This window comes from Podarcis pityusensis, assembly GCF_964106645.2.
Source record: "Podarcis pityusensis genome assembly, chromosome: 6".
In the NCBI taxonomy this organism is placed as follows: Eukaryota; Metazoa; Chordata; class Lepidosauria; order Squamata; family Lacertidae; genus Podarcis; species Podarcis pityusensis.
The window spans coordinates 7,229,235-7,366,567 of record NC_138030.1 but is presented as its reverse complement, the minus strand read 5'-3'; the positions used below and the strand labels follow the sequence as shown (position 1 = coordinate 7,366,567).

At 46.8% G+C, this 137,333-nt stretch overlaps 4 protein-coding genes and 2 long non-coding RNA genes across 7 annotated transcripts; 3 read left to right on the top strand and 3 right to left on the bottom strand.

Moving 5' to 3' along the window:
• Nucleotides 1-18,568: 18,568 nt before the first annotated feature.
• Nucleotides 18,569-54,045, bottom strand: EEF1A2 (eukaryotic translation elongation factor 1 alpha 2). The gene is made up of 8 exons (XM_081011378.1): nt 53,889-54,045; nt 50,839-51,072; nt 38,600-38,779; nt 36,711-37,007; nt 25,162-25,312; nt 22,292-22,548; nt 20,416-20,650; nt 18,569-18,931 (listed from the first exon to the last, which is right to left on the bottom strand). The coding sequence occupies exons 2-8, from the start codon at nt 50,980-50,982 to the stop codon at nt 18,804-18,806; spliced, it is 1,392 nt and encodes a 463-aa protein (XP_080867504.1). The 5' UTR covers nt 50,983-51,072; nt 53,889-54,045; the 3' UTR covers nt 18,569-18,803.
• An 18,990-nt stretch (nt 54,046-73,035) lies between these two features.
• Nucleotides 73,036-85,753, top strand: PPDPF (pancreatic progenitor cell differentiation and proliferation factor). Its single transcript, XM_081011686.1, has 5 exons — nt 73,036-73,204; nt 78,639-78,729; nt 82,301-82,375; nt 84,143-84,239; nt 85,303-85,753. Exons 2-5 carry the CDS (start codon nt 78,675-78,677, stop codon nt 85,415-85,417), a joined length of 342 nt encoding a protein of 113 aa, XP_080867812.1. The 5' UTR covers nt 73,036-73,204; nt 78,639-78,674; the 3' UTR covers nt 85,418-85,753.
• LOC308480206 (uncharacterized protein) lies at nt 85,521-93,034 on the bottom strand. The gene is made up of 9 exons (XM_081011654.1): nt 92,886-93,034; nt 91,088-91,205; nt 90,842-90,921; nt 90,590-90,689; nt 89,450-89,533; nt 89,244-89,348; nt 88,723-88,774; nt 88,468-88,540; nt 85,521-88,183 (listed from the first exon to the last, which is right to left on the bottom strand). Exons 1-8 carry the CDS (start codon nt 92,894-92,896, stop codon nt 88,515-88,517), a joined length of 576 nt encoding a protein of 191 aa, XP_080867780.1. The 5' UTR covers nt 92,897-93,034; the 3' UTR covers nt 85,521-88,183; nt 88,468-88,514.
• Nucleotides 93,035-93,889: 855 nt separating this feature from the next.
• On the top strand, nt 93,890-96,347 carry LOC308480266. The gene is made up of 2 exons (XR_013987973.1): nt 93,890-94,015; nt 94,766-96,347. It is a non-coding gene; the product is annotated as an uncharacterized lncRNA (long non-coding RNA).
• A 2,331-nt stretch (nt 96,348-98,678) lies between these two features.
• LOC308480295 lies at nt 98,679-101,536 on the top strand. The gene is made up of 3 exons (XR_013988005.1): nt 98,679-99,344; nt 100,029-100,340; nt 100,863-101,536. It is a non-coding gene; the product is annotated as an uncharacterized lncRNA (long non-coding RNA).
• Nucleotides 101,537-113,796: 12,260 nt separating this feature from the next.
• On the bottom strand, nt 113,797-130,227 carry PTK6 (protein tyrosine kinase 6). 2 transcript variants are annotated; one of them, XM_081011334.1, is made up of 9 exons: nt 129,902-130,227; nt 128,667-128,930; nt 125,102-125,223; nt 122,971-123,134; nt 121,026-121,179; nt 120,082-120,243; nt 118,288-118,469; nt 117,056-117,209; nt 113,797-116,006 (listed from the first exon to the last, which is right to left on the bottom strand). In XM_081011334.1, the coding sequence occupies exons 2-9, from the start codon at nt 128,903-128,905 to the stop codon at nt 115,819-115,821; spliced, it is 1,365 nt and encodes a 454-aa protein (XP_080867460.1). In that variant the 5' UTR covers nt 128,906-128,930; nt 129,902-130,227; the 3' UTR covers nt 113,797-115,818. The 2 variants fall into 2 exon arrangements, with proteins under 2 accessions (XP_080867460.1, XP_080867459.1); XM_081011333.1 differs by having other exon boundaries at nt 129,829-129,962.
• Nucleotides 130,228-137,333: the final 7,106 nt, after the last annotated feature.

The window sequence follows — 137,333 nt, the reverse complement described above, 5'->3', positions numbered from 1 at the left end:
TGCATTTATCTATGCATCAGATCTAACCATGGTTTTTTCCCTTTAAAATGCTTAACGAGCTGTGCAAGAGGAGAAAGGAACCTGGAAATCGGCTACACACAGAAACAGAAACACAGCAAAATGCTGGGGGGGAAAGGTATTTTAAAAGGCTTGAAGAGGATGGGTATCTGAGTGCCTAACAACACCTGTGTAATAAGAGAATGTCAAATGCTTTTTCAAAATAATAAGCCATTTCAGAAGCAGACAGCATCAGCCCAGCTTTCAGAGCTATCACAGCCTCTGGAAATTCTCCACAAGAACTGCAGCTTCCAGAATCCCAAATATGTCCTGCAACAGGGCATGAAACTTCAGCAGATTCATCCAGCTAGATTAGAAAATGCAAATGATTTGAAGCTTGTGTGAGTGCAAATGATTTGAACTCCTGTGTGAGTGTCTGGAGGCGGTTGGAGGATGGATGGCGGCTAACAGATTGAGGTTGAATCCTGACAAGACAGAAGTACTGTTTTGGGGGGACAGGAGGTGGGCGGGTGTGGAGGACTCCCTGGTCCAGAATGGGGTAACTGTGCCCCTGAAGGACCAGGTGCGCAGCCTGGGAGTCATTTTGGGCTCACAGCTGTCCATGGAGGCACAGGTTAAATCCGTGTCCAGGGCAGCTGTTTACCATCTCCATCTGGTACGCAGGCTGTGACCCCACCTGCCTGCAGACTGTCTTGCCAGAGTGGTGCATGCTCTGGTTATCTCCCACTTGGACTACTGCAATGCGCTCTACATGGGGCTACCTTTGAAGGTGACCCGGAAACTACAACTAATCCAGAACGCGGCAGCTAGACTGGTGACTGGGAGCGGCCACCGAGACCACATAACACTGGTCTTGAAAGACCTGCATTGGCTCCCAGTACGTTTCCAAGCACAATTCAAAGTGTTGGTGCTGACCTTTAAAGCCCTAAACGGCCTCGGTCCAGTATACCTGAAGGAGCGTCTCCACCCCCATCATTCTACCCGGACACTGAGGTCCAGCTCTGAGTGCCTTCTAGCAGTTCCCTCACTGCGAGAAGCCAAGTTATAGGGAACCAAGCAGAGGGCCTTCTCGTTAGTGGCGCCCTCCCTGTGGAACGCCCTCCCACCAGATGTCAAAGAGAACAACAACTACCAGACTTTCAGAAGACATCTGAAGGCAGCCCCGTTTAAGGAAGTTTTAATGTTTGATGTATTACAGTATTTTAATGTTTTTTGGAAGCCGCCCAAGAGTGGCTGGGGAAGCCCAGCCAGATGGGCGGAGTATAAATAAATTATTATTATTATTATTATTATTGCTTTTATATGAATTCTCCCTGGCTTAACCTTGTAGAAGGTCTTCCTCGCCTTTCTTCTGGGCTCGATGAGACCAGCTCTCTGGCCAGAAGAATCACAATGTAGTTGACATCTCCCTGCTTAAAATAAATCCCTGTTTGTCTGTTTTGAGAAGCATTCAGATTTGCCATGTTAATATTGCATGCACACAACAATAGCTTTCCATCCCTGCTCCAACTCATTTCCAATTTTTACATACAAACACAAAGGGCACCTGCTGGTATGCTAAAAATACAGCTGAAATGTCAATAATTGCTCTGGATACCTAGTTGTGCTTTGGCAATAGCGAGGCTCGCTCTTATCAGAGAGCAAGCCCTCCCCAACAATTTGCTGAGCTGCTATGGGATGTTCATGAATATTCCAAATGCTGGAGTTGCTGGCAACGATGCTGCTCAGAGTTTGGAGAAGGGATAGAATGAAAATTTTTGGCATCCATCTGTCTCAAGAGACAACGGAAGAGTGTGCCATTGGGGATAAAGTCACACCATTGGAGAAACAAAATAAAAAAATTCCTTCCAGTAGCACCTTAGAGACCAACTAAGTTTGTTATGGTAGTGATGTATGGAAGTGAGAGCTGGACCATAAAGAAGGCTGATCGCTGAAGAATTGATGCTTTTGAATTATGGTGCTGGAAGAGACTCGTGAGAGTCCCATGGATTGCAAGAACATCAAACCTATCGATTCTTAAGGAAATCAGCCCTGAGTGCTCACTGGAAGGACAGATCCTGAAGCTGAGGCTCCAATACTTTGGCCACCTCATGAGAAGAGAAGACTCCCTAGAAAAGACCCTGATGTTGGGAAAAATGGAAGGCACAAGGAGAAGGGGACGACAGAGAACGAGATGGTTGGACAGTGTTCTTGAAGCTACCAGCATGACTTTGACCAAACTGCGGGAGGCAGTGGAAGACAGGAGTGCTTGGTGTGTTCTGGACACAACTAAACAACAACAAGAAGTTTCTTATTGGTATGAGCTTTCATGTGCATGCACACTTCTTCAGACGCACTGAAACAGAAGTCACCAGAACTTTATATATAGTGAGAGGGTGGGGAGGGGTATTACTCAGAAGGGTGGTGGGAATGGGTGATTGGCTGATAGGTGTGGTAAACGAGTTGATGACTGTTAACGACTGCAGTTGGTCTTACAGGAAAAAGCAAGGGGTGAGATGGCAAAAAATACGGTAGCTTTATCATGTACAATGAGAATAAGTTGTTTGTTAATAACTTATTACCAAACTTAAAACCATGGAAAGACCTGGTCTAAATAGAGACATTGGATTCTTATCTCATTATACATGATAAAGCTACCATTGTTGCAGAAGACGATGGGCGTTAATATGCTCTCTGTACAGGTGTGTATGTCAAAGAATGTCGATAAGTCAGCCTACATCCTCAGTGAGGCTGTAACACCACTGACATGAGAGGCAATAAAATGCTTGATGCCACAATTCCTACACAATCTTGCTTCTGCTGACTCTGCTGATACGTCGTATAGCGTGCCCATGTCTTTCGGATGTGTGCTGATGCTTTATGCAGGACTCCGCCAAGGGACCGTCCTGTCAAACTTCCCTTCCTTTGCCTGTTATTGCTACTGTTGATGATGATAATTTTGTTGTCCATATATTTGTTGACGGCTGGTGGTTTAACAAGAAGCCCCTTGGGCTATGCACCAGATCCAGCCAATTCCCAGATCCTGAACCAAATAGAGCTGATTCAGATTTGCCTGGAATTTGGCCAGAGCAGAAAGGTTCCATCCAGAGAGACCTGGTGCTGTCTCCTTGGAAGGCATCACAATGTCTAGTTTGGATCTTCAGTTCCTGGATGAAGAACATTCGTGGTGATGTCAAAAGGAGCGTGAAGCTGCTGACTTGGGGCAGTTGAGAGGAACTGGCTTTGCAAACACCGCCATTGGGGCTCTAAGCCTTGAGAACATGAAGAACATTTACAGATTGCTCTCTTTTGAAAGAAAAATACATGAAAATGATGTATAGATAGTATGTAACACCAGTACAGATAGCAAAAATGTATAAAACTGGGTCAAACATATGTTGGAAATGTAAAGAAAAGGAAAGGACCTTTTACCATATGCGGTGGGAATGCAGAGAAATAAAAAAAAATTGGGAAATGATATATAATGAGTTGAAGAAAATGTTTAAAATGACATTTGTATAAAAAACAGAAGCATTTCTATTAGGGATTGTAGGACAAGACCTGCCAAGGAAAACAAAGAACTTATTCATGTATACTACAACAGTGGCAAGAGTCTTAATAGCACAAGGATGGAAGAATAAGGAAATCCTGACAAAAGAACAGTGGCAAGAGAAATTGATGAACTATGCAGAACTGGTGAAATTGACATACAAATTGCAAGATAAGGACAACTGTGACTTTAAAGAAGAATGGGAACTTTTACAAATTACTTAAAAAGACAACAAAATGAACTGGACTCCTTGGCAGGTTTTGAATAAACATACACAAATTTTGTGAGGGTTAAGATAGTAGATAGATAATACAAGGATGTATACAATTTTACAATATGCAGAGAACAACATGAGTTGAGAAATCAGAGAGAGGAGCTGAGGGAAGTTTGTTGGGGAGGGGGAGGGTTTGTTGGGGAGGGGGGAGGGGGAATGGGGGAAATAAGAAGATGATTTGTTTTGATAATTTGTTATGTTGAAATTGTCAATAAAAAAAATTATAAAAGAGAGAACATGAAGAACTACTGCATCAACGTGCATGAGCTCTATCAAACAAGGTTGGCAGGCCAATGGAGTTTTGGAAAAAGAAGGCAGCATACCGCTAAAGATTCTGTTTATTTATTTTCCTCTAGAGAAGCCTAGAACTTGCAAAGCTGAAGTCGCTTCCCCATGCACTGCTTGGAATGAATGGCAAATGAGTGACACCTTGCATGGTGTTTCTTCATTATTTCTAACTATTTAAACTATCCCTCTGTGCATTTTCCTTGGCTCCACATGCAGGAAGGTCCCTTCTAAAGGAATTTCAGCAGTCTGCTAAAGCCACTCCACCTGGCTTGGGCATTTTATTTTATTTTATTTTATTTTATTTTATTGGCACTGCCGGAGCAACCCGCCTTCGCCAATAGAAGGGCAGCGGGTGGATCAAATTGCCCCGACTCAGCACTGGCAGCAAACAGCCTCCCACCTCCAAACGCCTTATGAATTTTTTAGAGAAGGACCAAAGTGCCTTGCTGAGTCAGCCAATCAGAGGCAGCGGATTAGCGAGAGACGGATCTTAAATTATTAAGCAAGCACAGTTAGATGGGAGGTCGAGAGGGAGAGAGGGAGTTGCTCCTTTCGCTGAACGGAAAGGCAGAAAAACGGCCTGAGAGCCAGGAGGATGCAATAATTTTAGCGACTGGGCAGGCCAGAGACAAAATGTGTGGGAAGGAATCCGTTTCCCCTCCAGGTCATAAATTTTTATGGATTTTCACAATTTTTACAGATTTGCTTAAATGTCAATATATGATTTTCTTAAAATTTTGACTTCCCACCCTTACTTCCATGACATTTTTATCCCCACCTTTTACATACTGCTTTATAGAACACACTTTTCTCCAATAAAATTATTGTGTTTATCTAATACAATAAATACAAGAGAGTCGGACATGACTAAGCGACTAAACAACAATACAATAATTGTATTCATCTAATACAATACAATAAAAAAAAGTAATTATCTAATACAATTTTATCTAATACAATTTCTTTCCACTGCTCATAATTTGAACCCTGCCCACGTTTTCATTTGACTATAACAGTTCTTTAAACAGGGTCTCCACTCTTCCATGCCCATTTTGTCTCTCTTCTCTCTTATTTTTGCTGTCAATTTCGCCATTTCTGAATAGTCCATTCACTTCTGAAGCCATTCCTTCTTGATTAATCCTTCTCTTCCTTTCCATTTCCGCACGTAGAGGATACCGGCTGCTGTTGTTGCATGCATAAATAGTTTAACCATCTTTTCCGGGACCTCCATCCCTATTATCCTTGGGGATCCCTTTGCTTTTGCTGTTTGCAAGTCCAATTCAATAACTGATATAAGAATCAAGGCTACAATCTTTGATTGGCAGGTCGGTCAACTAAATCAGGGTAGGGAACCATCTGCAGCTCAAGGGCCACATTCTCCTCTTGCAATTTTCTGGAGGACCACATGCTCACGGTGGCCTTTCAGGCCGAGGGAGCCGGCATTTGTCTGCAGACAACTTTCCAGGTCATTTGGCCAGCAGTACTAAACCGCTTCTGGGACACCGTAATGGAAACCAGAGTGCACAGAAATGCTGTTTACCTTCCTGCTGCAGCAGTACCTATTTATCTACTTTCACTGGCCTGCTTTCGAGCTGCTAGGTTGGCAGGAGCTGGGACAGAGCAACGGGAGCTCACCCCGTCGCGGGGATTCGAACCACTGACCTTCCGATTGGCAAGCCCACAAGGCTCCATGGTTTAGACCACAGCGCCACCCGCATCCCACTACCAGAATGCATAAACACATCCCCTACCCTATACCAAGCATTATTCAGAATAGCGGTTTGCACAACCCTCTGAAATTCAAAATAGCAACCATTAACTGCACTTTTTAAAAAAATGCAACGAAAACGATTTCGTTTAATTAATTCAACGAAATTGGTGAAGTTCATCCAGTGATACCAGCTTTTCAAAATCTGGTTGTCAATTTCAACTCCTTGCCTCTTTTTGCCCAGCCCCCAGGTAATCTAACCCCCTCACATGGGGCATTACCACCCATTGTGTGATGGCCGGGGATTCAGACTCGGATGCTGAACCTGAGGGATCCCAGCCTGCACAGGATTCCCCGCCTCCAGAACCAGCTGGGCTGGGGCTGGGCCATGAGCCTGAAGGGTCCTCACCTGTGCTGGGTCTTCAGGTGCAGGCATCAGCTGAGTCTGCTCTGGTTCCTGAGGGGATGGAGGACCCATTGCCTGCAGGTGCTCCACTCTCAGCCCCGTCAGTGGAAGCTGAGGTTGCCTCTGGGTCTGGTAACCCTCCAGCCTCTCCTGAGCTGCAGAGGCTCAGGGCAGAGGGGCAGAGGGAACTAAGTTCCCACAGGAGGAGTGCTCGCCTCCAGGCCAGGAGAGGTGAGTCCCCAGAGGATTGGGGCCACCCTATGCCTCGGGGCAGATAAAAGCCGGCCAGCCCCAGTCCCAAGCTGTGGGAGCAACGTTGTTGGTTGCTAGTTCCTGCCTGAACCCTGTCCTGCTTTCTTGCCTGAGCTCCTGACCCGCCCTGGCTCCCTGCTTGCATGTCTATTCCTGACTTCACCCGACTCCCTGCCCTGCACCCAGCTCCAGCTACTACGGACTGCCTCCTCGTTGCACCTTTGGCCACGGACCGGACTTGGACCTCGCCTCTCGGGTAACCCACGGGACCAGCACACATTGCCCCTAGACCATGGGTAGGCCAACTAAAGCCCGGGGGCCGGATCCGGCCCAATCACCTTCTAAATCTGGCCCACGGATGGTCTGGGAATCAGCTTGTTTTTACATGAGTAGAACGTGTCCTTTTATTTAAGATGCATCTCTGGGTTATTTGTGAGGCATAGGAATTCATTCATTTTCCTCCAAAAAATATAGTCCGGCCCCCCACAAGATCTGAGGGACAGTGGACCGGCCCCCTGCTGGAAAAGTTTACTGCATCACCTTGTAAGTCATTCTTTTCCTGGGGGAGCAGGGCTTACGTGGTGCTCTTTGCACCAAACTGTTTTGCATCTCCAGTGTCAATGGTACATTCCCCTGCCCTAGACTTTGTGTTTAGACCCTGGTAGCATGTCTTCTTTAACACCAGACCTGGAATTTCTGCATCCACAGTGGCTGTACACCTACTGACTCCAGATCGGTCCTGCCATTAAGGGGCATTTCCAAGTCCAGGAAGGAAAAGAGGACCAGGGTGACAGCAGAGCTGGCATCAGCAGTTCTCAGAGGGCACTGGGCATTGTTCATTAATGGTGGCAATGTCACTCCCTGCTGAGTGTCCCCAATGGAAGGTACCATTGACACTGGAGATGCAAAACAGTTTGGTGCAAAGAGCACCACGTAAGCCCTGCTCCCCCAGGAAAAGAATGACTTACAAGGTGATGCAGTAAATCCAAGGTTAATTACTCTAGGATGACAACCTTCACTGCTCAGTGATTTGATTCAAAGCAGGACACCCATAACCCTGTCTCCTGCAAGGGCAGTGATCTTGGAGCACAGTTGCCTTAGCCCTGGTCGATGCCCACCCTGCTGAAGAAGGAGAGTTAGGATTTGATATCCCACTTTATCACTACCCGAAGGAGTCTCAAAGCATCTAACAATCTCCTTTCCCTTCCTCCCCCACAACAAACACTCTGTGAGGTAAGTGGGGCTGAGAGACTTCAGAGAAGTGTGACTAGCCCAAGGTCACCCAGCAGCTACATGTGGAGGAGCGGGGAATCAAACCTGGTTCACCAGATTACGAGTCCGCCACTCTTAACCACTACACCACACTGGCTCTCTGCTGAAGGAAGGCAGGGGGCTTGGAGAACCAGGATTGTATCCAATGCTGCATGAGCAGAATTCCCCTTGGGCAACGGGACTTCCTATTCCTCTCCCTGCATGTTCCCCCCAAATCCACTTACCCTATGGAGAAGTTTTTGAGGGTGCACAGCGTGGGTTGATTCTGTTGACAAGCAGAATGGCAGCAATGGATACAACTCTTGGGTGTTAAAATGCTCCACCGTGAGGATTGCAAGCAAAAACAACCTACAGGTCTTTTTCCTCACCAATGTATTTGTGGAGGAAAGCCAGAAATTTGGTTGGTTGATAGACTTAACAATGCTGGGGGTTTTGTGTTTTTTTCCCAGTAAAAGTAAGCAGCATAATTAAGGGACGCGGGTGGCGCTGTGGGTTAAACCACTGAGCCTAGGACTTGCCGATCAGAAGGTCGGAGGTTCAAATCCCCGCGACGGGGTGAGCTCCCGCTGCTCAGTCCCTGCTCCTGCCAACCTAGGAGTTCAAAAAGCACTTCAAAGTGCAAGTAGATAAATAGGTACTGCTCCAGCAGGAAGGTAAATGGCATTTCCGTGCGCTGCTCTGGTTCGCCAGAAGTGGCTTAATCATGCTGGCCACATGACCTGGAAGCTGTATGCCGGCTCCCTTGGCCAATAAAGCGAGATGAGCGTCGCAACCCCAGAGTTGGTCACGACTGGACCTAATGGTCAGGGGTCCCTTTACCTTTACCTTTAAGCAGCATAATTAAGATCCAGGATGCTGAGCTCAGCCTCCCAAATCCTCTCCGGCTCATGTTGCTAACTTCCCGTTCACTGCCATTTCCCCCTGCAACATTTGCATCCTTGCAGAGTTTTTCCCTGTCCGCCATGCTGTTTAGCATCTATCTGAAACCACTAGGATCTGTCAACAGGAGATTTAGAGTGAGGTGTCGCCACTGTGAATCACGCCCAGCTTTATATCTCAGCTCCGTCTGAATCAGGAGAGGCAACTGAGGTGTTGACTGGTGCTTGAAGGCAATGATGGAATGGATGCCGGCCAATGAATTGAATTTGAATCCTGAAAAGACATTTTGCAAGTTCTCAAGCCTGAGAGATGGGGAGGCACCCTGTTCAGGACAGAGCTGTGGGATATGATCCATGAGAGGCAGTCAAGTACATTTCTTGTAATGCTAGAGAAGACATGTGGAGGAATGTTTGATCCAGTCAGTCAAAACGTCTTGTTCCTCCTAGCTGGAGCATCCTTCCTTTGCATATGACTAAAGGTGGGTGTGACCTTACCTGTCCAGGTAACAAAAGGACAAGTCACGCAGCACTCTCTCTCTTTTTGACTTCGTCATTTGACCAGCTTTTAGCTAGGACTGCTCTGCTAGCTTCTCAGCTAGCAGAAGCACTGGGATTATTCCCCCATATGGGGCAGATCCACATGTACATATTTGTAACGAAGTCTGCCTTCAGGAATCCAACTGTGAACTGATGTGAGTAAACTTTTTTATCATCTTTGAATAAGATTGTGGCGTATTTACTCTTTTTAAGAGGGATTCAAGGGAATTTACCAGGAATGTACAATTCAATCTGAGACAGATTGAATTGTTTAATAGTGAGAGGCTCACACGAGCCTGCAACCAGCTATCTGCTGTGCGTCAAAAGAGGAATGTAAGCTCTGCTAAGTAAAGGAACTTGCTAGCGCAAGTTAGGAAGGATATTAATAAACAATATATCCTCTTCTGCCACGCTGAACATTCCCACAAGAGCTGCACTCTGTCCAGCTTGGGGGGTGCTGCTAGATCCAAAACTGTTACTGGGGACTCTGGTATCCAGGAATATCTATTTCCTAGCTACAGCCCTCAACAACAGAAGTCACATAGAAGTTCTGGGCAGCTCCTCTTAAGAGAGAGACTCACTGGCAAAACGGCAGGCTAGATGTGAAATCTGAACATGAGAAAGACTTTCCTGCACAATGTTTTCTCGTGATTCATCTGCTGTCATAGGGAAAGACCAGCTGTCTCTTCTTGGGGGAAAGCTTCCAACCAAACCGAGAGCAGCTCCCGTCAGGCTTGCAAATTCCCCTACGGATGTGTGTTAAAATCTGTACAGTGGTACCTCGGGTTAAGAACTTAATTCGTTCTGGAGGTCCGTTCTTAACCTGAAACTGCTCTTAACCTGAAGCACCACTTTAGCTAATGGGGCCTCTTGCTGCCGCCGCGCCGCCACTGCGCCATTTCTGTTCTCATCCTGAAGCAAAGTTCTTAACCCGAGGTACTATTTCTGGGTTGCAGAGTCTGTAACCTGAAGCGTATGTAACCTGAAGCCTATGTAACCTGAAGCCTATGTAACCCGAGGTACCACTGTACTGGGAAAACCATAGCTTTAACTATACGGACCTTTGTTGGCAAGGTGATGTCTCTGCTTTTATGTTGCATTGGGGACATTGAAAGTGGCCTTCTGCTGAGTCAGCCCATTGGTCTACCTACACTGGCTGGCAGCAGCACTCCATTGTTTCAGGCAGGGTTCTCTCCCAGCCCTCCCTGGAGGTGCCTTCTGCATGAAAAACTGGTGCTCTACCACTGAGATACCGCTGAGCCTGAACGCAGCAAGCTATTCTGCGCAACAGCTTCTGAGCAGAAGCAGCCCATTCGGGTGGCGAGAGATTGGGTTGTTAGAAAGACGCTTGGTTGTTTCCTTATTTTAGCAGTTCCTGTGCGGCTCAAGGTGGCCTCCAATGATAAAGCGAGCTGAATTCATTTGGAACACACTGGACTATAGTGAACTGGTTTGTGGGGAGCAGATTGGAAGCCTAGGCAGGTGTAACCTGAAGTGTCTGTAACCCAAGGTACCACTGTACAAGGAAGAGGGCAGACTAGGGATGCCTTAATGGTCAAGGGCCTGACTGATCTCCCTTAAATGGTGCTCTTGCTCCAAGCAGGTTGAACTGTAACCTGATGCCTCCATAGCAGTGGAATTTCTGCTTCTCCAAATGGTCTAGATGCAGACTCATGGCATCTCCATCAGCCAAGTTCCCCTTACTCCTTGTTCTGCTACTGCTTGCTTTCTTTGCCATCTATTCCAGGAATGGGAAACCTCCAAATCAGGGGCTCAATGTGGCCCTCCAGACATCTCTTCTCTCTCCCCCTGAATGCTCCCTGGGCCACATCCCTCACTAGCCCTCCTTCACCCCCCCCCCTCAATTTTTTGCCATTCTTGCATGCCTGGACAGAGAACAGATAGGGGAGCGTGTAGAAGAAAACTAGCCTGCCTTGTTGGCCTGTGACCCTCAGAAAGGAACCTGGCCCCCAGGCTAAAAAAAGTTCCCCATCCCTTATCTAGTCTGATGAAGAGTTCTGGTTAACTTAAGTGTTATCCAGTTGTTGATATTGTTGCTAATGTTGTTGATATTGTTTTATAGATTATAACTGCTGTACTGATTTCTTAATCACAGAATATTACTTTTGCTTTCATTGTGATGTTTAATTTTTAGTTGTTTCATTCAGAGTGTTCTATAGATTGTAATTGTTTCACTTATTATTTGTTAATTATTCCATACGATTTATGCTGTATTCGCAGTGTTCTGTTATGTTCTATTTTGTTGTTATTATTCGTTGGTTGTTATTATTATTTCATTTATTATTTGTTAATTATTCCATACGATTTATGCTGTATTCACAGTGTTCTATTATGTTCTATTGTGTTGTTATTATTCGTTGGTTGTAAGCCGCTCCAGGATTCGTTTGAATGAAAATCGGTACTTCAAAAGCATGCACACTATTTTGCAAAATTTTATCTGGCCTCTTCTTGTTGTTGCTGCTGTTATCACTGTTCTTTTCTTTACCACTTTCTACATGAATGTCTCAAGGCAATGTTCCAGAGAAGTAGCAAAAAAGAAAAGTTTAAGACACACACACAAAACACCAGATATATTTACAAAACAACACAAAATAGACCCTGATGGCAGAGACCCGTTCATTCACCTGGGAGAGACTGTCTGAAAAATTGCCTTCAATTGTTTCTGGAAAGTACAGATATTGAGCGCCTGTCATATCTTGACAACTGTGTTGTTCAAAAGAAGATTATCAACCACACTGAAAGCCTGGGCTTCTGAAACTTTGGAACTTTCAGGAGGATGATAATAATAATAATAATAATAATAATAATAATAATAATAATAATATGGTGGTGGTGGTATTGCCCTAATATGGTTTTTGAGCTGGCACAGTGAGTTTTCCTTTTTGTGTAATCTGTGTTGGGTGATCCTGAGTATATGACCCCTTCCTTGAAGGATCAGAGCGAAATTCACCCAGGTTCATTCTTTGCAATAATCTCAACAGGTGCTAATGAGGTGCCCCCCCCCCGAAACTGCCCCAAGGATTTGCCAGAGTCCAACATCTTCTCACTCCTGTGAGCAATCTTTTCCCTAGTGCAGTTTTTGTTAGCCAGGTGACCTCTCAATGTTTTGGACTACAACTCCCATGAGCACCAGCTGGCACAGATGAGGGTGCCGGGTTGATGACGGTGGTGTGTTGGCAGTTCTCAAGTTCCTATTTATACCCACAAGGTGGCATGACGAGTCTTACGACAGCCAACAACAGCTACAAGGCACCGAGGTGGGGGGAAGCACATCTGTGCACGGACATTGCACAGCGCAGAGCAGATCAACACGTTCTGCCAGCCTGTGTGAACACAATCATACTCGTCTCCTGTTCACTTCATCATAAGAACACAACAGCATTCAAAGTGTGCGTCGTCACCTTTAAAACCTGGAACATCAAGACTCAGTTATTGCAATGCACACACCCAAGAATGCCAGAAGAAGCCAAGAGATGTGTTTTGCAACAGCCTGGAGACAGCCAAATTAGGCAGCACCTCATCCCACTCGCATGAGGGCATGGCTGGCTTGCCACAAGGAATAGCCCCCGTGTGGCTGAAATTTCAGAGGAGACACTTTTGTGCAGAATTTATCGTGCTCTTCTATTCCCAGGATTATGGGAGGTGCATTCTGGTCCAGGGGCTTGGGATTATTTTAAATGCCCCCTCTACACTTCCCAGGATTCCTTGGGAAGGAAACCACAACCGCGATGCCCTTTTCCTCAACACAGTTTAAGAGAAATGCTTTGGTTTCTGCCCCTTGAGATTCATCCTCTCTCTCCTTTGCTCTGAAAACACATTGTTAATTACTGCAGATATTGATTCATACAGCTCATCTGTGACTTGAAAGCCTTGCAGGCACATAAAAGGATGGCTTGGTTATCCTTTCATATTTTTAGTATAAAAACTGTTAAAAATTACGCCGGGAGGGGAAGGGTTTAATTTTCTGATTCGCTTGAGCGTTAATTACAAAAGGATGGCCAAATGAAGCTAACAGATCAGAGCTAGGCTCTTGTGTAAGATAGAAAGTGGGTTGTTGTTTTTAGTCGTTTAGCCGTGTCCGACTCTTCATGACCCCATGGACCAGAGTACGCCAGGCACTCCTGTCTTCCACTGCCTCCCGCAGTTTGGTCAAACTCATGCTGGTAGCTTCGAGAACACTGTCCAACCATCTCGTCCTCTGTCGTCCCCTTCTTCTTGTGCCCTCAATCTTTCCCAACATCAGGGTCTTTTCCAGGGAGTCTTCTCTTCTCATGAGATGGCCAAAGTCTTGGAGCCTCAGCTTCAGGATCTGTCCTTCCAGTGAGCACTCAGGGCTGATTTCCTTAAGAATGGAGAGGTTTGATCTTCTTATAGTCAGAATGGAATTTTGGCGGTTATCTCTGTTAGAATTCCTGCTCCATGATTGCAGTCATAGGATAGTTGTCTGTCACATGATGGTGTATGTTTTGACTCCACAGAGTGGGAAGTGACGGAGACAGGATGCTTGTGTTACTGTGTTCCGTGAAGTGGGACTATTGTCCTTTGTTCTTTTTCTCTTTGCTGCCTGATGCTAGAGAGAGAGGGAGCCACGTTGCAGTGCTCTGTGTGTGTTTATATGTAAATAAAGTAGATTAGCCAAAATGCTGAGTTGCTGAGGTCTGTCACGCACATGATGCGCAAACTCTGCGGATCCCTAAGTGTGCCTGTGTCGGTTGGCATTGGTAGCTGTGATGTTCGGGCTGAAGAAAACTTATGAAGCTCCTGAACGATCGACCAGGAGGGAGGGAACATGCCAGTCGGGCATGTGTCTCTGCCAGGGTCCTACTCGAGTGTAGGCTGAACTCCTGACAATCTCATCTAAACCATTGCTTGATGCAAGATCTGCAATTATAAGATGCAGCCACAGCATCTCAGACAGAGAGCTAGTCAGCCTCTGTTTCAATGCCTCCAACCTGAAGTGATTGCTGGGTGACGCAGAAACGTCACACCATCTTCACCACTGCATACCAGCAGAACCAATTTTGGGTTCCCGTCAGCGCACTGGTTTGCACCATGGCGACTCCCTCCAGGTAAGCAAGTGGCCCACTTTCCAGGAGACTAACACAGCAGTTCTGCCCCCACCCAAGGACCTACTTCTGTGTCCATCAAACATCCCGATCCCAAGGCAGTCTGTCCTCCTACCATCAGAAAGTTCCTCCTCATGTTTGACCCAAATCTGCTTCTGTTAACACTTTCCCCTGCCCCGCTCTTTTCCCTCTAACCCGGTGTTTCTCAACCTTGGGTCTCCAGCTGTTTTCGGACTACAATTCCCATCATCCATGACCACTGGCCTCGCTAAGCTAGGGATGATGGGAGTTGTAGTCCAAAAACAGCTGGAGCCCCAAGGTTGGGAAACACTGCTCTAACCCAACATGGTGCCCACAAGGTCCCCATCCCTGCCTTCCGATATTAGGCTGGAAAGAACCAGGGGCTTTTTATCAGCTGGAACTCACCAGAACTCAGTTCCAGACCTCTCTTTCTAGAAAAATAGCACTGGAAAGAACCATTGTATGGCAGCCAAAATAATTGGCTGATGTGTGTGTGTGTGTGTGAGTGAGTGAGTGAGTGAGTGAGACCTGTAGACCCCCAAAGGTTGCAGTCCTTTGTTTTAACCTATAGCTCAGCTACTAGCATGCTAAGATTAATTGATTGATTGGTTAATTAATTGCATCCCCCACCAAAAAGATCACGCCCTGGTCCTCCTCTTCCAATACAGTTGATTCCCCTTTGCCTCCACCTGGTAACATAAAGGTAAAGGACCCCTGGACGGTTAAGTCCAGTCAAAGGCGACTATGGGGTTGCAGTGCTCATCTCACTTTCAGGTAAAGGGAGCCAGCATTTGTCCACAGACAGCTTTCCAGGTCATGTGGCCAGCATGACTAAACTGATTCCGGCGCAACGGAACACCATGACGAAAACCAGAGCGCACGGAAATGCCGTTTACCTTCCCGCTGCAGCAGTACCTATTTATCTACTTGCACTGGCGTGCTTTCGAACTGCTAGGTTGGCAGGAGCTGGGACAGAGCAACGGGAGCTCACTCCGTTGCAGAGATTCAAACCGCCGACCTTCCGATCGGCAAGCCCAAGAGGCTCCGTGGTTTAGACCACAGCACCACCCACGTCCACCTCCACCTGGATCACCAATGTGATTGCTAAGTTCCGATGCCGACACATGGTTCCTGGAGAGACAGGTCAGGCGGCAGAGGATGATGGACCCCACCGGGATTCCTGCTTGCTTCTGTGGCAGGATGCTAGCAGGTAAAGGTGGGCTCAGCCTGGATTTGGGTCAGGCGGGAGTAGGGGGAGATGTGAAGGCGCAAGGCAGTCTTACAACCAATGCCGCCAACTCAAGAGTTAACAACCCTTCGGGCTCTTTCAGCTCAACAGAGGCATCTTGTGGAGGAAGCTAAGGTTTACTCCTCGGTTCCAATTTCTTCCTGTTCAATGGACAGTGTAGTGTAATGGTTAGAGAACCGCACTAGAACCTGTGAGAGACCAGGGTTCAAATCCCCACTCAGACATTAAGCTCAGTGGGTGACCTTGGGCCAGACACTGCCTCTCAGACTAGCTAACTCTCAGAGCTCCTTGCAGAGAAAGGTGAGATGCAAATTATTATTTTTTGTAAAAAAATAATTTTGTAAGTTGTGTGTCCTTGTTTCTCCATTTGATCCCTTTACGTGGTTTCGAATGCTTTTGAGTTATTTTATGAATTGCGACTGGCCCTTATCTTTATTGATTATAGTTTAGTAAAAAAAAATTGTTGCCAACTGTATATTATTTGCTGGTATTTAATTTTACCGTTTACTGATATATTCTAATGGATTGTTGAAGATTGCTTTATTTGATACAAGTTGTCTATTTTAAAGTTAGGTTTTTATTATGACTTTTTGTATTGGATCAGATTGCAATTAAGTGTGTGATCGTTGCTGTCTATTTTGTTGTTTCTTCAGCTTGTAAATTGCCTTGTTTCTGGTAATATAGGAAGGTGGTGTACAAATTAAAAGTGAAATGAAATGAAATAAATAATAAATTCTGCGGAGCAGCCTAAAATTGCTGTAGTCAACATCTAATTAAAGGCACGCTTTTAAAAATTCCTTTTTAAAATGGTTAGAATTTTTAGCCTTTGAATTATTAGTTTGCTGTCATTACCACTGCTATTTATGTCACGCTCTCATCCCATGAAACTCATTCATCTCATCATAGGAAAGTTAAACAGGCTTTTAAGCATCTTATTTCCAACATCTTTTAAGACCCAGGTGGCAATTTTTGCTGCAGGAGATGCTTGGCAGGTTGCCTAGCAACCGCATGTGATCCCTCTTCCCTCTCAAAACATCCCTCATGTAAATATTTTTGGCCCTGCTGGTCTAACCCAGCTGTAAAATCAGGGCATCAGCTGCTACTACAGGCCGAGGCCAACGTAGGAAAATACAAAGGGACCTCGGGTTACATACGCTTCAGGTTACACACTCCGCTAACCCAGAAATAGTGCTTCAGGTTAAGAACTTTGCTTCAGGATGAGAACAGAAATCGTGCTCCGGTGGCGCGGTGGCAGCAGGAGGTCCCATTAGCTTCAGGTGCTTCAGTGGTGCTTCAGGTTAAGAACAGTTTCAGGTTAAGTACGGACCTCCAGAACGAATTAAATACTTAACCCGAGGTACCACTGTACAAAAAAAACCCAAACAGGGTTTCTGCAGGTGAACAGTCTAATCCTTTGGGGTTTGGGGTGGGTGCCTGTGTCTCTCATTCTGATGTTCCATTTTTTTGGGAGGGGGGGACCTGTATGGAATTGCAGAACCTTGAATTGGAAGGGACCCCAAGATTCATCTAATCCAACCACCTGCAATGCAGAAAATATGCAGAAGTCCCAGATGGGGATCGAACCCGCAACCTTGGCGTTATCAACACCATGGTCTAGCCGCAGATGTACTCCTTGGTCTCTCGTAGCCAACCATGGCTCTAGCTAGCCATGTTGTTTAAGAGCCGTTGCGCACCGAATGCTTTTAGTGACGCTTTTGCTGCGAGCTTTCAGGCGAGGTGTAAAGATGAAACGAACCAGAAAGGACCATTTGCAACACAGTGGACGCTCGGGTTGCGTACGTGATCCATGCGGGATGTATGTTCGCAACCCGCAACGGCGCGTCTGTGCACGCACGGTTTGCGATTCGGTGCTTCTGCCCATGCGCAAAGCACAATTTAGTGCTTTTGCGCATGCGCGACCGCTGAAACTCAGAAGTTCCGGTACTTCCGGGTTTCAGCGGGTGAGTAATCATAACCCGAAAAAACACAACCTGAAGTGGCTGTAACCCGAGGTATGACTGTAATATTGTTGTTGTTTAGTCGTGTCCGACTCTTCGTGACCCCATGGACCAGAGCACGCCAGGCACTCCTGTCTTCCACTGCCTCCCTCAGTTTGGTCAGACTCATGTTTGTAGCTTCGAGAACACTGTCCAACCATCTCGTCCTCTGTCGTCCCCTTCTTCTTGTGCCCTCAATCTTTCCCAACATCAGGGTCTTTTCCAGGGAGTAATATTATAGTTATGTATTAAAACATGGGTAGGCAAACTAAGGCCCGGGAGCCAGATCCGGCCCAATCGCCTTCTCAATCCAGCCCACAGACGGTCCAGGAATCAGCGTGTTTTTACATGAGTAGAACGTGTCCTTTTATTTAAAATGCATCTCTGGGATATTTGTGGGGCCTGCCTGGTGTTTTTACATGAGTAGAATGTGTGCTTTTATTTAAAAAGCATCTCTGGGTTATTTGTGGGGCCTAGGAATTCATTAATTTTTTTAAAAAAAATACAGTCCGGTCCCCCACAAGGTATGAGGGACGGTGGACCACCCCACCCCCCACTGAAAAAGTTTGCTGACCCCTGTACAGTGGTGCCCCGCAAGACGAATGCCTCGCAAGACGAAAAACTCGCTAGACGAAAGAGTTTTCCGTTTTTTGAGTCGCTTTGCAAGACGAATTTCCCTATGGGCTTGCTTCGCAAGACGAAATGTCTTGCGAGTTCTTGCGAGTTTGTTTCCTTTTTCTTAAAGCCGCTAAGCCGCTAATAGCCGTGCTTCGCAAGACGAAAAAACCGCAAGACGAAGAGACTCATGGAACGGATTAATTTTGTCTTGCGAGGCACCACTGTATTAGAATCTTAGCAGTAGAGCTGGAAGGGACCCAACCCCTTGCGATGCAAGAGTCTTCCTGGCCAAGTCAGGACTCAAACCCACGACCCCAAGTCTCACGCTCTACTGACTGCTCTTAATAATTATTGACAGCAGGAAACAGATGAAAACAACTTCATGCGAATACGGACGGGCAGACTGGCCCAACCGCACAAACGACACCCCCACGTTTTCGCTGTGGATGTTGTATACCAGTTTTATTGGTAAAATTTGAACACAAAGCCTCACGGACGCCGGGACATGCTTTTCCTTTTAAAGAATTTCCACTGGACTTTAATGGTGAGCATCCAGTCGTTGACATACAGACTCTTACAAGCGGATGTGCACGCATGCCCCTCAGGGAGAAGGTGGCGGCATCCCGGCTGCGGGGATGGTTTCTGCGCGAGGCACTGGGCACCTACGATTCATTTGCCAGCCTTCTGGGCCTTCTGGGCCGATTTGGTGACCTTTCCGGCCCCGCCGCTCTTCTTCTCCACGTTCTTGATGACGCCCACGGCCACGGTCTGCCGCATGTCGCGCACGGCAAAGCGCCCTGCATGGGGCACATGAAGGGTTAAGAGTGAGAGGCTGGGCGGAGGAGGAGGGCACTTCCTGCCAATGCCACAGAGCCTACGGCGCTCTACTGCCCTCTAGTGGCAATAAGCGGCAGTGCTCGTTATTATTACTATTGTTGTTGTTGCTGCCGCCGTTATATATTTATTTACCCCGTAGCAGAGTCTCAAGGTGGATGTACAGCTAAAAATAAGAACAGCTAAAAACATAGGGGGTAAACAATGGTTAAAAAAAGATTAAGCATTGATAGAATCAAAACTATTGAAAAAGGAAATAGAAAGAAAATAAGGATAAAATGCTAAAAAGTTTTCTTGAAATGTATGTAATATTGAGCAGCAAATAAGGGTGGGTAGTGAGACATCAGGACAGTGAGGTGGGAATTCAACTTTTAAATTTGTATGAAATTTGAATTCATTTGATGTTAAATTTGCTAAAAAATGAAAAGCCATAAAAATTGGCAAAAATGTAAGATAGAATCAAAACGATCTATCTATTTAAATACATTAAAACCATGCCAATCATAGAATCGTGGAGTGGTTATCTTTTGAAGTTATCTTTTGCCCAGTGTAGGGCTTGAACCCTCGACCCTGTGATTAAGTATCTCATGCTCTAACCAACTGAGCTATCTCTGTATTTTGTATATTTGTATTTTGATGTTTTGAATGTTTGCTCTAAGCCAGCCTTTCTCAACCTGTGGGTCCCCAGATGTTGTCGAACTACAACTCCCATCACCCCTAGCTAGCAAGTCCAGAGCTCAGGGATGATGGGAGTTGTAGTCCGACAACATCTGGGGACCCACAGGTTGAGAACCGCTGCTTCTGGGGACAGCTCATTGTGGAAAAGTGGCAGCTAAGTAAGCATCCATCCATCCATCGTAGCTCTAATACAGAGAGAATGCAAGTGGCAGAACACATAAGCAGAGAGCAGAAAGCACAGCTCCCTCTTTAGGTCTAACAGCCTGGCTAAACTATATGCCTTCTTCAATGGAGTGGGTGAGTCAATTCTGCTCAAAAGGTGTCTGTGGTAGCCATTGGAGAATTCCAAGTTTTCTTTTTTTTAAAAAAGAACTTGCTGCAATTAAGGAAGGGGAACCCCTTTCCCAAACTGCCCTACGCTGCTCTTTAAAGCCTCCCACCTTCAGAAATTAAAAAGGCAGCATGGATACGCTTCCAAAGGACTTTCGAACAGCCCAATGCTGCGCTTTGAAGCCCCAATAATCGGGGCTTCAAAGCGCAGCATTGCCCAACGTCACAGTGCCATTAGGTGATTGGCAGGTGGGCGAGCCATTCAGCCGTCAAATCTGCCCCACTAGAGGTAGGGCAATTAAGATATGGGCCATAGAAGGTTCCCTCCCGCTCCTAGGTCTATCTTACATCAGAGTTTCTGGGCATCTAGCCGTTTAGCTTGAAATAGCCCCCCGTCACCCAACTTGGTAGGCATCTGAGGGAAAGATGAGGTTCTCACCCAGGGGTGGGTACTGGGAGAAGCTCTCCACACACATGGGCTTCCCCGGGATCATCTCCACAATCGCGGCGTCCCCCGATTTCAAGGATTTCGGGTTGTCCTCCAGCTTCTTGCCGGAACGCCGGTCAATCTTCTCCTTCAGCTCGGCGAATTTGCAAGCGATGTGGGCAGTGTGGCAGTCAATGACGGGGGAATATCCAGCGCTGATCTGGCCGGGGTGGTTCAAGATGATCACCTAAGCCGTGCAACAGAACGAGAGAAGGACTCAGGCCGGAACAAATTCGGGAAGGGCATGGGATGACCACGGCAACTTTCTGGCTTTCCTAGCTGGGCAACGCTGCTCCCTTGTGGAAGGCTGCTGAAAAGGCAGCCGCTTCTAGCTACTGCATTCTGGAAAATGGGCTCCTGCAGACTGGCGGTATTTTGCAGGAGGGATTCAAGTACACTTTCGGAAACTAAGGGTGCATCTATATTCCCGTTTATTCCATGATTTCTGAGAGGGTTCCCCCCCCCCCCCCGGAAAACCAGCAGTTTACTTCTGAATCAGAACAAATGCCAATCTGCAAAAAACCCAGTTGCTGTTTGTTCCAGTTCATCAACAAACAGCAGCTTTTCTGGACAAAAGCGGTGGGTCAAAAAATAACCTTGAACCTGTGACTTGAAATCATGAGACAAACAAAAGTGTGGATTGGAAAAGCTGTACTTTTGCACAATTAAAGCAGATGACATCGCTCTGTCACCCTACTGGGAAAAATCTACCCTAAAGGAGAAATGAACTTCTTGCTGTTAGGAAAGTGACAGGGAGATGCACTTGAACAAACGACTGGAAAACATAAAAATACCCTGAAATACTCTCCGGTTTGGCTAATACCAGAAACTAGGGTGAGAGTAATCAGCGTGGTGCTTTCCAAAAGTTGCTGAACTACAACTCCCATCATTCTTGATGGGCATGCTGGCTAAGGCTAAAGGAACATGCAGTCCACAACAGCAGGAGAGCACTGGCCTTCCTCTCCACTTTGAGGGTTTTACCTTTGCATTATCACTTTCTTTTTAGTCTGAATCTGGCTTTCAAGGGATTAAAATGGCTAAGCCAAATAAATCTAAATAGCTACGTGCCTTGCAAAACATTCCACGAAGGGGCATATTGAAGGGAGAATTTACTTTTCCGTGGGATAGGTTATAAATTTAATGAGCAACAGCCTGGCATTCTTTGTAAGGAGGAAAACTGGCCTTTAACAAGGGTGCTCCGTGACCCTTCTGTCAAAAGTCTCTGAATGCGAGACGACTGATTTGTCGTCAGTCCTACAGACTAATCAGGAGACAAATTAAAACCTAGCCCCGGAGCTAAACAACTACAGTGGTACCTCTGGTTGCGAACGGGATCAGTTCCGGAGGCCCGTTCGCAACATGAAAAGAGCACAACCCGCAGCGGCGTATCTGCGCACATGCGGGTTGCGATTCGTCGCTTCTGCGCATGGCGTCATTTTGCGCTTCTGCGCATGCGGTGAAACCCAGAAGTAACCCTTTCCGGTACTTCCAGGTCGCCACGGGACGTAACCTGAAAGAACGTAACATGAAGCGGACTTAACATGAAGTATGACTGTACATCTTAGGCTTTCACTGGGCTTCACTCCTAGCCCAGCTAAGTGGGTGCAGGATTGCGCCTTAAGCGATTCAACCGCACCAAGCAAACTATTAAAGGCTGGCGTCCCGCAACGCGACTTCTGCAGAGTAAAATCTCAGGGCTCTTGGTTATTGCTCCGTCTTCCTCAAGCGTCACCGGCAGGACAGAGGTCTGCATCACGCAAACGGCCGCAGAAGCTGTGATACGACGGCAAAGGCTTTCAAAATGGCTGCCGCCTCGCTTTCTGCTGACCTGAGAAGTGAACTGAGCCGCCTCCTGAGGCGGGTCGGATTTGCTGTCGCCGCAGACGTTGCCGCGGCGGATGTCCTTGACGGACACGTTCTTGACATTGAAGCCAACGTTGTCCCCCGGCAGCGCCTCGCTCAGGGCCTCGTGGTGCATCTCAACGGACTTCACCTCTGTGGTGATGTTGACGGGAGCGAAGGTGACCACCATGCCGGGTCTCAGGATCCCCGTCTCCACGCGGCCCACGGGGACGGTCCCGATTCCTGCGGAGGGGAAAAGAGGGCAGTGGGGAACATGCAATGAAACGCAATCCTCGAGACTCTCGGCAGCCATGCATTTAATAATAATAATAATATAATAATAATTTATTATTTATACCCCGCCCATCTGGCTGGGCTTCCCCAGCCACTCCGGGCGGCTTCCAACAGAACACTAAAATACAATAACCTATTAAACATTAAAAGCTTCCCTAAACAGGGCTGCCTTCAGATGTCTTCTAAAAGTCTGGTAGTTGTTTTTCTCTTTGTCATCTGGTGGGAGGGAGTTCCACAGGGTGGGTGCCACAACCGAGAAGGCCCTCTGCCTGGCTACTTCAGGTTAAGCCAGGGAGAATTCATATAAAAGCTATAATAATTAATAATAATAATAATAATAATAATAATAATAATAATAATAAATTATTTATACCCCGCCCATCTGGCTGGGCTTCCCCAGCCACTCTTGGGCGGCTTCCAAAAAAACATTAAAATACTGTAATACATCAAACATTAAAACTTCCTTAAACGGGGCTGCCTTCAGATGTCTTCTGAAAGTCTGGTAGTTGTTGTTCTCTTTGACATCTGGTGGCAGGGCGTTCCACAGGGAGGGCACCACTACCGAGAAGGCCCTCTGCCTGGTTCCCTGTAACTTGGCTTCTCGCAGTGAGGGAACTGCTAGAAGGCACTCGGTGCTGGACCTCAGTGTCCGGGTAGAATGATGGGGGTGGAGACGCTCCTTCAGGTATACTGGACCGAGGCCATTTAGGGCTTTAAAGGTCAGCACCGACACTTTGAATTGTGCTCAGAAACGTACTGGGAGCCAGTGTAGGTCTTTCAAGATTGGTGTTATGTGGTCTCGATGGCCGCTCCCAGTGACCAGTCTAGCTGCCGCATTCTGGATTAGTTGTAGTTTCCGGGTCACCTTCAAAGGGAGCCCCACAGAGAGTGCATGGCAGTAGTCCAAGCGGGAGATAACTATGACGCCACTTCACATTGCTAAGGCTTCCCCCCCAAGGGATTATGGGAGCTGTTGTTTGTTACGGGTGCCGAGAGTTGTCAGGAAACCCCCGGTGCCCTCACAAAGCTACAGTTCCCAGGGTGCTCTGAAAACTGTAGTTCTGAAAGGGGAGCAGGGTGTCTCCTAACAATTGTCAACATCCTCAACATACTACAGTTCCCAGAATCCTTTGGGGAAAGTTGTGACTGTTGAAAGTGTTATCACAGCGGTTTAAATGAATGGTGTGGACATGACTGAAGAGGAACTGCAAGAGTTTAGCACTGGATATAACATTGGACAACTTAAAAACACAACTTTTGGGGAAACAGGAAACTGCAGGCCCAACGGCAATTCTGTTAATTTAAGCTGCGTATAACTGACAGCACACGACTCTGCAGCCCCTTTCATGGAAAGCCTAGAGATGCTTTATATTCTGGTCTGCATTTTGGGGATTTCATGGTTGTTAAAGAACCGTTCCACCTGCTGCCGCCGTTTAATGCTGCTAACTGCTTTCTGAATGGCTCTTTTTAAATTTTGTCTTTTTTAGGTTGTAGTTTATGTTATAAGACACTTTGGGGAAGGGGAGAGAATATACGGTATACCTTCCTAAGGTGGGCTACAACCAACTGATCAATGCATTCCAGCAGTAAAATGGGTGTACTCTGCACCCTAAAAATAATTAAGCGGCACATAAATGTCTTAAATAAATTTAAAAGAATGGAACATCGCAGCAACTCTACCAATGCTAGGAGGTTTTGCAAGCGACAGGTTTTTCAAAGAGGCTGCATTATTATTATTTGTGAAATGTATCTTCAAGTGTGAAATATTCTGAAAGAGCTTTTGAGTGACCTTCGGCAAATGAACTTAGAAATGCGAAGTGTTGAGACAAGGACAATAGAGACTTTAAAAAAGACTGGGAACCATTTACGATGTATCTACAGAAATATTGTAAAGAAGTGGACTCACTAGCAGGGTTTGAGTAAACACAATTAAGAAACCAATATTAAGATGTAATAACTGGAAAATAACAAAGTGCAAGATGTAACTGGAAAAAAATATGATATAAAAAGATAGGAAGATTTAAGTTAAAGATTACAAAATTAAGGTAGAATAATAATAAAAAAAACAGGAAAAGCAAATATTTAAAGAACCAGAAGAGGAGGTTGAGGGAAGTTGGGGGGGGGGAGAGAGAGAGATTGGGATTTATATTTTTTTGTGATAATGGTGACTGTGTTGAATATAAAATTGTAAAACTTAATAAAATATATATATATATAAAAAGAAAGGCAAAGTGTTGGACAGTAGAATAGAGAAGTGTCTTTTTCATGTCTCTCGTTTCCCATCTTTTAGCATGTTCATCGCTGCCATTTCAAACCTGCTTCTGCAATTATGAGGATGAGAAACTGACTTCTTGCCAAAACCGAACGGTCAGGGCACCTTCAGGCAACAGGCACAATTGCTACATACCTTGCCATCTATAATGCACACAGGTAAATGCCAGTGTCAGCAACCAAATCCTCTTCTCTTCCTGTCGCTTAGACTACAAAAGCGGATTACTGCCTGGAAATCCGCCTAGCCCAGCGAGGGCACCTGTCTACCTGCCAGGAAAGCGCTGGACTCACCTCCGATCTTGTAGACATCTTGAAGGGGCAGGCGCAGAGGCTTATCTGTGGGGCGGGTGGGGGGCAGGATGGTATCCAGAGCTTCCAGCAGCGACACTCCGCTGGCGTTCCCTTCCTTGCGCTCCACTTTCCAGCCTTTGAACCAAGGCATCTGCAAAACAAAATGGCGGGAGTGTGGATCCAGTGGGCTGTGAGGAAGGAACTGTTGGCACATGAGAACACCTTCGCCCAGCCGTATGAATCACTCCCTCATCACAAGGGCAGGAACTGAAGGATACAATCCTTCCTTTGCTTCCCAGAGCAATATGAATAAATATTAATTAAAAAAGCGATAAAACATCAAACATTAAAAACTTCCCAAAACAGTTAAATAAACCTTGTGGATGGAGGAGTATTAACATATATAAAATTGTACATATGGTTGATTTGAATATGTTATTCTTGATTATGTATACCCAATGTATCAGCCGCCTGGGGGGTTTCACTGTTGTTTTGGTTGTTGGTAAAAAATAAAAAAATAAAAACTACCCGAAACAGGGCTGCCTTCAGATGTCTTCTAAAAGTCAGGTAGTTGTATATTTCCTTGACATCTGATGGGAGGGTGTTCCATAGGGCGGGCGCCACCACCGAGAAGGCCCTCTGCCTGGTTCCCTGTAACCTCACTTCTCGCAGGGAGGGAACCACCAGAAGGCCCTCGGAGCTGGACCTCAGTGTCCGGGATGGACAATGGGGGTGGAGACACTCCTTCAGGTATTATCAGAGATTAGCAGTCTGCCTCCATCTGTAGATAAGTTTGGGGGGGCGGTTTCCAAGGGGGGGGGGGGAATCTCCCACAACACCAGGCCAGTGTTAACCCTAGCAGCTCACTCCAAGATCACTCCAAGATCAGCTTCTCCCATAATCTCAGGACAATTGTGCAAAACTTGCTAAGGTCAGTTTCCCAAAGGCAAGTCACCCGTTCCCCAGACTCAGGCCACAAATGCCCAGTCAAACTCGGTTGGCTCAGTTGGTAGAGCACGAGACTCTTTATTCATCTCAAAGTCAGGGGTTTGAGCCCCACCTTGGGCAAAAGATTCCTGCATTGCACGGGATTGGACTAGATGACCCCTGTGGTCCCTGCCAATTCTACAATTCTAAGATGAATTATTGGAAGGGAAGGTTTTGTCCCGAGGGAGCAAGCTTCCCTAGAATACAGCCACAGGGTTAGCTGTCTTTCTAAGATCTATAATATGGCATTGAATCTTTGACTTTTTGTGATTAAATAATCATTTGGAATGTTTCGTTGTGATTTTTATTGGACTGTTAAAATGGAAAATTTAATAAATACTATTTAAAAAATAAAGAAAAAATAAAGCTTTGTTCCACAGATTGATTGGTTGGGATTCTGCAACTGTCACTGATTTAACACAACATAATTTTAAAAGGTTTTTATATGATTATATTGTCCTGCACTTGATTTTGATTTCTCATACTGTTACTGAGATATTTATTTTTTTGTCCTGACTTTTGAGATGTGTTTGATATATAGTTCTGATTTCTTTTGCAATACATCTGAACTTCCACTTTGAGATTCCTCTCCTGGATTTTTGCACCGTAAATTGAGGCGGGGTTTTTTTTTTTCCTTCCCAGTGCTGGGAACATAGCTTTGTACATAGCTTTGATGTTCTTTTCTATGGTACTGGATCTCAGCTTTGCACACAGTTTAGAAACTCTTATCTACCGCATTTGATTTTTTATTTTATTTTCCGTCCATTGCTTTGAGGTCCTTTGAATGTAGTGAGATTTAAGACATCTTCTAAATAAAGAAAGCATGAACAACCATTGGAACTGCCACTGCGTAGCTTCCTTATTTACGGCCCTTACCCCCCAAATAACTCAAGGCAGCATCCATACACAATAACCCCGTAAAGGTAGGCTGTACCAGTCATCAATTCTTACCCTGTGGCCAAATGGTGATTTGAACCCAGTTTAAGGAAGGGATGGAGAAGCTGTCCTCTCTCCAATGCCAGATGTTGATCAACCACTTCTGCCATTATCCCTGACCCTATGTCTAAAATCCCTGGTAGAGGACAAGGATCTAGAGATCACACTAAGCGTGGCCAAATTCTGTGCACCTGCCATAAAACTTAGGGAACAAGCTGTGCTACCTTAATGACCAAGGCCTTAAATGACAATTTTAGGTTACATTTTAGTGATTAAGATTTAACTTACATATTTTTAACTGCTGCAATATCTGTATTGTCCCTGTTATACCCAATTGCAAATTCAAATGTATCCCTATCGTGTTTTGTGATTTCCCTGATATTGTATGTGAGCTGGAACTGGTCTGTGACCGAAATTACCATATTTTTCCGTGTATAAGACTAGGTTTTTTTGTTGGTTTTTTTAGGTTTAAAATTGGGGCTCATCTTATACACGGGTAGTGCTGAGGGCTGTTCTCTTAATTTGGAGTCCCCAATTTGGAGTCTTATATATGGGGGTGTCTTATACACAGAAAAATACAGTAATAAATTCCTTCCTTCATTCCCTGACCCTTGATCATGCTGGCTGGGGCTAATGGGAACTAAAGCTCCACAACACTTTAAATATCCTGCTGAAAACATTTTCGTTTAAGCCAGCCACCCCAGACATATAAGTCTGACATGTTTTTAAATATGTGTTTCATAACACATAATTTTATTTTTTCTAACCGCTGCTTTTGTTTCGAAAACCCTTTAGGCTAGCCTTCCTTTCAACACCCGATTTCAGCAGCAATTTTAACGCGCCTTTTATATTTTATACTTTAGCTTCTCAAGTTTGGGCACAGAGCTCCTGGTTATCGAGACCTTTGGGCTTTTTCGGTTGAGAAAGCACCCGCTGCTATGTTCCACTTGTATGTTAACAAGCTAAAAAAATTAGAAGCTAATGTAACGTTTGCGTAGCAACGGAAAGAAGAGGCCTGCCGGATCAGAAGAAAGCTCCATCTCGTCGGGAATCCAGCTTTCCATAGCAACCTTCCAGAGGTTGTATCTGCAAAACCCAAAAGTAGTGCAGGACAGCAACAGCAACAGCAATAGCCTGTCTTCCATCGTCTGCCTCCAGCAACTGGTATTAAGATACACTGCACCTCCCCCTGGAGGTTCCATTTTAAAAAAGGTAAAGGGACCCCTGGCCATTAGGTCCAGTCGTGACCAACTCTGGGGTTGCGGCGCTCATCTTTTTTAAAAAAATATATTTTCAATACAAACAACAACCACAAAAAACACATACAACAAAAACCGCAATAACACTAATAACACAATTTAACATTTCAGATTTGAGTACTGATATACCTATGACTACACCTTTTTAACAATATTTCCCCACCTCTCATCCCCCTACTTCCCACCACTGCCCGCCTTATCGCTTAAATATCCCTTCCAGATTTCTTCATATATATCCGTTCTTTATTTGCGTCGACATGCAATTCGTTCGTATGTGGCTAGTCTGTCCATATTGTCAATCCATGTGCTCAATGGAATCTTTTTGCGGCTCTTCCAATTCATCAGAACAAGTTTTTTTGCTTCTAATATGGCACGATACATCCATATTTTGTTTTGACCCCTTGTAATCTCCCATGTTTCCGGTATATAATTTAGAATTAAATTCAATTCCCCTAAATAGCAATTTCTTTTTTTTTTATCTTCACCTCGCACCAAAATGATCTTATCATCCGGCAGTTAATCATATGTACTAAGTTCGCATTTTTACTTCCACATCTCCAGCAGTTGTCTGCATTTGTTATTTTCCTCTCGTAAAGTTTTGCTGGAGTCCAGTGGACTCTGAATATTATTTTCTGCTGAATGCAGCTGTTATGGACAGACCAGTCTTCAAGAAAGGTAAAGGTAAAAGAACCCTGGCAGTTACGTCCAGTGGCAAACGACTCTGGGGTCGCGGCGCTCATCTCGCTTTATTGGCCGAGGGAGCTGGCGTACAGCTTCCGGTTCATGTGGATCATGACTAAACCGCTTCTGGCGAACCAGAGCAGCGCACGGAAATGCCGTTTACCTTCCCGCTGGAGCGGTATCTATTTATCTACTTGCACTTTGACGTGCTTTTGAACTGCTAGGTTGGCAGGAGCAGGGACCGAGCAACGAGAGCTCACCCCGTCGCGGGGATTCGAACCGCCGAACTTCTGATCGGCAAGCCCTAGGCTCAGTGGTTTAACCCACAGCGCCACCCGCGTCCCTGGAGGTTCCGTTTACCTACCCTGAAATTTAAATGTACATCGTTTTATCAAATCCCCTAACCAATTTAGCAATTGCAAGTGTGAGAGAGAGAGAGAGTAGTTAGCAGCCACCCACTCACTGATTTTCTACATCTTTAAAGGTGACTTCACTTTGAAACTTCTGTGGACATCCCCTCCCGCATTTTCCTAGCCACCAAGACTATCTGTCTTGCATCCAAGCCATGTCCTGTATTCCCTGAAGGAGGTCACAAAGCATTAGCCCAGCTGTGCAGAACCGTCAAGAGGATTCACAGAAACTAATCTCCGCCAACACACCAACGCTGACTTGCTGAATTTCAAGGTGGTCACATGAGAGGCTCAGAGGGTCACCTGACTAGCTTCCGCATTAAGGAAGAAGCCCCAGCCCAGCCAGGAGAAAGGAAGGGAATATAAAGAGATCTGGAGGGTAGAAAGAGAAGAGGAAAGAACAGGACCTCCACGTTTCTGAAAAGAAATGCTATTCAGGAAAACAGAGCGTCTCTGTCTGAGCAGCGAAAGACAACACCATACAGGCAAAATTCAGTACCAAAATCACTTTTGCAAGTTACGCATCACAAAACCTGAACGCTTTGACCTGCGTAGGTTATGCACACAAAGCCAATTTGCACGTGTCACCTTATTATGTATAATTTATTCTGCACCCCGTTTCCTTCACTGTCACTTTCCCGCCAGCTTCTGAGGCAATCTGCAAGGAAAATTCAAGCTTATCCCTGCGGTCCTAAGGGCTAAGAGGTTGCATTTCCGAAAGGAGACGTACTCAAGCCACTGGAATTTACATCTAACGCCAAATTGTCCATTAGTTCATGGGACTGCGGAATCGCAGGAAACATACCCTCTCTGACCAGTGATGGCCCTCCAGCTGTTTTTGGGACTACAATTCCCATCATCCCTGACCACTGGTCCTGTTAGCTAGGGATGATGGGAGTTGTAGTCCAAAAACAGCTGGAGGGCCAAGTTTGGCCATCAACTGCTCTTAGACCAATTCTACAGCCTGCGTTTGAAGTGAGGGGAATGCTCTCAGATGCAACACAAAACACCCCGAGGAACAGATTTTCATTGGCGATGCAAGGAATCATCCTTATTTCCTTCTGAGGACTAAGACTAATGACCGCTGCGAGCTGGCAAGGCCCTGGTTCAAATCTCTTTTGAACTCATTAAGCAGCAAGACACTAACTTCTTTAATCTCAGCCCTGCCTCTAGTCTGTATTAATGCACCTGTTATAGCGGTCTGCCTTACAAGGTTGTTGTTGAAAGTGGCTGAGATGATGTATGTGAACTGCTTTGAGCACATAGGAACAGCTCTATAAAGCACTAAGAATAATAATCTCTTACAGAAATTTAAATAACCAAGCAATTCTCTCTTTATTTGCTCTTACAACCTACTTTTCCTCAAAAGAGTTGAACATAAGACTACAAGTGCTGCTGCCGCCCCCAATTTTTACCCTCAACACCCCTGGAAGTTTAGTTAGGCTGAGATACCGTGGGTGGCCCAAGGTCAGCCAGTAAACTTCATGGCTGGCTAAGGATTTGAACCCAGATCTGCCCAGTCCTAGGCCACAGTCACACCATACATACATAATTTTTGTTTGTATGCCGCCTTTCCAAAGTTCAAACCACGCTCAAGGCAGCTTACAACACAAAAAAGACACATAAACACAACGTAACGAAAGCAGCCATAGGCAATAAATAAAACATCAAAAAAATGCACAAAGGAACTGAACAATTTTCCACGTAAATCTTAAGATCTAAAACAAAAGATACAAAGAGTTAGCATCGATAACAGCAACAACCCCATCAACAAAAATCCCTAAACGATACCCCAGCCCCAAACATTTACAGCAGCGTCATTCTACTCTAAATTCCTGGCTTGCTCCCCAAAGAATTATGGGGAATGTAGTTTCTCCAGGGTGCTGAGTGTTGTACGGAGACACCTATTGCCCTTTTCCCACAAAGGCTCTCTAGCTAGTTAGCGCCATTATCTGAAAGACATCCTCCTTCCTTTTAAAGACGCGTGAAATATACTCGGAGTCGAGAGTGGATTTCATGCTCTTTATTCAGCTCATAGTGGTGAGGAGGAATGGAAGTTCTCCCATAATGTCTGCTTTATATACATTATTTACACAATGGGCCCCATGTGATTGGCTAATTCCGGAATTCTCCTGTAGGCCAATCAGGTTGCGGATTCACTTCCACCTGGAGCTGGATTGGGTGGCTCCTGTGGACCAATCAGACTGATGCATTCTGAATCCTATTGTTCTAGGACCAATCAGACTGCTGCATTTTGGATCCTATTCAACTCAGTACATAACAACGCGTGTCAAAATCAGTGAAGGGGACACTCTTGGTACTGCCACTGCCTTCTGATGTTTTTGGGGAGGTGACAGTCCAGCAGAGGTCACACTCTCAGGACCGCAATCCCCCAAGGACCACCTCTCCCCATATGAACCAACCCAGACCCCGATATTATCATCTGAGGCCCTTCTTCATGTGCCCCCTCCACAAGAGGTCCGAAGGGTGGCAACACAAGAACAGGGCCTCATCTGTGGTGGCTCTCTGTTTCTCGAATGCTCTCCCCAAGGAGGCTCGCCTGGCACCTTCAATACATATCTTTAAGCACCAGTGAAAACTTCCCTCTTTAGGCCTTAGGCCTTTAACTATCTGTGTGGCCTTTTAGAAAATAGGCAGGATGCTTTCAATGTATTCCTTTTTTCTCTCGGTTTTATGTAACTATTTTTGGGGGGCGGGGGGGTGTCTGTTTGGTTATGCACTTTAGGAACCACCCTATTCTCCTGAATGTGATCTGTTTTGATTCGACGTATTTTTAAGTTGCTGGGACCCTCACGGAAAAGGGCAAGTAAAAAAATGTAATTATTAAATTTCGGCAAGCCCAGAGACTCACAAACGTTGGAGGAACTGAAAACCATGAGAAGCTGTGGAGTTACAAACTGATGCAGAGGATACCTTACTAGGGAAATGCTTAAGTCGCCCTTTGGAGCACCTCAGGTTCAATTTTTTACGGTAGCCCAAATCTCAGTTGTACGGGTGTATGTATATATCTCAATTTTAACTCACGAGCTATTGCTGCAATCTGCTCCAATTGTATACATTGGTACCTCGGGTTACATACGCTTCAGGTTACAGATTCTGCTAATCCAGAAATAGTGCTTCAGGTTAAGAACTTTGCTTCAGGATAAGAACAGAAATCGTGCTGTGGCGGCGCGGCGGCAGCAGGAGGCCCCATTAGCTAAAGTGGTGCTTCAGGTTAAGAACAGTTTCAGGTTAAGAACGGACCTCCGGAACGAATTAAGTACTTAACCCAAGGTACCACTGTATTTTATCTTTATGAACGCTGTTTTCATTGTGTTATGTTATTTGAGCTGGTCTTTGACCATAATAAATGATCTAGCATCTAGCAAACTGATGCAGGAACAAGAGCAAGACAGAGTGACCACTCTGTTGGCCAGACAAAGCCCCAGTTCATACTTTTCAAAATCCCCCCCCCCAAAAAAAAGTGGAGCATCTCATGGCTATATCCACATGATGCCCCGGTCCTCCAGAAGGCCGTCACATGCCCGTTCTTTCCCTCAAAAGGGAGGAAAGGAATTCCTTCCCAGGAATTGGACATCAATGTGGATGCCTCAGCACAATACGGTGGTATCTCGGTTTTCGAGCATCTCGGAAGCAGAGCATTTTGGTTTTCGAACGCCAAAAACCCGGAAGTAAGTGTTTCTGTTTTTGAACGCACCTCAGAAGTTGAACAGCTTTTTACACCTTGGTTGTCAAACGTTTCGGAAGTCGAACGGTCTTCCGGAACGGATTGCGTTCGACAACTGAGGTACCCCATGCAACTGCAGTGATGGGTCAACTGTAGAGGCGGACATTATCTATCTATCCATTTCAGTTTCTCTCAATTTCCCACTCTGAATTAGAGCTCCCCACATTACTGCATAGCTGTCAACGTTTCCCTTTTTTTTAAAGGGAAATTCCCTTATTCAGAATAGGATTCCTTGCAAGAAATGGGAAAAGTTGACAGCTATGCATTTCTGCATCCTCGCAAAATATCTGTCAGGTTTTTGTGAGCATTCCTCCTCCTAACATAGGTGGTTCTGCTGCATCTAAAAGTTCTGAGAACCAGATTGTAGGGGGTACTCAGCTTTCAATCACAAGCTCAGCAACGCCCCACTAGACACAGATTTGCAACGACGTACTGCTGCCCTGTCTCGCTTGACCTCCATATTTAGGAAGTATAAATTCCAAAATGACATCACCCTGTTTTCCCCAAACCTATTTTCAATTAGATTGTTCAGTGTCATCTCTCCAGCACTGGCAGCTGCCGACATTCAGCTGTCTGGGCTTTGGGTACGCTGATTAAAATAATTGGCTAAAAAAGCTTTTAACAGGCAGTGGCAAACGATTACTTGTTTGGTTTGCAGAGTGCTACACGACCGGTGCTGGGCCTGCCCTCACAATAACTCTGAACTCAGCCACCATTATTCCCATTTTACAGACATTGCAACTGAGGCCGAGGGGAGCAGCCGGACAGCAGCTTCTTCCGCTCCCAGATACAACCCGGAATAAAGGCTGTGTGGTCATCACAATAATCATCTTTCACATCATAGTATTTAAGTAGCTATTTAAGCCTCCTTTAGTGGAGAAAGGGGCTCTCTCTGATGCTCGGATGAATGCACTAGTTTTACTGGTATGCAAACTGCTCTGGGAACCTTTTCCAGCTGAATAGCAGGTTTCTTTGGCTGTGGCCCTGATCTGGTGGAACGCTCTGTCACAAGAGACTAGGGCCCTGCGGGACTTGACATCATTCCACAGGCCTGCAAGACAGAGCTGTTCCACCAGGCCTTTGGCCAGGGCACAACCTGACCCCCTCCTTTGGCAATCTTCACAGAGCCCAATGGTTGCCATTAATCTGATTTGAACTGATTTTAGAATGAAATGATTTTAGAATGTTGTATCATTTTACTGTTATTAACCGCTCTGAGCCCGGCTTCGGATGCAGAGGGCGGGATATAAATAAAAATTTATTTATTTATTTATTTTCAACGCTTTGAATCAATAAACAAAAAACTTAAGTAGTAGTACAGACCAGGCCAGAAACCCTTTATCTTGTTAAGAACTAGGCCTTAGGTAAAGGTAAAGGGACCCCTGACCATTAGGTCCAGTCGTGGCCGACTCTGGGGTTGCGGTGCTCATCTCGCTTTATTGGCCGAGGGAGCCGGCGTACAGATTCCGGGTCATGTGGCCAGCATGACTAAGCCGCTTCTGGTGAACCAGAGCAGCACACGGAAACGCCGTTTACCTTCCCGCCGGAGCGGTACCTATTTATCTACTTGCACTTTGACGTGCTTTCGAACTGTTAGGTTGGCAGGAGCAGGGACTGAGCAACGGGAGCTTACCCCGTCGCAGGGATTCGAACCGCCGACCTTCTGATCGCCAAGTCCTAGGCTCTGTGGTTTAACCCACAGCGCCCCCCGCGTCCTTAAGTCATCCCAAAAAGAAATTATACAGCTCACAACTCCAGCACTGACGGCAAGTGGTGCCCCAAAGTAATGTATTCCAAACTTCTTAGCCTCAGGGAACCCTATGTGCATTGATTGGTCCAATAAAGAACAATTGAAAGATGGTGGCAGATTCTCAAGGATTACAGGGCATCCTTGATTCACGCTCATATTGAGTAACGACTAGGTTTTCTGGGTCTGGTTGTCACCCTGCATAAACAGAGGGCTCATCCACTTTCGCTGGGCCCATATTTTGATTGTATTGTGGACAAATTAATTCCCACGAGCCCAAGAGTTCTGTGGCTCTGCTTTGCAAAAATCCGATCTTACCCACTCGATTGAAACTCAGCTATGCAAAATCTGCCTTTGGATCTTTTCCGGGCAATTGTTGAGATCCGATTCAGCCAGGAATGTCAGGTTTTCGCAAGGCACAGCCCCGCAGACAGGACAGCCTCTCCACATAGGCTCAGCGTTTTAAATTCACCAGGCGCATTTTGCACCTGGCTATCGGCCACTTGCGACCAAGTGAAGATGCCCAGGCGCCAGGATGACATCTGACATCTCCACCATCTGGAGTTGCATGCCTGGGGGTCCCTGGATGTTGATTCTTTTCACACACCAGAAACACATCCTGTAGAATTCTACCTGTTATGTTTTATCTGCCCAAGGAGAATGAATTTCAGGAACCAAAAAGTTGTATTGAAAAACAAGACTTTAGATCTGGCCCAAAAATGGCAACTAGGCAGTTTCGTTTTGGTGACTGTAACCCTGGTTTAAGGAGCCATTTGGCACCTACTGTAGCTTATATATATATCAGAAACTCAGAGATATATATAAGCTACAGTAGGTGCCAAATGGCTCCTTAACCCAGGGTTACAGTCGCCAAGACGAAACGCCTAGTTTACTCTGGTTTACTCTGAGTGAAACTTAATTGGCTACCACCCTCAGAAAGAACCCTTTCGATGTCAGCAGGTAGCGTCAACCATTGGCTCCCAGTACGTTTCCAAGCACAATGCAAAGTGTTGGTGCTGACCTTTAAAGCCCTAAATGGCCTCGGTCCAGTATACATGAAGGAGCGTCTCCACCCCCATCGTTCAGCCCGGACACTGAGATCCAGAACCAAGGGCCTTCTGGCAGTTCCCTCATTGCAAGAAGCAAAGCTACAGGGAACCAGGCAGAGGGCCTTCTCGGTAGTGGCGCCCGCCCTGTGGAATGCCCTCCCGTCAGATGTCAAAGAGATAAAAAACTACCTGACATTTAGAAGACACCTGAAGTTTTTAATGTGTGACATTTTAATGTATTTTTAATCTTTGTTGGAAGCCGCCCAGAGTGGCTGGGGAGACCCAGCCAGATGGGCGGGGTACAAATAAATTTTATTATTATTATTATTATTATTATTATTATTATTATTGGACTAGCAAGCCATCCTATAGAATTCTATCCACAATATTTTATCTGCCCAAGGAGAACAAATTTCAGGAAGCGGAAAGTCGTGTTGAAAATACAACTTTCAAGCAGCCAAAATGGCTCCCAAAATGGCAGCTAAGCATCCCTAACCCTGGTTTAAGGAGCCATTCGGCACCTAGCTTATATATTCGAGTTTCTAACACTGCCTAGGCTCCACCTGGCCTGCCTTAACACTCCCTCTTCAAGCCAACCTTTCCCGTATTCGCAAGTCGACTTCCCTGTCCCTGGGAGATGACGACGGAGGAGCTTCTCCAGCTTCGATTGGACCCAACTGGAGCTGCAAACCTCATGTGCACATAGCCTAGCACCGCCCACCAGTGACTTACGTTGGGAGATGGCTCCAGCATGTTATCGCCGTGCCAGCCAGAGATGGGCACGAAGGGAACGGTCGCTGGGTTGTAGCCGATCTTCTTGATGTAGGCGCTGACTTCCTTGACGATCTCATCGTAGCGCTTCTCGCTGTATGGCGGCTCCGTGGAGTCCATCTTGTTAATGCCCACGATGAGCTGCTTGACGCCCAGGGTGTATGCCAGGAGGGCGTGTTCACGGGTCTGGCCATTTTTGGAGATGCCGGCTTCAAACTCGCCTACCCCAGCAGCCACAATCAAGACGGCGCAGTCGGCCTGCAAAGAAACAAGGCACAGACACGGTTAGGAGTGTGGCGGTTTTCGCATGACAGTTTGCAAAACGTCACAGGAAGATTTCCCCGTTTCATTTTCTCTCCATTTCTCGTTTCTTTCCCCCAATCTTAAGTTCCACTTTTCCACATCGGCTCGCAATCTTTTAAATAAGTCCTCGTGAAACTTTTATCAGCGTTTTGTAAAATAAAATTTAAAAACAACATCAAGCATTTTAGTGCAAACGTCTCCCAATACGCACATTTTTTGCCAAGCAATATACAGCGGTACCTCGGTTTTCGAACGTCTCCGTTGACGAACATTTTGGTTTCTGAACGCCATAAACCCGGAAGTAAATGCTTTGGTTTTCGAACTCGTCTCAGAAGTCGAAAAGGCCACGCAGCTTCCGTATTGAGTTTTCCGTATTTATTGAGGCTTCCATACTGAGTTTTCGAACGTTTTGGAACTCGAACGGTCTTCCAGAACAGATTACATTTGAAAACCGAGGTAACCACTGTGTTGCATTTTTAAGTACATTTCCCATTTCTAAGCACTGTACAGGCAGTGACCGATTTGCACTGATTTGTGTGCAACTGACGCACAACCGGTGCTTAGGCCCCTTTTAGAAAAAAGCAGAGTTGGGCCAGAATGAGGTGGGTTTTTTGCACTCTGCCGACACACACGGGCGCCAGGAACAGAACCCTTGCGCAAAAGGGTTGCCACCTGTACATAAAAACAATCCATAGAAAATGGGAAAATAAAACAATAAAAATCCATCACGAAACCAAACTAAAGGCCTTAAGGCGCCTGCTGGAATAAGAACGTCTTTGTCTTTTGCTGGAAGTTCAACAAGGAGGGGGTCTGCCTAATCTCAGGTGGGAGGGAGTTCCACAGGCCGAGGCCCACTATACTGAATGCACAGCCAATTTCAGCACCCATTGTTTGGCTTGCGGACCTGCATTACAAATTTGGAGGGGTGCGAGTTTCAAAAGATGACTGTGTTTCAGTTCGTGTACTGTTTTAGAAAGCAGATGGCGGAGGGGAGAGCCACTTGCAGGAAAAGGTAGAATATAACCACAATGAGTAAATAAACAAACAACGTGTTTTGGGAAACAGCAGCACCCCCTGAGTTTTCCTAAACAAAACAGGTACGTATTGGGCTCCTAATATCCCATCTTCCCTTCCAATATTGTAACTCAACAAGTTCTACGAACTGTTGGCTCGATACCTGAAAACTGATAGTGCCATCTGCTCCTATAAATAGTTGATGGCTCCTTTAGGGAGTTCGTCCTTTTTTCTTTCTTTTTTTTATTCCCAGGAAAGCAGGGAGGAGACAGCACGCTCCAAATGCATTTTTAAGAATTTCTACGGCCCCTTTCCAACGCACAAAGCATGCTAGCTTCGCCATTTGGCCAGCCAGAGTACAAAGCTAGACCGGGTTCCTAGGACTTCCATTTTAAAAAAAATCCAGGTCACAGAGTTTTGCTGTCAGGGACCCATCCAGGAAAAAAGGATGTTGGCGCTGTGCTGGCGCTCAGGAACGACCCAAAGGTGTCCCCTGCCCCCTGCCCTGCGATGAACAGCCTCCCCTTTCTCACCTGCGAAGTCCCCGTGATCATGTTCTTGATGAAATCCCGGTGCCCGGGGGCGTCAATGATGGTGATGTAGTACTTGGTGGTCTCGAACTTCCAGAGAGAGATGTCGATGGTGATCCCTCGCTCACGCTCAGCCTTCAGCTTGTCCAGCACCCAGGCGTACTTGAAGGAGCCTTTCCCCATCTAACAGGTTGGGAAAAGAGGGGGGAAGTTTTTGTAAGGGCTTTAGCTCAGCTAGTTAGAACATGGTGCTGATGATGCCAAGGTTGCAGGTTCAGTCCCCCTATGGGACAAGTGCATATTCCTGCATTGAAAAATCCAAGTGCAATTTATTATTATTATTATTAATATACCCTGCCCATCTGACCGGGTTGCCCTAACCACTCTGGGCAGCTTCCAATATATATAAAAACATAATAAAACATTACACATTAAAAGGTTTTCCTATACAGAGAATGCTGTTGATGTTGTGATTTATGGGGCAGAGGGGAGGGAACAGTCTGCATCATAATCATAGCAATAATAATAGTAATAATAAATTTTATTTATACCCCGCCCTCCCCGTCCAGAGCCGGTCTCAGGGCGGCTAACACCAATAAAATCACAGTAAAAAAAAAAATGATGGGGGGAAAAACCCCAATTTAAAATACAGGTTAAAATGCAATTTAAAATGCAGCCTCATTTTAAAAGTAGCCAATAAATCAAGACCATAAGGGGAAGGAAACCTAAGGGTCAGACTGAATCCAAACCAAAGGCCAGGCAGAACAGCTCTGTCTTGCAGGCCCTGCGGAAAGATGTCAAGTCCTGCAGGGCCCTAGTCTCTTGTGACAGAGCGTTCCACCAAGTCGGGGCCAGTGCTGAAAAGGCCCTGGCCCTAGTTGAGACCAATCTAACCACCTTGCCACCTGGGACCTCCAAAGTGTTGTCATTTGTGGACTTTAAGTTCCTCCGCGGGGCATACCAGGAGAGGCGGTCCCATAGGTATGTGGGTCCTAGGCCGCATAGGGCTTTAAAGGTCAAGACCAGCACCTTAAACCTGACCCTGTACTCCACCGGGAGCCACTGCAGTTGGTAAAGCACTGGATGAATGTGATCCCGCGGCAAGGACCCCGTAAGGAGCCTTGCCGCAGCATTCTGCACCCGCTGGAGTTTCTGGGTCAGCTTCAAGGGCAGCCCTGCATAGAGCGAGTTACAGTAATCAAGCCTGGAGGTGACCGTCGCGTGGATCACTGTGGCCACATCAGGGCAAGAAAGGTAAGGGACCAACTGCTTAATATAGACACCTTTGCTGTGGCTGCAACCTGCGCCTCCATGGAAAGGGAGGTGGTCGAAGGTTACACCCAAGCTCTTGGCAGAATGCGCTGGCACTAATTGAGCCCCCGAAAGAGATGGGCATTGATGCCCCAAACCCCTTCCAATTCTTGGGCTCCTGTATCTGTGGGGGTTTGAATGTACCGTCCAACCTCAGTTCCTGAACACCTCCGTTTTGAAACGTTTTGGCCCCTGAACGCTGAAAACCCGGAAGTAACTGCTCTGGTTTTGGAACGAACGGCTTCTGAGCTGCGTTTTTCTTTTTATTCCCCCATTGACTTTGCAGCCATCCCATCGATCCTTGGAACGGATTAAGTTTGAAAACCGAGAGAGCAAGGTTGCCAAGTTGGTCCCTGGGCCTAGGCAACGTTTATGGCTGGTTTTTTCAAGCACCACAATTAAGGAGGGACAGGGAACTCGCCAAAACGCATTTCGAGCACCTTTGCGCCACTGCCATTCTAGGATAACAAGGGAGGCGTTCATGAAGAGTTCCTGTTTTTCTAGAAAAACAGCAGAGCTTAAGAAAAGATGGAGGGACCTAGTCCATCACCCTCTTCTGGCAGTGGCCGACCAGATGCCTAAGGGAAGCCCGTGTGGTGCCTACAGTACATTTCCTGTAATGCTTTTCCAGTCTCTGGCTAAGCTGCTGAAACCTCTTCCAACCTTTGAACCAACAACCTGGGAATGTTGTCAAATGCTTTCACCGGCAGGATCTGTTCACGATGAGCGACAACCTACAGGGTCCCCAGCAGTAACCACCCAGGGTCAAAGGCCTGTCCATGTGTCCTGCATTGCAGAGGACAGCCCTCTATCTCATAGGTAGGCACACTAAGGCCCGGGGGCCGGATCCGACCCAATTGCCTTCTAAATCCGACCCTCGGACGGTCCAGGAAACAGTGTGTTTTGACATGAGTAGAATGTGTCCTTTTATTTAAAATGCATCTCTTGGGTTATTTGTGGGGCATAGGTATTCGTTCATTATTTTTTTTCAAAATATAGTCCGGCCCCCCACAAGGTCTGAGGGACAGTGGACCGGCCCCCTGCTGAAAATGTTTGCTGACCCCTGCTCTATCTGAAGGTTTTCCCCTATTTTCGAAGCTGTAGGGTCAGAGTCCGTTTGCAAGATTAAAAAACAACAACAACTTAAGAAGGGAAAGCAGGGGCTTTGAGGGTGCCCATCAAGGAGTTAGTTCTCTGCCCCACCACCACCACAAACTATAATCTTGAGGTCCCCAGCTTTCATTTTTTTTAAAACCTAAGTTTCCAGCATCTGTGGATTCTGAGATATGAGGGGAAATGGACAAGGATTTATTTTCTCCTCATTATTTGTGGAGCTGGAGATAACTAGCCTTCTGCATTTTCCTTCGCCCCCCCACCCCTTGGAAAAAATCCTGCAAGCACCCAAAGTTATTCACCTGGAGAGCAGCTCAAGCAGGTATGCAGGTTACCTGGCTCAGTCCTTCCCACTATGGTGAGCTGTGCTGCACCTCCATTTAAATCTTATCAGTGCGTTCTAAATTCACATCCACACATAGAAATTAGTGTGTGCACACCTGTGCTTTAGTGATGACTTTCCTCTTTTTTGGGCAACAGGTGAGGCTGCTGCTAACCAGCTTCACCAAGGCTGGGCAACTACAGGAAAAGTCGGTCCAAGCCACATATCAAAGCTACACAATCCGCTCAGGACAATGTACAATAAAAACCAGTTTTAACACACCAACTCCCAACAAAAAAAGCAGACTTATTTAAAGCAACGATACAAAATAGGCACTGATGGCAGAGAACCATTCACTCGTCTAGGAAAGCCTATCGGAACAAAACTGTCTTCAGTTGTTTTTGCAAAGTGCAGAGAGTGGGCGTCTGTCGTATCGGGACAGGAATGCCATTCCACAGAATATGGTCAGTAGCAGCACTAAAAAGGTGAAGTTATTCTATAGCCGTGATAAGAGTGCCTGAGACAGGCATCACACCATACCCGATTAATTAATAAAACTTGCTTTGGTCTCCTAAATCGGATGCCTGTAACCTTTGAGGAATAACCTGCCCAGTTTTCCTGCTGTAGTTAGGCCAGAAAGCTGCGTAACACCACGTTTCCTTCCAGTCTCCCCACCAAAACTTCCCTATATATTTTCTCTATATTTTCTGTTGGGTTTTATGTCTACAATGCTTGGAGAGCAATTTGATCCTTCAGTTTATACATCTTCTAAATATTCTGCGCCCCAAGCAGCGCTCAGGAACCAGGATGAACCATACGCACTGAAAAAGATTTGCACACATTTGCTTATTTTCCATAAATTATTATTCTCTGCCCTCTGCAGCACAACACACAACCCTACACCTGTTTAACTATCTGGACCACAATGCCACAAAGTGGACTTCAATATCACAAGTTCATTAATCATTTTATTACATAAATGACAACAACAACCCGAGCACTGTATCTGCCAGAGCAATTAACAAAACCTTGAAGAATCAAACCAGAATAAACCAACATTATTGGGCTGTGCAACCTTGCATTCTGAATACATAGCACCCGTAATTAATTAATTAATAAATAAATAAATACTTTTGCTCAGGGAGTTGCTGGAATTAATCTGTTCCTTGCATTTAGCAGACCCAGTGTGACAGGTGGGTAGAGAAGGACAGATCCTGACCTGCAATTAACAAGGGTTTCCCTTCCAGAGAAGCACCATGACCCTCATCCCACCCTGTACAACCCAATGACGACGACGATTTATCAGGTTGACTAATCAGCGCATCCAGCTCCCGCAGCCGTCAAAATTGGTACATTCCGGCTGAAAAAATGGACTGCGCCAAAACTTGCTACATCATGTTATGAGTGTGTGACAAGCCTCTATTTAGCGAAATGCCTTTGCTCCTCTTTTCATCTGCCTATATTCGATTACCCGCAGAGATCGTGGGCCAAAAGAGGAAGAAAAAGGCCGTATTTTCTAGCCTAGCACAGTAACGGCTCTGTTGCAGAACTCGATACATCTCGAATTGGCTGGGCAGAAGGAAAAGTCATATTGTTTAAGGCCACAAAGGATGGGTTTCATTTTTTTAAGAGAGAGAAAGCCTTCTGAACTGCTACTATCTTCTGTTCCATAAGCCAAAGGACCCTCTTCCATTACGTTAGCTCTCTAAAACAAAACAAAACCCCAGTTAAGCAGCACCTTTGAAAAATCTTACTAGAGCCAGACTCCATTTCCTACCAAAGCAATCGCATGGAAAGGAATACCCTCGCCACACACTGCCTTGCATCAGAAAATGGAGGCTGAAAGCACAGAGTCAATTGGCTATTAATAGCAGTTTCACGTCCCTCTGCATATTTCTGCCGTGCCAGCGAAGGTGCCACAAGGCTTGCCTGCCTGATTCAAAGAAACGGCAGCTTATTTTAGAAGATACCAGACCTCGCTGCATCTCGGCAGCTGGTACAGATCTCTTGCAAAGTTGTAGGGTCTAGGTAGAGCTGTTTGCTCAGATAACGATGGGGGGGGGCAGGCAACTGTTTACAGTAATGGCGAGGCGACCACATTTAACGTGTTTTCAAAGCTACGGCCTCCATTTTTGTATTTTTTAAGTATCTAGACCTCATGATAGCACGTTTAAACCTCGTGGCAAAAAAAAAAAAAGGCAGAGATATCTCCTCGGTGCAAAATCATCTTGTCTGCCTGTTGAAGATATTCTCATAGTTTATCTGTTCTATTAATTAAAACATAAATCCTGACCTCTCTTTATTTGGACAACTAACATTTCATGTGACAGAAATCCCGTTCGGTTTTTTAAAATTATCAGCTGGCAAAAAAACTGAATTGAAACCTTCGCCCCTCAAATAGTTTAACTGGAGTAAAGGTAAAGGGACCCCTGACCATTAGGTCCAGTCGCGGACGACTCTGGGGTTGCGGCGCTCATCTCGCTTTATTGGCCGAGGGAGCCAGCATACAGCTTCCGGGTCATGTGGCCAGCATGACTAAGCCGCTTCTGGCGAACCAGAGCAGTGCATGGAAACGCCGTTTACCTTCCCGCCGGAGCGGTACCTATTTATCTACTTGCACTTGATGCACTTTCGAACTGCTAGGTGGGCAGGAGCAGGGACCAAGCAACGGAAGCTCACCCTGCCGTGGGGATTCGAACCACCAACCTTCTGATCAACAAATCCTAGGCTCTGTGGTTTAGCCCACAGCACCACCCGCGTCCCTGGGGTGGGAGCCAATAAAACCAGCCCAAATGGGAACTCCTAAAATGTTTCCAAAAGATGCTCAAATCTACTTTGAAGCATCTCCAAAGGAAGAATGTGCCATAGGTGAGAGGATATCCACCACACCCCCCCATACACAGAAAGACTTGAGATAATCATGAACCAATTGTCCCTGCCCTTATTAGGTTGCCAGACATATCAGAACCCCACAGGTATGATAAAGGGATTATATCGAATAAGCATGAAAGCACCGTACGAAAACGTTGGAATAGTTAAACAGAGAGGGAGCTTGACGTGGATGTAAACAACCAAGGTGGGTGCACTGAGACTGCAGAAATGGGAAGGGTGATGAAATAAAACACACACAAAATGGAACAATAGCTTAGGATACTATTCTCAGTGCTCAGGAAGGTGAAAGTGAGTCAGGAAAGCCGGGGTGCTTTTTGATACTTGTGCATTTTGTTCCATGTTAAGCCCTTTGGTCCCAATGGTTCAGGGACCAAAGGCAATTTGCAAATGATCTATGGGCCCATCAAGACATTAAGGAATCTGCCCTTGGAAATAATATGCCCAGTATATTTGAGGGAACAGTCAAGAAGGTGTCATTAAAAGAGAATTCACTGTGATCCCTCTCTTGGTTCTTATATAAGGAGTCAGGATATGCGGCTGTGGGCAGTAACAGGCGTCGTCGTGAAATGGCGTCGCTCTTTCCTAAAGAGGAATTTTTTTGGCCTCCTTGGTGCAAAACTAGAAATTGCAAAAGCAGCACGAAAAGAAACAAGGCCTATTCATAAATATGTTGTCATTCCGCTTCCAAAACACATGCATAATTAAATAACCATGCACCAACACGGGAAAGTATTCTATGATCCACTTAAAATATGCAGAGTGCTGGACTTTCCACACGCTGGCCTATTCTGCATAATTTATTCTGCTTCTAGGAAGGAACAGGGACATTGGTCCCTGAGCTCTAAAAGATGTCTCAATCCACTCCGTCAAACCGCTAAGATCTTTGCAGTGCATAGATTATTTCAATGCCTGTCTTAAGGGCTGAAAACTTGCTAAGTTGTTGTAACAAATAAGAGAAAACACAGCTGAATTTTGTTGAATTTACAGCCCACTATCAAGCTCCGTTCTCGCACGGTGCAATCAGAGATTAATGATCTGCTTTGTTTTGATGGTCGCCTCCCTATTTGTTACCTGCAAAGGTAGGAAATAGATGGGAAGGGGGTGTCTGGGAGGAACAGGGAATGAGCTTCCTGCAGTACCCTCACCACCCAGGTGAGAATCAGGGCAAAAAGTGCCCTCTTTTCCACCAGTCCCTGCCCCACAGACAAACACCTTGCAAATCCCTTTGGGGATCCCGATCTCTTGCCCATACAGCTCAGGTAACCCAGCAGGCAATTTATAGTTCTAACTCTGACTGGCCTTACAATAACCTTGCAAGGTAGGCCAACTGAGCCTCACACGGTTTACATTTTTTGCTAGAAGCCCCCACGATCTACCAAAGAACTGTAAATTTATAGCACAGGAGCGCATAGTCAGGAACTCATGAGGCAGCCATGCGGATATCGTTGGGACCACAACTCCCATCACACCTTGCTGCCTGGGGCTTCTGGGAGTTGTAGTCCCAACAACATCTAAAGCTGTGATGGCCAAACTTGGCCCTCCAGCTGTTTTGGGACTACAACTCCCATCATCCCTAGTTAACAGGACCAGTAGTCAGGGATGATGGGAATTGTAGTCCCAAAACAGCTGGAGGGCCACGTTTGGCCATCACTGATCTAAAGGGTTGCAAGTCCCCCAACCAGGCATTGCGATTTTCACTGCACCCTTGTGCTTCTAAGAACTCAAGGAGGGGGCCTTGCAAGATGGTCTACTGAGGGAAACGTTTACAGTGGTACCTCGGGTTACATATGCTTCAGGTTACAGCCTCTGCTAACCCAGAAATAGTGCTTCAGGTTAAGAACTTTGGTTCAGGATGAGAACAGAAATCGTGCCCCGGCGGCGCAGCAGCAGTGGGAGGCCCCATTAGCTAAAGTGGTGCTTCAGGTTAAGAACAGTTTCAGGTTAAGTACAGACCTCCGGAACGAATTAAGTACTTAACCCGAGGTACCACTGTATCTATTTTTTTGCAAGAACTTTGGCAACCAGCAAGCAATAGGAATTTGGTCCCCCTGCCCAAACCTGAGATTCACCTGAGTTATTTATTATGATTATTTATATAGCACGATGAACAGGAATAAGGGACGCAGGTGGCGCTGTGGGTTAAACCACAGAGCCTAGGACTTGCCAATCAGAAGGTTGGCGGTTCGAATCCCCGCGACGGGGTGAGCTCCCATTGCTCGGTCCCTGCTCCTGTCAACCTAGCAGTTCGAAAGCACGTCAAAATGCAAGTAGATAAATAGGTACCACTCCGGCAGGAAGGTAAACGGCGTTTCCGTGCGCTGCTCTGGTTAGCCAGAAGCAGCTTAGTCATGCTGGCCACATGACCTGGAAGCTGTATGCTGGCTCCCTCGGCCAATAAAGCGAGATGAGCGCCGCAACCCCAGAGTCGGTCACAACTGGACCTAATAGTCAGGGGCCCCTTTACCTTTATGAACACGCATAGCATTCTACCAAGTATGAAGACAGAGGTATTAGCAGCGCAAGAAGATGCATTATCCTGAGTCACAGAATAACAGAAATGTAGAGTTGGAAGGGAACCCAAGGGGCATCTAGTCCAACCCCCAGCAATGCAGGAAACTCAGCTAAAGCATCCAGGACAGATGTCCATCCGACCTCTGCTTAAAAACCTCCAAGGAAGGAGAGTCCACAGCCTCCCAAGGGAGACCGTTCTACTGTCAAACAGCTCCTACTGCCAGAAAGTTCTTCCTGATGTTAAGTCAAGAGTCAGACCACTGGTCCATCTACCTCAGTACTGTCTACCTTGGCAGGCAGCATCTTTCCAGAGTTTCAGATCAGGAGCCTTTTCCAGCATTTATCTGGAGATGCCGAGGATTGAACCTCTGTTCCTTCTGCATGCCAAGCAGACGCTCTACCGCTGAGCTAGCCCCCTTCCTAAGAAGCTGCCTTATATTGACTCAAACCAAAGACCCACCTGACTCAATATTGTCTACACAGGCTGGCAGCAGCTCCAATTTCAACTTGACACTGGGAAAGGCAACAGAAGAGTGGTGAAAGAGACGGAGGAACGGGTAAACAGAGTAAGAATATGCATTTATTCCAGTTGCATGAGCCAGCAGAGGGTGGGGAGAATTAAGAGAAGCAGGCATCCATCTTTCCTGGTTTAAGCCCAGAAATAGGACACACAAGCTGAGGATGCTCAGTTAACAACCACTTTTGGGTGGTCTGTCTTACTATAGGGATAGGGAATGGCAGGGCAGAGGGGGGTTCCCTCTCACTGACCCCCTCCTCCTGGAGAAGGGAGGGGGAGACTGTAGGCAGAGAAGTGGAGAAGGTTCAGAAGGGGATTTCCTTCTTCCCTCATTTCATTTCATTTCATTTCATCTCCCCTATAATCCCTCACCTGCTGCTCCCATTTTAAAGATGCATCACTGGGGCTAAAATGACACGCCCCGGGCGTCACAATTTATCCGTGGGCTCAGATCAAATGCTGACTCCCTTCCTTCCCACTACAGAACATCGCCAATGGATAAAGGATACTACTTTTGGCAGCAGAAAACGAAAGGAGTTCTGTGATAAAGGAATCAGCAAAACTCGAACAGATCCACATAACCTGTTCCTTGAGCATCGGTCCTCAACGGTGTGCACTAAGCCAGAAGGCTGTTTACTGAGTATTCATTCTGAATTGAAGCTCAATTCCCAGCCTCTTCAGGTGGGGCTGCGAAAACAGACTTCTGACTCAAAACCTAGAGAGCTGCTGTCAGTCAGTGTGTAGACAATCCTGATCTAGGGAGACCAATGGGCTGACTCAGCAAAAAGCACCCGAAACATACCATCTACTAGAGAATTATCACGCAACCATGTTGGTCCATTGGGAAGGGAACTCAAAACTTGGGAGAGAGCAATTTGTGATTCCTTTATGAAGACCAAGTTGGAAGTCCCAATGTTCTAGACAAGCTTTCCGGAGCTGTTTTTTTAAGACTGGATGTTAAGCGAAGCAATATAAAGAGAGTCAGGGGAGATAGAAAGGTGGGTGCAATGGAACAAGTCAAGGAGGATGCTTTGTTTATAAGAAGCGGCCATCTCTCCATCTGAGGGTTGTGCAAGAGAGGTTTCTGGTGGCCTAGACTCATTGTCCGGGGTCCAAGGTATGCTTTTTATGAAAGCAGGGAAAAGAGTGCAGCGGATACCAGTCTGGCCAGGTAACTAGACAGCTAAGACCCTCAATTCTTGGGTATCAGAAAACAGCCAGTGTTGTGAAATGGTTCAGAGTGTTGCACCCTGGGAGACCAGGGTTCGACTCTGCTCTCAGTCATGCACTTCACTGGGTGATCTCGAGACAGCCTAGCCTACCTCAAAGGGATGTTATGAAGACAAAGGTGGATTGAGGGACGATCACATAAGCTGCGTTGATCAACTTGGGGGCAGGAAGACGGATATTAAGGTAATAACGAATAACAAACTACAGATTCAGTCAACAACAAGAACTAGAGCTGGTTCTGACAATATGTTGTGAAAGGTTCCCCACCATTCTGCGCCTCCCACCCCCCCGGAAGAATCTCAAGTGGGGACCATTAGAAAATGAGTTTAGGAAGAAAACACATCTGCTCACTTAAGTTAAGATAGCCCTCTGGAGTGACCAGTTGTCTTGCAGGACTTAGGCAAAGTAACATCTGCCCCACTTTTTGAGGGTCTGCTACAGAATTTTCAGTACAGCTGGTGTCCTCTAGGCTCTTCTGGCTTAAGTCTGATGTGTAGCTATGCCCTAATTCAGACTATACAGGTCCATATTTATTTGGCGCAGCTACCAAAGACTGTAACGGGCTCTGTCTCCTGAGCCTCTTGCCCTCAAAGAACAGCTGAGCCTAAGACAAAGATGGGGACCAGATATTTCCGGGAATTGCTGCAGCTCGGTTGAACAGTACTGGCTTCTCCCGCAGAAGGTCCTTGGTTCAAATCCTGGCAGAACTGGGAAAGAACCCCTGCCTCAAGCCCTAGATAATACTGATCTAAACAGACAAGGTATTTATTCGGCACGATTTGTCCCTAAGTTGCTTGACCACATCCACAACATCCTTTAACAGCCATGGCTTCCCTCAAGGAATCCTGGGAAATGTAGGCTGCACACGGCGCTGGGAACTATAGCTCTATAGAGGATCTCCTAACCACCCTCAGCAACCGTAACAGGCAACACCAGGAACGTGCAACACAGCAACTCTGGGCATGTGCAGAATGCATTCCCCTCCAATGAGCAACTACAGTCCACTCTCGCTAAAGTAACGGCAGCCAGAATTTCCAGGTCAGGGAGAGCGGAAGCAGACACAGGTCACTGCCCCAGAACTGAGTTGGAGATCTGTTGATTGTTAAGGGTGCTAGGAATTGTAGTTCTGTATGGGTAAGCTACAGTTCCCAGGATTCTTGTGGAGGGAGCTGTCCACAGATGAGCATTTTGTTCAAGATCAGGGTCTGACTGGTCACCTAAAGGAAAGGGGGGAATTATATTGGAAAGCAATCTCGCAGGCTTCTCAGCAGAGGGAGGCCTTCTTCATCACTGCTATTTCATCCTTTTAACTGGTGATACCGGAGATTGAAATTAGGGGATTCTGAACCCAAAGCACACGGTCTATACTACTGAGCTGACGCACTGTGCTGTGTTATTGGGCAAGTTAATCAGGGCGTAGGTGGAGAGCAGTGATTGGAAGATTCTGCATTTCAGCAGAGACCTAAACTTAAACCTTCTGGCCTTTGATTGGGCTGACACTGGGTGCAGAATCTCATGGCTTCATTTGCAAAAAAAAAAAAGCCCCTAGTCTGTATAGGTGCAAAAAATAAGTTTGAAAGTTGGGGCGGGGACCTGATTTGAAACTGATCTTTAGAGTCCTACGCAGCTCTTTTCCCGATACCCCTCCCTCAAACAGAATGAATAATAAAAAAGTAAAGAAATGTACATTAAACTATGCAAAATAATTTTGCAATTCGGCACAATTCACAATTTTGCTGCTTTTGGTGCAAAGTTGAGGTTTCCTAGGCAAAGTTTTCCCCTTAATTATTATTATTATTTAAGAGTTGAGGTTTATTATTATTCTTATATATTCAGGGGTGGCGATTTTGCCAAAAGAGCACATCATCACAAGCATTAGCCTCAGAAGAAAACAAACAAACATGGTTTCCAACCAACATTGCTCACGCAGAGAAAAGGGAACTTGGGACCACAAACTGAAATGCCACCAGCACAAATGCGCTACACGTTCAGGTGTGGCCGGGTAGCAACGCCAAAGGAAGATGGGGGGGTGGGGCAGTTTACTGTTGCGGGGGCTTTCCATTGTCACCCCCTTCCCTGTTTGGGCCTATCTTGTTCGGATAACGAATTGGAAAGTTGCAAGGGGAGGCAGGCCAGGGAAATATATTGTGGCATCGTGGTGGAAGTCAGAAAAGGAACCTATGAAAAAGCACAGGAGACACAATACATAGCAAATATTCTTCTAGATGTGGGAAGCGGCAGGCGACAACTGCTCCTATTCCATCTCGTACTCTAGTTCCAGAGAGAGAGAAAAGAAGGGCAAACTTGAAGGTCAAATTGTATGCATGTGTGCCTTTTGAGCCTTACCTCCGCGGCTTCCTTCTCAAATTTCTCAATGGTCCTTTTGTCGATGCCCCCACATTTGTAGATGAGGTGGCCGGTGGTGGTGGATTTCCCAGAGTCCACATGTCCTATGACAACAATGTTGATATGGGTCTTCTCCTTCCCCATCTTTCCTCTCCTCGGGATCTGTGATCGGCAGGCCGGCGCTTGCGGAGGGATGGAGAGCTCAGCAGCGGCTGTGACCGGGCGAGGCGGCTGCTGCAAAGAGCAGTGCGAGAGAGGAGGAGATCAGGAGTGTCGCCAGGAGCAACAGGAGCACAACACAACAGCCAGACACGCAACTGCCACAGAGCCTTTTCCAGCCCCGGGGTATGTGTGTGTGTGTGTGTGTTTGCGTCTTTGTCTGGGGTTTCCTGTCGCAAAGTTAAGCCTGTGCTTTAGCCCATCAGATCTTTCGCTGGATAAACAGCAGGCAGAATGTAGGCCAGACAGAAGGAGGATTTTCTGTCTGCCATGGGAGAAATCCACCCCGACTCTAGCTGGGAAAAGGAACCCGTTTTTTGTTTTGTTTGTTTTTTCCTTCTGGGTCCACCCCACTGACACCAACGGCAACCCCGTTGCGCTGCAAGCCAGAGATCCCTGCGCAATCTCCTTCTCGCCCCAAAACTGCCTTTTTTTAGAACGGGTAGCCTCTCCTAAAAACCCCTTTCCCAAATAAGCGATGTTTGGTTCCGCCACTCTTGTGCACAAAGTGTGCTTTCATTCCCACGCACCCCAGGTATATAATAATTGCAAGAACTCCTTCATTGCACCTAATCCCGTGGACTACGCTTTCCTAAGCGACATAAATTATCTCTTTCAGCTTCTGCCTTCTGGAAGAAGGTATAGGGTTATAAAGACCAGGACTAGCCGCCTGAGAAACAGCTTCTACCCAAATGCAATTTTAAACGCAGTATAAGGAGTCTCTATAATATATTGTATTTTAAAATGGGGTTTCGGAATTTTTAGCGGTTTTTGAATGTCTTATGTAGATTTTTCAATTTCATTGTTCTGTTTGGGACAATGAAGATATCGTATCGAAAGCAGAGAGGTTTTCTTCTGCACGGGCATTCAGATCCACCTCAGGAAATTTCCCAGTAAGCTCATCTTCGGAAAGGACAATATGGTGCCCACAAATGGAAAGAGCCAGAAATAGCTGTTTGGTGTGCTTCCCTAGAGCGGCTAAACAGGAATCTGGCTGTGCGTGGAAGGATCAAGCGGTGGGGGGGGCGGTAAGGGGGGAGGGAGAGCTCAGCTTTCCCCCATAACACCAAGATGTAGCAGAGGCAGATCTGGAAATCTTAGGTCGATAGAAGCCTAGAAGCCTACGTTTTCAGCTTTCGAAACCTTTACACAAAGCTGCGCTCCATCATTCCAAAATAAAAGAAAATAAAAGCCTAATTTTCAGACACTCTTGCTCCTGTGCTGGGGGGGGGGGTTTGAAATCCACCTGCCTCTCTCGCCGTATCAAAACGTACCCCAAATGCACAGGGAGGAGGAGGGGCTATAATTTGGGAATATGGACTCTTTTTGCAAGCAGGCTCTGCAAATCGCACAGCCTCGGCTCGCCCAAGTTGCAAAATGTATCTCAGTGCATAAACCACCATATCTGGTTCTAGAAGCCTCTATGTTCATGCAACATAAAACCCCAGCCATTTTCTGCTGCTCATTTCTGTCAAGCTGAGCACGGCTAATTCTATATATCTCCCGCTTTTGGGTTGTGGTGTGATGGGGTGGGGCGGGGTGGGGGGGGGAAGGGGGTGTATCTGAAGGTTGTCCCTGCCACTCTTTTGTCACACGCCACCCACATGAGGGATTGGATCAGCTAGGAAGGCATGCAGCTCTCAGCCACATCATCCCCCCCCCACCCGCCTTTTGCAAGGGGTTATTTTTAAAACCGAATGACCCAACCTATCTCAGATCCCCTGCGGAGCTAAAAACGCCGCGCAAATCCCTGCAGAGCTGAAACGAAATAAATTCTGGGGGAAAGCAATGCAAACCTGCTGCAACCCCCCCCTCTCTTTTTCCTTTCGCTGATCCCCCCCCAACACACACCTCCTCCTCCCCCAACAAAAAAACCCCACCTAATTTTCAAAAAACAATTGGGTTATTATTATCATGATTATTTGCAAATCGTATAATCTGGCCAGGGATATGGTGGCAAGGTCAACCGGTGCGACGCAGGGAGGGTTTTTGCTAAGCTCTCTCCAAGCCCCCACCTGTTCCCCCACCTCTAAAAAAAGGGGGGGTTCAATTTCTAAATGCGAAGAAGGCCTTAAATGTGTAGGAGGGAGGGGGGGTGTCGAGACAAGACAATAAAGCCGGGAGGGGGGCGCGCGCGGGTTGGAATGACTGTGCAAGTTAAGAGAGCTGCTTGGAAGCAAGACAGAAAACAGGATCCGGACCCCAGCAAAGCGATTCCCCCCCCGCCCAGGAGTCCGATCCACAGGCCGGTTCTGCCGGAACGCCCGTTTGGGTCGCGGATGCTCCTGGCCGGCTTAACTGCCTTAGGGGTCGCGCGCCCTGGAACCCGCACGCGCGCTTGCTCTCCTGGACCCGCTTCCACAATATCACCTGCGCAATTTGAAGGGGTGGAAATGGTTTCGGGGTTTTTTCGGGGGGGGGGATTACAGAAAAGAGACAAGAGACGATTCCAGACGGGAGATTGCAACGGAGGAGGGGTTGGGTGGGAAAGCGCAATTTTGCAAAAAGCCATCGCCGCCTCGCCAAACAAATAAAACGCCCGTTATTATTGCTCTTCCTTTGCGAAAAAAATTAAAAAGCCCAGCCTTCCCCCCCTTTTTTTTTTTTGCAAAACGTTTAAAGCACCAACATCCCCCCCCAGCTTCAGTATTATTATTTTTAAAGGCTGCAGCCCACACTTTCCTCGCTGCACCTGTTCCAGCCCCCTCCCCATTTTTGCAAAGGTATCCCCCCCCCCAAAAAAAGAAATAAATAAAAATGGAAGGAGGGGGGTTTGGAAATAATGGTGCGTTGTCCTTCGGCAGCAAAGCAAGCTTTCAAGACGCTCTTACCGGCAGCTGTGGTCTCAGACAGCAGAGGCTGCCAGCTTCGGCTCGGGCGGCTTTATTTCCCCGGGAGGGGGTCCACCTATTGACGGCGACGGCGCAATGCAGTCACCCCCCTCCTCCTCCTCCGGCGGCTGCTGCTGCTCTTCCCCCCTCCCCTCCGCACTACAGCATTGCGGTACAGAGAGCCGGAGAAGGGAGAGGGCGGAGGGTGATGGATGGAGGAAAAAGGAGGAGGAGGGACGAGAGGGAAGAGGCTGCGGGGGAGGGAGGAGGGGATGCAGCAGGTGGAAGGATGGATGGAGAAAGAGAGAAAGGAAAAGGTGGAGGGAGGAGGAGAAAGAGGGAGGGATGGAGAGGAATAAATGCGGGAACAGGGCGTGATATGGAGCAGCGTTAGGACGCGCCGCCAGTTTGTTATGATTCATCCCCGTTACCATTGCTTCTTCTGATCTGGTGACGTTTGTTTCCTCATCTTCCGCTTAGGAATCGCCCCCCCAGGAAATCTCTCAAAGCGATTTCACGGTGACAAAGCCATTCCATATAACATATATGAAAATAAGCACAATCCCCCACGCAGCAACAATTCAGAATGATTTCATACAGGGAAAGCTATGGAAACAAACACAATTCCACGCGTGGCAAGAATTCAAAATGATAGGAAAAGCTAAAAGCACACGCAAGTATATATGTAAAGGTAAAGGGACCCTTGACCATTAGGTCCAGTTGTGGACAACTCGGGGGTTGCGGCGCTCATCTCACTTTACTGGCCGAGGGAGGCAGCGTACAGCTTCTGGGTCATGTGGCCAGCATGACTAAGCCGCTTCTGGTGAACGAGAGCAGCGCACGGAAACGCCGTTTACCTTCCCGCCAGAGCGGTACCTATTTATCTACTTGCACTTTGACGTGCTTTCGAACTGCTAGGTTGGCAGGAGCAGGGACCGAGCAATGGGAGCTCACCCTGTCGCAGGGATTTGAACTGCCAACCTTCTGATCGGCAAGTCCTAGGCTCTGTGGTTTAGACCACAGCGCCACCCGCGTCCCAAGTATATATGTAGCGAGAGTTTAAAACGATTTCGTACACAAAAACTGAAAACAAGCACAGTTCCATGTCTGGCAAGAACTGAAAATGATTTCGTGTAGGAAAACAATGCAAAACACAAACATACATTGACACAAACAATGAGAATCAATGCCATTCATACAAACAATTCAAAACCATTTCATGTGTAAAAACATGTTCAATACAAATACAGACTGGAACAGAGGTTATAGTGGTACCATCCCACGAAGCTGAATGTTGAATGGTTCAGGACAGACAAAATAAAGAGCAAAAAGTGAACAGCTCAGTCCATAGAGCAGGAGGCCTGTAATCTCAGGGCAGTGATTTCGAGCCCCACGTTGGGCAAAAATATTCCTGTACTGCAGGGGGTTGGACTAGATGACCCTGGGGAACCCTTCCATCTTGACAATTCTGTAATTCAACTCGGATGGCTTTTAAAGAAAGGATGAGATAAATTCGCGGAGGAGGAAGCTACGAACCACAATGGCTGTGTGTTCTTCTTCCTTCACTGCTGCAGGCCTGGTATGCCTCTGAACAGCGGTTGCTTTGAACCCAGGGCATTCCTTCTGCATGCAGGACAGATGTACCTCGACTGAGCTGTGGCCCTCTCCCAACATATTCAGTTTCTACAACCTTTCCTTATAGGGCTAGTTCCCCACAGAACCTGACCGCCTTCATTGCCCTCCCCTGAACTCATTCCAACTTTTCTATAGTCTTCTCGGACAGCAGGACTTGATTAGGTTGGACTAATCTGACCGTAAACTTTGGTTCTATTCATTCAGCCTAAAATTGCATTAACCTTTTATTTTTATTTTTTGCAGTTGCATCAAGCCGATGACTCACGTTCCGCTGCTAATCAGCAGAACCACATATGGAAGACTAAGGATAGAGATCTTTCCAGATTATTTTTCACATAAGGAACAGGTGACATGCACATATGAAGAATTTAAATCGGTGTGGTCAACATGGCACAGTCAAAATAGATCACAGCTCCCGTAATCCTGAACCATTTGCCATACTGGCTTGGTCCGACGAGAGTTTCCGCCCAGCAATGTCTGAAGGACTCCATAAGACCTATCCCTGACTCAGATAAATTTAATGGCATGTGGAATTCATTTTTACAATGTTTTGGTTTGTAATTACGGTCATACATAACATTTATCCTCCCCCAAAAAATCTGGGTTTCACTGAATTGCTTGGCCATATCATATTATATGTCCATCTTATATGTACTAACAGTGAACTCATCAAACAGCAACAGCTCAGTAAGTAGAGCGTGAGACTCTTAATCTCAGGGTTGTGGGTTCGAGTCCCAGGTTGGGCAAGAGATTCCTGCGGGGGGTTGGACTAGATGACCCCTGAGGTCCCTTCCAACTCTACAATTCAAGGATTCTACGCGATTGTGGTGAGCTAACAGCAGGCTCAGATCACTGCAGATGGTGACAGCAGCCACGAAATTAAAAGACGGCTGCTTCCTGGGAGAAGGGCAATGACAGGCCTAGACAGCATCTTGAGAAGTAGAGACATCACCTTGCCAACAAAGGTTCATATAGTTAAAGCCATGGTTTTCCCAGTAGTGATGTATGGAAGTGAGAGCTGGACCATAAAGAAGGCTGATTGCTGAAGAATTGATGCTTTTGAATTCTGGTGCTGGAGGAGACTCTTGAGAGTCCCATGGACTGCAAGAAGATCAAACCTCTCCATTCTTAAGGAAATCAGCCCTGAGTGCTCACTGGAAGGACAGATCGTGAAGCTGAGGCTCCAATACTTTGGCCACCTCATGAGAAGAGAAGACTCCCTGGAGAAGACCCTGATGTTGGGAAAGATGGAGGGCACAAGGAGAAGGGGGCGACAGAGGACGAGATGGTTGGATAGTGTTTTTGAGGTTACCAGCATGAGTTTGACCAAACTGCGGGAGGCAGTGGAGGACAGAGGTGCCTGGCGTTCTCTGGTCCATGGTCCAAGAGTCGGACACGACTAAACGACTAAACAACAACAGCAGCAGCAGCAGCAGCAGGCTATAAGGGGATCTCAAAGTCTGCAGAGGCACAAAAAAGGGTGAGGGAATAATGAATTTAAAATTAAACACAGAGAGAGAGAGAGAGCAAAGCATGTTTACTGACCACAGTTTCCAAAGTGGTTTAGCAATCGACCCCTCTTCCCAGGGAATTCCGGGAATTGTAGCTCTGTGAAGGGAATAGGGCGCCTCCTAAGAGCTTTCAGCACCCTGAAGAAACTACACTTCCCAGAATGCTTTGGGGGAGCCATGCCTGCTTAAAGTCATATGACATTGATTTATGTCTAGATTCAGCACATTCAATCATTTACATAGTGCCATCATTGTAGCCGGTGCTTTAAAGAACAGCATAAATAAAAAAGATGAAGAAAGAAAGAAAGAAAGAAAGAAAGAAAGAAAGAAAGAAAGAAAGGGAGCTGGACTGGGGTTCACCCTCTTTGAGCTCACAATTTAAATAGAACTGGAACAAAAATGTTTCTCAAATTGAAAATCCAACATTTCCTAATTTGGCCTTAAAGCCAAAGACCATGTTTTTGGGATTGTGTTTTTGAATGCCACCTTTGAGTGATACACTTTTTGAAAACATTTAATATCTTCAGTGTTGAATCATACAGAACTTACAGAACTCTTGCACATATTTTTTTTTAAATGAGCTAGTTGTACTCAGACCAAACTCACTGAAGTTAGTGGACATGACTAACCTAGGTGCACTATTTTCAGTGGGTCTACTCTGAGTACAACAACACCTCCAAAAATCCAGTATTATCTATAACCAGGAATGTTGACATTTTCATTCAGATTTGGAGAACATAAAAAAAAAAACCCCACATCTTCGTGAGTATCGTTGCTCTCTGCCTCTGGATATATATGCAAACGCACCTGTTAAATGTATGTACAAAAGAGCCCAAGGGAAAACATTGCACTGCCAAGAAGAAGTTTAAACACGTGCGTTGTCCAAGATCACTAGCAGGATTGAATCAGACCCACACGGCCGTTCCTCTTGTTTTAACAATGAAACACTGCCTGACAGCTTTGACAGTGCTATAAATAGCAGAGAACACAGTTAAAATGCAAACCTCAGACCAGATTAATCTGGACCGGTTGGAGCTGTGTGATATTCTTTCCTTTTTAATCAAATGTTTCTGGATCATTCATGCAAGGGCTGGCCACCCCAACCCCGTGTCGAGACAGTCTTGAATGTTATTTTTAGCATACCCTCATCTCTGCCCTTCTCTGTCTGGTGCTGGGCAGTTCCACGGGGCAGCTGCTGCAGAGAGCACTGGAGTCTTGTCGTTTTTTATGTTGCTACAGAAATACACGGTGTGAGATTGCCAGAGAGAAGGAAAGGACCGACTTCTTATTCTCTTCATCCCTGCCCATCCTGACTGGTGAAAGCCAGCCAGGAGGGGTTGCTCAGATGGGTCCAGGCCGTAAGGGTCAGCAAACCTTTTCAGCAGGGGGCCGGTCCACTGTCCCTTAGAGCTTGTGGGGGGCCAGACTATATTTTTTTGGAGGGGAGGGAATGAACGAATTCCTTTGCCCCACAAATAACCCAGAGATACATTTTAAATACAGTGGTACCTCTGGTTGCGAACAGGATCCGTTCCGGAAGCCCATTCGCAACATGAAAAGAATGCAACCCGCAGCGGTGCGTCTGCACACACACAAGTTGTGATTAGCCGCTTCTGCACATGCGTGTGGTGTCATTGTGCGTGTCTGCGCATGCGCAAGCAGCGAAACCCGGAAGTAACCCTTTCCGGTACTTCCGGGTCGTAACCTGAAAGAACGTAACATGAAGTGGATGTAACATGAGGTATGAGTGTAAAGGACACTGTTATGTACTGAGTTGAATGGGATCCAAATGCAGCAGTCTGATTGGTCCACAGGAGCCACCCAATCCAGCTCCAGGTGGAAGTGAATCTGCAACCTGATTGGCCTACAGGAGAATCCCCGAATTAGCCAATCATGTGGGGCCCATTGTGTAAATAATGTACGTATATAAAGCAGACATTCTGGGGGAACTTCCATTCCTCCTCACCACTATGAGCTGAATAAAGAGCATGAAATCCACTCTCGACTCCGAGTATATTTCAGACACATTCTACTCATGTAAAAACACGCTGATTCCCGGACCGTCCATAGGCCAGATTTAGAAGGCGATTGGGCCAGATCTGGCCCCCGGGCCTTAGTTTGCCTACCCATGGTCCAGGGCATGATGAACGCATCTTCCTGTGGGTGGGGGGGTTGGACTTGATGACCCTTGGGGTCCCAACTCTACAATTCTACGATTCCTGTGCTGGCTGCCCTTAAACAGGCAGTAGTGTGCTCACTCCCGAAGAGAGCCACCTCAGATCCTCTGGTTTATAACAATTACCACCTGGTCGCAAATTTCCCTTTATTGGGTAAGGTGGCGAAGAGGGCAGTGACGGAGCAATTCCAGGAGTTCCTGAAGGGTATACGTGAAGATTACGTGGGCTCGTTTCTACCATATTGGCTTGAATATAAGCCTCACTCCCCCCCCCCCAAATTCCAACCGTCAAAAGTTAAAGTGCGGCTTAAATTCGCAAAAAATTACAAAAACGAGCTTTGACAATACCGCTGCTGAAACAGACATGCAGTAAAACGGAACGCACAAAAAAAGTTTTGTTGCCGATTTGCCAGCTTAGGACTGTTCATTTGCCATTTGCGAGCTTGTATGCCTGCGGAATTGTAGCAACTGAAGAGCGATTTGCGATTTTAGCAATTGTATAGTAAGTTTTGCGGGCTTGCAAGATCAAAGACTTAAATTGGCTCGGAGTTACAATTCTACCAACCATAGCGATTTTCAGCCTGTAACCCAATTTTAAGGGAGCGGCTTATATTCAGGTATTGTCTTTTTCCCCCCCTTGAATTTTAAAGGTGCGGCTTATTTGCAGGTACAGCTTATATTCGGGTCAATATGGCACATTGGACTCCAGAAATCTAGGGGTGGAGTTCATTGTCCACAAGTGCTATGGGAGGGGAAGAAGAGAGGGGAATTCTGGAATATTTGGAGTGGCTGAAATCTCTGTGCTTTGCTGATGCCCTCAAACTGGAGTCAGGGAATTAAAAATAAACCCTGATGTGCAAGGGACAGCCAGGAAAACTCGAGGCAGCTGGGTGCTATATTTAATGCCGGCTGCCTCTCCCCTATCAAGTTACCTTGTCTCTGATGCAGGGTGTTTTAAACTGCAGCAAAAGCTTCATTCATGAAGCCCAGCCCCAGTGTAAGGTGCTGAGATTTCTGATTGCAATCGTGCAAAGACACAAGCATGCAGTGACCTGTGTTTGTTTACTGTTTGATTTATAATCTTAATATCTTATGGAAACCACTTTGCGAGGGCAACTGCACTAAAGGGACCTCAGGAAATGTGGGTGGATGAGAAGGATCAAGATTATCAACAGTCTGGAGACCAAGCCTTTTGAGGAACGGTTGAAGGAGCTGCATATGTTTAGCCTGGAAAAGAGGAGATATGGTTGTTGTTGTTTAGTCGTTTAGTCGTGTCCGACTCTTTGTGACTCCATGGACCAAAGCACGCCAGGCACTCCTGTCTTACACTGCCTCCCGCAGTTTGGTCAAACTCATGCTGGTAGCTTCGAGAACACTGTCCCACCATCTCGTCCTCTGTCGTCCCCTTCTCCTTGTGCCCTCCATCTTTCCCAGCATCAGGGTTTTTTCCAGGGAGTCTTCTCTTCTCATGAGGTGGCCAAAGTATTGGAGCCTCAGCTTCAGGATCTGTCCTTCCAGTGAGCACTCAGGGCTGATTTCCTTCAGACTGGAGAGGCTTGATCTTCTTGCAGTCCATGGGACTCACAAGAGTCTCCTCCAGCACCAGAATTCAAAAGCATCAATTCTTCGGCCATCAGCCTTCTTTATGGTCCAGCTCTCACTTCCATACATCACTACTGGGAAAACCATAGCTTTAACTATACGGACTTCAAATATCTCAAGGGCTGTCACATGGAAGAGGGGACAAGCTTGTTTTCTCCTGCTCCGGAGGGTAGGACTCGAACCAATGGCTTCAAGTTACAAGAAAGGAGATTCTGAATAAATGTCAGGAAGAACTTTCTGACAGTAAGAGCTGTTCACCAGTGGAACGGACTCCCATGTTAGGTGGTGTACTCTCCTTCCTTGGAGGTTTTGAAGCAGAGGTTGGATGGCCATCTGCCATGGATGCTTTACCTGAGATTCCTGCATTGCAGGGGGCTGGATCATTGGGTTCCCTCTCAACACTACAATTCTATGAAAGGGTAGCAGTTCTACAGCAAGGACAATTGTGTTTGCTGAAGCGGAGTGATGCTGTAATTGGGTTTTATCCTACAGGTTCAAGCTGTGAGGTGTTAAAGTGCAGAAAGAGAGAGTCTGTTTAAGGAAGATGGGATTACATCATGTCAGGAAGCACCTGAATTTCATCTGATTGCAACAGCATACTTGGTGGAAGGGGAGGGAGAAAAGGCGGGAGAGTATTCTATTTCTCTCTCTCTCTCTCTGCTCAGATTCACATCATCTGTGTGTCTGAAGAGCAGAGACACGTCAAAGTAAAATAAACTGTTCCTTGCAAGATTTAGGTACAAAAGAAAGAAAAACAAACAATCCTGTTTTGGCAGTTCTTAACTGACACACAAAGCACAGACTCCACAGCAAGGCTCTTTGTCTTACTAGAGGACTGTGGCTTTGATAGTTACAAGATCCAGCAGCATGCATTGGTTCTTAGATGTGCCACCAAATTAATGCGATCTAAGCTGATTTTTCATGAGATGTGCAGCAACTCACTTATTCGGGAGTAAGCCCCATTCATCTTTTGCTATGGCAGCACCTACACATCGAGTCTTCCTGCCCATCTGTTAATCTATCATCTAATAATCACCTTCTACATAATTGGCTGAAGGCAATGTACAATAAGCACATCAAAGTGCAAGTAGATAAATAGGTACCGCTCCAGCGGGAAGGTAAATGGTGTTTCTGTGCGCTGCTCTGGTTTGCCAACAACGGCTTAGTCATGCTGACCACATGACCCGGAAGCTGTACACCGGCTCCCTCGGCCAGTAAAGCGAGATGAGCACTGCAACCCCAGAGTCGTCCGCGACTGGACCTAAGGGTCGGGGTCCCTTTACCCTTAATGTACAATAAAAAGAGGGGAAATATCTGCAAAAACTGGCAGATATATTTTTAAACAAATTGAAAGCATGCTTAGGATTGTCCTGCTAGTCAAGTACTTTGTTGACAGTTTAATCCTATACAGTGGTACCTCTGGATGTGAATGGGATCCGTTCCGGAGCCCTGTTCGCATCCTGAAGCAAATGCAACCCACGTTCGGGCATCTACACGTGCTTGGGTCGTGATTTGCCACTTCCGCGCATGCGCGTGACGTCATTTTGAGCGTTTGCGCATTCGCAAGCGGCGAAAGCCGGAAGTAACACGCTCCGTTACTTCCAGGTCGCCGCGGAGCACAACCCGAAAATATTCATCCTGAAGCATATTTAACCCGAGGTCCGTATAGTTAAAGCGATGGTTTTCCCAGTAGTGATGTATGGAAGTGAGAGCTGGACCACACAGAAGGCTGATTGCCGAAGAATTGATGCTTTTGAATTATGGTGCTGGAAGAGACTCTTGAGAGTCCCATGGACTGCAAGAAGATCAAACCTCTCCATTCTTAAGGAAATCAGCCCTGAGTGCTCACTGGAAGAACAGGTCCTGAAGCTGAGGCCTCAGTACTTTGGCCACCTCATGAGAAGACAAGACTCCCTGGAAAAGACCCTGATGTTGGGAAAGATGGAGGGCACAAGGAGAAGGGGACGAAAGAGGACGAGATGGTTGGACAGTGTTCTCGAAGCTACCAGCATGAGTTTGATCAAACTGCGGGAGGCAGTGTAAGACAGGAGTGCCTGGCGCGCTCTGGTCCGACTCTCACGAAGAGTCGGACACGACTAAATGACTAAACAACAACAACAACAACAAATGACTGTAAATGTGTATTCAGAACTACCTACCCCATTGAGTTCAATGGGGTTTACTCCCAGATAAATGGGTAGGGTTGCAGCCTAGATCTGCATAAATCAGCCCAACAAAGTCATATGTCGTAGAATCGTAGAACTGGAAGGGACCCTGAGAGTCATCTAGTCTAACCCCCTGCAATGCAGGAATCTCAGCTAAAGCTTCCATGGCAGATGGCCATCCAACCTCTGCTTCGAAACCTCCAAGGAAGGAGAGTCTACTATCTCCCGAGGGAGACCATTCCACTGTCAAACAGCTCAAACTGTCAGAAAGTTCTTCCTGATGTTTAGTCGGAGTCTCCATTTTTTTAACTTGAAGCCACTGAATGTCAAACTTGCCAGAGGATGGCTGCAAATACGGCAGGAAGATTCACGTGCAATCAAACCACCATTGAAACAATTCAGTGTAGTATCACATTTTTAAGAATTATTTTTCATTGTGTTCCATGTTATAAATCAAACATTGCCAGGAACCGTTTCTTTTTGTTTTCCAATATATTTCTTATCAATGAAAAAAAAATAGGTGTGGGGCAAGCAAATTTTTATTCTGAAAGTGTGACCCGAGGAAAAAACACAAAAACCACTCTGCCTGAAGACAATGGGTTGTTTTTTTCTGAGGCACCTCAGAACAATTATTTCTTATACGAACAGCTCACACGAACAGCAGAAAACAGCCTGCCTTCCCTTTGTTACCACCAGTCTAGAAGCAACTGAAAGGAGAACTAGCCAAGGTTTTAAAGGGAGGTCAGCATGAATTCCTGAGAAAATAGAGAGAAGGCACAAGATGGGGTCAACAGCATTCTTTATAGCCTTGCTGGTTTGTCGTGTTAAAGATCTTGTCTAGCATCTTCCCCTGTCTCTTAGCCTGGCAAGGTCATTTCTGCATTGCATTATAATGCCACCGGTGACGGTGTGCAGTCTCTTAGCTTCTTCTTCTTGCTAATCTTTGGAACTCACTCCCACAGGAGGCAGTGATGGCCGCTGTTTAGTTGTGGGTGAACATATCAGACGACACAGCGATTCTTCAAACAGCTCTTGTTTATTCACAGGCCAGAACAGAACTGAACTGAAGGGTTCAGCCAGTCTACTTATATAGAGCTCCACTAGAACGCAACAGTAACCATTTTCTGTAACTATCCAATCACTGAACGTCACTTTCAATTCCTTATTTGCATATGTGGACCTGAGTGAAAACTATCTACAGTATCCCCCTGCTGGCCCAGGGTGAGAACTTCAGTACATAACAGCCGCCATCTTGGATCGTTTTGGAAGAGGATTTGAGAAATTCATGGATTCTAGCCGTGATGGAGGCTATGCTCTGCTTTCCCAGAGCAAAGCTTCTGAATCCCAGTTGCTGGAAACTGCAGGAGCAGAGAGTGCTGTTGTGCTCATTTTCCGCTTGTGGGCTTCCCACAGGTATCTGGCTGGGCACTGTGAGAACAGAATGCTGGACTTGACGAGCCAAAGAACTGCACAGCTGGAAGGGATCCCAGGGATCATGTGGTCCAACCCCCTCCAATGCAGGAATCTCAGCTAAAGCATCCATGGCAGATGGTCATCCAACCTCTGCTTAAAAACCTCCAAGGAAGGACAGTCGATCACCTCCTGAGGGAGTCCTTTCCACTGTCGAACAGCTCTTAGTGTCGGAAAGTTCTTCCTGGTGTTTAGTTGGAATACCCTTTCTTGTAACTTGAAGCCATTGGTTTGAGTCCTACCCTCCAGAGCAGGTGAAAACAAGCTTGTCCCCTCTTCCATGTGACAGCCCTTGAGATATTTGAAGCCCGTATAGTTAAAGCGATGGTTTTCCCAGTAGTGATGTATGGAAGTGAGAGCTGGACCATAAAGAAGCCTGATGGCCAAAGAATTGATGCTTTTGAATTATGGTGCTGGAGGAGACTCTTGAGAGTCCCATGGACTGCAAGAAGATCAGACCTCTCCAGTCTGAAGGAAATCAGCCCTGAGTGCTCACTGGAAGGACAGGTCCTGAAGCTGAGGCTCCAATACTTTGGCCACCTCATGAGAAGAGAAGACTCCCTGGAAAAGCATCATACCCTTTGATTCACCTCAGAGCACCTGAAGAAGCCAGAAGCTGAAATGATTTGGTATTTCTGTTTCGTTAGCCGATTTAATAAATATATGCTTTTTGGTGCTTAACTATATCACTGGGTGACCTTAGGCCAGACACTTCCTCTCAGCCTAACCTACCTCACAGGGCTGTTGTAGAGGATGAAATGAGGACGGGGAGAGCCATGTACACCACCATGAGTTCATTGGGAGGAAAAGGTGGGATATAAATGCAATAAGTAAAAATAAAATAAATAAATGTATTGAACACACACAAAATCTTTTCCTGCATTGCAGGGGGTTGGACTAGATGACCCTCGGGTCCCTTCCAACTCCACAATTCTATGATTCTATGAAATATACAAATGAATAACTGTTGGAAAACGCCAATGGCTTCATCAGTTCGCTTGGCGTCTTTGCAAAGCAGCGATGCTGCTCAGGATCGCCATAGCAACCAGCTGCATCCCTGAGCAACCACTCTCCCTGGGATTCCTGCTACCTGTTATTCTCAAGCCACATCACAGAAATGGAGCCATCAGAGAGGAAGAAACAGCGTTTTCATCCTGTGCTGGAAGCTGACTCAGGTGCACAAGCGACCGCTTCTTAGCCCAAAGAGGCGAAGGCTCAAAGAGGCGAGGGGAACTGGGCCCATGCGGCAAACATCCTCCGAGCACCTTGGAAACTCTAGAGAAAGCATAAATACAAATTAAAGCACTGGTGCTGATATATTACCCATCCTTCACCATAACGCCCCAAGAAGGGTCACAGCAATTAAAATTACATTTGAAAAATCAGTTTTAAGTACAGTGGTACCTCAGGTTACATGCACTTCAGGTTACAGGCGCTTCAGGTTACAGACTCCGCTAACCCAGAAATAGTGCTTCAGGTTAAGAACTTTGCTTCAGGATGAGAGCAGAAATCGTGCTCTGGCGGCACGGCAGCAGCAGGAGGCCCCATTAGCTAAAGTGGTGCTTCAGGTTAAGAACAGTTTCAGGTTCTCATTTCTCATCCTGAAGCAAAGTTCTTAACCCAAGGTACTATTTCTGGGTTAGCGGAGTCTGTAACCTGAAGCGTCTGTAACCCGAGGTACCACTGTAATGTCTTATTTTAAAAGCTTTCTCCCAGTGTGCTGCGCCGGTGCTCCAGCAGGGGGTGACGTCTCCCCGAAAGACAGATGCAATTTTCGCCCAGTCCCTGTGGGACGGCCAGAGCTCTGCAAGAGAAAGGCGTCAGGTTAATCCCTTGGCTTGGATAATGTTTTATGCATCAGTGTTTGTAGGCGCACCCAGCTTCTGAAGATATGACCCATCTCTGAATCATGTCGACTGACTTACGTCCAGGCAAGAGGGCTTAGGGAAATGACCTTAAAGTGGGAGTGTCAAGGCAGACCAGGCAGAAGCAGCAACATTGCCTTGGATAATATCTATTTCCTTTGTATATAAAAGAGAGTATGGCATGACAGGGTGTCACCCTGGAGGCTGAAAGTTGCCTATGACTTACTCTGGATTTACGTATAAGCTAAACAAGCTATAGCTTAGGGCCCCACTCTCTTGGGGGCCCCAAAAAAATTTAAAGGGGAAAAAACCTGGATGTACATTTCCAAAATAGAAGATAAAAATCAAATAAAATAAAACCCACATACAGCAACAGTGTTTTGTGTTGTGTAGGCTCCTACGATGTAAGTCATGGGCCCCGCCTGCTAGCCTGCTTCCTAAAATATCCCTGGTTTGCTCATTTCTATATATAGGGTGCCTACATTCTGCATGGACTTTGCATTCTGTATGGACTTTTCAACAATTACTTTGATAAGTGGTACCTCAGGTTACAGACGCTTCAGGTTACAGACTCCACTAACCCAGAAATAGTACCTCGGGTTAAGAACTTTGCTTCAGGATGAGAACAGAAATTGTGCTCCGGTGGCGGCAGCAGGAGGCGCCATTAGCTAAAGTGGTGCTTCAGGTTAAGAACAGTTTCAGGTTAAGTACGGACCTCCGGAACAAATTAAGTACTTAACCTGAGGTACCACTGTACATATTTAGTTATGTGCAAATGGCTTGAGATTAGGTCCGTATTAGGACCTATTAGGTCCGTAAATTACCATATAGCATATATTCAACACAAAAAACAGCGACAATTTGTTGTGGACAAAGGACAGCTGGACATATAAAGGGCCCCATTACCTTCAGTAGCTTAGGGCCTCATCAAACCTAAATCCAGCCCTGCTTACTTCCAATAAGCTGTGTGCATGCTTAACAAGCAAGCCTGGTAGAATTTCATAGGGTTGTTGGGCAGAAAGCTTGCTGGGAAGTTTTTTCTTTTCCTTTTTGCCAAAGCAAAATCATTTAACAAATGACGTTTTTGAGCGGTTTTTATGGCTCAAAAACGGCCACTGATGCCAGCTGCAATATTCTGGATATATCCTGGCTATGTCCTACATTAGCAGTGCTTTTTTAAACAAATAGAGAATATTTAAGAATTATGTAAAACTTTATTGTACAAACAACTCCATATTAGCAGAAATTGAGTGATATTTGTAAAGGAAACGATCAAAGGAATGTATACAAAGCAGAAAGAAATGATATTATACAATGTAAACCTGTGTTAAAAAGAATGTTATATCAAACAGTATAATGAGAAGGATGGGAAGGATTGTGCTGATGTGTACTTTTACTATGTAAATAACTTTGTCTCTCTTTTTTAAAAATTTGATTTCTTTGTTTCTTATCTTTGTTACTTCTTTATTTCTTTTCTTTTTCTTTGCAAATTTTCTATTTTATATATTTTTTTTCTTTTTTCTTTTACCTGTTAAAGAGATAATACATGATGTTTGTATAGACATGCAAATCTTTTAACCAATAAAGATTTGATAGTTTTTAAAAAAGCAGTGCTTTTTTTAGAAAAAAAAAGTGTACACAGTACCGGCACATCTGTTTTTTGTTTTAAAAGCGTGGCACTTACTGTTAACAATTTCATGGTGAGTACCAGCTGTGTTGCCGATGTGCAATGAACGATGGTTGAGAAAGTGATTAATGAATCCTTGATAATAATAATAATAATAATAATAATAATAATAATAATAATAATTCTCTCCTTACTGGGTGTTGTCAGGAAGCATAGCTGGCCCCATGGTGGTAGAGAGAGCTCGTCTTGCTGCCCCCCCCAGCCCCACATCCCAGAATGCCTTGGAAGCGATGAGACATGGGTCGCTCCAAAAGCAATTCCAGAAAGCATAGGTGGTGGGAAGCTCTGGAAAGAGAGCTTTGTGACACTGCGGGGATTTTTCTTTCTTTTTAAAAAGTTAAAATAGCAAGCAAAAAAAAGGGGGGGGGGAGCAGGAATCCTCAGGCCACCTTATAAGGTTAAGGCAATTGCACCACCACCAGAACATTTGAAATTTCCTTTTCTTCTCCCCATCCCCCACAATGGTTAAAAAAATGAAAATTTCAACACCGCTCTAGTATTAATTTACCAGAAGTTAGTTCTCCTGCTCTGATCCTGGCAAACGCAGGCCGGATGTTTGTTTGTTTTTTTATCAGACGTGGGTTTCCCTTGCTCAGTGATGCAACGAGCCGAAAGGGTTTGGCCACGCAGCCAGAGTCATAAAACTCCCGGAAGAAATACCGTAAGCTCAAAGCAGGAAGGTCTCTCCCTTGAGAAGGCAGTGTTTACCAGAAGGCCGCTTTGAACGCTTGCGAAAGAGCTTTGCAAATCCCCACGTCTCACGTAGGACCAAGATACAGACAGTTCTTGGAACCATCTGGTTCAAAAATCTCCAAATTGCGCCGGAAAGCAGTCCTTATAACTGAGAGCCAAAGTGGTAGATTGGTTAGAGTCTCTCACTAGGACCAGGGTTCAAATTCCTACTCGGCTATGATACTCTCTGGGTGAGCTTGGGTCAGTCGCTGCCACTCAGCCTACTCTACAGGGCTGTTTGGGAGATTAAATGAGGACAACCATTGACACCATTGAGGGCCAGACAGGTCGCCATCTCAAGGACAAGAGTGGATCCAACCTCCATGGACTGGGGACTTGGCCAGGACAAGAGGGGGGTGCAGTAAACAAAAATCTGTCCGTATTTCCTTATGGGAGACACAAGAGCCCTTATAGAGTCCTTTGTAGGTTCTCCATCGGTAGCAGAAAAGAAGAGAGGCCAACCAGAGAATATTGAGAAGCAAAGCAGCTCATAAGCCTGATATTTATTGAACAGTTGCAACAGGGTGCTCCCCTCACACGCAGGAAAGGAGGAGGACCCAGAACCAAAGTGTGCCGGCCCTTATACAGTGGTACCTCGGGTTAAGTACTTAATTTGTTCCAGAGGTCCGTTCTTAACCTGAGACTGTTCTTAACCACTTTAGCTAATGGGGCCTCCTGCTGCCGCCGCGCCGCCGGAGCACGATTTCTGTTCTCATCCTGAAGCAAAATTCTTAACCCGAAGTACTATTTCTGGGTTAGCAGAGTCTGTAACCTGAAGTGTATGTAACCCAAGGTACCACTGTATAGACATTTTAAATTCCCTGCCCTGGAGCTCATGACCACCCCTCCATACATCACACATACATCACAGAAGGGGTGTAACCCAAGACCACCACCCCTCCCCCACAAACATCATACCTACATCACAGAAAAGGCAGTCTGCAACAGAAATTTGAATGTTGTTGTTTTTCCTGTCTGCCAGGTTATCTGATAATGCCTTATCTGATTGCCTTTCCTGGTAGTCTGGCCATTCCTTTGAGATGGTGATTACCCAATTCCTGAGACAATGGGAAGGTTCCCTCACCCCCTCCCTCCTTGCAGAGAAAACATTTGGTCAGTTTGGGAGTCAAAATGGTTTCAGGACGGTCTTCCTGTGCTGCTCCAGGCATGTGGTCCACATATCTATGTACGTGCTTGGTTGGTACAATTATGAACATTATATATATATATATATATATATATATATATATATATATATACCGGTATATGACCTTAATTTTTTTATTTCAATGGGGGTTGGACTAGATGAGCCCTGGGGTCCCTTCCATGATTTTATTCTCTTATTCTGTTCTATCCACCAGGATCCAAATTGCCTGCTTGCAATTTGGGCCTGTTTGCACGACTGAAATTTGCCGGGTTGGGGAAAGCGACTCTGCAAAGGCAAGAGATAACTAATTGGGTTGTTTTGCTTTCGAGTCCCAGGCATGTCATATTATGATGATTAATGTACCCTTTCATGTCCTGGCAGGGCCCAGAGTTTATCCAGTTCTCCAGCTCGACACAATTTGTTACCCTTTCTCGATGAGGGTTCTTTGTGTGTGTTAGCATGATGTGCCAAGTACATGGTGTTACTTGAGATGTTTCGTTTCCTTGATGTTTACCAAACTTACTGATTAAAAAAAAAAACCTGCAGCTGCAAAACCAAGAGAGGAACCCTGAAGCTCTTCTTAGCAAGAGAAGTCTTAGAATCGTAGAGTTGAAAGGGACTGAAAGGATCATCATTCTAGCCTAATCCACTGCAACGCAGGAATCTTTTGCCCCAAGGTGGGGCTTGAACCCATAGCCCTTAGATTAAGAGCCTCATGTTCTACCAACTAAGCTATCCCACTTGACGTTAATGAGGAAGGGGAGAAACTTTGGGGCTCGTGAGCAAGATCTGCCCTGGTGGGGTGAGCATCAGGTCACGTTGGCTTCAAAACACCCACCATAGCTGTCAACTTACAGATTTGAAAACAAGGGACCAGCAGCCTCAAAAATAAGGGATCAACAGCCAAAATAAGGGATTTTAGTCAACCAGCAGCCAAACGAAGCCTCAAGTGGTGGTTCCCACAGCGCAGCAACCCGGCAAAGGGGATGCAGCAAGGAAAACCACTGTCACCTCTCCGCTGGGAAGCGCTGAGCAAAGGCGAGTACCCAGGCAATGCGGCCAAATTGATCGGCACAAAGCATGCAAGCTCCACCCCCTAGTCGTTCTTAAACTTCTTATTGGGTGAGCAACGCAGCCAAGCAACACAGTTGGAGCCTCCCTCCTCCCTGGCCGGCAGGGAGGGAGGGACAGGAGCTGTTTCCTTTGAAACCCGGGAAGTTTAAGGGACATCATCAATAAGGGACAGCAGCGGGACATGGCGCTGGGATAAGGGACTTCCCCACCAAATAAGGGACGGTTGACAGCTATGACACCCACCCACCCCTTATTCATTTAGAGATTTTCATCCCCTGTTTCAGAAAAACCGGGAAGGGCTTTAGCACCTGAAATGCATGCAGGAGGTCCCTGTTTCAATCTCTGGGGTCTCCAGGTAAGACCAGGAGAGAAACCTCTCCCCCCCCCCCATCTGAAACCCTGGAGAGCAGCTGCCAGCCAGAGTGCACTGTACTGAGCTGCATGGACCAGTGACATGAATGCGTACACAGCATGCATTTAAAGCACATTATTTCCACCTAAGAACCCTGGGAACTGTATTTTGTCAAGGGCACTGGTGACTGTATCTGTGCGAGGGGTGAACTACAATTCCCAGGTTTCTTTGCAGAGCCAGATGAGCCAATGGTCTGACTGCACATGCGCCATATATTCATAGCACATTATTTCCCCCTAAGAGCCCAGGTTTATTTGGGGGGAAATGATGTGTTTTAAATGCATGCAGCCTCAGCATAAGGTAGCAGCTTCCTATGTTGCTAAATGCAACTGTATGAAATTCAGTCAACAGATTGAGACTGAACACAATCTTCTATGGTGTTGATGATGATGAGCCCAGGACACAATACAAAATATCATTTGTGGTCCTGTGCGAAGTGAAGCAGCAGGAGGAAGCAGGAAATAAACAGGCGAGAGAAGCCTGTTATTTGGGGTGAAATTAGGCCTCAAATGTGATACAGCAGAACAGGGGAGTCAGTGAATGTGACTCCCCTCCTCTCAAGCATCCCAAAAACCTGCTGGAACAAAGAGGACTTAACTTGGTGCTGCCTGAACAAATAAAAAGGTATCAGTAATATTAAAATAAAAAAAATCAGCAAGAGCAGAAGATTAAAAACAGCATAAAACCAATTCTACCAATGATTAATTAAAATGCCTGGCAGCAAAAAGATAAGGGCAGCAAGTCCCAGGAGAAAATGTTCCACAACTGGCCCTCACACCTGGCTTGCCTTGGTCTGCAAAAGCAGCTCCTCCTCCGAAGGTGAACTTGACACCCAGGCCGACTGATGTGGAGGAAGTATTCCTGCATTGCAGGGGGTTCAGCTAGATGACCCTTTAGGGTCCCTTACAACTGTACTGTTTTCTGATTCTATGATTCGCAACAGAAGAAGCGCCAGCCTTTTGAAATGCACCTCAAAATAAGGTTCTGTTTTTTTCAGAGGATAGTCCTAGAATCCTAGGAATGGCAGTTTAAGGGTGCCGGGAAGTATAGCTCTGGGAGGGCTAAACTACAACTCCCAGGATTCCTTGGGAGAAGCCAGTGGCATGCTGAGGTCCAAGGTTCACACAATGCACTTAAAACAGGCATCCCCAAACTCGGTCCTCCAGCTGCTTTGGGACTACAATTCATATCATCCCTGACACTGGTCCTGTTAGCTGTGGATGATGGGAGTTGTAGTTCCCAAACAGCTGGAAGGCCGAGTTCGGGGATGCCCGACTTAAAGCGTATGGTGCTTCATCCCCATCCCCGAAAAAAAACAAGATATCATGGGAATTGTAGTTTACCCCCACCATTCCGAGCACTTTTAACGAACTACATTTCCCAGACGTCTTTTGGGGGGGAAAAGCCTAGTTCTTTTCATTTGTGGTTATTAACAGAAGCTGCAGTCGTGGTTTCCTTCCCAATTTCGCAAGTAACGTTGCGCGCAAACGGCGTTTCTCCTATTGTTCGCTCGGAAAAGGCGAGGAGGGCAGACGCCGCAGCCCAGCCCGTGTGTTTCACCCCGATTAGCTCACCCGACCCTCCTCTCCGCCCCGTTTTGGGGATGGAGGCGTCACCTGAGCTGACGTAGCCAGGCTGGCTGACCCTATATAAAGCGCCGCAGCGGCAGCCCCAGCCTTTAAATCCATATACGCCTCTGTGTTTTTTTGTGGACGTGGAGTGTACTCCCAAAATCTCCTTTGCAAATGGGCTCCGTCGCCTAGCGTTTACTCCCCTGAGCCAGGTCACCTGTGGTCTGAAGCCGCTGGGATTTTGCTGAGCGAAGCGTTAAGTCTTAAAGGTAAGAAAAACCCTTTTCCCTCTCTCTTCCTTTTCTTTTTCTGGCCGCCATGTATCAAGGCTCTTCTCGCTCAAAGATCTGTGAGCTTCCGCCGTTAAAATTTTTTTTTAAAGCATATTCATCTTGGGGCATGAACGTTGCGCGTAATTGCGTGGATTTAAATCGCTTGCATGCTGTTATTATTTATTAATCCCCCCCCCCCCAATAATTCAATCTGCTGAATCCTGGGGGGAAAACACTACAGAGGAAAGCTTCGCTGGCTTACCTTTGGGGTTTTTGTAATTTATTTTTATTTGAAAGGTAGTAACACGCCTGCTTAAGGGCCGTCTGATTTTTAAACCTCTGAAAAGTGAAAGGTGGGCTGGCGGGGGGGGGGGATCTTAGGTTTGTAATTTCGCCAAGCACACTTTGCTGGAGAGGCTCGGCTCGAAGTACACAGCGACTCAGGAAACCCCACTGAGGCCAATGCGACTTGCTCGCATGCAAGCGGCGCTTAATTAGGTTTGCCACAGAAGAAAGCCCTTATTGGAGGCGGCGGCGGGACGTAGTTCCGAGCAGGCTGTTAAAAGCGCTGGAGAAGTTGTGAAATTGGAAAACGCCGATCTGTGTTGGCTAAAGCCAGCGCCTCGGGTTATGGCGGCTTGCTCGACTGCTGCGGGGAGGGGGGGCGCAGGGTGGGGGGGGAGCGACCTTTGCTCCACACCCCTTCCAACTTTTAAAATGTGTTGATGGTACTGAAAAGTGGGAGGAATGCGCGGGTTTCGATCGTTCAAGCAGTTAAGGGAATCGCTTCGAGAAGGGGGAGATTTGTTTTGGTAAACCGTAAGGGCGTGATTGTTTACTTCCTGACGGTGCATCCGCTGCGAACAAAGAGTGAACGTTCTACTCGCTTGATGAACGTTCCATTCCCGGGTCCCAACGTTCCATTCCCGGGTCTGAACGTTCCATTCGGGTCTCCGCCCTTTCTCGCGGCTTGCAGACCACCGCCTTATCCAGAGGGGAGGGTGGGGGGGGCAAGGTTGACTGGAAACCTTTTAATTTTATTACCTGCAACCCAGTTGCCACCACTCGGGCGGTAGTTTTCTTTGCGTTTTTCTCTCCCGCTGGTGGGACTTAAATATTTATCCGTTCGCTCCTTTCCAATCCGCCGCCTTTCGCTGGCTGACAGCTGTGCAGCAGTCCTGCCCCTGCATGTGTTGGCTTTGTGGCCATATTGGCTGAGAGCAAACGCTCGGGGCACCCACGCCAAAATTCGGCTCATTGTTCGAGCTTTTGCATATATATATTTTTCTACATCTGTTCCCCCCCCCCCCACTCTCGCTTCCTCCTCCGTGCCCCGAAATGCTGTTTCGGCACGCAAAAGCGACACGCGCCCTGCTTGTTTGTGTCTTTCGACTGCAAAGGCTGGGGGTTGAGGAAGGAGGTTTCTATATGTAGGTTGCAGCAAGCCAGTTCAGTCCGGATTGTGGCTGCTTGGCTGTGGAAGACTTCCCCCACCCGCTAAACGCGCGCGCGCGCGCACACCCACACACACACACACACACACACACACACACGAGAGAGAGATATGAGAACATTCTGTAGAAAGGCACAAAGGAAGGGAGGATCTGGCCACCCACACTCCTGAGTCAATTGAACGTGGTGTTGAGGTCCCTCTACCCAGCAAAAATCTCAATTATTTTACTTGAGGTAGAGGGAAGAGTTTAGCGTGTGCTTCTGGCTCGGAGTGCATTTTTGTAGCCCAGAATCTCTTTCCACTTGAAAGGAACTGGGAATGCGCGAGTCTGTTCTGACAAAAGAGAGAGGTGTGTGTGTGTGTGTGTGTGTGTGTGTGTGTGTGTGTTTAAACTGGTATAAACCAGATCTCTGATTTCCTGTTGGTGGTTTTGACTCATTTAATGCCATGTGTCCTCTGCTTTTTACCAAAACAATAGACTAATAATGTTCCATGTTAGTCTCTTGGCAGGTTGATAGTTTACAGTGTGGTAACATGCAACCCCCCCTAAAGTTTAAAAGGGGGGGGGTTCAAAGTAAAGGAGATTTCTACTCTTGCAGAGAATGGCTTTTGTTGGTTCATGTAAGGGCTTAAGAGAAGTTTTGCTTATTCAAATCAACGCCTGGGACCACATCTAGGGGAACTCTGTGGGGCTTCTTAATGGCCAAGGTCAAAGGGACAGACTTGACTCCTTGCCCAAACAGTGCACCCCACTTTTAACTTTTTTGGTTTGTTTGTGTGTTCTACTTTTTTTTTTTTTACTCTGCTTTCAAGTTGACTGTTTACAAAAATGTAAAACAATAGAAACCTCATATCTATATAATTAATAAAAGCCGCAATGCAACAAAACATTGTTCTCTACAAGTGAGGGAATAATGCTGTTTTAGTCCTAGGGAAAAAGTAAAGCCCTGCATTTTAGGGAGGGGGGCTAAGGGGGTGCCAAAACAACCCAAAATGAAGTTTTTAAATTTATCTCTCTGTCCACAGGGAACATCTTAGTCTGATTTGTGTGAGTCCTCCATGTAGAAAAAACTTTGGCTGGGTCTGTTGGGAGTTGTAGTCCAGGCATAGGCAAACTCGACCCTCCAGATGTTTTAGGACTACAACTCCCATCACCCCTAGCTAACAGGACCAATAGTCAGGGATGATGGGAGTTGTAGTACCAAAACATCTGGAAGGCCGAGTTTGCCTAATCCTGTTGTAGTCCAACAAGGTTGGGAAAGGGGTTCTAATGAGTGAAATTATATGGAAATATTACATTCTAGCGCTAGCACATTTTCTTTGGTCATATTTACATTATAGGCTTCCAGAAGAATAACATCACATCAGCACCATAAAGCACATGGCTTCTCCCCAGAGATTGTTGGGAACTGTAGTTCTCCCCCCAGAGCTACAATTTCCCGCACCCTTAACAAACTACAACTCCCAGGATTCTTTGGGGGAAGCCATGTGTTTTAAATGTGTGGTGTGGCTGAGCCCCCACTTTCTCCACTAAATGCAAACTGGTTAATCAAGAGGCAGCATGGGGTATTACTACAAAAATCCTACCATCACCACATCCTTGAGTTAGGTTCAGGGCCTGAGCTTGAATCCAAGCTTGAAATGTTCAAATGTTTTTTATACGATGCAAGCCAGCCAAGTTTACCAAATGGAGTGCTGTTTTCTCTTTTATACACAGCAGGCTAATTTTTCTCCTGAGTTGCCTAGTGTGTTTTGACCGTTCCTGTTAGATAGTCCAGACCTGATGAAAAGGTTGCTAGGAACTGGGAGCTCCTGCCTTTTGAAAAAAAAAAAAAAAAAGTTAGCCAAATACAGACAAAAGTGTCAGTTTAATTCTAAACCCAAAATATTGATTGGCAAATTTAAAATGTCATGTAAAATTAATCCCTGCTGCTTCTTGGTCTTCTTCCCTCTTACCCCATGTTATTTGCACTTTGCGGCTGATCGTTCCTTCTGCTTGCTTCTGGGCGCAGGCAGGAAACGTGGATAAATTATTATTATTTATTGAATTTATATACCGCCCTGTACCCTAGGGTCTCAGGGTGGTTCACAGAATAAAATCAAGATAGAAAACCACAAGATAGTAAGGTAAAGGTAAAGGGACCCCTGACCATTAGGTCCAGTTGTGGCCGACTCTGGGGTTGCGGCGCTCATCTCGCTTTATTGGCCGAGGGAGCCAGCATACAGCTTCCGGGTCATGTGGCCAGCATGACTAAGCCACTTCTGGCAAACCAGAGCAGCGCACGGAAATGCCGTTTACCTTCCCGCCAGAGTGGTACCTATTTATCTACTTGCACTTTGACGTGCTTTCAAACTGCTAGGTTGGCAGGAGCAGGGAGAGCTCACCCCGTCGTGGGGATTCGAACCGCCGACCTTCTGATCAGCAAGTCCTGTGGTTTAACCCACAGCGCCACTTGCGTCCTGCAAAACCACGAGATACCTAATAACAATAAAACTGCAGACCAATAGCAGAGGTTTTGGTAAAAGGTACAAATGCAGAACCAAGCCAAACTGACAACTGTTTCTTCCCTCACGGAAGTTGGATTACAGGCAGCTTACTTCTTCCCCCAGCAGTTGGCTGTTGTGAGCCTGTCTGCTTTGAGAGGCTTGGCTGTGCCAAGGGTTCTGGAGTTTCGCTTCGGTCTCTGCCCACGCACCATCTCCAACAACGTTTGAAGTTTTGTTGTGGAATGTGCTGCCGCAGCATGAAACATCTGGCAAGCACTCCTGAAAAGGCTGCTCAAAGAGGTTCTTGTGTAACAAACCAGCTTCGAGAAAACCATGCCATGCAGAACTGGAGGCAGGGACCCTTCTCATGCGCTATAGACCAGTAAAGACCCGGTTTGCCCCATGCCCTGCAAACTTGGTGGGCAAACAGATCAGATCACTCACTGAGCAGCCTGGAACGAATATTGCCATGCCCTCCTCCACGCTGCGTTTCTGATTCAGGTGCAAACTTAACCCGCAATCCTCCAGCCAGTTAGCAGTGCTGGGATGTGGTGAAATGTTCAGTGCCCTCCAGGGATGTGGGACGTCTGATGCTCCCGATTTTGTTGAGCGCCTGCTCTCCCGTCAATCCCAGCCAGCGTGGTCAGGGCAGATGGGAGTTGTAGTCTAGCTGCAAGCAGAGGACCACAGGTTCTCGGTGCCCACCTGGCTCAAATGGTTTGAGCAGACAGCTTCTTGCATCTTGAGGAGAGCTCACACAGGTGGTCTTTGCATGGTGGGTGGGTGGCGCTGTGGGTTAAACCACAGAGCCTAGGACTTGCCGATCAGAAGGTCGGCGGTTCGAATCCCCGCGACGGGGTGAGCTCCCGTTGCTCGGTCCCTGCTCCTGCCCACCTAGCAGTTCGAAAGCACGTCAAAGTGCAAGTAGATAAATAGGTACCGCTCCGGCGGGAAGGTAAACGGCATTTCTGTGCGCTGCTCTGGTTCGCCAGAAGCGGCTTAGTCATGCTGGCCACATGACCCGGAAGCTGTACGCTGGCTCCCTCGGCCAATAAAGCGAGATGAGCGCCGCAACCCCAGAGTCGGTCACGACTGGACCTAATGGTCAGGGGTCCTTTTACCTATAGCCACTGATGCCTTTCGAAAAGCATGGGAGTGAATCTTGCCCTTTCAAGCGGCCTGTTCTGGCCTGGGACTGAGGGGAATTGTAACTTCAAAAATGCAGAGGGCACCAGGTTGGTTGGCATCTGTCTGTCTCGGGAGGCAACAGAGGAGTGCCCCTTTGGGGGTGAGCGCAAGCTGTTGGACGGTTTCAGCGCCTGCTGTGGCTGTAGAGACTGATAGGGGAGAGACATGTTTTGTTGCAGCTGGGGCAGAGGAAGGCGTCCGGTTGTGTTGCTGCAGATGCCCCATAGCCTTTCTCCTGTGTTCGTCTTTCTGCACCGGGTTACAGTCTCTCTTTATTACAGCTACTCTTGTTTTGTCTCCCAGGGTTTACAACTTGCACAAGAACGAAGACAAAGAAACATGGCAGCAATCCCGTCAAGCGGCTCCCTTGTGGCAACCCACGACTACTACCGAAGTAAGAAAGGGGAAGGGGGCGAGTTGTGCAGGGAAAGGTCCAGAGTGAGCCCTTGGCGTCTCCGGGACCTTTGGTTGTGGGGCTGGGAAATACTTACGCTTCGTGCCTCATAAGAGTCAGTGCTGCAGGTCTAGATCAGGGTTTCCCAGACTCGAGTCTCCAGCTGTTTTTTTGACTACAACTCCCATCATCCCTAGCTAGCAGGACCCAGTGGTCAGGGATGATGAGAACTGTAGTCCCAAAGCAGCTGGAGTACTCTAATGCGGGAGTCAGCAATCTTTTTCAGCAGGGGGCCAGTCCACTGTCCCTCTGACCTTGTGGGGGGCTGGACTATATTTTTTTTGGGGGGGTGAATGCATTCCTATGCCCCACAAATAACCCAGAGATGCATTTTCAATAAAAGGGCACATTTTACTCATGTAAAAACACGTTGATTCCCGGACCGTCCGGAGGCCGATTTAGAAGGCGATTGGGTCGGATCCGGCCCGCAGGCCTTAGTTTGCCTACCCATGCTATAATGGTTAGGGTGTTGGACTATGACCCGGGAGACCAGAGTTCGAATCCCCACTCAGCCATGAAGCTCCCCGGCAGACCTTGGACTAGTCACTGCTGCTTAGCCTAACATACCTCGCAGGGTCGTTGTGAGGTTGGGGGGGAGGAGAACCATGTACGCCAGCCACCTTGAGCTCCTTAGATGATAAAGGTGATATATCAATGTAATTGATGATGATGATGATAATAATTAATAATAAATAAATAAATAAATAAATAATAATAATAATTAATAATAAAGGTGGGGAATGAAGTAAAATTAAAGATGAATAAAAAGAGGGGGGAATAATATGTACAAATAACACTACAATGGTACCTCAGGTTACAGACGCTTCAGGTTAGACTCCGCTAACCCAGAAATAGTACCTTGGGTTAAGAACTTTGCTTCAGTTTGAGAACAGAAATCGCGCAGCGGTGGTGCAAGGCCCCATTAGCTAAAGTGGTACCTCAGGTTAAGAACAGTTTCAGGTTAAGAACGGACCTCCGGAACGAATTAAGTTCTTAACCCGAGGTACCACTGTAATGATAACAGTAAATCACCATCGGATCATGTAAAGGACCTTTTTATCATGTTAGAATAATAATAATAAAAGACCCCTGTTGGTGGGCTATTTTATTGCAAAACCATGATGCTGTGGGCACCCTGGCTCTTTCTTAATAGCCCCCCAGCGCCCAGAAATGGATAGAGGCTGGCTAGAAAATACTATGCTTGCATTCACCACAATCATGCACAGATAGCTTGTGGGAGGGGGCAGGCGTTCCTGTGACTTGCACTGGAGTGAGTCTGGAGCAGGGAACAAATCAGGGATGTCCAAACTTGGCCCTCCAGCTGTTTTGGGACTATGATTCCCATCATCCCTGACCACTGGTCCTGTTAGCTAGGGATGATGGGAGTTGTAGTCCCCAAACAGCTGGAGGGCCAAGTTTGGCCATCACTGGAATAAATGAAAGGAAAAGAAGACATCTGCTCGCCGGCTTCTCCAGACCTCTCTGGGTATCTTGAATTACAGTGGTGCCCCGCAAGACGAATGCCTCGCAAGACGGAAAACCCGCTAGACGAAAGGGTTTTCCGTTTTGGAGGTGCTTCACAAAACGAATTTCCTATGGGCTTGCTTCGCAAGACGAAAATGTCTTGCGAGTTCCTGCGGGATTTTTTTCCTTTCCCCCCCCCTTTTTCCCAAGCCGCTAAGCCGCTTATCAGCTGATCCGCTAAGCCGCTTAACAGCTGATCCGTTAAGCCACTAAACCGCTTATCAGCTGATCCGCTAAGCCGCTAATAGCACTAATCCGCTAATGGGCTTGCTTCGCAAGACGAAAAAACCGCAAGACGAAGAGACTCGCGGAACGGATTCTTTTCGTCTTGCGAGGCACCACTGTACGCTGCTCAGCACCCACCTCGCCCGGGGCCTCGAGTTTGCGGGGGCCGCTTCTCAATAATCCCAACATCCTCCTGGCGTTTTATTCCCGTTAAGGGAACCTTCCTAAACGTTAGCGCAGAGGGAAAAGGTGCTGCGTTGGAGCCGAGCCCCCATAAAAGGTCAGCTCCAACGGTTCTGCTAAACAAAGCCTGAGTTTGTTGGACGGGAGGCTGAATGTCGTCCTTTGTCTCTCTCTGGGCTCCGAGCCCAGTGTGCTCTTCTAAAAGTGAAGCGGGGCTGGTGCTGCAGGAGAAACCAGTAAGGGAAAATGGCCTCCTTGGCTAGGTGGGGTCCCCTCTCTGTTCCAGTTCTGAGAAATTCAGTTCTTTAGCCAGCAAGAGTTTTGAGAGCAGCTGCTGTTTGGTTGTGCAAGCCAAATGCTCTGCAAATTTGCTATTTGTCGGCAGGCAGCGCTCCAGAAAGAGTTTCCCGTTGCTTTGACCATTGCTTCCAGTGGAAGTCCTTGCTAGAGACAAAAGTAGTGTCCGGTCTCTCCTTCCCAGTTTCAGAAGGTCTTCCCACGGAACACAGCACTGGGGTTGGAGCCACACCATACTTTTAATGCAGATTAAAAGCTCACAGCTCCTCTCAAAGAATCCTGGGAGCTGCCGTTTACCCCTTGCAAAACTACAATTCCCAGCACCCTCATGAAGTGGCTCTGACATGGATGTTCACGCCGTGCAGGTTGGGAGTAGGACTGGGCAATATATTGATATACAGTGGTACCTCGCAAGACGAATGCCTCGCAAGACGGAAAACTCGCAAGACGAAAGGGTTTTTGGTTTTTTGAGTTGCTTCGCAAGACGATTTTCCCTATGGGCTTGCTTTGCAAGACGGAAACGTCTTGCAAGTTTGTTTCCTTTTTCTTAAAACTGTTAATACAGTTGCGACTTGACTTTGAGGAGCAACTCATAGCACGCGGTATGGTAGCCTTTTTTGAGGTTTTGGTGATTTTTGAAGCTTTTCCAAAACTTTTCCGACACCATGCTTTGCAAGACGAAAAGAACCGCAAGACGAAAAAACCCGCGGAACGAATTAATTTCTTCTTGCGAGGCACCACTGTATCATCCAAAAACGGGTTTGAAGTCGTTATCGTGATAAAAAGTGGGAAAAATGTGGAAAAAGCCGTGAAGCCAGATGATGCTTCTAAGTAGCTCTGTCCTTATTTCAGACCTCGTGATACATTGGTATGTCATGAATACCTGGCGATATAGCACGATGTTGAAACCCAGATACGGCCCCGCCCTGGTTAGAAGAGAGCCAATGTGGTGTAATGGTTAAGAGCGGTAGATTCGTAATCTGGTGAATCCGGTTCGCTTCCCTGCTCGTCCACATGCAGCTGCTGGGAGACCTTGGGCTAGTCACACTTCTCTGAAGTCTCTCAGTCTCTCTCACCTCACAGAGTGTTTGTTGTGGGGGAGGAAGGGAAAGGAGAATGTTAGCCGCTTTGAGACTTCTTCAGGTAGTGATAAAGCAGGATATCAAATCCAAACTCCTCCTCCTCCATAGGGAGAGCTCTGCTGTGGTTTGTGTTATTCCTGCGTTCAGCAGGAACTGTGGTGCATGGTGATCTAATGGGGCAAAAACCTCTTGTCTTGCAGGGCGTCTGGGTTCCACTTCCAGCAACAGCTCCTGTGGAAGTGCAGAGTATGGGGAGGTCATCCCTCACCATCCAGGTCAGTATCTTTGCTTTTGAGGGTGTCGCCTTTGTGGGGGACGGTCCCTGGGCTGCCTGCAGGCTCGTTTTAGGGTACCTCTTTGGTTCCTCTGGAGCGCTGGCTAGGACCGTGATGCCTTGCTCTTTGGCCTCTGCTCTTGACAGGTGTGCAGTGTGTTTTAGGGCAGTGCCACCAGTTTACCGGGTGCGCAGGGACCACTTGCCCAGCTTTGGGGAAAGGGGGTGGCAAGTTCTGGCAAGGTCCTAGAGTCCTCCCCCCTCCTTCCTAAAGCAGGCAAGCTCTTGCTGGGCTTTGGGAAGGACGAAGGTGGGCTCTACGACCTGGCCAGAGCCTCATACCTGCTTCCCAGGCTTTGGGAAGGGCTGGAGAGGGCAGCAAATTTTGATCTCGCATAGAGCACCATATCAACAGGGTCTGCCCTTGGTGGGAGTCCTGTGGCTGGGGGTGATGGAAGTTTTAATTCAACAACATCTGAAGGGCCTGGCTTCCCTATCCTTGGAGTATGTTCAGGCCTCTTGTGGAACTTGGGTCCAGGATACCTTAAGGACCGTCTGAGCTCTTGTATCTCAGATCAGTCTCTGACATCCGGAGAAGGGCTGTTAGTTGAAGTTCAGCTGTCTTCCACTACAAGCCATGCATTTTGTGTCTCTGGTCCCATTCCTGCGGAACACTCTTCCAGTAGAGATTCATAAGGCATCCTTGCTTTTGCTCTTGATGAAGACTTTTCCTGCCCACGGGCAAATGCTGCCATTTAAAACCTTTTGAGTAGCCAGCAGTTTTAACGATTGCTTTTTCCCTGGTTTTATATTTTGTCATGTGCATATTTTTGTACAACACCCTGATTTTTATTTTTATATGTGTGTGTGTGTGTGTGTGTGTGTGTGTGTGTGTGTGTATGCTTCTATAACATATTATTTTTAACTTTTATTAATTTTTTTTTAAAGATGTTTATTAAATAAAATAAAAGTAGTTAAAAACAACTCAATCTTTCCGTTACTTATCTTTCATTAGCTTGTTTCCCGGACCTCCTCGCGCCTCCCTTTTTTGTATTCCAGTTCAGTTTGTTAGTTCAGCAAATCCTTCCCCTCTTTGTTTATCCTAGTCTTTAATCTTAAAATATTGTGACATTAAATTTTTACCTATTAGTAATCGTTAACTTTTATTAAATTTGTATGCTGCCTTTCATCCAAAGACTACAGGGTGGTTCACAACATAAAAATACAAAATGAAATACAACATACATAATAAAACAATCCAATAGCCTCCCTCCCACAGACACATTTAAAAGTCCGTAGAATGTTCACCATGCCAAACGCCTGGTTGAAGAGAAACTGTTTTTGCCTGGTACCTAAAGATATGTAACAAAGGCAGCAGGCAAGCCTCCCCGGGGAGAGCGTTCCACAAACATGGAGCCACCACTAAAAAGGCCCTGTTCTCATCTTGCCACCCTCTGGACCTCTTGCAGAGGAGGCACACAAAGAAGGGCCTGAGATGATGGCCACGGGGTCCAGGTTTGTTTATATGGAGAGAGGCAGTCCTTGAGATATTGCAGTCCTGAGCTGCTTAAAGCTTAATCGGTTAAAACCGGTACTTTGAGTTGGGCCCGGAAATTAATTGGCAGTCAGGCCAGGATTGATGAAATGTGCTCATACCGTCTTGTTTCGGTGAGCAATCTGTCTGCCAAATTCTCCACCAGTTGGAGCTTCTGAACATTGAAGAGGAGTCCCCATTTTCTGACTGTGACACTTGTGTCCATTCTCATAGGTCTCCCCAAGTCTGACCCTGGGCACTGGTGGGCCAGCTTCTTCTTTGGAAAGACGACCCACCCAGTCATGACAACTGTGTCGGAATCCCCAGAGAAGTAAGTGAAATTGTGCCGAGTTTGGAAATGGAATATCACGTGTGTGTGTGTGTGTATGTGTGTGTTTGGATCTGAAGTGAGGATCTTGGAAAATCGTGAACAGACGTGTAACTGGGATAGGAGATGTGGGAAGCTAATGTTTTCTCTGCCCCGCTGTTCTTCACTGATTGTGTAACTAGCTCAATCCTTGTTCTTCCTGTCTATATACTTCCTAAATGGGTAGATTAGTGTTTGGGTTAACTTTGGAAAATACTTAAGCGTTGCATTATATTTCCAAACATTGGCATATGGTCCTATGTGGGGATGGGTGGAGTGTGTGCAATGTAAAAGATTTGTATCTGTTATAGAATCAGAGTTGGCAGGGACCTCAGGGGTCATCTAGTCCAACCCCCTGCCATGCAGGAACCTCAACGAAAGCACCCATGAGAGATGGCCATCTCAATTCTTCATTTAATCCACACCTGCTTTTCTGCATCCAAATAGCTAGGCGAGAGGGAAGATTTGCGTGCAGCGCAAGTTTCTAGTCCCCTGTGCAAGGCCATTTATTTATTTGCCTTATAAAAACGAATCCCTAAGCAGAGTACAACAACAAAAAATGTGTAATACACACTAAAATTAAGCAAATGGCTGAAAGCAAATGCTAACAGTAATAAATCAGTAATAACAAAAAGCATACGCTCTTTGCACATTAAACTCACAGTAGCTAGTGGGGAGAGTTTATCCCTGGTCAGGCCAACATAGGCAATTTCTGGAGAGAGAGAGGATATTGGGTAGATATAATTCAGATTTAGTGGGTTTGGGCTTCTCAGTAAGCACATTTAGGATTGCTCTGTACGCTTTCAGGGGAAGTGGGCTACCATATTGCTTAATCGGTAGAGTGTGAGACTCCTAATCTCAGGGTCCTGGGTTCGAGTTTCACGTTGGGCAAAAGATTCCTGCATTGCAGGGGGTTGGACCAGATGAACCTCGTGGTTCCGACTCTACAGTTCTGTGATTCTTGAGTGATGATACTGCCGTTCTGACCCTCCGATCTCTCTCCCCTCCCTCCCCTTTGACCTTCCAGCTCAGGCACTTTCCAGGTGGCGAACGGCATGATCACATGTGGCCTGGCTCAGGACGTGATGAGGAAGCGCCACGCCAGCGAGCCCAGCAAACCGAACGCGGGTCCCACCGCGTGAGGAGGCTGGCTCCCCCCTGGCCAGACGCTTCTGACTTGAACGCTAGGAGGCAGAGCCCATTTTCCACTCCCCTTCCCCGTAGAGTAGGGCAGGCTGCTTCGAGTACTCCTTAGACGTAGGTTTTTATAAAAGCAAGAAACGGCAACTAAAAAGGAAAAAAAAAAAAGAGAAATCTTCTGTACCATCCTTTTCTACAACTTTCTTTTTCTTTTCTTTTTTTGGTGCAGCTACGTCTTCTAACCCCTCCCTCCCCACCCAACGAAGCCTTGTTTAACACTTCATTCTTGTTTTGTACTCGTCTGATGGAAACTAATAAATCCTGAGCAGCCTTTTAAACCGCTTGCGTGTGGCTTTGTACTCTTGCGAACGGGAGGCGCAAGTTATTTCTTGCCCGAAGAAATTTAATAAGAAGAATAATTTTATTGGTATACCGTCCATCTTGACTGGGTTGCCCCAGCCACTCTGGGCAGCTCAAACAAAATATTAAAAACACAATACAACATCATATGTTTAAAGGCTTCCCTATACAGGGTTGCCTTGTTACTAAGTGTTAGTGCAGGTAACATGGCTTGACCTCTACATTTGAGAGGGACTGTAGTACAGGAGGCATCACAAGGGGTCACACAACCGACCAGAGCAGCGCACGGAAACACTGTTTACCTTCCTGCCGGAGTGGTATCTATTTATCTAGTTGCACTTTGACGTGCTTTCGAACAGCTAGGTTGGCAGGGACCGAGCAACGGGAGCTCACCCCGTTGCGGGGTTCGAACCACCGACCTGATCGGCAAATCCTAGGCTCTGTGGTTTAACCCACAGCGCCACCCGTGCCCCAATCCAGGTATACATGGAACAAAAAGCATTTTTTGCTTCCATTTGCCCAGATTTCTCATCTGTCTCCAGCCATGAGCCAGAGGCATTTGAGGAAGGGGGGGGGGGTCCGTTTGCGGCTTTTAACTTTCCAAAGTTAACGGCCTGCATTGCTGGTTTAGCTTGACGAAACACTGGCTTCTGTGCACAACTTGCTCAGCCCTGAAACCTCCAGCTTTTCCTCCAGCTGTTTTTATCCTGCCGGCTGGGAGCATTTTAACACAGTGAAATTGACAGAGGTGCTCTTGTCCGAGACCCAAAAAGTACCGCACTGAGATCAAAGTTTCCATCAAACCTCAATCCTACAAGTTCCGCTTGTTTTATTACAGAGGCAAGGAGCATTCCCCCCCCCCCCCCACACACCACCCAAAGGCCACATTTCCTCCTGGGCAACTTTCTGGGGGCCATATACTGTGGGTGTGCAGGGCCAGTGGTAAAAGTGAGCTGAGCAACAGATGTGAATTTTACCTTTCTACTGCACGTTAGTTTCTACACAAGCACACTACAGCGTGGGTAGGCAAACTAAGGCCCAGGGGCCGGATCTGGCCCAATTGCCTTCTAAATCCCGCCCGCAGACGCTCCGGGAATCAGCGTGTTTTTATATGAGTAGAATGTGTGCTTTTATTTAAAATGCATCTCTGGGTTATTTGTGGGGCATAGGAATTCGTTCTCCCCCTCAAAAAATATATAGTTCAGCCCACCCACCACATGGTCTGAGGGATGGTGGACCAGCCCCCTTCTGAAAAAGTTTGCTGCTGCCTGTACTACAGTCTTCCATCAGACAAGCAAGAGATTATCCCAAGAATTAAGAGGTCCATTCCAGCCAGGAAGAAACACCTACCGAGGTGCAAACCAGAACCAGAAGGGTGAGGCCTGGGGAGATTTCTGAGGGCCAGACAAGAAGGCTTGGAGGGCCACTTTCAGCTCCCTGCCGCAAGCCATGCCTCTGTTCCCTTAGGAGTCTTTTCAGCACCTCTCATTCATTGCACATGTAGATTGTGGTGATCCAGGCAGACTAGAGTAAGGTTGCCAGACGTCCCCGTTTCCCGGGGACAGTCCCTGGATTTGCAAACCAGTCCCCTGACAAAATCCACTGAATACGACTGAAGTTGAATAGTGTCTCTGGATTCATTGAAAAAAAGAACTTTAGAGAGAGCCTAAGAGAGGCAGATGGATGTTTCCTGGAGAAAAAGTGAATTTGCAAATTTGGAGCATTCCAAAACCACAGGGAAAGAAGGCAGCATCCATTCTGGTGTGTTTTCAGCTACCAGTTTGTGTTGCCATCTGCAACACGCCTCTGCGTGCTTCTGTGCTTTCAAGTCTTGCATCCATTTTCCTGCATAAGCCCTTTTAGAAAGATGGCCATTGTTTTGACTTTTCGGAAACATCCGCCCCTCAAAGATCCTGCCCAGCCGCTCCCACCCTGCTACCACATTAGCACATTAACTGGGGGAGAGAGAGAATATGGTTTGTGGTTTAACAGCTAAAATACCGGTGATACAACCAGCTCGTTGGCAGGAGTATCGGTTGTCAAAAGTACTTCTTCGCCAGCTAAAAAGCACTAATTTGATACAGTGAAAATCAGGACACGGAACTACTTGGGCTCGCTTGACAGGTACGAGCTAAAGTTACCCATAGGAACACTGGAAGCTGCCTTATGCAGAATCAGGCCCTTGGTCCATCCAGCCCAGCTCTCACTCAGCCATCTAATCACCACATAGATAAGACTCAGGCAGCACCCAGAGTCAGGCAGGAGCGGAAGAAGCGAAGAGCAGTTTCTGCCCCCTCCTTTCTGAAAACATCATATCAGGAGATTCTCGCAATGGGAGGGGGCGAAAATATCAACATTGCCCCCATGGAAAGGCAGATCAGGAGGTCTTGCCGGCATCATTCTGTCACCTGGAAGAGAAAAAAAGGTAAGTAGGATGCCAGGAGTGCCAGCTTCTCTCACAGGTGAAGCAGGGCATCTCTAACAACAGGTGGGCCTTTGAGAAAGCCTTACCTGATGAGTGCAATTGGACCTTTGTGCCCATTTCATATGTTACTTGTGCAAAAATACATCTCCCCTCCTCTGGCCCCCTGGCCCCAACAGTCCCGCCCCCCCCCCAAAAGATGGAAAGAACCCAGAGATTGGTTTGAAAACCAATCGAATGAGACCAAACGGAGAAAACCATCCTCCTTACCCAGGGGCCTCTCTCTGGTGACCAGCGGAGCCCGAGGTCTGCACTGACTACAAGTCTTCAATGATGATGCCATCTGGATGGAAGAGAATGAAAATGAGAGTCAGTCCAGTCGCTGCCCTCCCAGGCCAGGTCAGAAAGGCCTGCCAGGCAGGGGAGCAGGTCCTGCAGGACCCCCAGCAGGAAAACCTGGGAGGCAAGGACCTTAAAGCAAACAAGGGACAAGGGAGTTCGCTGTTTCCAAGGCGTGGGGCTTACCTTCTTTGGGTCTCCGCTGGAAGCATGTGAGGTCTGGCTGAATTACTGTCATCTGCAAAAAAAAAAAATCCGGGTCAGGTGATACTACGAAATCCACCCTGAATGGGTGCAAGAGAGCACAGAAGCAGCCCCAAGCCAAGAACCACGGGCCTCCTGGGCAGAGGTGGAAGGGCAGCAGCAACCCGGGCTTTAAAGCCAGGGCACACTATCAGCAGAACAAACTGTGCACACAGAATAGGCTTGAGGCTTGTGAAAGCATACTACAACTACAGATTTATTAACCATAAATCAGGACAAAGAAACATGTCGTCTCTCTCAGCGTCTTATCAGAGAGAACGGGGAAAACAAAAGCTATACACAACGGAAGTTCCCAGCAAGCTGTGCTGGAATGTAAACAGACGTGTGACACGCAACAGTTCCACATGTCTGCTCCTTAAGGTGGAATAGAAATCTCAACAGGGTGTGTTCTTGCGGGGATGGAAGCAACCGCAGAAATGAAGAGAAGAAGGCGAGGTACTTACTCTGAGTTGGGGGAATCTCCATGCCATGGCCAACAGCAGAGAAATGCTGCTGGCTGCTAGCTCCTGAGCCTCCCCAGTTTTGTCAAGGTCATATCCTTGGAGGTCCTGCGGGAGCAAAAAGCGTCTCAGTTGGGGCCAAAGCAGCAGGGCAGGCTCAAGCGCCTCAGCACCAAGCAGGTTGTGGGGAGCGCACGTGGGACACTTACACTGAGCAGCTGGAGGAGGGGGCCAGGATTGGGGGCTTCCATCAGGAGACTCCCCAGCAGGAGCCGGAAGTGGCGCTTCAGTTCCTGCGGGAAAAGAGAGAAAAGAAGTTGAGTGCTGGGCAGATGCAGCGCCGGGGTGCAAATATCCACCCAGTGCCCCCAAATTACCACGGATAGTGTTGGGGTGGCCGTAGCTGCGTACTGGGAGGGGGCAACTCTCCCCCATGCCGCTGCGGGAGAGCAATCCCCTCAGAGGCTTGGGAGGGAAGCTGCACGCCCGCCCGCCCGCCCGCCAGCCTTCTTGTTGGCGGGGTGCAGCTGGTGGGCGTGCACGGAAAGGAGAGGCTGCTGGCAAAGCCGTGCAGCTCCCCACTTGCTGGGGCACCCCTGAGAGGCTGGCACCCAGGCACAACGCACCACTAAGCCCTATGGGGAAGAAGAAGAAGAAGAAGAAGAAGAAGAAGAAGAAGAAGAAGAAGAAGAAGAAGAGTTTGGATTTGATATCCCACCTTATCACTACCCAAAGGAGTCTCAAAGCGGCTAACATTCTCCTTTCCCTTCCTCCTCCACAACAAACACTCTGTGAGGTGAGTGGGGCTGAGAGACTTCAGAGAAGTGTGACTAGTCCAAAGTCACCCAACAGTTGCATGTGGAGGAGCGGGGAAGCGAACCTGGTTCACCAGATTACAAGTCCACCAGATTACTTAACCACTACACCACACTGGCTCCCTGGAAGAGGCCCTGAGTATCATCTAGTTCAACGGCCTGCAATGCAGGAATATGCAGCTGTTCCATATGGGGATCGAACCTGCAACCTGGTCCTTTGTCAGCACCATGCTCTAGCCAACTGAGCTGTTTCACAACACAACATGGCAGCTTTCATGCTCACGGTATCTGCTCCACCCACCCCGCACCTCTGCCCAGGCAGAAGACCTCATGCCACCAGCTCCTGAAGGGACCATCAGTGGCCTGGGAGAACTGTTGGGGCCCTTGCCCCTGCACACACTTTCCCTGGGACTACTCGGTTCCCCAGATTATGAGTCTACCGCTCTTAACCACTACACCACACTGGTTCTGGTGCTGCATGTGTGTGTGAAGAAGAAAGAGCCGTGCAAAGGGAAGTCCGGACAAAGGACATACCTCTCTGTCCTCCTCCTTTTGTGGGCCCCCAAGAACAGCCTCCAGAGTCCTGTGAAGGATGGCACTGAGCATATCACCGCTGAACTTTGGCCTCATGATACTGCAGAGATGAAGGGGAGCAGTTTAGACGCTGCCTCCTCCCAGTCCCCCTTGCCCCCTTCTCCCTCCTGCCTCCTCTTCCCCACCACCTGGAGCTCCCCCTGGAGTTCTGCCCCCCCCCACAACTGCATCCATCCCAAGGACCCCACTCACCTCAGCTGGATGAGGGCCTCCAAGGCCACGGCCAGGGTCAGGGGGCCATCCCTGAAGTTCTCCAAGGGCCCCAAGATGTCCTGGAAGAGAACAGAGGAGGGAGGTCAGCTCTTTCCAGGGGCCTCCGGAGGACGGCTCTGACCCCCAAGACCCAGCTTGGCTTTCCAAGGGAATGGCAACCCCTTCCCCAAAGCCCCTCCCTCCCCCACCTCCCTGTGGGGGTCCCTCACACCACCCATCACTCACCAGAATGGCTTTGGCCGTCTCCTGCTTGGAGCACTTCAGGGTTCGGAGCCCCCTGAGATCAGCTGCCTGGCACTCTTTGTTCACCCCCCAGGAGGTACCGCTGTTTGTCCTCCAGCAGCTGAAATACAAAAGTCAGGCTGTCAGTCCTTGATGGTGGGGTGGGGGGGCCTCTCCGCATCTGAGAGGGCAGAGTGGGGGGCAAAATAGGCGAAGGGATGGGGAACCTCAGCAGAATCAAAATAATAAAAATAAAATTTGATTTATATCCCGCCCTCCCCAGCCGAAGCCGGGCTCAGAGCGGCTAACAATAAAAGTAACACAGCATTCTAAAGTCAATTCATTTTAAAATCAGCTCAAAACCCAATTAATGGCAACCATTGGGCTAGAGTTCTGTGAAGATTGCCAAAGGAGGGGGTCAGACTGTGCCTTGGCCAAAGGCCTGGTGGAACAGCTCTGTCTTGCAGGCCCTGTGGAAAGATGTCAAGTCCCGCAGGGCCCTGGTCTCTTGTGACAGAGCGTTCCACTAAGTTGGGGCCACAGCCGAAAAAGCCCTGGCTCTGGTTGAGAGCAGCCTAACCTCCCTGTGGCCCGGGACCTCCAAGATGTTTTTGTTTGAAGACCGTAAGGCCATCCTGGTCTCTGAGGGCCAGACAGGTCGCCATCTCAAGGACAAGAGTGGATCCAACCTCCATGGACTGGGGACTTCTCCAGGACAAGAGGGGGATGTAATAAACGAAAATCTGCCCTTATTCCCTTATGGGGGACACAAGAGCCCTTATAGAGTCCTTTGTGGTACTCCATCGGTCAGAGAATATAACAGAGGTCAGCTAGAGAATATTGAGAAGCAAAGCAGCTCGTAAGCCTGATCTTTACTGAACTGTTGCAACAGGGTGCTCCCCTCACTCGCAGGAAAGGAGGAGGAACCCAGAACCCAGGTCTGCCCGCCCTTATATAGACATTTTAAATTGCCCGCCCTGGAGTCCAAGGCCACCCCCAGAAACATCATACATACATCACAGAAGGGGTGTAGCTCAAGACCACCCCCCAGACACATCATACCTACAACACAGAAAGGGCGGTCTACAACAGAAATCTGAGTGCATTGTTTACCTCCTGTCTGGCAGGTTACCAGTTAATCCTTACTTGATTGGATACCCTGGGGAGCCTGGCCTGTCTTTTGTAGTGACAAATAGTTCCTGAGCCAAGTCACAGGCTCACCCTATTCATACACAGACATACCCTTAAGACAGGTATTGTGAATGAAAAGACAATGGGGAGGCTTTTCCATTTTCCTTTCACCTTGCAGAGAAAACATTTGGTCAGTCTGTGAGCCAAAATGGCTCCGGGACTGCCTTCCTGTGCTGCCTCAGACATGTGGCCTATACATTTATGTACGTGTTTGCCTGGCAAATCCATAAACATTATATATATGTATATATGAGAGACCTTTATTTTTTTATTTCACGGGACTCAACTGGGCTGGGAAACAGGAACTGTCTTATCTTTTCCTTTGTTTTACTCAATGGGTGTAAGGTGGAGGTCAAGGGAGAGACAGGGGCAAATCTGAGACTCAGGTTTCCACCAGAAAAGCCCACCCAGTTTGTGACACAGATGTGATGCATGTATGCCGTTTTATTAAAAGGTGCTGGTAAAATTGACCTTTTTCTGCTTCTTCCAGTTGGCAGTTGAAAGTCCTGTTGCAACAGTTCATTGAATAAGGAGCCAAGACTCTGCAGGGGGCCCCAGGACTCACCCCCCCCCCCCAGGAGACGAAGAGAAAGGAAGAAATGCTACTTACAGCCTGCCCATTTCTGCCACGAAAAATTCCCAAACTCCTCTCTAAACTAGTTAACTATCTAAAATGCCCACCCAAGCCTAACTCTCACCCCAACCCCAGCCCTAACCCTACACCTAACCCTAACTAATCCTCTATAAACAAAATACATATGTACAGAATATATACAAAATAGGCACAAATGTGCCCTAAATAAAAATGTAAAATAAAAAATAAAGAACAAAAAGTAAAATAAATCAAATAAAAGTAATAAATCAATCAAAATCAAAATAAGAAACTGGAAAAATAACAGCAAACTAAACTCCTCTCCTAATCGCCACCAACTGCCACCAACTGCCACTAACTCCTCTTTCTCTACTCACCTCACTACTAACCCACAATAGCTGCCTGCAAGTGGGTGGCTTTTAAAGGAGAGGCAAGAGAGGTCACAAAGGAGGGCGGGTCCTGGTCACCGTGGCAACCCCCCCCCACACACCTGAGCCCACCTGGCCCCTCCCAAGAGGGGAGGCTCCTCTCTCAGAACTCAGAATCTTCCTTTCATCTCCTTCTTCCCAAAGGGAGACCATCCCCACATCCTTCCAGGCAGGCTAGGGGTCTCCATAGCGCAGGATTAGACCATCTGCTTGGCATGCACGTCTTCTGTCGTGGGCTGCATCTCGGGGGGGGGGGCTGACAATGTCCCCCCCTGTCCGAACCCCTGGAGAACTGCTGCCGGTCAGTGAAGGCGATGCTGAAGTCAGTGGCTGACAGGACTGACTCTGTCCATGGCAGCTTCCTAGGAATATTCCTCTGAAGTTCTTTAGCCGAAGAGGAGCAGGCTAACTTCTGCACCGGATCAACCATCAATTCCTTTCGTTAAGAGACAATCTGGGAAAGTCCCTGTTTAATATACAACAATGCCAGTGCAAAAGTTCTGAATGTGAGAGGAAGCAGAATTCTTCCCTCTGCAAGAAAGCCATAGGCCAAGGGGACCCCCCCCCCCAGTGGACTAGATGACTCCCAGGGTCCCTTCCAGATCTTCCATTCTAGGGGGTCAACTGCAGTAGACCCTTCAGATTTCCAAGCAGTCCTCCAGTTACGAAATTTTCGGGATATGGCCGGGCCCCCGGAACGGATCCTGTTCATCATCGGAGGTACCACTGTTCAGAAGTCCATATAAACCACGTGTCTGAAATAGTACAGGAGAGCAATCCTGAAGCCATTCTGATTCTCCCAATGACCTCAAATATTCCTCTGCAGGAAGGGAGGCAAAACGTGTCCCATTTTAGATTGTTGTCAAATTCTTTTCTGTTATTTTTGTAACTGCTTTTTTTTATGTTGTGCACATTTGTTTTATTTATATTTGTTAATTTTACATACCTCCCTTCATTTGAATATCACAAGGCGGTTTGCAATATAAAAACACAAAAATGCAAAAATATATGACATTGCCTTGGTGCCAGGGCCAGCACATCCATGAGTCAAGGTGAGGTGACTGCCTCAGGCGGCAGAATCCACAAGGGCAGAAAATCCCAAAGTCGATCTTCTTCCCCGCCCTGTTCCTCCTCAACCACCCCTTCTTCCCTGACTGGGGGGCATTTTGTGGTTCACCTCAGGTACCAAAATGTGTTGGGCCAGCCCTGCTTGGGGCACAGGTAGAAGGCAATTCATACATTATTGTTATAGAATTGATCATAATGACATTGAAGACTGCACTTGTAGAATAATAATCTTTCTCTGCGGTTTGATTTGGGGCTTGGATGTTTGTCCTGGTAACTAGAAATGCTCCTTCAACGTGCCCCGTCCATAGCTGTCAACTGTCCCTTATTTGGCGGGAAACTCCCTTATCCCAGCGCCGTGTTCCGCTGCTGTCCCTTATTGATGATGTCCCTTAAATTTCCCAGGTTTCATGCTTGCCCGGCTCGGGAGGGTAGCAGAGGCTCGGGGTCCTCCGCTGCGAGAGAGCGCGCACGCTGGCACTGTCGTCCTGTCGCGAGGAATTCCATCGGCCCTTCCCCGCCCGAGAGGGGGGGAGGGAGAGAGACTCTCGCCCACGCCGCCTGCGAGCCCAGAGGCGGCAGCGGTGGTGGCAGCTGAGGAGGCGGACTGAGGGAGGAGGAAGAGGAGGGGATGGGGAGGGACGCAGAAGGGCGGCGCTTTAGTGGCCGTCGTGGCACCGCAACCGCCTCATGCCGGATTGTCAATCCTACCAATGTATGTAACTCTTTACAATAGCAAAATCCCTTATTTTCGAGGCTGCTGGTCCCTTATTTTCAAATCTGTAAGTTGACAGCTATGGCCCCGTCCAGTGTGCATGAGCTTTTTACCCTTCACATGGTTAACTCTCGACATGGATGGGCCGTGGGGAGATTTCACATCTTGGAAGTTGCATCAGAACAGGAAGTGACTCTCTATTATCCCTGCAGGAGAGTGTGTAATCAGATCCAAGACCCAAGTTTTCCGTGAGGACGACCAAAAATAACATCAATTCACTGGGCTGTAATAAGCTTCAGATGCCACTGCAACTGGGTTGTGTTTTTTTAAAATATATTCCAGGCAGAAGTTTAAAAATTGCATCCTTAGTCATTTCTGAGCCAAGCGAAACTTTTGGCAGTCAAAGCAGCAACGAGTCCAGGCAGCTGGCTCGAATCATAAATAGTGATTTAGAGAGGAGAGTGCGAGTCGGGTTTTTCCTACAATCCTGTCCTTGAGCTCAAGTTACTGGGAACAGAATCAGGTTTTGTCAGCTGGGATTCCTGATTCCGTTAGCTGGAAGGAACTAATCCATGCTGTTTCGGGATGCAAACACATAGGAATTGCTTCCCGTTATATTTTTCAGTGTACACCGAAGATGTTTCAAAGCTCACTATAAGTGAGTGTTGAAGGATACTTGGGGTGACCTTAAGGACTCCAGTGCAGATGGAGATTTGCTTCCTTTCAGCCTGGCCCCATTCATCTGTTAATTGGAGAGTAGTTAAGGGTGCTGGAAATTATAGCACTGGGGGGAGACAACGGCAGTTCCCAGGTTTCTCTGCGGGAAGCCATGTGTTTTAAATGTATGGAATGGGTGTGACCTAGCTTGGTGTAAAGAAAAGCTAAAACAAGGGAGGTAAAAATAAACCCAACCTATACAAGTGAGAGGGACGCGGGTGGCGCTGTGGGTTAAACCACAAAGCCTAGGACTTGCCGATCAGAAGGTTGGCGGTTCGAATCCCCGCAACGGGGTGAGCTCCCGTTGCTTGGTCCCTGCTCCTGCCAACCTAGCAGTTCAAAACCACATCAAAGTGCAAGTAGATAAATAGGTACCACTCTGGCGGGAAGGTAAACGGCATTTCCATGCGCTGCTCTGGTTTGCCAGAAGCGGCTTAGTCATGCTGGCCACGTGACCCGGAAGCTGTTCGCCGGCTCCCTCGGCCAATAAAGTGAGATGAGCGCTGCAACCCCAGAGTCGGCCACGACTGGACCTAATGGTCAGGGGTCCCTTTACCTTTTATACAAGTGAGAAGAAACTGCATAAAGTTGAAATTTTATATTTCAGAAATCTTTGTTGTTGTTGTTTTGTTTATAGAAAAGTTTGAATAGTTTTTAAATGTCCCTTTATTGTCACTAAAATCAAACCAGAATTTGAATTTGAACGTATTTATCCTCCAAAGTAAAGTCTTCTTCTTCTTCTTTGGCGATCCCTCATAGCCGAGTAAGATTGTCTTCCATAAACACGGTTTTAACAATGAGTCTGTAAGTGACTGTGGAGGCCAATTCTGGATCCACACGTCCTTCCACAGTGGGGACATTGGTTTCCGGGCAGGAGTTGATCACAGTGTGGATTTGCCAAGTGTGCCTTCCTCTTAGCACATTTCTCCCTTGCGTCCTGAGTTCGAGCGTCTTCAAATCCCATGACTCCTTTGGTAAAGGCTGTTCTCCAACTGGAGCGCTCGCAGGCCAGTGTTTCCCAATTGTCAGTGTTTATAAAACTTTTTTTTTTTTTAGATTTGCCTTGAGAGAGTCTTTAAACCTCTTTTGTTGACCACCAGCATTACACTTTCCATTTGGAATAGAGTAGTAGAAGAACTACAATAAGCCAGAAAATCTCTGGAAAGAAAAAATATATATATTTAAATATATAATATATATTTTATATATTTCAAGAGAAAATATATTCTGAACAAAGTCATGAAGCTGGCCTTTGGGAAGAGAAGCGGGTCCTGCAATTATAGGGCTGGTCTTGTTTGAACAGAGCAGGGTGCCTTAGGCATTAAGATACAGTGGTACCTCAGGTTAAGTACTTAATTCGTTCTGGAGGTCCGTTCTTAACCTGAAACTGTTCTTAACCTGAAGCACCACTTTAGCTAATGGGGCCTCTTGTTGCCGCTGCGCCACCGCCGCATGATTTCTGTTCTCATCCTGAAGCAAAGTTCTTAACCCGAGGTACTATTTCTGGGTTAGCAGAGTCTGTAACCTGAAGCATCTGTAACCTGAAGCGTATGTAACCCGAGGTACCACTGTACCAGCAGGATGTTGGTACCAAGCGTCCAACCTTGGTTTAAACCCTTCATGCATTTTTGTAACCTCACTCACTAATCTTCAGGACAACAGCAGTTCAGATAGGGAAGGGCTGGCAAACAACGCTTGATAAGCCCCAAGGGAATGCTACACAAGCCCACGAGCACATAGGCAGGTCCACCTTGGAAAGCAGGGGAGAAGATGAGCGTCAATAAAAGAGCCACGACTGAGCCAAGGAAAATAGTAAGACCTATCCGTAGAGTTTAGGGTTGGGTTCCATGGACAAAATTGTGTGTGTGTTGGCAGATTTCTCCATGCTCAGATCCAGTATGAATTCCACCATCACATAACAGTTAAAACACATGGCTTTCCCCCCAAAGAACCCTGGGAACTGTAGTTTGGTGTAGGAGCTTGGAACTGGAGCTCAGTTGGGGGCACAAACTACAGTTTTCAAGATTCTTTGGGGGAAGCTATGACTGGTAAATTGATAGGGGTTTCTACCTTGCAAGGAACTTAGAATTGCAGAGTTCAAAGGGGTCATCTAGTCCAACCCTCTACAATGCAGGAATCCTAGCTAAGGAACTTGTTTTGTGTGAGAGACATTGGCTCAGGTGAGCCTGCAGGTACAGTCCAGACCTCAGTGAATACTAGTTCGCAACTCTGACGGAGATATGCACTGGCACATTTCTTAACTACTGTGAAGGAACATCTCCACTCCCATCGTTCTACCTGGACTCTGAGGTCCAGCTCTGAGGGCCTTCTGGAGGTTCCCTCCCTGCGAGAAGAAAAGTTACAGGGAACCAGGCAGAGGGCCTTCTTGGTAGTGGTGCCCGCCCTGTGGAACGTCCTCCCATCAGATGTCAAGATGTCTATCTGAGTTTTAGAAGACATCTGAAGGCAGCCCTGTTTTGGGAAGTTTTTAATGTTTGATGTTTTAGTTCATTGGAAGCTGCTCAGAATGGTTGGGGCGACCCAGGACTCAGCTACATTAGTAAAGAAAAAGCGTTTTAAATGCGCAATAACACCAGGGACTCAGCTATATAGCTGCAAATAAAATATTTTAAGAGTGTTTTACGTGCAATATACAATGTGGCACTAGATGGCGATGGCGAGAGTCATGGAAAATTCAATGTATTTTTAAAAATGCTTTTTAAAAAGCATTTTCAGAATTTTTTTTTGTATGTGTGTAGATTCTACCCCGATGGCTTTGTGGAGTTCCGACTTCCGGCAATGTGTTTTCCTGAAACTTTTTTTTAAAAGATGTGTTTAGATCCCGCCCCAGTCAGATGGGTTGAGTACAAATTATAATATTTTTATTTTTATTAATCTTAGGCAGACATCCCTGGGCGATGGAGAGTGTCTTCAGTTCTTGGAATGAGCAGAACCATAATCTGTACCCAATCATAGTGGGTTAAGCATAACTCGGAGCAGTCTCTAGGGGAAACTGTCACATCAACAGCCTTGGTGTTTGTTTTTAAAGAACAAAGCACTCCAAACCATTATTTACCAAAGCTGTAACTCCCATCAGCAGTTTCCAAGGTGCTATCAAGTATTTGTTTGATGTGTTGCATAACTGAATTTTATCCAAGCTGACTTGGCTGCTCCCTGTCCACTTAGACATCTTCGAACTATTTTTGCAAACAGGTTGCTCAAAGGGAGAACCATCTCCTGTTAACTGCATAGCATTGGTCTTGTTTTAGCTGCAGGGCATTGGGTGACGTGCCTTCAGGGTGTCGCTATTTTGTGCGAGGAATTCAAGCGGGTACCAGGAAATTTAGGTTGGCGTGGCTGACGTAGGTGAAAGCACTCTGACGCCCCTAGCAGAACAAATCCACTTTTTAAAAAATGGCAACACTCTTCCTGGGCCACGACCTTCAACAGGAACTCTTGAATCCCTTCTGAAGAGGTACCAGCCCAGACACAATAACAATGAGACCTGGGTGCGAGTGTGCTATCTTTAACCAGTTGAATGCTGGTTAAGATGTATAATAATAATAATAATAAATTTTATTTATATCCCGCCCTCCCCAGCCGAAGCCGGGCTCAGGGCGGCTAACAACAATAAAAAAGTACAACATTCTAAAATCATTTCATTGTAAAATTAATTCAACTCAAATTGCTGGCAACCATTAGGCTAAAGTTCTGTGAAGATTGCCAAAGGAGGGAGTCAGGCTGTGCCCTGACCAAAGGCCTGGTGGAACAGCTATGTCTTGCAGGCCCTGCGGAAAGATGTCAAGTCCCTCAGGGCCCTAGTCTCTTGTGACAGAGCGTTCCACCAGATTGGGGCCACAGCCAAAAAAGCCCTGGCTCCAGTTGAGGCCAGCCTAACCTCTCTGTGGCCCGGGATCTCCAAGGTGTTTTTGTTTGAAGACCGTAAGGTCCTCCGTGGGACGTACCAGGAGACGCGGTCCCATAGGTACGAGGGTCCTAGGCCGCCAAGGGCTTTAAAGGTTAAAACCAGCACCTTAAACCTGATCCTGTACTCCACCTGGTGCCAGTGCAGCTGGTATAGCACCGGGTGAATGTGATCCCGTGGCGAAGACCCCGTAAGGAGCCTCGCCGCGGCATTCTGCATCCGCTGGAGTTTCTGGGTCAGTCTCAAGGGCAGCCCCACGTAGAGCGAGTTACAATAATCCAGTCTGGAGGTGACCGTCGCATGGATCACAGTGACTGAACATTCCTTATCGCCTGTTTATCCAACACTGAGCAGGGAACTCTGTGGTTCTTTTCTCTCTCCCGGCCTGAACCTAAACTGAAGTTATTTTTAGTTCTAATGTTTTCGCAAGCGCCGTCAGGAGCCAAGAACAGGGAAATGCAGAGCTCTAGAGAACTTCTCCAAAGTTCATAAAAACAAGTGGGAGGGAAGAGGAATCTGGTTTTCGTCGCTGTCTGCCCAGACCGAGAAGTTGCTCCTGCTAAATTCATACTTTCTGCCACATCTGAGGTTATGAATATGCCACAGTGGGGAAAGCTGCACCGGTTTGTTAGGATATCTGAACCTAAGGGGTCCGGATCCAGTCACCTCGTGCCCTTGCCGTTAGCATGAAGGAGTCAAGCAAACACCAGGGTGGGTTTCACAAAGAAAAAGGTTTATTGCAGAATCTGCGCAGAGACAGCCAGTGGAATAGCTTCCAAAGACTGGCCGCCGCCCCTATTGTCTTCCGAGCATTCTTATACTGAAGCTGCAAGCTTGGCTCCCCAGTTGCTCCCCAATCAACAGGCAGAGATACACTTTATTACCTTATTAGGCTAGCTAAGCCCCCCCTCCCTTTTGCAGATCTTTGCAAATATTATTTGCTTCGCATAAATGTTTGCATCTTTGCACAGCTGAGGTGAGAAGTCAGACAGGAAAACCACTACTGGCCTGCAGAGCTGAGCCAGACAGGAAAACCACTGCCGGCCTGCAGAGCTAAACCTGCATAGCTAGAAACAATTGTTAGCTGGAGCTAGCTAAAACACGATGGAGTTTTACCTCCCCCCTCTTCTCTCCTCTCCCTTCAGGTTGAATAACTGCATGCCACTGTTAAAAGGCATAGGGAAGGAAAGGAGGAGTAAACTGACACGACAGACCACATAACAAGGGCGATAACAGGAATTTTTAGGGGGAAAGCTTTCAAGAGTCTTCTTTAATAATAATAAAAACAATATTAAAAAGTTAAATATTTGATGCAGTTTGAAAAAACAGAAACTTTCCAAAATATGGGTGCCAACTGTCCAATAAGTAGTCTGGTCTGTGCGTCTGCCTCTAACTCCTTGAACTATTGGCTGACAGTGATGGAGACTGTAGCCCAAAACATCTGGAAAGCATCAAACTGGTATTTAAAACCTGTTGGCATCCAGCGTGCCAGTTCACCAGGTTCCTCAGTCATTTTCAGAGCCTTCCATGCCATCGGTGCAAAACATTATCAGTAACTAACTAAGATCTAGGCAGCTCAATCCTGCCCACTGCTCCCCAAATCCCCGAGGGAACTTGAGCGAATCATCTTTTAAAATCAACCTTTTAAAAATATTTTGCGACAAGAGCTAACTTGTGCCAGCAGTCTACATCAGCTGTGTTGTTCTCGATACCTTGGGGACTTTTCTATTCTTACCTAAGGATTGTGTTATACAGGAACTTATAACAAGAAGCAGTAAGACCTAGCCACGCGATGGTCACCTCCAGACTGGATTATTGTAACTCACTCTACGTGGGGCTGCCCTTGAGACTGACCCAGAAACTCCAGCGGGTGCAGAATGCCGCGGCAAGACTCCTTATGGGGTCTTCGCCACGGGATCACATTCACCTGGTGCTATACCAGCTGCACTGGCTCCCGGTGGAGTACAGGATCAGGTTTAAGGTGCTGGTTTTAACCTTTAAAGCCCTAATTGGCCTAGGACCCTCGTACCTATGGGACCGCCTCTCCTGGTATGCCCCACGGAGAACCTTACGGTCTGCAAACAAGAACATCTTGGAGATCCCAGGCCACAGGGAGGTTAGGCTGGCCTCAACCAGAGCCAGAGCTTTTTCGGTTGTGGCCCCGATCTGGTGGAACGCTCTGTCACAAGAGACTAGGGCCCTGCGGGACTTGATATCTTTCCGCAGGGCCTGCAAGACAGAGCTGTTCCACCAGGCCTTTGGCCAAGGCACAGTCTGACCCCCTCTTTTGGTAATCCCCATAGAACTCTAGCCCAATGGTTGCCATTAATTTGATTCTGAATTGATTTTAGAATGAATTGATTTTAGAATGTATTTTAATTAATTGATAGTGATTTTATGTAAACTGTGTTACTTTTACTGTTGTTAGTTGCTCTGAGCCCGGCTTCGGCTGGGGAGGATTTCAATAAAAAATTATTATTATTATTATTAAGAAAAGTTAAGAAAAGATGAAATGCAATAACATTGGAATGAGCCGCATAGGTTATACACCGTACATATGAACTGTATACGTTGCACAGACTGGACTAGACCTTTACGATAGGAAATAACCAATAAAATTATCACAGTTATTATCCTTCAGCCTGTTACGCTTTGTGTATTGTGACAACTGTATTTGAGTAGCAAGGTATTGAACTTGCTTTGATTTTGATTTAGCCGAGATTCCTGTATTGCAGGGCGTTGGACTAGAGGACCCTTCGAACTCTTACGATTCTGTGAACAAGTTTTGGGCAATGATAAATCGTGGAGTTTCAGGCTGTGTCTCATTCACTTTGGTTGCTATGGCAGGAGGGGAGGCTGCCATAGCGATTGTTATGAAAACTGTCCCTCTGCGTGAGCCTCCCAGGAAAGTGTTGCCTGAAATGAACTCTTGGCTTGGCTGACAGACAATGCAATTACGCAAGCTGAAATTTGCCCTTAAAACGCCTCTTTGAAAATGGATCTCCCGTTCTTTTTCTTTTTGCCCCGCAGCACTTATTTGCTGCTGAATCCAGGCAAAGCAAAGCAAAGCAAAGCAGAGCAGATCCCCAAAATATTGTTGCTTCTGGATAAGCTTGTGCCGCATGAAATAATAATAATAATAATAATAATAATAATAATAATTTTTATTTATACCCCGCCCTCCCCGGCCAGAGGGAGCTAACACTCAGGGCAGCTAACACCAATAAAATCACAGTAAAAACATAATAGGGGAAAAAGAAGGGTGGGGGGGGACAAAAAAACCCCAATTTAAAATACAGGTTAAAATGCAATTTAAAATGCAGCCTCATTTTAAAATAGCCGATAGATCAAGACCATAAGGGGAAGGAAACATAAGGGTCAGTCTGAGTCCAAACCAAAGGCCAGGCGGAACAGCTCTGTCCTGCAGGCCCTGCGGAAAGATGTCAAAGTCCCGCAGGGCCCTAGTCTCTTGTGACAGAGCGTTCCACCAAGTCGGGGCCAGTACTGAAAAGGCCCTGGCCCTAGTTGAGACCAATCTAACCACCTTGCGACCTGGGACCTCCAAAATGTTGTCATTTGTGGACCTTAAGGTCCTCTGTGGGGCACACCAGGAGAGGCAGTCCCGTAGGTACGTGGGTCCTAAGCCGCATAGGGCTTTAAAGGTCAAAACCAGCACCTTAAACCTGACCCTGTACTCCACCGGGAGCCAGTGCAGCTGGTAAAGCACTGGATGAATGTGATCCCGTGGCAAGGACCCCGTAAGGAGCTTTGCCGTGGCATTCTGTACCTGCTGGAGTTTCTGGGTCATCTTCAAGGGCAGCCCTGCGTAGAGCGAGTTACAATAATCAAGCCTGGAGGTGACCATTGCATGGATCACTGTGGCCAGTTGCTATTATTATTATTATTCTTATTATTATTACTCCTGTTCATTCTTTTGTAAAGCGCTTTGAGGGTGTGGGTTTAAAAACACACACAATCAAGTGGCGCATACAAATTTTAGGAAATAAATAAATAAATTTGCAGCATTGCTGCATTTTTAAATAAATAAATAAAACGACTGAAAACTAAATTCTCGAACTGATCACCAATCCCATCGCTGGATTTAGACTATTGTCTTACGCGTGGCCGTGCCCCCTCCCCACTTTAGATGATGACGACGAGGATTTATTTATTTCATACCTGCCCTTCTTAACCCTAAGATGCCTGGGTTAGGTTGCAACAATTGGAACTTCAGTATTGAAAGCAGTGTGAAAGAAGCTACAATCACAGGAACAGGGAGAGCCCTGGAAACGTACCTCTCCTGTGGGGGGGGGGGTTGGACTAGATGACCCTGGGTATCCCTTGCAGCTCTACAATTCTATGATTCTATGTGTCATTCCAGAGGGCTGGAGGAGCAGGAACACTAAAAGCCTGGTTTGCTAAAAGCTAAGCTAAGCACAGTCCTCTTAGCAGTGCCCCATTTGAGGAATGGAATTGCATGGCTATATGGGGAAGGTGCCAGCCCCCTCACCCATGATTGTGGTTGCTTTCTACTGCTCCTTCCATAAAGTATGCCTTTATTTCACCATTTATGCTGCTTGGGTTTTGTTGATCTGGATTTTTAACCGTTTTAACAGTGATGTTGTCGGCTGCCTCGCAATATATATTTTTTATTTTAGGAAAGGGGAGGTATAAAATCTTTGAAACGAAATCACTGCAAACAGGTCAAAACATTAGCAGGATTTTAAATACACTTGTAATGTAACAGAACGTATAGATAACTTTGGAAGATGAAAAATTGGAGAAGTACAGTGGTACCTCGGGTTAAGTACTTAATTTGTTCTGGAGGTCCGTTCTTAACCTGAAACTGTTCGTAACCTGAAGCACCACTTTAGCTAATGGGGCCTCCCGCTGGCGCCATGCTGCCGAAGCACAATTTCTGTTCTCATCCTGAAGCAATGTTCTTAACCTGAGGTACTATTTCTGGGTTAGCGGAGTCTGTAACCTGAAGCGTATGTAACCCAAGGTACCACTGTATTGATACGCAGTTGAAAATAGAAACAAAAGGACCCATGGAAGGGATGGAGGGAAGTCAGGAAATTCAGAGTAATCTCTATATTTTGAATTTGTACTTTTTTATGTATGTTTGTTTTCTTATTTTCTTTTTCTTTCTCTCTTTTTGAAAATCAAATAAATAAATAAATAACATCTATCTATCATCTGTCATCTATCTATCATCTATCTATCTATCTATCTATCTATCTATCTATCTACCGTATCTATCTCTCTATCTATCATCCATCTATTTTGGAAATGAACAAGGAAACGACAGCAGTCCAGAACGACTTCTTTGTAAAATCCAAAACCTACCGTATTTTTTGCTCTATAAGACTCACTTTTCCCCTCCTAAAACGTAAGGGGAAATGTGTGTGTGTCTTATGGAGCAAATGCAGGCTGCGCAGCTATCCCAGAAGCCAGAACAGCAAGAGGGATTGCTGCTTTCACTGCACAGCGATCCCTCTTGCTGTTCTGGCTTCTGAGATTCAGAATATTTTTCTTCTTCTTTTCCTCCTCCAAAAACTAGGTGCGTCTTGTGGTCTGGTGCGTCATAGAGCGAAAAATATGGTATATGCATCTGCTTAGGCTTAATTGCAGGATGGGAGAATTCATCCAAGTCCCTCCCTCTCTCCTCCTCCTTCCAGGGATGAATGCCACAGAAGTCTTTCAGCCGTTCTGTTTACCTGATGCCAGGCAGCAGACATGAAACTCACAAAGCCTGCCTGGCAAGCTGCTAAAGCTTGCATTAAGAAGGGAGGGGTTCAGATCTGCCTGGCAACTGGGCCAAAGCTGCTTCCGAACACCTTGGCTTCTCCTTTCACAAGGGCAGAGGTCCCTTTGCTCCTTCTCCCAACGCCACTCGAATTATGCTGGCCTGTTTGCCTGCTGCTGAACTAGAGGCGGCAAAAGAGACTTCAAGCTTACAGCGCTATTAAATTTGCTAGTCTCTCTAAGTCTTGTTGTTTTTATCGGCCAAACAGGCAGGTTTTTTGTTTTTGTTTTTGCAAGAGGTATTCAAGCCTCTTGACCAAATTGTGGGAGGCAGTGGAAGACAGGAGTGCCTGGCGTGCTCTGGTCCATGGGGTCACAAAGAGTCGGACATGACTAAACGACTAAACAACCACAACAACATTCAAGCACATGCCAGGGAATTTATTATTATTATTATTATTAAAATATTTATACTTTTCAGATACAGTGGTACAGGGGTACATACGCTTCAGGTTATATACGCTTCAGGTTACAGACTCCGCTAACCCAGAAATAGTACCTCGGGTTAAGAAGAAGAAGAGTTTGGATTTGATATCCCGCTTTATCACTACCCGAAGGAGTCTCAAAGCGGCTAACATTCTCCTTTCCCTTCCTCCCCTACAACAAACACTCTGTGAGGTGAGTGAGGCTGAGAGACTTCAAAGAAGTGTGACTGGCCCAAGGTCACCCAGCAGCTGCATGTGGAGGAGCGGGGAAGCGAACCTGGTTCACCAGATTACAAGTCTATCGCTCTTAACCACTACACCACACTTTGCTTCAGGATGAGAACAGAAATTGTGCAGCGATGGCGCAGCAGCAGGAGGCCCCATTAGCTAAAGTGGTGCTTCAGGTTAAGAACAGTTTCAGGTTAAGAACGGACCTCCAGAACGAATTACGTAAGTACTTAAACCGAGGCACCACTGTATATACATTTCATTGATTTTACCATCATTTTGACATTTTAAAACTTGATGTCCTTCCCCCACCTTCTGCGGTTCCTTACATTTATTTTTATTTGCATGTTTGTTTATTTTCCGTTTAAATAATATAGAAAAAAACAAAACAACAACTAAAAAGAAATTAAAATAGATTGAAAACAATCCAAAAACATTGAAAACAAATATTACATACTTATATAATACTCCCTTCCCCACCCACAGCTTCCCTCCACCACAATTCGACTTCTATAAATCTCTATTTCCACCTTTATCTTTGCATTCTCCAAATGTATCATTCTTTATATTTCTTTTATCTCTTCTCTTTTCCAATTCATAGATATACTTTACATTTTTATTCTAGGCATATTAGCATATCTTTCTTAGAATAATATTTAACATATAATACATTTATTTTTAATATCTTCTGCCTAGCCAAATTCATTTAACTTACTCATTTGTTTATCTTCTTTAAATATATACTCTAATGTAACTGTAGGTTATTACACTAATCCTGCCAGCGTTCTTATCTGCTTTCCATTTATCTGTAAATATTCAACAAACCATTTCCACTCTTTGGTCAAAAGTTTGTGACCTTAAAGTGGATTAAAGCTCTCGGTCGCCCTAGTGCAAGAAACCCCCTATTAAAAAAATAATAATTAACATTTTTGTGCTTTGAGTCGGGGAAGCGCATTGGAAAGGGCAGAACGAACACCAGGGGCCTGCCTGGTGTTTTTACATAAGTAGAATGTGTCCTTTTATGTAAAATGCATCTCTGGGTTATTTGTGGGGCATAGGAATTCATTATTTTTTCCCCCAAAATATAGTCCGGCCCCCCACAAGGTCTGAGGGACAGTGGACCGGCCCCCTGCTGAAAAAGTTTGCTGACCCCTGGCAAAGACTCTTCCTTTTTAAACCAACAGTATTATGATACTCTCACTCGTCCTCCTTGCAGCAAGAAGTTCCAGGAGTGTGGCAATTAACCAGGTTTGGTTTTATTTGGAAGGATATCCCTGGAGCCTTAGGGAGTTCATAATATTTCAGTTTATTTACACTTAGACATGTTGAGCATAGATGGTGATATAGCATTAAACACCCCAAGCAGACTTCAAAAGTTCCCAGCTTCACATCAGATCTCCAGGGAGAGGGACTGAGTCAACCTAATGGCACTGAAATACTAGTTTCACATGCGGAGCTCTGGTGTATAGTCCAGAGGGGGGAAAAAACACAACTCCAGGTGTACTCAGCAGGAATTATAGATGCTCATTAACTGTCTGGATCCTTCAAACAGACCCCATTATCCAGCAATGTTTGCTCAGAGGAGAGAGGCAGGTACTTAAGCCTGAGAAGGGTTCCCTGGCCCAGTCCTCAGTGCAAACATTTTGGATGGAGCTCGCTAGTGTCTGTATGGGGTTTATAATGTTTGCTTTAACGGTGGAATAGAGATCAACAATTCTTCCAGCTGTCTGCTAGGCTAGCATTGACAGAATCATTAACCGAACTGTTCAGCAGCAGATTGCATTCATCTCCCCCAATGGTGCTTCCAGAATTTGATGGGGGGAAGGCGCCAGTTTACCAAGGACACTCTATTTTTTAAAATGCATGAAGACGACGATTTCAATTACCAGCAGCAGCTAATGCAAAACATCTCCAGGTGACTTACATAAGCAATTAAAAAAGAAAATATCCACGAAACTTAGCAAAAATAATAATAACTATTGTCATAATATAATATAACACAGAAACAGCAATAAACATGAAGGGGCCATATTAAACCAAGTCATTGCACTTTCTGGCCAACTCAGTGGACCCAGGACAAAACCCTGCGGCAGATGCTATAAGTGCGGGAAGAATCATAGCTCAGTCCTGCTCTGCATCAAAAGGTCCCAGTTTTAATCCCTGATATTAAAAGACACCTGCTTCTTGGGAGAAAAGCAATGACAAACCTAGGCAGCATCTTAAAAAGCAGAGACATCACCTTGCCAATAAAGGTCTGTATAGTTAAAGCTATGGTTTTCCCAGTAGTGATGTATGGAAGTGAGAGCTGGACCATAAAGAAGGCTGATCACCAAAGAATCGATGCTTTTGAATTATGGTGCCGGAGGAGACTCTTGAGAGTCCTATGGACTGCAAGAAGATCAAACCTATCCATTCTGAAGGAAATCAGCCCTGAGTGCTCACTGGAAGGACAGATCCTGAAGCTGAGGCTCCAATACTTTGGCCACCTCATGAGAAGAGAAGACTCCCTGGAAAAGACCCTGATGCTGGGAAAGATGGAGGGCACAAGGAGAAGGGGACGACAGAGGACGAGATGGTGGGACAGTGTTCTCGAAGCTACCAGCATGAGTCTGACCAAACTGCGGGAGGCAGTGGAAGTCAGGAGTGCCTGGCGTGCTCTGGTCCATGGGGTCACAAAGAGTCGGACATGACTAAACTACTAAACAACAACAAATTTCCAGGCAGGGTGGGGAAAAACTCTAAAGTCCTGTAGACAGGGCTGGATTTAGGTTTGATGAGGCCCTAAGCTACTGAAGGTAATGGGGCCCTTTATATGTCCAGCTGTCCTTTGTCAACAACAAATTGTCGCTATTTTTGTTGTTGAATATATGCTATATGGCAATTTATGTACCTAATAGGTATCGCAAGCCATTTGCTGATGTTGCCATGCAACCAGTCCATGCAGAATGTAGGCACCCTATATATAGAAATGAGCAAACCAGGGATATTTTAGGGAGCAGGCTAGCAGGCGGGGACCATTACTTACATCGTAGGAGCCCACACAACACAAAACACTGTTGCTGTATGTGGGTTTTATTTTATTTGTTTTTTATCTTATATCTTGGAAACGTAATAATAAAATTTAAGGTCTTATATATATATATAATAAATGTTCATAAATGTACCAACCAAGCACGTACATAGATCAGCACAGGAAGACTGACCTGAAACCATTTTGACTCCCAAGCCGACCAAATGTTTCTCTGCAAGGAGGGAGGAGGTGAAAAAAACCTTCCTAGTTACAGTAAGTGGGTAATCACCATTTCAAAGGAATGGCCAGACTACCAGGAAAGGCAATCAGATAAGGCATTATCAGACAACCTGGCAGACAGGAAAAACAACAACATTCAAATTTCTGTTGTAGACCACCTTTTCTGTGATGTAGGTATGATGTTTGTGGGGGGTGGTCTTGGGTTACACCCCTTCTGTGATGTATGTATGATGTATGGAGGGCTGGTCTTGAGCTCCAGGGCAGGGAATTTAAAATGTCTATGTAAGGGTGGGCACACCTTGGTTCTGGGTCCTCCTCCTTTCCTGTATGTGAGGGGAGCACCCTGTTGCAACAGTTCAATAAAGATCAGGCTTACTAGCTGCTTTGCTTCTCAGTATTCTCTGGTTGGCCTCTGTTATTTTCTCCTACTAATAGGGAACCCACGTAAGTACTCTATACGGGCTCTTGGATACTCCATAAGGGGAAAAGGGCAGATTTTGTTTACAACAGGACATCCAGGTGTGTTTTTTCCTTTATTTTTTTGCCCCCCCCCCCCACAAGAGAGTGGTGCCCTAAGCTATAGCTTGTTTAGCTTATACGTAAATCCGGCACTGCCAATCAGTGTAGACAGCATGAGCTAGATTGACAAAGGTTCCTAACTCAGTACAGGACAGTTTCTTATGTTCCAGTTGCTAACTGTCATGGCAAGCTTTAGCTCTGTTGCAGGAAACTCCCCCCCCCCCCAATCATTCAGTTTGTACAAACACGACACACACACACACACACTCACATGTGACATGCGCAACATTTCTGTTATAAATTCATAGTAAATCAACCATACATCGGATTTACACCGGTCTACTTTTATTTTACTCCATGAAGGAAGGGCTATCAAAGGGGGAAGGTTTGATACAGGACGGCCATAATCCCTTAACTGTAGCAGCACATACACAGGAGCCCTACTCAGTTGGCATGACAACCTTGATGGTCCCAGACAGAAGTCCATCAAGGTCACAAAGGACTTGCATATGGGAGTGGATTCAACACGGAGTGGAACAAAGGACAATGATCAGATCTTCCCTCTGGGGGCAGGAAACTGCAAGCTCCCCTTTGTCTCCTGAAAGTGACTCATGGGGAGGGGGTAAGGAGGAACCAGCCAGGTGACAAGACCCTCAGGTTGCTTCCACAACTCCTCCCTCAACCCCTCCTTTTTGTGATGTGTCACTGATGTAGTCATGATGTAGTTCTAGGGATGTAGTTTGGGGGATTAGTAACTAATAAAAGTTGGGGTCTTCTTTGTTCTGGGCTTCCATTTTGTTTCACCTGGTGGCAGGTGGGAGTCCTGTCATGACAGGCTTCAATAAAGAACAAGCCTACTTGCTGCTGTTTTGCTCTGGTATTCCTGGCTGGTGTCCTTGTTTTTTGTCCAAGGGAGCCCTCGGATTTCTCCGTTAACTGCTCCTACATGTCAAGGAACCCAAAGCACTCCTGTATCCAGGTTTTTACTGGTATCTGATCTGCTGTACCATATTAAAACAGAACTCTGCTGTTTATTCTCACTACTTCTTACAGGGGAATTTGCCTGGTGAGCCATTTCCTGGTGGCTTTTGATAAAGAGCGGCACAAATATTTAGGTATCGCTCAGTCCCTTCAAGTCCTCTCCTCTCGTACAGGAATGGCGTTTACAGTAAAGTTCAAATTCCAGAAGGGCAGCAATGTCTTGTGGCACTTTATAAAAACAAACGGCGACGTGGGCTTTGCAAGGTGAAAGTCCACATTGTCAGACACAGGGCATGTTACCTTCTGGTGAACCCGTTGTACACCCGGAAACGCAAGTTGGTGTGTGCATAAGGGGAGAGGAATGAGGGAATTGTGAACAATGAGACGAAAATACCATGAAGTGCAACAGGCATAGGAAGCCTGTGACAGACTGTGCAAAATGCCTGGTCCAAATTGAAATAAATAAGGTATTATATATATAATAAATGTTCATAAATGTACCAAGCAAACATGTACATAAATATATAAACCACATGTCTGAAGCAGCACAGGAAAACAGCCCTGAAACCATTTTGACTCCCAACTTGACCAAATGATTTCTCTGCAAGGTTAAGGAAAATAGAAAAGCCTCCCTATTGTCTTTTCCTTCAGAAATCCTGTCTCAAGGGTATGTCTGTGTATGAATAGGGTGAGCCTGTGACCTGGCTCAAGAACTAAGTGTTTGTCATTACAAAAGACTGGCCAGGCTCCCCAGGGTATCCAATCAAGTAAGCATTAACAGGTAACCTGCCAGACAGGAGATAACGCGCTCAGATTTCTGTTGTAGACCGCCCTTTCTGTGATGTACATATGACGTGTCTGGGGGTGGCCTTGGACTCCAGGGCAGGCAAATTAAAATGTCTATATTAGGGTGGGCACACCTTGGTTTGGGGTCCTCCTCCTTTTCCTGCGTGTGAGGGGAGCACCCTGTTGCAGCAGTTCAATAAAGATCAGGCTTATGAGCTGCTTTGCTTCTCAATATTCTCTGGTTGGCTTCTGTTATTTTTTCCGACCGATGGAGAACCTGCAAAGGACTCTATAAGGGCTCTTGTGTCCCCCATAAGGGAATAAGAACAAATTTTCGTTTATTACAGCTGGATGTGCCCAGCGGGGATTTTTAGGTGGAGATTTAAAAAACAACAACTTCAGACCCTCCTGGCAAAGGATGGTCAAATCTGCCAGTTTCTCATTCTTCCACTCTTAGACTCAGTTTTCCACAGTTCAGGGCACATTTTGGCAAAGCAATTTCCCCTATTATAATGCACCTTCGTATGCTACTTTCAAGAATGTGTGCATTCGTATGCACATGTTCCCCTGATATACGCATTTCTGTACGCATTGGTTGGCTGGAGAAACCGTGCTGCAAAATACAGAGCAGTCTAACTCCCAATTGGCGGCTGTGTTTCGGTTCACCTTTTGATTCTGAAAGTGTGAATTAGGTATGCTTGCCTTTAAGTGCATACAGTGGTACCTTGGTTCTCAAACGCCTTGGTACTCAAACAACTTGGAACCCAAACACTTCAAACCCGGAAGTGTGTATTCCAGTTTGTGAACATTTTTCGGAAGCCAAATGTGCTCCGTTTTGAGTGTTACACTTCTGATTTGAGTGCCATCCTTCCTTGAGGTCTGTCTGTTTTTGCTATTTATTTTGCGTTGTGTTTTTTTTTTTGGCGGCTCTTTTTTGTTTTGTTTTTGTGACTGTGTGGAACCCAGTCCAGCTACTGATGGATGGATTGTGTGACTGCAGTACATTGCTTATTGCTTTCGTTTTATGGATCAATGGTCTCGTTAGGTAGTAAAATTCATGTTAAATTGCTGTTTTAGGGGTTGTTTTTAAAAGTCTGGAACGGATTAATCTGTTTTGCGTTACTTTCTATGGGAAAGCGTGCCTTGGTTTTGGAACGCTTTGGTTTTGGAACGGACTTCCGGAACGGATTAAGTTTGAGAACCAAGGTACCACTGTACTGAATTGTATCAGCCGCCATCCTCACTCGGCCTATCGAAACCTGCCTTTGAAAGCCCTCTCAATTTCAAAAGCAGCTTGATAATATGAAGTGCTATGTGTGTTTGCAAGAGACAGAAGTACTAAGACCCAATGGGTTGAGTAGAACTAGGTGTGTTGTCCTTTAACTCCCCGCCACTGTTTATACTCTCTTATCTCACCTGGGCTCTATACACAAATGTCACAGCCTACTGCTGTTAACCCTTTTGACGGCCTTTTGGCTCCAGGGATTGCAACATTCCCCACCCCTCGGGAAACAGGAAGCATTCAGCTCAAATGCTGAGCCTTTATTTCCTTGAATTTCCCTGCAGAAATTCATAGCTGTGGCTACGGGAGAAAGAAGACCCTTTGGGGTGTTAATGCTGTGGACCCCTGCATGACAGGCTCAGGTTGTATATATGCGTAAATAAACCATATATCATAAAGACACTGCAGTCTCCACTGGGGGTGAATCTACACACACGGGGTGGGGGGGAACGCTATAAAGAAGTCATAAATTAAATTGTTTTAAAAGATAAAATACTGTATGTAAAATCGCATATAAAAGTTTTGTGCTCTATAGCGCCACCTGGTGTTGTATGTTTATAACACATTTAAAATGCTGTTGTTTTTTGACTAATGTAGCTGAGTCCTGTGTCTCATTTCCAAAAGGAAACACGAACCCTGGGTAGGACACCTGGAACCTCCTGGAATCTTGCACCACTCAAGAGATTTGGGGGGGGGAGGCATGCAACAATACAATAAGTTGATGCAGTGATAAAATTAGGCTCTCACTGTATTCATTTTCTTTGGCCACTTTCAGACGTGATATTTAGAGAGACAGAAACTTCTTTTGTCGTTAACACGCTTTTAATATACAACTGATTAAATGCAGCAATCAGGTTGCAGTGAGTTAATTCCAATGACAGTCCCTTGAGGTTTGGTGACTTGATCTGAACAAGCCAGTGGAATCTACCAGGCAGATGCCCTTTTATTCTAAACAGCTGAACTCCCAAACAAGCACATCAGCATCAATTGAAGACCATCAGGTTTGCTGCCACAGAGAAGGGGTCGCCAAGCAGCAACCATACCTGCCAGTTTGCCTACTGCTGCAAAAGGTCTCAGTACACCCCCTTTAAAATCCACAATATTTGGAAGACTTCTTGCTCTTCCTGCTCAGTTCCTCCTTGTATTAGCTCCGTCTCTCCTGCATTAAACACACCTGTGTTCCATTGTATGCCAGGATTAGACCCTACCCCTCCTCCTGTTCTGAAGAGAGGAGAGGCGCAAAAACCTTCTCCTTATGACTGAGCACCAGTGGCTGATGTAGATATGTGTGTGTTTTCCCCCACAGGTGGGGGTCTGGTGGGGAAACATGTTGGGTTTTTTGACTACGTGCCATTCTGTGCAGCTTCACACAGAGTCAATTAAGAGTTGGCCAAAGGCCAAGGATGACTGGGCAGAGAGGAGTTATTCTGCCTAGAGATATGAGACCTTGGATATAGCTCTACCATTGGTTGAGGTCTCACACAGGAATGATGACTTATGACCTTACTGACTGGAGTGTGTGTTGGTCAGTGTGGTGTTCTGAGTTCTGAGAGTCGTTTGGAGTTTAAGAGAGAGGCAGTAAAGATCTGTTTCTGTTCTTGTATATAGTAACTTGTAGGTAAAGGTAAAGGGACCCCTGACCATTAGGTAGAGTCGTGACTGACTCTGGGGTTGCGGCGCTCATCTCACTTTATTGGCCAAGGGATCCGGCGTGCAGCTTCTGGGTCATGTGGCCAGCATGACTAAGCCACTTCTGGCGAACCAGAGCAGCGCACGGAAATGCCGTTTACCTTCTCGCCAGAGCGGTACCTATTTATCTACTTGCACTTTGATGTGCTTTTGAACTGCTAGGTTGGCAGGAGCAGGGACCGAGCAACAGGAGCTCACCCTGTCGCGGGGATTCGAACCGCCAACCTTCTGATCGGCAAGCCCAAGAGCCTCAGTGGTTTAGACCACAGCGCCACCTGCTCTTCATGAGCGACAGTTAAATGGGTTCGTCCCCAGATCCCGCCCTTCCTCTCTTCCCATGAGATGTAGTAATGGGCACCAGCTTGGACAGCTCTCGCACTCATGTCCTGTTTGCAGACTTTCCTTTCGCATCTGGTTGGCCACTGTGAGAACAAGATGCCAGCCCTGAGAGGAGTTTGGCCTGATCCAGCTCTTCTTAGTCACTTATCGTGCAATGCCAATATCACATGTCCGCAGTCGGACTCTGTTTTTATCAGAGAAGCCCAAAGCCTGCTCCTCTGCCCTCCCAAGTTGTGCGCACGTTTCATTTCACTTGTTGTTTAGTCGTTTAGTCGTGTCCGACTTTTCGTGACCCCATGGACCAGAGCACGCCAGGCATTCCTGTCTTCCACTGCCTCCCACAGTTTGGTCAAACTCATGCTGGTAGCTTCGAGAACACTGTCCAACCATCTCGTCCTCTGTCGTCCCCTTCTCCTTGTGCCCTCCATCTTTCCCAGCATCAGGGTCTTTTCTAGGGAGTCTTCTCTTCACATGAGGTGGCCTAAATATTGGAGCCTCAGCTTCAGGATCTGTTCTTCCAGTGAGCACTCAGGGCTGATTTCCTTAAGAATGGAGAGGTTTGATCTTCTTGCAGTCCATGGGACTCTCAAGAGTCTCCTCCAGCACCATAATTCCAAAGCATCAATTCTTCGGCGATTAACTTTCTTTATGGTCCAGCTCTCACTTCCATACATCACTACTGGGAAAACCATAGCTTTCACTATACGGACTATCAGTTCACTAGAGGTCGCTTTTTTCCGTATGAAATTTGCAAGGGAGGAGGCGGAGGAGGAGGAAAGAGGAAGCTGCTCCTTTCATTCCGGGTTCTCATAATTTGTGAAACTCTGGAGCTGCCCTCGGAGCTGCTTGAAGTCTGGCCTCTCTTTTGGGTTCAGGTCCCAGCATGCGCACATGATGTTGTACATTGTGGCAGGGCAGTTGAGAGGGCAGTGCATCCGGAAACCGGTCTGGACATGCTTGAAAACTTCACTGTTGGTCATACCTGCAAAGAGCGAGGAAAACAATAATGTTAATACAGTCATACCTCATGTTACGTTTGCTTCATGTTACGTTCTTTCAGGTTATGTCCCGCGGCAACCTGGATGTACCGGAAAGGGTTACTTCCGGGTTTCACCGCTCGCGCATGTGCAGAAGCTCTAAATTGCGCTTCACGCATGTGCACAAGCACCAAATCATGCCGCACACCTGCGCAGATATGGCACTTCAGGTTGCGCTCTTTTCATGTTGTGAGCAGGCCTCCGGAACGGATCCCATTCGCAACCAGAGGTAGCACTGTAATAATAATAATAATAGTAGTAGTAGTAGTAGTAGTAGTAGTAGTAGTAATATTAAGTGCAGCTGCATTTAAAATGCAGCAGGTACTGCTGAATTAACATTACATTTTTAAAATGATCATTAGTTTATTTTTATTATTGGTCAAGAATGAAAAATTACAGTTGTAAAATCACCCAGTTACAAATTAACAAATTCAAATCCTGTGTTTATCAAACTACCGTATTTTTCGCTCCATAAGAAGCACCTGACCATAAGAGGCACTTAGTTTATAGAGGGGGAATGCAGGAAAAAAAATATTCTTTAAATATTTCTTGTTTCCTTGCAACCAGCGCCTTTGTTGTTTCCCAAGCATATAAATATCCATTTATTTCATGCGTGCAATCCTTCCAGCTAGAAGGGCTGAATTAACACTATAAATCTTGTAGCCTAAGACTAGCACGGCTATGCATTCATCATAGAATCGTAGAAGAGACCCCAAAGCTCATCTAGTCCAACCCAGGAATCTCAATTAAAGCATCCATGACAGATGACCATCCAGTCTCTGCTTAAAAGCCTCCGGCTTGCAGAAGGGCCGTAGCTCAGGGATAGAGAAGCTACCCTGGTTCCGCCTCTGTAAGGCTGGGAATGTGCTCTGCCGGGAAACATCAACAGCCTCTGCCAGTCAGTGCTGGCAGCTCTTAGCTGGGAGGACCAGCGGTCTGGCTCAGTATAAAGCAGTTTCCTCTGTTCCTACGATGCCCCGGATCTCAAACACACCTGGATATGGGTTCTGGCCAAGGGTCATGATTTCATACAGGAGAATTCCGAAGGACCAAACGTCGGATTTGACGGAGTAGCGGCCGTGGGAAAGGGCTTCCGGTGCCGTCCATTTGTAGGGGACGTTGTGGGAGTAAGATTCGTAAACGTTGTCCTGCGAGAACAGAAGAACAACATGTATGTATAACAACAACCCACTGAACACTTTACAGTTGTGCACTTTTATTATTAACTGCATGAGCCACAGAATTCAGCAAAATTTGGTGTCATATTGGTGCAGAATTCTTTTTTTCTTTTCTTTTTTAATGCACAGCAAACACCAGCCGGGGCACAACCTATTTTTATTTACTGTCAACACTCCCCAAGCCTCAAGAAAATTCCTTTTTGTTTTTGTATATATTTTTTATTAAATTTTCTGTTTTACAATTTAAAGTACTCATTTTTACATCCTTAAAATATCAATAACCTCCCTTCTTCTCTTTCCATGGTTCATTTTACATATCATAAATGCCTGTATATTTTACAAAAACTATACCATTCAGTATTCCATTATTGCATCTATCAAAACCTATTTACACTGTTAAATTTTTCTTAATGTTGACAGTGTTTTCAACTGTACACAGTTATTCCCCATATATTCAATAAACGTTTCCCAATCTTCTCTAAACGTATGTTCTTCTTGTTTTCTTATTCTATAAGTCAAGTTTGCAAGCTGCGCATATTCTGTCAACTTAAGTTGCCATTCTTCTTTAGTTGGGACTTCGCTCGTTTTCCATTTTGGGGCTAACAAAACACGGGCCGCAGTAGTGGCATACATAAATAACCTTTTTTGACACCTGGGGATTTCATTCTGAATTATCCCCAACTCTGGGTTTGGAGGGGGGGGAAAGTACTTTTAAACATTTTGTTTCAATTCATTATGGATCATTTCCCAGTACAGTGGTACCTCTGGTTGCAAACAGGATCCGTTCCGAAGCCCCATTTGCAACATGAGCAGAACACAACCTGCGCCTGCATGTTCGCGGGTCGCAATTCGCCGCTTCTGCGCATGCGTGTGACATCATTTTGAGCGTCTGCGCATGCGCAAGCGGTGAAACCCGGTAGTAACCCTTTCCGGTACTTCCAGGTCGCCGCGGGACGCAACCTGAAAAGATTTAACCTGAAGCAAACGTAGCAAGAGGTATGACTGTGCTCTTTTACCCTTTTACAAGTCCACCACCTCAAGAGAATACCTTGATCAGCCTGGCCATCCCAAAATCTCCCACTTTGCAGATGTTGTTCTCTCCGACCAGGATGTTCCGGGCAGCGAGGTCTCGGTGGATGAATTTCTGTGTCTCCAGGTAGCACATGCCATCTGCAACCTGAGACGCCATGTCCACCAGCTCTGCTATATGCAGGTGCTCCCCTTCGGAACCTGGAAGTAAACATAGAGGGGCATTCCGGTTAGGACCTGTCTGCCTTTCCTGAAGCATTTCTGTTAGGGATTGTAGGAAAAGACCTGCCAAGGAAACTGAAGAACATATTCATGTATGCGACAACGGAGGCAAGCATCTTAATAGCACAAGGATGGAAGAATGAAGAAATCCCGACAAAAGAGCAGTGGCAAGAGAAATTGATGGACTATGTGGAACTGGTGAAACTGACGCATAAATTACATGACAAGGACAACTGTGATTTTAAAGAAGAATGGGAACCTTTTACAAAGTACTTAAAGAAACAACAAAATGAACTGATCTCCTTTGCAGGCTTCGAATAAACAGACACAAATTTATTATTGGTAACATACAGACAGATAAATTAAGGATCATTACAATTTGGGAACATGCAGAGAATAACATGTGTTTAAAAACCAGAGAGAGGAGCTGAGGGAAGTCCGGGAGGGGGTGGGACGGTGGATTCTTTGTAGGGAGAGGGGAGGGAAATTTATGGGGGGGAAATGAGGTTGATATGTTTTGGATAAATTGTTATGCTGAAATGTTTAATAATAATAATTTTTTATTTATATCCCACCCTCCCCATCCGAAGCTGGGCTCAGAGTGGCTAACAACAGTAAAATAATACAGCATTCTAAAATCAATTCATTATAAAATCAGTTCAAGAAAAAATTATAAAAAAGGACCTTTCTGTGTTTCTTCTGAAAGTTTTGATATCGTTTCCATAAGGAGTGCCTGCTTGATCGTGCCAACGGCCCCTTGCAGTCAGCGGTGCCTGGGGCTGTGTGCGTGCCCAGTGCCTAGGAGCGGGGCCAGCCGGGGCAGGATACTCTGCAGGGCCTTGGAGGAGTCTGCCTGCCTCCTCCCACTCAGCCGCCCTACAGCTGGGGGGCAGGCAGTGGGCGGACCGTTTGGGGCAGCGTGGAGCCTGCGTGCACCCAAGCCACCGCGTCACTCGCCAGACAGCCAAGGACAGGCAGAGCCAACTAACTGCGGATTTGCCTCCTCCGTCATCCTCTCTGCTGAGTTCTGCAAGGGCAACATTGAGACCTCAGGTGGAGGAAGCTGGTAGACAACACCACGCTTTGGATGGGTTGAAAGCAGGAAGGTGGGTGGGTAACGGGAAAACTGAAGTGGGTGTGGCAGTGCCCCATTTGCCCCTTTGGACCAGTATCCACTGCACAGCTGGAAAAGACCACAATAGCTCAAAAGCTAACATTCACATGTGACTTGTGGTCAGCACTCGTGATTTCAGGCAGAAGCAGGGCTTTACTTCCTGTTTGCCCCCTGTGGCTGCTCTAGCTCAGCCCTCCGATGACAAAGCATTGGGCTTCTCGTGAGCAGGGTCTTCACGCAAGCAGGACCCTCGGTTGTACTGGGTTCCCAGCCCTGTGGATCCCCTGTGTGGAAACGCCTGTGGGGAGTTTCCCCAGCAGACAAGTACCCTCGACACATGAGCATCAGAAGGTGGCAACACGGTGTCAGAAGTGGAGAGAGAAATGCTGTCCCACTCAGGAAACTGTGAAAGCCCTACCTGCGAGCAATGCAGGAAGCGGGTTACGGTGAAGGAAGCACCTTGTGCAAAGGTCTCACCTCGGAGGAATTCTAGGAGGTTCCCTTTGCTCATGATCTCCGTGATGATGTACACGGGGTCCCCACGAGTCGAGATGGCATAGAGGGAGAGGATGTGCTTGTGCCTCAGCTTCTTCATCGCCTCAATTTCGTTTTTGAACATGTCCTGGTACGTCAGATCAGCTGCCGGGGGTGGGAGGGAAGCAAGCACATAGAATCACAGAACTGTAGAGTTGGAAGGGACCCTGAGGGTCATCTAGACCAACCCCGCAATTCAGGAATCCTGCCCACAGCCGTCCCTGAGTAGGCTCGAAACACCAACCTTCTCACCGACCTATTACACTGACCATTGTTGCACTTGTAAAGGAAAGCATAGCGAGCCTTTTCAAGGTCTGAAAACTTTGTATTGTCAAGAGGCAATTTAGGAATACACCGTATTTTTCGCTCTATAAGACGCACCAGACCACAAGACGCACCTAGTTTTTGAAGGAGGAAAACAAGAAGAAAAATATTCTGACTCTCAGAAGTCAGAACAGCAAGAGGGATCACTGCGCAGTGAAAGCAGCAATCCCTCTTGCTGTTCTGGCTTCTGGGATAGCGGCGCAGCCTGCATTCGCCCCATAAGACGCACACACATTTCCCCTTACTTTTTAGGAGGGAAAAAGTGAGTCTTCTAGAGCAAAAAATACGGTATATTTTTTCCTTACTTCCCTGGCTGAAGAAGGGTGAATAGGAATATTTTCACATTTGAGGTTTTATTGTGTTTTTAATATTTTGTTGGGAGCCACCCAGATTGGCTGGGTGCAACACAGTCAGATGGGCGGCATATTAAGAGCAACAAGGAACCCCAAACACTAATCTGGCTGCTTCTCTTTGGACCAGCTGATGATTCCAAGGCCTCTTCAACATTGACCTGGCATGATAAAGGCAGCTTCCTTTGCTCCTGTGCAAAGCCGAACTCTTACCTCTGGGGAGCACTTTGATCGCAACTCTGACTCTGTCCTTCCAGTATCCTTCATAGACTTCCCCAAAGTAACCTGCGCCCAGTTTCTGGGCAAGGCGGAACTCTTCCTTTGGCCTTTCCCAGTCGTCCCAGTGTGGCATCGCCGTGGGCTCTTGCTGGAGTCAAAAGAAAAGAAACGGCAAGCCTTTGTTACCTAAGGTTCACCCAGAGGACCAATGAAACTGTTAAGTTGTGGGTGAAGATATCAGACGACACAGCGATTCTTCAAACAGCTCTTGTTTATTCAGAGGCCAGAACAGAACTGAACTGAAGGGTTCAGCCAGCCTGCTTATATAGAGCTCCAGTACAACGTAACTGTAACAATTTTCTAAAACTATCCAATCACTGAACGTCACTTTCGATCCCTTATTTGCATAACTATCTACAGTATCCCCCTGCTGGCCCAGGGTGAGAACTTCAGAACGTAACAGTAACCCTAAAGACTTCCAAAACTTTCCTGCTCAAGTTCTTAGAACGATTGAGTTGGAAGTTATTCCAAGAATCATCTCATCCAACCTCCTGCATGGAGGAATTTCAGCTAAAGCATCCCTGACGGTCGGCCATCTTTCTGTGAACTCTGTCGGTTTCACCTTACGGTTACAGACCCAGGGTGACAGAGCTTTGGGGTGCACGGGCACCCATAGCCGCTATAGCTAGTGAATGTTAGAAATTGATAAATTGTAGAATTTAGATAATATTTTGAGTATTATTATTATTATTATTATTATTAATTCAACTTATACAACACCCTATACCTGGAGGTCTCAGGGCAGTTCGCAACAAGACCACAACATATAAAATCAAACCAAAAACAGTACAGTGGTACCTCAGGTTACAGACGCTTCAGGTTACAGACGCCGCTAACCCAGAAATAGTACCTCGGGTTAAGAACTTTGCTTCAGGATGAGAACAGAAATCACGCAGTGGGAGTGCGGCGGCAGCAGGAGGCCCCATTAGCTAAAGTGGTGCTTCAGGTTAAGAACAGTTTCAGGTTAAGAACGGACCTCCGGAACAAATTAAGTACTTAAACCGAGGTACCACTGTAACTCAATAACGCCCGCCCCGCCCCCCAAGCCACATTCTGGTTTTTTGTTTTTTTGCAATAATTTTTTATTAAATTTTTAAACAAACAAACAAAAAAAGAAAAACAACACACACAAAAAAAACACAATACAAAACTTAACAATAAAAACACAAAACATAACAATTAAAAACAAACTCTCTTTTCCATTTCCAATTTTAAATTACTTATTTTCTGGACTTCCTCATACCTCCCTCTTTTGTATTCTGCCACATTCTGAAAGGGTGTTGGATGTCAATGAGATCAACCAAAGGCCTGGTTAAAAAGGAACGTGGTACCTCGGGTTAAGAACTTAATTCTTTCTGGAGGTCCGTTCTTAACTTGAAACTGTTCTTAACCTGAGGCACCACTTTAGCTAATGGGGCCTCCTGCCGCCACCGCACAATTTCTGTTCTCATCCTGAGGTAAAGTTCTTAACCCGAGGTACTATTTCTGGGTTAGCAGAGTCTGTAACCTGGAGCATCTGTAACCCGAGGTACCACTGTATAATGAAGGCACCAGGCAAACTTCCCTGGGGAGAGCATTCTATAGATGGGGAGCCACTACAGAGAAGGCCCTGTTCTCGTGTTGCCACCCTCTGGACCTCTCGAGGAGGTGGCACATACAGAAGGGCCTTGGGTTATGATCTCAGGGTCCGGGTAGGTTCATATGGGAAGATGCCAGACGGCTTTAAAATACAGGTTGAATTTCTTTTCGGGAGATGCCATTCAGAAGACATGGAGAACAAAGTGTTAGGTCATTAAAGGACATTTGACCTTCTCATGCTCACTTCCGTTTGCTAACCGGGGCCGGCCAAATGTGTCTGCAGTTGCAAATTTGGACTTACCTTGTAGCACGGGGTCAAGAGCCTCAGCCCATGGGTGAGCGCTTTCTCTTTGTAATACTCGACCAGGGAGTGCAGATCTGGGAAGGAGCGTGTGGCGTTCATGTAGTAAGCTCCCTGGTCGTTGCGCAAGATCTTGTAGTGCCTCACCAGTGACTCATCTCGGACTGTGAAATCGCAGAAAGGAGAGTCAGAGAAAGAGGGAACAATGCAGAAAGGGGGAGGGGAAGCAGGGGGAACACCCAAATCATTACAGGTTGTTATCTTCCTGTTCCCGTAAGTGCCCTGGTGAAAACTGGGCACGCTGCCATCTCCCCCACGGTTCTGTTCAGGACAGGATCTGCTGTGCTTCATACCTGAGTGTGGGAGAGGCTTTGGGCAAATGTTCCTCCACATCTGACATTTTAACGCAGCAGCTAGACTGGTGACTGGGAGCCGCTGCCGAGACCATATAACACCAGTATTGAAAGACCTACATTGGCTCCCAGTACGTTTCTGAGCACAATTCAAAGTGTTGGTGCTGACCTTTAAAGCCCTAAACGGCCTCGGCCCAGTATACCTGAAGGAGCGTCTCCACCCCCATTGTTCTGCCCGGACACTAAGGTCCAGCGCCGAGGGCTTTCTGGCGGTTCCCTCACTGAAAGAAGCCATGTTACAGGGAACCAGGCAGAGGGCCTTCTTGGTAGTGGCGCCCACCCTGTGGAACGCCCTCCCATCAGATGTTAAAGAGATAAACAACTACCTGACATTTAGAAGACATCTGAAGGCAGACCTGTTCAAGGAAGTTTTTAATGTATGACATTCTAATGTATTTTTAATCTTTGTTGGAAGCTGCCCAGAGTGGCTGGGGAAACCCAGCCAGATGGGCGGGGTACAAATAATAAATTATTATTATTATTATTATTATTATTATTATTATTATTATTAAACCCTGCATTGCATGGGGTTGGACTAAATGACCCTCAGGGTCCTTTCCAACTCTACAGTTGTAGGATTAAACAACCTGGAAACAAGTTGCTTAGAGGACCTTCTGCTCCAGCATAAACCTGCCCAGGTGTTGAGATTGCCCTCAGAGGACCTGCTAGGACTAGGTCATAGGAGACAGGGACTATTCCGGGGGTAGGCAACCTAAGGCCTGGGGGCCGGATGCGGCCCAATCGCCTTCTAAATCTGGCCCGTGCACGGTCCGTGAATCAGCGTGTTTTGACATGAGTAGAATGTGTCCTTTTATTTAAAATGCATCTCTGGGTTATATGTGGGGCCTGCCTGGTATTTTTACATGAGTAGAATGTGTGCTTTTAGTTAAAATGCATCTCTGGGTTACAGTGGTACCTCAGGTTAAAGATGCTTCAGGTTACAGACTCTGCTAACCCAGAAATATTACCTCGGGTTAAGAACTTTGCTTCAGGATGAGAACAGAAATCGCGCAGCAGCAGCGTGGCGGCAGCGGGAAGCCCCATTAGCTAAAGTGGTGCTTCAGGTTAAGAACAGTTTCAGGTTAAGAACAGACCTCCAGAACGAATTAAGTACTTAACCCGAGGTACCACTGTATTTGTGGGGCAAAGGAATTTGTTCATTCTCTCCCCCCCCCCCAACCAATATAGTCGGGCCCACCACATGATCTGAGGGACGGTGGACCGGCCCATGGCTAAAAAGGGTTGAAAAAGGTTGTCTATTCCACCATAGAATCTGATCTTTGGAACTCCTCGCACAAGGAGTTTCCCCCCGATACCATTGTTAGTTTCTTTTGGGCAACTTTTGGATGACAACTTTTCTTTTAAAAATGACCAGGTCTTTGTTTCGTTTTTCATTTCCGTTTTGCCTTTGTTTTATGCTGGATTTTCGACAGCCGACTCTGGCCTGTTTATGAGAATTCGTATTCTGTTCCATTCTATATTAAAACTTGTAAGCTGCCGTGGCAGAAGAATCACCAAGAAATGGTAGTAATGAACAGTTAGCAGAAATCTTATTGCCGATGTCTCTGGCGTAAATCGCTGCAGGGCTTCTTGCAGTGGCGAGCGATATATACGTTTAATAAAATGAAAACCCAGCTCTATAAGAAAATTACTAGGAGTGTCTTCTCCTTTGCAGCTGGTCACTCAAGTCGGAAAGATAGGAAGTGAAAAACACTTACCTGACAAAACATACTCAGCCCCCTTTTTCTCGCTGATACGGATTAGGAAGGCTCCGACCATATTCTCTTCTGACATCAGCCGGTGGACTGTTTCAGAACGGGAAATCTGCCCAAAGAACCACCTACAGAAGGAACAATTTTAAAAAATTGCTTTCCTTTCAAGGAAGAAGGGTTGCAGTTCAGCGGTAGAGCAACTCCCAACGAGGTCATAGAAACGAGAAACAGTGATTTTATGGCAATGCATCGAAAGGTAACTGCTTGTTAGGATAGGGCATAGCTCTGCCAAACCCTACGCCAAAGGAGAAATGGACATAAATCTGATATCAGGAATCACAAGACAGAGAAACCAGTAGGAGAACACTTCACTCTCCCAGGACACTCTATGCAAGATCTCAAAGTAGCTGTCCTGTTACAAAAGAATTTCAGAAATAGACTGGAAAGAGAAGTTGCTGAATTGCAACTTATTACCAAACTTAAAACCATGGAGAAACCTGGTCTTAATAGAGACATTGGATCCTTATCTCATTATACATGATAAAGCTATTTTTAGCCATCTCACCCCTTGATTTTTCCTGTAAGACCAATTGCAGTCATTAACAACAGCCTCGGTCCTGTATACCTGAAGGAGCGTCTCCACCCCCATCGTTCAGCCCGGACCCTGAGATCCAGCGCCGAGGGCCTTCTGGCGGTTCTCTCATTGCAAGAGGTGAGGTTACAGGAAACCAGACAGAGGGCCTTCTTGGTAGTGGCGCCCACCCTGTGGAACACCCTCCCTTCAGATGTGAAGGAAATAAGCAGCTATCCTCTCTTTAAAAGACATCTGAAGGCAGCCCTGTTTAGGGAAGTTTTTAATATTTAATGCTGTACTGTTTTTAACACTTGATTGGGAGCCGCCCAGAGTGGCTGGGGAAACTCAGCCAGATGGGCGGGGTATAAATGAATTATTATTATTATTATTATTATTATTATTATTATTATTATTATTATATAACAGTCCAACAGGTTTACCACACCTATCAGCCAATCACCCATTCCCACCACCCTTCTGAGTAATACATCTCCCCACCCTCTCACTATATATTAAGGGTCTGGTGACTTCTTTTTCAGTGTATCTGAAGAAGTGTGCATGCACACGAAAGCTCATACCAATACAGTAGATGCTTGGGTTGCGAACGTGATCAGTGCGGGATGCACGTTTGCAACCTGTAGCATTTGCAACCCGCAGTGGTGTGTTGCGATTTAGCGCTTCTGTGCATGCACAGCCCCCGAAACCCAGAAATAACCCGTTCTGGTAGTTCTGGGTTTCAGCGGGTCCGTAACCCGAAAAAACACAACCTCAAGCGTCTGTAACCTGAGGTATGACTGTAACTAACTTAGTTGGTCTCTAAGGTGCTACTGGAAGGAATTTTTTATTAAAAAAAGAGAACAGTATGATTGAGGGGCACAGACATTTTAAAAACGAGAAACCTGAACCACAGGCAGTTGCACTGGAGAGCTTTTTCCTCCTTCCCAGCTCTGTGGTTCAATGTGCAGGTGTGGTCCAAAAAGGCAAATCCAGTACTGGGGACATGCAGAAAGATGAGAAGAGTCTGCTGGACAGGCTAATGGTCCCATTTAGTCCACCATCCTGTTCTCACAGCAGCCACCCAGATGTCAGATGCAGGAACTGAGCACAAATGCCCTCTCTCTCCTCCTGCGGTTCCCAGCAACTAGCATTCAGAAATATTACTTCCTCCTACTACGGAGTCATCGTGGCTAGCAGCCCTCTCTTCTTAAGAAAGTGAAGTCCATAGTTTTCCTATGCACGGCATGCAGCAAATTCTGCAAACTCCAGCACAAAAGCAGGTGCAGAATCCACATCCCTGGGAGCGGCCGCAGCTTTATTTCCAACCCTGCGTTTAGAGCAAGCTTTTTTCCTCCTTTGCCTGAAAAGGCAAGCCTTAAAGTTATAGTAAGCAATCCTACATTTCTTACAAAAGCAGAGACATCACCTTGCCAACAAAGGCCCGTATAGTTCAAGCTATGGTTTTCCCAGTAGTGATGTGTGGAAGTGAGAGCTAGACCATAAAGAAGGCTGATGGCCGAAGAATTGATGCTTTTGAATTATGGTGCTGGAGGAGACTCTTGAGAGTCCCGTGGACTGCAAGAAGATCAAACCTCTCCATTCTTAAGGAAATGAGCCCTGAGTGCTCACTGGAAGGACAGATCCTGAAGCTGAGGCTCCAAGACTTTGGCCACCTCATGAGAAGAGAAGACTCCCTGGAAAAGACCCTGATGTTGGGAAAGATTGAGGGCACAAGGAGAAGGGGACGACAGAGGACGAGATGGTGGGACAGTGTTCTTGAAGCTGCCAGCATGAGTTTGACCAAACTGCGGGAGGCAGTGGAAGACAGGAGTGCCTGGCGTGCTCTGGTCCATGGGGTCACAAAGAGTCGGACACGACTAAACGACTAAACAACAACAACAACAAAGCAATCTTACAAGGCTGGAATGAAGACAGGAGATAATGTATGGGTGAAATTGCAGTCTCCTCCTGTGCTTCACCGTCTCCTCACAAGGCTCTGCCAAAGCAGGAAGAGGGAATGCATGTTTTGGGTTTTTGTTTTGCATGTGAAATCAAATGAATCCATCAAATCTGCATATCAAATCAATCTGGCTTTTGCGGTCCCAGAATCGGGATGTGGGTTAAGTGCCTGTCCACATCTCGGTTTAATGCAGGTTGTAAACCTCTCGTGAGCGTCTTTTTAATTTCCCCTCATCCATGTAGCTCCCAGACCCCCAACTACTGCTGCCCAACACTCTTTCCAAATTCCCTGGGCCACTGATGGGTCTCTTCCCAAATCAGATTTTCAAAGTTTCGGGAACGTCTGGGTTTAGGGAGCAGAAAGTGGTGTGCAGTGCTTGCTGGAGGAGAAAGCAAGGGGAAATTGTAGGACAAAGGGGTTCTCTTTTTTTCCCAAGTAATTTTTTATTGTTTTCCTTACATGTTCTTTTCCAACAAACCATATTAATACCATACATTCCCTGTGACTCTGCCGAGTCGCAACTCCCCCCCTCCCTGCAATTGGTATATTTAACCCCTTTCTATCGCACACCTCATTCTCACAATAGTACTATTATACATTGAAGGTATTATGTCAATCCTGCTAGTGTCTTGACCTCTTTACAATTCTCCTTTAAATATTCAATAAATTTACTCCAATTATTTTGGTATCTTTTATCTTCCTGGTCCCGGATCCTCCCTGACAATTTGGCAAGTTCTGCATATTCTGTCAACTTCACCTGCCACTCTGGGATGGCTGGTATGCCTTGTGTTTTCCATCTTTGGGCCAGGAGGGTTCATACATGAACAGATTTTGGCCTCCCATTTTGATTTCCATTCCTATTAAGCCTAATAGACATGCTTCTGGTCTTTTGGGGAAGGACAAAGGGATTCTCAATCCACATTAAGTCAAGGTATTGGGGAGACCCTAAATCCAAAGCACTCAATGCCCAGATCTCATCTGCACGCCACAATTTTCTTCCTTTTAAAACTGGCTGGGGATATTTGCAGACGTGTACTTACGGCTCTGCCTCCATAGTCTCCTGCTTGGCCAAGTAGTTGTAAGGCACATAGCCTTCTTCGTAACCCGTCCGGGACGGATCCAGCTTCTTGGCCCACCACCACTCTCCTTTCTTCTCGATCACTTGGAACAGATCTCCAGCCCGGAAGCTCAGTTCTGTCTCTGTCATGGCTTTGAAGTCCCACAGGCTGGTGTAAAGGCAGTTCCTGGCTCTCCATGGTGGCGCAGGCTTGGAAGTCATGGTGTCAAGGCAGGCAAGCTGAAGGCTAGAGCAGATTAATGGCCTGTGTGGGTGAAATCTTATGCCTCTGTAGAAAATCACCCCCAACACACACTGCACAAATCCAGATTCGTTCTGGCCACAAATCCTTTTCAAAGGCCCATCGCCTGCTACAAACCTCCGCGGGTGAACCTTGGGAAAGCCTTTGCAAATCTTGCGGAGTTGCCTTTTATCTGCACCAGATCAGGGGGAGGCTGCCAAGGAAGGCTTTGCGAGAAAAACCTTCCCCACTTCCTCTTTATAAGGAAGAACGAGAGAAAGAGAGAGAGAGAGCAATAACCTGTCCCTTGCCCTGCCCTGTTGTTGTTCCTTCAACAGAAGAGGAAGGAGGAGGCGGTGAAAGAGAAAGAGAACGCTCGGATTCCCTTCTCCGAGACTGGGGCTCCGGATGCAAATCCCGACGCCTCGTGGCTTCTCGGCGTCTGAGTCAGCCTTTGGGAGATGGGCTAAGCGGGGAGGCCCATCCCGTTTCGCTGCCCGAGGCGACATGGGACCGTGCCAACGCTGCCAAAGCCTTGCTCAGACGGTTGCGTGAGATCTAGCAAGATCTCTGGGAATTCTTGCGAGCTCTCGCCAGAAGCCGCTGCTATACGACCCCGACAGCGATGGCAGGGGAGAGTGGGCACCTGCGAGACACACAGAAAGTTAATAGCCAAAGGCCTGGTGAAAGAGGAATGTTTTTGCCTGGTGCCTGAAGATCTACAACAATGGTGCCAAGCGAGTCTCCCAGGGGAGAGAATTCCATAGGTGTGTGACACACCCACACCAGGGCCGGCCCACCCATGAGGCAAAGTGAGGCGACTGCCTCAGTTGGCGGGATCCACAGGGACAGCAGATCTCGATGCAGATCTGTCCCCCATTTCTGATTGTAGATCTTCACTTACCCCTTCTTCCCTGGCGGGGAGAAGGACCCCGTTTTGTGGTTAGCCTTAGGTGCCAAAATGTCTCTTGCCATACCTGGTTTCACACCTTGAATCCAAACAGGCCTTTTCTGTGGTGGCTCCGTGCCTGGAAAAAACCAAGCATTGGTCTGATTAACATTTTATGGTTTTCAAAAATGTGTTTGTGGTAAGGGGGTGGTTTGTTTATTTTTGCTTCTATTCTCATTTTGCATTTTTCTGTTGTGATCTGCCCTGGAATCATCGGGTGAAAGGTATGTATGCAAACCCTAATAGGAAATAATAATAACTTCAGAAGTCTCCCTCATCACTTCTATTGTTCTGATTTGAATTCTTTCTTCCCGAAAGTAACCCAACACAAGGTTCTTCCGGAGGCTAAAGGAAGATGCATGGGATCTTCCTCCTCAAGGGCAGAGAGAGGATCTCATGTAGGATTTCCCCTGCACGTGATGTGGAAACTCCCAGGGCCTGATGACGTCAGAGCTCCAGGGCTGAAAAGGGGGCGTGTGCCAGAGACGAGTCTGGGGAAGACCAGGAGAAAGTTGGGATGCAGGTGTTTCCCAATCTAACACGCCAACGCACCGACCCAAATTTCAGCTAACCCTGGATGCTGGTGCAGTTTATTTCCCTTCTATTTCCCACTTATTTTCAGCTCCGGATTCTGATCCCTTTGAGTTCCGGCGCAGCAGGAGTACTTCTGAGCGTGTGCAGAGGGCCTTCCTGTCGCTACTGAGCCACAGAGGAGCAGCAAATCCTGAATCAATTGCCTGGGACGGCAGGGTGCATGCCAGGAGGGAAGGGAGAATACCGCCAGACACGGAATGCGGGCGATGCTTTCTGCCCTGCTCTTTCTCCCCGCTAAAGGGCAGAGTGCTTCTGGGCGCGTGCAGAGCGCCTTGCCGTGGATAGTGAGCCCCGGCGGCAGCAGGAGCAGCAGATCACGAGGCAGCTGGCCGACATGAGCGGGCGCAGGCAAAGAAGGGAGGGCGGGAGGGGAAACGCCAGCGATGGTCTCCGCCCCGCTCCACGTTTCTCCGCAAATGACCCGAGACTAGAAGAGGAGCTACGGAGCCGCAATACCGCACTTCGCCGCCAGAGGGCGCAGCACGGACCGCGCTCCCGCCCGCGCTTGCCCGCTGCACACACGTCACTGTCGGCCTCGCGAGGGAGGGGCTGAGACCCGGGACGAGCCGGAGAGTGCTCATTTGCATCCCGCCGCGACCGGCATGCCTTGCGGCCACCACCACGCGGTTCTCGCGGGCTCCGCCGGTTCGGGGCCGGTTCCGGCTGTGGCGGGGACGCCGCTTGCAGGGAGAGCGAAAGGCGTCTTCCGGGGCGCCCGGGCATCTCGATCTTGGCCCGCAGGCGAGGGCACCGTAACCTCAGGGGCAGGCGCGCGTGCGGTGGCTGCTGCCGTGCGGGTGCAGAAGGCATACTCTGGTTTCTCTTCAGATCGTATAAATCTTTCGCCTTTTACTAAAGATTTCCGTGGAGAGGAACATTTATGAGTTTTCAACTAATTTTTTGAGGCCTTGCTTCGGCAGGGCTGTCCTTTCGTGGTGCAAAAATAGAATTATTCTTTGTGTAGTTGATATGATATGCTAATGTTGCTCCTATTTCCTCATTCTTTGGGGCAGAAAGTGGGCATGTGTGTGGTCCTGAATGGGGTAACTGTGCCCCTGAAGGACCACGTGTGCTGCCTGGGAGTCATTCTGGACTCACAGCTGTCCATGGAGGTGCAGGTCAATTCTGTATCCAGGGTGGCTGTCTACCAGCTCCATCTGGTACGCAGGATGAGACCCTACCTGCCCGTGGACTGTCTTGCCAGAGTGGTGCATGCTGTAGTTATCTCTTGCTTGGACTACTGCAATGCGCTCTACATGGGGCTACCTTTGAGGGTGACTCGGAAACTACAACTAATCCAGAATGCGGCAGCTAGACTGGTGACTGGGGGCGGCTGCCGAGACCACATAACACCGGTCTTGAAAGACCTACATTGGCTCCCAGTACATTTCCGAGCACAATTCAGAGTGTTGGTGCTGACCTTTAAAGCCCTAAACAGCCTTGGTCCAGTATACCTGAAGGAGCATCTCCGCCCCCACCTTTCTGCCCGGACACTGAGGTCCAGCTCTGAGGGCCTTCTGGTGGTTCCCTCGCTGCGAGAAGCCAAGTTACAGGAAACCTGGCAGAGGGCCTTCTCGGTAGCAGAGGGCCTTCTCAACTAATTTTTTGAGGCCTTGCTTCGGCAGGGCTGCCCTTTCTCAGTGTAAAAACAGAACTAGTTCTTGCTCGATTAAGCTGTGCGTTCAGCTAGTAATGAGGCTCAACACCAAATATCAAATCTGAGCTTGTAGATCCTTGCTATGCTCTCCCCCCCCCCACAAAAAAAGCGGTATTTGGAGCTTGTTCAGCCTTATTTCACATCTCTCCATCGTATGGCAACCACAGGGGGGGTGGGGGTGGGACCATGGGGTCACGAAGAGGAGGACACAACTAAACAACAACAATATAGCAATGGTGGAGAAGTAGAGCTTTGTGTCATCCACATGTTGCCAGACATAATGTCTCCTAGTCCTACCTGGATATTTATTTTATTTTATTTTATTTATTAATTTGGTATACTTCCCTTTGCCTTGTTTGATGGAGGGCTGCAAAATCAGAAGCAAGAGAATATATGCTGGAGAAGGTAAGTGAAAGAGAAAATCCCAGCAGACTATAGGGATGCCAAAATTATCAATCTCTTTTTTTAAGAAAGGTGACAGAATGGATAGTGGAAACTATCAAGCATCTCTTTATTAGCTGCAGGCAGAGGGATCTGGTGTTAAACAGGGTTGTGTTACTGGCCCAACTCTATTCATTATTTTCATTGCCATGATCCTACACTTTGTCGAAGGGAAACTCCCCACCTGAGTAGAAATCATTTATCAAACAGATGGAAAGCTCTTCAATCTGAGCAGGATGAAAGCAAAGAGTAAGGATACCATAACTTCCGCCATAGAGCTTCAGTATGCTAATAATAATAATAATAATAATAATAATAATTTATACCCCATCCATCTGGCTGAGTTTCCCCAGCCATTCTGGGCGGCTCCCAATCAAATGTTAAAAATAGTACAGCATTAAATATTTAAAAATTCCCTAAACACGTAGTGTGCGCACACTCAGAGGATGACCTCAAAACCATCCTAAATATCTTCACAAAAGCTTGGCCCATCACTCAACATTCCAAAAAAAATAATAATAATGCGCTGCACCAACAAATACAAAATAACCCCTCTACAGTGTCACAAATCCAACTTTCCACAACGGCCAACATCAATGCCGAAATCCAGCATCGCCTGAACTCTGCGAGTGCAGCTTTCTCCCGATTGAAGTGCAGAGTGTTTGAGGACTGGAACATTCGCAGGGAAACCAAAATGCTTGTTTAGAAAGCTATTGTACTACCAACCTTACTGTATGCTTGTGAAACATGGACCACTTACAAATGCCATCTCCAACCCCTCGAAAGATTCCAATAGTGGAGTCTCCAAAATTTTTTACACATCAATTGGGAAGACAGGCAAACTAATGCCAGTGTACTGGAAGAAGCAAAGATCACCAGTGTCAAAGCAATGATTCTTCAACATCGACTTCCTTGGACTGGTCATGCCCGATTATCGTCTTCCAAAGCAACTACTCTATTCCGAATATAAAAAAGGAAAGCATAATGCTGGTGGTCAACAAAAAAGGTTTACAAACTCTCTAAAAGCAAATATAAAAAAATGTAGTATAATCACCAACAGTTGGGAAACACTGGCCTGTGAGTGCTCCAATTGTAAGACAGTCTTTACCAAAGGCATCGTGGACTTTGTCGGAAACCTATGTCCCCACTGTGGAAGGACTTGTGGTTCCAGAACTGGCCTCCAGTCACTTACTGTTAAGACCATATTCAAGGAAAACAATCTTACTTGACTAATAATAATAATAATAATTTATTTATACCCCACCCATCTGGCTGGGTTTCCCCAGCCACTCTGGGCGGCTTCCAACAAAATATTAAAATACAATAGTCTGTCAAACATTAAAAGCTTCCCTAAACAGGGCTGCCTTCAGATGTCTTCTAAAAGTCAGATAGTTGTTTATTTCCTTGACATCTGGTGGGAGGGCGTTCCACAGGGCAGGTGCCACTACCGAGAAGGCCCTCTGCCAGGTTTCCTGTAACTTGGCTTCTCGCAGCGAGGGAACCGCCAGAAGGCCCTCAGAGCTGGATCTCAGTGTCCGGGCAGAACGATGGGGGCGGAGATGCTCCTTCAGGTATACTGGACCAAGGCTGTTTAGGGCTTTAAAGGTCAGCACCGACACTCTGAAACGTACTGGGAGCCAATGTAGGTCTTTCAAGACCGGTGTTATGTGGTCTCAGCGGCCGCCCCCAGTCACCAGTCTAGCTGCTGCATTCTGGATTAATTGCAGTTTCCGAGTCACCCTCAAAGGTAGCCCCACGTAGAGCGCATTGCATTTGCGTGGCGAGTTCCCGCCCCCCACCAGGATAAATAAAGACACGAGACACCATAGCTTAAGGTTAAATGGGTGAATTAGGCCACAACTTTATTGAATTCAGGAATGAGAGGCATTGGCTTAGGCATTGGTCCTACCGACTATCCGGCTCCAGCCCATTTCCTGGAGACACGGGGAAGGGTTAACACTATATCGGGGAGGCACGTCGACTAGGAGCTCCCCCGGGTCACCGCTCGGGGGCGTGCCTTTGGCCCACACCTCCATAGGCTTCGGACAGGGCCACGCCCCCCGGAGTCCTTTAACGGACCACCCTTCGCTCACTGGGGGGAGGTGATGGCGTTCCTCCCCCCCCCCACATCCTCTTAACCCCTTCTTACCAATGCCTACTGCCAATGCCGAAGAGTTGTGACGAGTTGCTACGAGGTAGGCGAAAAACCAAATGGCTTTAAATTGCCAATTGGGAAAAATTCCTACCATGCCCCATGTGGCGACAGACCAAAGTCCATAGCAAAGTCAGAGACCTACCTAAAGCCCACCTAAAGGGAGGGAGGGTGGGAAAACGTGGGGGCTAGCCGGCGAAAAGAGGGCGAGACCCCTCCGTGCCGGCCCTAAATAGGGCAGACCCCCTGCTCTCGCGGGGGCTGAAACCAGCCCTCGCTCACGTGGGGGGTGGGCGTGAAGCCCGCAACCCCACCTCCTGGGCAGGCCGGAAGTGGCTTAGTCCAAGCAAGAGATAACTACAGCATGCAGCACTCTGGCCAGACAGTCCATGGGCAGGGTAGACAGCTGCACTGGATACAGAATTGACCTGCGCCTCCATGGACCGCTGTGAGTCCAGAATGACTCCCAGGCAGCACACGTGGTCCTTCAGGGGTTACAGTTACCCCATTCAGGACCACACACATGCCCACTTTCTGCCCCAAAGAATGAGGAAATAGGAGCAACATTAGCATATTATATCAACTACACAAAGAATAATTCTATTTTTGCACCACGAAAGGACAGCCCTGCCGAAGCAAGGCCTCAAAAAATTAGTTGAAAACTCATAAATGTTCCTCTCCACGGAAATCTTTAGTAAAAGGCGAAAGATTTATACGATCTGAAGAGAAACCAGAGTATGCCTTCTGCAGCCGCACGGCAGCAGCCACCGCACGCGCGCCTGCCCCTGAGGTTACGGTGCCCTCGCCTGCGGGCCAAGATCGAGATGCCCGGGCGCCCCGGAAGACGCCTTTCGCTCTCCCTGCAAGCGGCGTCCCTGCCACAACTGGAACCGGCTCCGAACCGGCGGAGCCCTTGAGAACCGCGTGGTGGTGGCCGCAAGGCATGCCGGTCGCGGCGGGATGCAAATGAGCACTCTCCGGCTCGTCCCGGGTCTCAGCCCCTCCCTCGCGAGGCCGACAGTGACGTGTGTGCAGCGGGCAAGCGCGGGCGGGAGCGCGGTCCGTGCTGCGCCCTCTGGCGGCGAAGTGCGGTATTGCGGCTCCGTAGCTCCTCTTCTAGTCTCGGGTCATTTGCGGAAAAGAGTGGAGCGGGGCGGAGACCATCGCTGGCGTTTCCCCTCCCGCCCTCCCTTCTTTGCCTGCACCCGCTCATGTCGGCCAGCTGTCTCGTGATCTGCTGCTCCTGCTGCCGCCGGGGCTCACTATCCACGGCAAGGCGCTCCGCACGCGCTCAGAAGCCCTCTGCCCTTTAGCGGGGAGAAAGAGCAGGGCAGAAAGCATCGCCCGCATTCCCTGTCTGGCGGTATTCTCCCTTCCCTCCTGGCATGCACCCTGCCGTCCCAGGCAATTGATTCAGGATTTGCTGCTCCTCTGTGGCTCAGTAGCGACAGGAAGGCCCTCTGCACGCGCTCAGAGGCACTCCTGCTGCGCCGAAGCTCAAAGGGATCAGAATCCGGAGCTGGAAATAAGTGGGAAATAGAAGGGAAAGCTGAAGTTGCCCTTCCTTCCTTCCTTCCTTCCTTCCATAATAATAATATTTTTTATTTATCCCCCACCCTCCCCACCCAAGGCCGGGCTCAGGGTGGCTAACAAGCAATAATAAAAACAATGAATGCAACTTAAAAACAAGATTAAAATACAATATTAAAATATTGAAACATTAAAATATTAAAATACAGCCTCATCACAGGAGGAGAAAGGAAAAAGAAAGAGGGGGAGGGAATCAAATTGGCTCCAAGCCAAAGGCCAGGCAGAACAACTCTGTCTTACAGGCCCTGCGGAAAGAAATCAGATCCTGCAGGGCCCTGGTCTCATGAGGCAGAGCGTTCCACCAGGCCGGGGCCAGTGTTGAAAAGGCCCTGGCTCTGGTTGAAGCTAATCTAACTTCCTTAGGGCCCGGGACCTCTAGGGTGTTGCTATTTATGGACCTTAAGGTCCTCTGTGGGGCATACTGGGGTCCCGTAGGTACAAGGGTCCTAGGCACCTTGCCGTCCCAGGCAAGTTATTCAGGATCTGCTGCTGCCGCTGTGGCTCAGAAGCGAGGGGTAGGCACTCTGCACACGCTCAGAAACACTCCTGCTCATAGCTGTCAACGTTTTCCTTTTTAAAAGGTAAATTCCCTTATTCCGAATAGGATTCCTCGCAAGAAAAGGGAAAGGTTGACAGCTATGCTCCTGCTGCGACTAAGGTCAGGAGGGATCAGAACCCGGAGAGGAAAATAAACTGCCCCTGCCCCCCAGGGTTAGCTGAAATTCTCTTTTTTTACAGTATTCACCACATGGTGTCTTCCAACTGTTTCGAGTTTATGGGAAATGTAGTCCAGAACCTTTGGAAGACACCTGGACTATGAAGGCTCAGTTCCTTACACACTTGCATCTTTGCTATTGCTTGTAAGTACCATTTTTTTCCAAGGAACTGCATTCCACTGCTTTTTGTCTTCTTAAATCACCTTTTTTATTATCGCTGTTATTTTAGATACAGCTACAAACACAACTGACAAGTGCCTGTCCCATATGATTGTTACTAAAACAAGCTTACCCGAAAAAGTACTACATG

Bases quoted from the DNA above. Each gene is read 5' to 3' on its own strand.
- PPDPF (XM_081011686.1), top strand. From the start codon at position 78,675: ATGGCAGCAATCCCGTCAAGCGGCTCCCTTGTGGCAACCCACGACTAC. The intron at 78,730-82,300 runs GTAAGAAAGGGG...CTTGTCTTGCAG, and splicing joins AACCCACGACTACTACCGAA to GGCGTCTGGGTTCCACTTCC. The intron at 82,376-84,142 runs GTCAGTATCTTT...CCATTCTCATAG, and splicing joins GGTCATCCCTCACCATCCAG to GTCTCCCCAAGTCTGACCCT.
- LOC308480206 (XM_081011654.1), bottom strand. The intron at 88,775-89,243 runs GTAAGTACCTCG...TTTTTTTTGCAG, and splicing joins GGAGATTCCCCCAACTCAGA to ATGACAGTAATTCAGCCAGA. The intron at 88,541-88,722 runs GTAAGCCCCACG...TCTTCCATCCAG, and splicing joins CCAGCGGAGACCCAAAGAAG to ATGGCATCATCATTGAAGAC.
- EEF1A2 (XM_081011378.1), bottom strand. From the start codon at position 50,982: ATGGGGAAGGAGAAGACCCATATCAACATTGTTGTCATAGGACATGTG. The intron at 25,313-36,710 runs GTAAGTCACTGG...TTTGTTTTGCAG, and splicing joins TGCTGGAGCCATCTCCCAAC to ATGCCTTGGTTCAAAGGCTG. The intron at 22,549-25,161 runs GTGAGTCCAGCG...TCCCCTCCGCAG, and splicing joins AGATGTCTACAAGATCGGAG to GAATCGGGACCGTCCCCGTG.
- PTK6 (XM_081011333.1), bottom strand. From the start codon at position 129,899: ATGGCAAGAGACATTTTGGCACCTAAGGCTAACCACAAAACGGGGTCC. The intron at 118,470-120,081 runs GTGAGACCTTTG...GTTTACTTCCAG, and splicing joins CCTCCTAGAATTCCTCCGAG to GTTCCGAAGGGGAGCACCTG. The intron at 116,007-117,055 runs GTGTGTTTGAGA...CGCTCTTTGCAG, and splicing joins TGGCCAGAACCCATATCCAG to GTATGACCAACAGTGAAGTT.